We start from the raw sequence: 144,179 nt of genomic DNA on the forward strand, positions 1-144,179 counted from the left end.
TGCTCAGTCTTCATGTTATCTAAACAATCTCTAAATCTGTCATACGATTGGGCACAGAATAAATGGCTGTTGGAAAAGACAAGAACACAGCTGTAAGAAGCAATAGGCAAAGTAGGAAAAAAAATGGAAGATTAAAAGATTTCGATTTCAAAGTCTGCTTGAAAAGCTTAAGTAGGACTTAAATTTTTTACATACACCAGCTGATCTGATGTTCTCCATCTGTTACTAGGCCCCGGAGGCTGACTGGCCGTTAAACACAGAATGATGACTAGTGTAGCAGGTGCAGTGAACTTGGAAGGTGTGGAGCAAATAAAACAAGTCCATGGCATCTATAAGAAATGTTGACCCTCAGGAAATTTTAAAAGGTTGCACACTGTGGTATTCATGACGTATGTGTGAGAGGTATGATGGCAAGTGTATTTCTCATGAAAGTACCTCAATTACTTGCATATTGTTATTTCTTTAAAATTCCCAGGTCCTATATTATGCAATCACTTACGACTCAAAGAGAACCATGACTTGCTCTGACAAACTGCTTTTTAATGCAATTCATTGGACGAATGTCAATGGGAGTGTTTCCTGAGCTACACCCTTTGCTAAAATAATTTTCTAAGCCTATTGCTTTGAGTCAACTATTCTCTTCCCATAAGTTTTTCTTGACACCCCTTGACATCTGCATAAAATTGAAGCTTCTTATTAGCACCTTTTAGGATTTCCAGCATTCCACATGATGAATCTCTTTCTTACGTGCTCACCTGAACCTCTTCTCAATCTCTGTGTCCTGACACCTGTTTATTCCCTTTTCTATAACTTCTCGCCATCATTTTGTTCTTCCATTTGTCTGCAACTGCTTCCCTTAGTGCAACCAACAAGTTCTCTCTTGATGCAATCTCTCTTTATGGAATTTTTAAAATTAAGTTTCCAAAATGGCTGGTGAGAAACTTACAAGGGGGAATTTTCTAAAGAATTGCTGGAATTCTACTGAGGACAATTTTTTCTTTATATATTAAATACCGGGCCGCTCTACAGGAAAGATATTTTTTAAACTTTTCTTATCAACAATTTCTTTTTCTTTGTTCCTAGTCCTCATGCTAGGCTAGAGAGATTCTGCTCTTTTTCTCAAAACCCTCATCCAGTCCAACAGCAAAATCAGTTGGCTCTATCTTCAACTGACCCAAAATCCGACGATTTCTCATGACTTGCATATTACCTTGCTAATCTAAGCCACAAGCAGTTCTTGCCTGGGTGCACTGAAGCCTCTTCTCCACATAGCAGCCTGGGTGATCATTTGAAAACATGTTAGCTCATGCTACTCCCTTGCTCAAAAGCTCTCAACAGCACCAAATCTCTTTCAAAATAAAAGTACTTATGATAGTCAATAACGTTCTACACAACCTGACCTAGTTCCTTCTCTGACTTCATCTTCTACCTCTCCTCTTGCCCCACCTCATCACAGTCTCCCCCTCAGCTCCTCATTGTCAAATGCTTGCTTTACTCTTCTCCTTTCTAGACCACTGTTTCTCCAGTTCTTTCTACTGCCAGCCCCTCACTTTACTCAGGTTTCTGCTCATAATTTTTTTTCCTCAAAGATCTTTGTTGACCACAGAATCAAAAATAGCACTTCTCATCTCCCTTTGTTCCTTTACCCTGCTTTGATTTTCTTCATAAGATCCTTTCTGTGTCCTATAGCACATATTGAATTGTCATTTAGTTATTTTATACCCCCTTAGCTATTGCTCTAAAAATAACAGAAATGTAAAAAAAAAAAATGAGAAGATGAAATTTATTGGCTTAGTTCTCTGCTTCTGCCCACTGTGCCTAAAAAGCTGCCTACCACATAGATGTTGCTCCCAGTGAGTATGTGTTGAATGAAGAAAAGTAAGTTGAGAGTGTATTCTGTGCCGCTGGACACCCTGTGCTTCTACAACTAGAACAAATGCAAGAATGAGGGAGGAATAATTTCACAGCATGAAGCAATGGAAGTAGTCACCATAGCACACCCTTTAAAAAAGCCACCTTGCAAGATATCATGGAGGTCACATCACCTGTCCAAACCTATTCTCTGTTAAGCACTGTTGATGCTTTGACTATGCTAGGTACATAACAAAGAAGTCCCAGTGAAGCTAACACCATAGTAAATTTCTAAATTGACCAGTTTTACATGAAGGCAGCAGTGCCTCAAATACCACACATTCTCTAAGAGTATATGGAACACACAGGTAAATTCTTCTCCCACCCTACCATATGATAAAATATCGTGCTGTAGCTAACACCTTGGTGGGACATTTTTCTCAAGTACATGAAAGTATATAGGTCACGGGTTCCAAACAGCTGATTTGGATTAGGTGACACTTTTAGAAATGCAAAACCAAAGATTTTCCCCATCTGTCTCCCTTCATTCAGATTCCAAGCATCTCTGCTAGGGTTTTTGACAACACCATGTCCAAGCATATTCCTTGAGATATCTGCATTTAGAGCTTGAGATTGATTTGTTTTCTAAATGTGGCAACAGCTTTAGCTTAATCTTGTGTGTTCTAAAAATTCATTGGACTTTATTAAAAATAAAGTCCGTCATTTTAGTGAGACACTGCACAGGCCATAGCTGCTGAAAGAGTCCCACAAATCTCAGGCATTGGGAACCCCTCTGCTGGAGACAGAGCAGAATCTGAAATAAGGGCATAACATTTAGCCACTAATTAACTTGAGGAATTTGGATTTAAATTTCTTGAGACTCCTTATTGTAAAGAGGAAGATAACAAATATAGACTTTAATTTCTTTGAACTTCAACATATTTTGATTTTAACATGCAAGAGGATTTAAATATTTACTTATTACTCCTAGGGGATTTTTAAAGGAAGAGAATTTATAGTCAGAAGTGGGGCATCTCAGTATTGTTGGATTTAATGATTGAAGTACTTTTATAGATTTTATTACCAGATATCCAATCTGTCATTTAATCTTCCTGCAGAACCTCTGATAGACTGTGTTGGATAATATGATAGACATAATTTAGAATAATTAAAATAAAGGAAAGTATCTTCTGAGTATAGTGTGGTCTTGAAGGCAATTGAATTAATGAACTATTTTCATTCATTTTGCGATCTTTGGGTGATATTGCCATTGGCCCTGAGAAGATCCATATAGAAGGAATGATTGGCATTGGGAGAATGACTTCATCAAATGTCGTTTTAGTAGATAGCTAATTTTGGTTAAAATCCATATTTTCACCATAGACAAGTGGTTATGTAGAATGAATGGGTTAAAAATATAAAAAATCTGGGGACTGATGCAGGAGGAGTTTCTTTAATCTAATTCTTAATATCAGTTTAATGTGGAGTGTATAATTATCTCTGTCTCACTCCATCCTTCCCTCACTCCTCTCATGTGGTACGAATTATCCAGTTTTGGAGAATTTCAAATGAAATTTTTGAATGAGAAATACATAGTTCATCCCTTTCCCACCCTTCTTCTTTGGCACTGCCGGAAGCAAGTGTGTCATTCTATTCTTCCCATTCATGTTGTAAGTGTTACAGGGGCAGCTCCCTCAGTTAGAACTTACATTGTCTGGTCTTCCTTGAGAATGGCACAGAATCTCTCCTTTTGGTGTCCCTTGCCCACAGATGCATGACACATTTTCCAATATTAACTTTATAGCCATAGAATAATCTGTCATCATCTGTCTTTCTTTCTTAAACTTTTTTTCTCAAATGGCCTGAATTTGGGAAAGGATAAAAGTATAATTGATTGTTTCCTCAAATCCTAAGGCTACAATAGGGTATTTTGTTTCTTAGCTAAAAAAAGGAAGTCAGGACAATTTGCCACTTCTCAGAGCATCTCCCTGAGCTCAGTGGAAAAGAAAAATATTATCCATATAATTGTTATAAAAATACACTGTAACTAGGAAATATAAATGTTCTCAATTTGAGGAAATGGATAACTATTTATGAATACAATTAAGTGACTAATTAGAAATGTGGGGATTATTTCAGCAGTGCTTGAGGTATATTTAACTCTGACCTCTAGCTCTGGGACTGTTTCAGCTTCATTAATCTGCCATAGCTATACTTAATCTATTCCACTATGTTGCAAATGTTTATTTTTCCACATTTCCAGCCCATTAGCATCTCTAATATAACATGGGCTCTTACAACCACTCTCAGTCTCATAATTAGTGAGTATTGTTTGTCAAACACCCCCAACATCCCTGTGTTCAGGAATCAGAGGAAAGACCTTCCCAGGAGGTAGGTTTGAGGTAACTCGGGGCCAGGTAACGCAGTCAGTGCCCATACAGAGATAAAGATGTTTTGTATCTTCTTTGTGCCATAAGAGAATGAACCAATACCTTAAACATGTTGGCATTTCTATTCTGAAAAGTTCTAACCTGGAGAGAAGATTATAAGAAATATGCTAAGTGGCTTCAAGTGTTTCCAAAAAGTTTGTAGAGAGTCCTTGTTCCAAAATGTTTCAAAAGAGAAATAAGAATAAATGGGTGGAATATATAAGCTGAAATACTTGAGCTTAATGAAATAATAACTTTTTAACAATTACAGCTCTAAAGCCATGAAATAAGCTGCCTTTGGTAATAGTAAACTACTTCAAATCATCTCATAGTGCTGTTGTCCAACGAATTCCTACTCAGACTGCAAAGTCAGACCAAGCCCAGGTGAACTTTGAGAACCTATGACTCTATGAAGGTTTTTCCCATAAACAAAAGAAGGAAATTTGAATTCAGTTTTTGGAGGAGAAAAATTTAATATATTTTATCTTATTATACATTTTCCCTAAATTACAAAGTCAATTGCTGCAAATATATTCTGCTACAAAGCTTTCTGTAAGAAATATCTCTATAAGAAAATACATCTCATTAACATTTCCTGTAAATAAATTACTTCAAATAATAATTTTTGAAGGGATGTACATAAGGGAAATAATGCAGAAACCAGATCGAAAATGTAATTGCTATATAAAAAAATGTTTGACTTAAATGTTTCATTCTCATGTTGCCAAGCTTATAGAAACCTATTTGTACAGGCTTTGGTTCTTGGATAGATTAGTTTATAATTTTTGTTTTAAAAGATATGTGGAGAAAACATAAATCTTAATCATCCTAGTAAATATGTGTGGGAAGCTGAAATTCTTAATACACATGCAGGCTCAGGTTCAATTTCTATTGGGAGAACTTGAATTTGAGACTGCAGATGAGGTTTAAGTAAAAGAAAATTAAGGAGTGACTTTCAGTCTTTAAAAGAAAAGGTCAAAAGTAACAACTATAACTTTTTTTTTCCTTATGCTTTGGACATAATATTTAGAACTGAGTAAAGTAAAAAAGTAACAAAATGGTTTCAAAGAATTGAGAACCTGGGGTTTTTATGGATTAGCAATATGTAGATTTTAAAAGTTATTTCATTTATATATTTTATTATCTCAATGGCTGCAAAAACAGAAACTATATCTTTGGCAAAAAAACAAAACAAAACAAAAAAAAACAGCTGTTATAGATAAAGATGGTGCAGAAAAATCAGATGGTGCCACCGGCCAGTTAGAAGCTTATCAAGGACAGTGGAACCTTATTATGCACTACCTGCCTTGGGAGTTGATTTCATGAGAACTTCTCATTTTATTTTAGGACCTCAAAAATATAAAATATATATATTTGAGGTCAAACAGTGACCTTACACTGAACTCATCTGTGTGATAAATATTGAAACAGCAACCACGGAAATTTCTATTTAGGTTGTGCAGCCTTTGGCTTCAAATATAAAAAGTCATTTTGTGCTTTAGACATATGATCTGTGTGCTGCCAAAACCTAGATACTTGACAGTTTCCCCCAGTTCCTTGCTGTGTTTCAGTGCAGGCAGATACAACTCCAGTCGCTATTATCAGCTTTACCCTACTATACTGCAGAGTACGTAAAGAATAAATGTATTTACCAGTCTAATTCTATCAAAACATAGGGAATGCCAAAGCTTTAAAAAATAATGATCTCTATTAGCTTTGTTTCCCACATATTTTGGATATCTTAAAAAAGATTTGCACATCTGTGAAAATTCTGCTCTGTGCTATTCATGATTAATGGGATAGGTTGGAAAATAAAATATATTCAAGGTAGTAATCATATACAATCAAGAAAGAAGCAATGTTATTTCTTTAGACTTTTAATGAACTACTTTTGCCTTCTTATGCCAGTTCTTACTAAGTATAGGTGAAATTAAATTTTGAAAAATATAAATAAGAAATTTTGGGAAAAACAAGTTTGCATTTTTCTAAACACTTTGATAAAAGACCTGCAATAATCTGAAATTATTTGGAAAATACTGACTATGTTTTTTTTCTTATCTAAAGGCCTTTAATTGAGCAGTAGAAGCAATGTTCCAAGTTAAAAGGTGATTCTGTGTTGCAAATTTACTATGCTCCATATTTTCATTTTTTATTTAACAACTTTTTTTTATGTTCTAGAGCCTATTGTACACCAAGATATACTGGGAGTATTTTATTAAACTATAACTTTGAATAGAATATGGCTTTGGGTTATTTTATAGACGATCACCAATCTGAAGGAAACTGATCCTCCAGCACAACCTAAACTTTTGGAAAGTCATGGTATATGTCAGTAATTTTCACTGTGCTTTTTTTTTCAGTAACTGCATTTTCACAAATGTGTACATTATTTACATAAACGACTTGCATAATGGAAAACACTGGTTGTACTACATTTGTCACCCTTTCCAATCAGCTCAGTTCTCTTTTTCTTTCTCTTGCTCACTCTGTGATCTATATACTTATCATGTTCCTTATTTTAACCATTCTTCTGAGATTCAAATTCTATTTTCCACCATGCTGTGATGCATTAAATGCACAGATTCACAGTCTGTTCATGATGCTTTTCTTCTAAGGTGATTATATTTTCTGACACACATGGAGTCTGGCTTTGGAAGAGTAGGTAGCATCTTTCCACACTTTACAAGACAGACCCTTGGCACAGTCACACCGCTGGAAAATTTCCAGCCCATGAGAGCCCTTCTTGCGCTGCTTGGTACAGACTTCACCCTGATGGAGCACCGGTTTGCAGATTTTGGTCCAGAAGTGACGAGCACAGCAAAACCCTTCAACACAGTCTGATGATCTTAGGCAGGGGTCTCCTTCATGCCCTACAGAGGTGATGATCAAAAGATATTACCATGACACTTTAGAAAAAATTTTACTTTGTGATCTGTAGAACATAAATTACTTTTACTTATGCTATCTTCCATTATGTCTTAGATTCACATTGACTGGCTCTCTCTAATCATGTAAATCCATTCTTGTTTATTTCCATATTTGCTGTCTAAATATCAGGTTTAATAAATAGCTAGACTGTACTTCATCTTCTCTTTACTTTATCTTGGTCTGCTTTTGATATTTCTGTGATCATTATTATCTTTTTCCTAGGTGAATGAAAAATAAGTAAATAAAAATAATTGCTTTCAAATTAATTATTTTGATACCCTCTTGAAAGGTGTAAATGAACTCTGATTTGAGGAGAAGGCTGAAATTCTCAGAGATTCCTAAGATCATGTGTCAGAGTCTCGCCAGGAAGACAGAAATCAATTGTTCAAAACAGAAGATATTTAATGTGGAGAACTGGTCACACAGATAGTGGCAGGGCTAATAAGTATCAGAGGATGGATGGCATAGCAACACAGCAGGAGCCACTACCTCCCTCTTTGGGCTGGAGGATCCAAAAAAGCAGTTGATGGCAGAATTGGGAGCTGGAATCACCAGCTGAGATGAGAACTCAATAGGCCTGACTGGCAGGACTGAAGCCCCAAAGAGATAGAGCTCTGCCAGAAATACCGCCAGAAGCAGAGTGAACATGTCAGCTTTTTCCTTCTTCTGCCCTCCCAGTCTCTTACCACAGCCAAACCCAGGTGGCCAAAGACCCCCCGGGAGGGAGCCTAGGAAATGCAGTCTATAAAGTGCTGTGATACAGAAAAAGGGCAGATGGCTCCAGGGTCAACCAAGAACTTATCATAAAATAAAAAAATGCATAAAACACGTGGAAGAAAAAATCTGGGTATTTATCTCAGAAATAAAAAAAGATTAAATCAGCAAAGAGCACCCATACATCACAGTTGTTGTATAACCTGTGTAAAGATGGGGTCGACAAACTCCTCTGTAATGTCCCAGACTGGAAATATTTTTGGCTTACTAAGTCACAACAACTCCATTCTGCTGTTGTCTCACAAAAAATAGCCATAGATAATGCCTAAATGAATGAGCAAATCTGTGTTATAGTAAGATTATTTACAAAAACAGGCACAGGACAGATGTGGCTCACAGGACTATAATGTGTGAACCCTGGTCTAACGGGTCATCTGTCATCCCAGACTTAATCAATCCCACTGTAGGATGTGGACACAACTCATTAGCCATCAGCATAAGGGTTCTTCCTACTTGCCATTGTAAAATTATACATAGAATTATACAAAGACAATTAGAAAATTTGAGTGTGTTATGACATAAACATCCGTTGGAATAAAGAGATATACTCATGTACTAACAAATGCATGTGAATTTTATAGAATAGAAACAGGATACATGGGTAAAGGGTCTTTAGACAGTGTAGACAAAGGATAATTAAAGAGGAATTGTCATTTACTAGCATTATCCACATAACCATTAGTATTCCAGGTCAGGCTAAAAGGTCAGATATTCTATATGACACCATCTCTGTAGAACTTGAAAATATGGGGAAATGGTTTTGTGGTCAAGGAAGTTAAAGAAATACAGTATTTAAAAAAGTTAACCAGTCTATGGCCATGCCACCCCGAATGTGTCCTATCTCATCTGATCTCAGAAGCTAAGCAGGGTCTGGCCTGGTTAGTATTTGGATGAGAGACCACCAAGAACACCAGGTGCTGTAGGCATTTAAAAAAAAAAAGTTAACCAGTCTTCCTCATTACTAGACTTTTCAGAGCCTTCAATATACCAAAAATAGGAAGATACATTATTATATAACTCTTGTCATAGGGCACTTTTATTCACAGAATGCCATGAAAAAGTAGTGCTCCAAAGAATACACTTGCAAAAAGCTTCCTTTAAAAATGGATTGTTTCATGGCTTCAAACATGTACTATTAGTAAGTAAATTCCATAATTTTATACTTTTGAATTTTATTATTACTGATTAGTCTTCTCAAATATTTTGATACAAGTAAGGGTATTTTCTGGCCATCATAATCTCACTAAAAATGAATTATTTTAGTTAAACTGGTTTTTGAATAGTATGTTTTCTGATTGTTTAATGAAATGAAATTTCTGAATCTGAAGGTGAGAATAAAACTCAAAAACTTAGTGATTTAATCATGTGGCAGCAAACATTTTCCCATTTGTTTTTCAGAATGCTTTATCCTTTGGCATGTGACAGACATGCTTATTTAGGAAATTTCTTCTACATTCTCTGTAAAAGGCAGGACTGTTGAGAAAATGGCATGGTTAATCATAGCACTGCTATTCTTGTAACATATATTTTCTAATAATTTAAGATTTCTAAGAACCCTCTAAGCATTACCGAAATTAAGAATTAATAAATTCAGTTAAAATCTTGCTTTTAAAGTATCTTTGTATTTTTTCTAAAACCAATGGAATTAATTATCTATATTTTTCTTTACTTTTTCATAAAACAAGGAAAAGTAAACAGAATTACAGATATCCCTACCTTTTATATGTGACATCTTAGTGTGTGGTCTTCCTAGATTCTGCCATCCCAGGTCGTGGTTTGAGTAATGACCATGGTTTCGATCTCTGTGCCGAGTGCCATCCAGAGCTGGGATGTGAGGGGTTAAGATGCTCTCAGTGACTGGGATGCAGATGCCTGGAGATGGTTGGGTAAGCGGTTAGTCTTATTCAACTCTGTACAATGTGATTCTTATCCAAGTATTCGCCTAATTTGAGATATGAAGCCATCTATCTATCTCTCTATCTAACTATTGATCTATCTATCTCTCTATCATCTATCTATTCATTCATCCATTTCTTATTTACATATTTATTGAGACTGAGTATTAAATAGTTTGGTTCTGACCAGGTTTCCTTGATTTGAATCTTGTCTCTCTCAAGACCAAGTGACCTTGGGCAATAATAGGAATTAAAACAGGATTTATTTAATTAAGTTATTGTGGATACATGTGAAGTACTTTGAATAGTGACATAGTAAAGTATTAAATTAATATTAGCTATTAGTACTTTAAAATTGTCTAACCAGACATCCGTCTTAGGGATTCAGGTCTCATTGTTTGGTCAACACAATCCCAGTCTACACTATAAACATCTCTAAAGGTATGAGGTCTGCTTCCCTTCACCTCCTGACCAAGGTATTTGCAGAGGTCAGGAACAAATATAGGAATATTGTATGACTAAGTATATGTTTCTAATCACCTTCTGCAATTATTTACCAGTTTTATCATGTGTTTTCTCTGGTTCTTCGTTTTATTATTAATGCTGAATATGTACCTATAAATTCATTGAGATTAGGTGAAGCTATGCTGGTGGCATGGCTGGGGGATAAACTCCTATGTCTCATTTTGGAGGAACCAATCACTCCATCACCATCTGTGTGTGCCACGGGGGGAGGCCTTCATAAAGGACACCTTGAGTATAAGAATCAAGGTATGAAACTGAAACTGGTATAAAATAGGAAGATGGACTCACAACTGTATTGCTAAATCACAGCAGATTTCTTTCTTTGGTTCTTTTGCATGTGTTTAGTTATAGATTTAGTGAAATAAAACATCTAGCTATTTATATGGAACTCTTCAACATGGCAAATACTAGCTCAGCATAGATTATTAAATACAGAAGGTAATTAGAGTTTAGGAAAATTAAGATTTGGGAGATAATTCAGGAAATCTTACGCAGATCTAAACCATGATTGAATTCCTGTCACTTATAAAAGACTCCTTACATTTCAGGAGTCTAAGAAGAAGGCAGCCTAACTTACTAGCCAGGACTCTATGAAAAGAAAGAGGCCCATCAACACTGAGCAAGATCTTTACCATTATTGCAGCGGGTACCAGGACAACACATGCCATCTCTATGGCAGCGTTTCTTTTTCCTTCGACACACCATGCAGGCCGACGATCCTTGGTGGGGACTGTGGCAATATCTCCCAACTTCACATTCCTTATCACTGCTACAAGGGTAGGCCTGTCATGAAGTGGAACAATACCAAGAGCAAAGTACATTAGACATTTTAACATTTATGAAAAGTTACTGCCACAAATTATGATGGAAAATAAGTCACAACATGTGCCTCTTCAAAGTGTACCATTGTAATAATGTTCTGAGCAGAGGTTCCACATACATAGTGACACTTGAGGACCTTGTAAATATTGATTGTTGATGGTGAAAAAGATCAAGTTGACACTATATGTTTTCATTGACACAACCTTGAAGTTAAAATTTCGACTTCGTGTTACTTAGTTGAGCCCTTAAGCATGACTTTGGGGGCTCAGAAATAGTTGTAATAGTTATAGTGCCACAGATTTAAGGTGTGACTGAGTCGGCCTAGCCATTCTGATTTTACTTGCTAAACTAGGATGCAGAAAGGGATAAATAAAACAATAAAGGGCTGTGCTAGAACCTAAATAACACATCTGCCCAATCATGGAACAAATATTATGAGCAACTGCTCACAATTTCTGCCTGTGAGGAGCAAAGGGGAGACCGCTTCTAATTTGGTGATGAATGGCAGCAGCAGCGTTGTTCTGAGTTAAGCTAAGAGAGCTAAGCGCCAGGTACATCACCATGTTCTCAGGAAACAGAAAAAGCAGGCTCCTGACATACAAGAATAGTCCTATGGGCTACTGCACCTTCAAGTTATACAGAAAAGACTTCCGTTCCTACATTTCTCTACCAAGTTATGTGTTCAGAAGGCTACTTAAGCAGTGTCATATCATCTTACAAAATAAAAACATATTCTACGTTATGTACTCCTTGCCTGTTGGAAGTCATTGGAACACTTAAAATGTTCCTGAGGGACAACTCTCAGGGACTGAGAGTTGATAAACCTAAATGTCACACTACAGACCAAATTTACTCATATTTTGAGACATGTTGACAAGGAGACTTGTTTGTCTTTTTTTTTTTTTTTTTGGTAATTCATCATTTCCCCTGATTTTTAGAATAATGCATGGTGATTTTTTTAATTGAAAAATACAAAAATTAAAAAAAAAGAAGTCATGTAGTTGTTTTTAAGCAATCATAAATGATATGATAAATGATATGAATATAAAACAATGGGATAAAATATTTGTGACTCAAATAATTAGTGTGACGTGAATGCTTTACTTATGCCATGAGGTTTGATGGCCTAACTCTGCATGCAGTGCTTATTTCTCTTCTCCTTCTCTGTCTTTCTCTTTCTTTCTTTTATTGTTTTTTCCATCGTCTTTTCTCACCAACCCTTCTCCTGCATATGTGTATAGACGTTATGTGTATACATTCAGCCCCCAAGTGTTTTTCATTTAGATTGGAATATCTTCAGTTAGAGTAAATAAATATGAAATTGATGTGAGTCAGAAAACTTTACATGTTGTTCCGTGAAAACAACATACTTTTAGCATCATTACAATTTACAGTTTGTTCTCAAAAGAAAATAGAAAATAAAAAAAAAACATTAACTTTAAATTGAGAGTGCTTTTGAAAGATTGTACAGTGGCAATATTTGATGCCTATATTATAATCGGAGCCAGATAAAGCTATAAAATGATTTGCATATGATTGCTTCACTATGGAACCCCATTATTAGACATATGGGAGAAGCTGAATGAAGTTGAATTCAGAGTACTACGCAGTTTTTTAAGAATCCCAAACCGATGAAAACAAAACAAATGTCACTTCCTGACTTGCCACACTCTTTCCCCCAAGCACTTTACTCCCTTCACATTTAAACTCATTTTAATTGAAATACAATTCACATGGTTCTGATTCATTTACATTTATTTCATCAAATTGTTTTGCAAGAAACATTTGATGTCTTACAAGTTTTTTTCCTTCTTCAAAAATAGGACATTTTCTTTCAATGGAAATAAACACGTGCTACCTAAAACATCATGAGCAATTTACAACTCAAACAACAAATCTTCATGGGAATTTGAATATAAAATAACACTTGGTTCCATGCCTAAATAAATAGTTTATATAGTAGAAAGCAAATTGTTTGCTAAAAGCAGCAGTTCATTCATAAAGAAAATTGTGGAAGGCACATTCTCAGTTGATGGGAAATGAAAAATATTGAAATGGAAAATACTTGATATGAATCATATTACAAAAAAGTAGTCCTTTATTTGAATGGGATCACAGTAATAGACTCAGTATTTTTTGTGGGGGAAAACTTACTTTGTCTAAGAAAGAAAATATGTTAGAGGATAGGTAGTTTAACATTCCAATATATTTTTATTGGAAGACTTGAAACAGAAATGATACTGGCAAAAAAAAGTATGCAGGATTTTTTTTTTAATGGAAGGTTGTTATTAATGTGAACTTGTAGTTGGAATGGAATCCCAGAATGTTATATTGAGAGGAGTTCTCTGACAATTAGAAAAATAAATTATAATGATTGAAATGCAAGGCTATGTTATACAGCTTCTAGTATGCTTATGGAACTCCTGGTTCCAATAAATGTCTTTTATATATGAATAAACTTTAAAAAGGATGAGACAAATTAATTGAAGTAAGTCTTAGGGAAAGCAAGTGATATTTGAGGCTATGCCTGGTCTTCTGAAATCAATGACCTCCGGCACAGATCTACTCAGGATCAAGTTCCCCTTGCCATTGCCATTATCAAGAAGTCACAGAACATGAGGAAGTGTGATTCTGACCATTAATTGCAATGCTCGTGTTTTCAACCTAATGCATTATTTTTCAGTAGTTTTAAACAAGATATTTTCAACTCAAGTAGGAGGGCTCTGCAGCTTGCTAGTTTTTTGTTGTTTTTTTTTCCCCTACATTTACCCTCTTACTATGTCTGGAAATGGTATCATAGTAGACAAGAGGGGAGGGAAGGAAAGAGAGCACTTGGTGAAAGTAGTTATGGAGAATCTTAAAGAAGTGATAACCATGGGAATTATATACATTTAATAAGAGTGACGTTCGGAAACTTTCCCATGAAAAAAATTATTTTCCATTTACTTTGATGATGGGTCTATGACTAACAAAAAGTGAATTTGAGAACCTTAGTCTGTTTCCCTTTAACAAAAATAATAATAAGCTGTCCTGGTACTTACTTTATAAATGAATAAAAAACTGATTTATTTTACCTGCTATGAAAATTATTAATAGTGAATTTTGGTGGTTCTTCATTTACTTGACTTTAAGTGAATAGTCTAAGGAACAGTGATAGTCTGTGTGGAGGACTGGAAATCAAGTGAAAGGGTGAGGGGGAGTCCTTAGCACATTGTCCTACACTAAGACACTCCAAAACTGAATGAGAAATTTGGCTGTGTGAGCACCCAGGAATACTCGCCTTCATGCAGATTCATTCACTCACTTAGCCTCAGTCGCAGTTAAGAGATAAATTTATTTGAGACACTTAATCATAGCAAATGATGGGCCATAAATTAAGAACATGTGAGCGCTTTATGATCAGGCCAAAAGCAAAGAAGTTTTGCCCAACCCTTTTTCTGAGCAAAAAATAAACTTCTTTCCATAAATAGCAGTACTAGTTATCATTACAACCATGACATAAACTAAAAGAAATAGTGAACACATTGGACACAGCTTGAAAAGAGTCTATTAGAAATGAACATTTCTTTTTAGTATAAAAGGATTTTTTTAAGTCCATTTACTCTGTGCTAATTTGGAATCATTATTTAAAATTTTATTAATGAAGTGGAGAGAGGTGAAGCAACTTTTGCAAGTAAGTCATATGTGTTCAGTGGCAGGTAACTTGGGGATTCAGAGCCCTGTCCTGGCTCCAGACCTCACTGGGAGGTGTCATGACTGAACATTTAAGTCACAGTTTAATGCACACATAGAGAAGGTATCTGAGTGGTGACCTATGTGCTGAATTTAGAGATTAGAAAAGTAAACTTGGCCACTTCCCTTCCTAGAAGGCTCCAAATACCAACAGCATATCCTGCTGCAGTTGTTGGAAAGACAGAGTTCTGGCGGAAAACACAGACAAGACTATAAACAGCCTTTTCTCCTTCCATTTCCTGATAACCATTTATGTCCACTTAAACTCAATGTAATTAGAGTTATAAGCAAAAGCCCATCATGCAAATAATGATAATTACATCATATTCTAATGAACAAAAGAAAATGAAATGTTACTGCATCTTATTTGAACTAATTGAGCCTTTTTTTAAAATCTCAAACTGCAGGGAGAAAAGGTCTATTAATTTGAGACTTAAATTTAGGGTTGAATTTATTCTTATTTTTCAATTACTGTCATTCGTTAGAATATGCAAATGCAACAATGCAGTAATCAGATCCCTAAGAATAATGAAATGAGAAAAAGTGTTTTAGGTATCTTAGCAGCACTGGCTATTGAATAGAACTTTGAATACAACTAAATCTAAGTTTAACTCCCAAATTGTCAAAAAAAACAACATTGTTCCTGTTTAATCACCGGGATGTGGAGAAAGGAAGAGAGAAGCATCACAAAGTGTTCATGTGGGATGACCACCCATCCAGATTCTTGCAAGACCGTCCTAGTTTTGTTGTTGTTTTAATCGGGACAATCCTTTGTACCCCCAAGCATTGTTTGTAACAACCTCAGAAGTTTTCTGGAGCCAGAAAAACATCATCAGCTGGGCAGGCAAAAGAAAGCCTTCAGTGGGGCAACCCAGCTGTGAGAATGAAAAACATTTGGGGCAAGCAAAGGTAGCAGTGAAGGGGTGGGGATTGGAATGTCTGGGGTCTCAGAGAAAGCATGGGAGAAGGTTGGCATTTACATTTGGGAAAGCAGATCAGACTGGCTTCCTCTAGATCCTTCAAGAAAAAATTAATTTCCCTAGTCATGATATTTTATGTAATAGATCTATACTTCAATGAACACATAAGGTATGCTATCCTTGATGGTAGTCATTTCAAAATCAAACCCTATAATTGAAACTGCAGGAGGTACAGAGGCAACTCAATCTGGCTGATGCGCAGTTGTATACAGTAAGCCAAAGGCTGTGCAATCTAACTTTTTCCATTATATAAAATTACCTCTAGGGGATAAGGGTATACTAGATGCATCTTTGAGGACTTCTGAACATAAAGCCAGGAGGATTAAGCTATATTAAATGTGAAGGGGAAAGTTCAGATACTTTATGATGTTTTGGATGTGTGTCATATGTTCATTAGGGGTATTCATTCAATATTCAATAACTTTTTATTCAGCATCCATTTATTGAATGCCAACTATCATCCATGCACAGCTAGTTCTGTGATCTACAGGTATTTTGCCTTTGTTACCCTTAAAATAATTTTCAAAAACAAATATTCTTTCACACATTTGATATGTAAAATGGTCAGCATAAGTTTACATTTGTTGAATATGATATATAACATTAAACATTTTATTAGATGATGTTCATGGTAATTTGACATGATTCAATAAAAGAGCTTTTACCTACCTTATTGATCAATGCATATTGATCCTAAAATAAATCACAACATATTTGAGAGCTTTTATATTAAATTGTCTTAGAAAATACTCAGCTAAATTCATTATTATACAAGTCATCACTACTATTTTGGATGTTCTGCATCCAGAACTGGGGCCAAGCTTCACTTATACAGAATTAATGATAAGACAAGCATTTAGGATGCCCTGATTAACCAGTAAGAATATTTTTGTTAAACCAATATTTCAAATTCTACTTCAATTCATCATTCAAAGAAGGTTTTTGTACCTCAAGCTAATGCAGTAGTATATCAAGATTTGGAAGGCGTGAAGGTTTTGGCTTCCCCTAACCCCATAAAATGTCAAAAAAAAAAAATCCACTTATTACAAATACAGCATACTTCCAGATAATTTTAAGAAAAATAGCCACAGAAGTTGAGGATCTGGAAATTGATACCTTTAAAACAACTCATGCTGTGCACACCGTAGAGTATCTTTACACATATTCATTTTAAGGCTAAGGTTGTTAGACATTTGATTTTTGATATAAATGTTCAGAGCTGAAAGAACTTCTACTTATAATGCCTGGATTATAAATTAGGAATGATGGATTTCATTAACTTCCCCAACATAGTCACTAAACCTGACTTAAAGCCTAACAATAATTCTATGACATAAAGTCTAGGTCCTATCTAATTTCATTTGTTCCATCCTGTTCTCCATGTGTCTTTAAGCAAAAAGGACATTTCAGAGAATTCTCTACTTTGAACATAGACCACATTCTTAACTGTAACATGTACATTGCTTTATCGATCTTGGGCTAACTGTTCCCATATGGTTTTAGTACCTAGAGAAACCTAAACCATGTAATTTACCTGGCTTTTTTTTTTTTTGCCTGTTTTTGACCCATTTTCCCCTCATTTGGAATACATGAGAAAACACTTCTATCTCATATTCAAAAAGTAGCATATCAGGAGTGCTTTTGCAGCAGTAGTCGGAGCCCTTTATACTCTATATATAATTACAAAGCCTTTCATAATTCTGTGATTGATTGAACATAATTATTCTAACCAAAACAAAAGAAGAAACTATACAATTTCAAGCTTTCTTCCAAGTTCAGGATTGAATGCCTATGATATAAAATTTTCATTGTGGCCTTATGAATTTGCCTGACCTCATGACCTTCAGAAAGATAACATGGTCTGAAGAATTTCTGAGTTATACTGCTATTTGAATTATGCTTCCACAATGAATTTGTTATTACAAATTATTTAACTGAGTCTGTTTCCTCCCTGATAAGATAGACATAATTCTTACCTTCAGCAATGTTTCCCTACTTACCTAATCTTAAAAATCTCCCTGGGTTTCTTTAAAAACTACGTGTTCACAGACTTCTTCTAAAAGACACATTAATTTTGTACAAGTGGATAGGGTCTGAGTATCTGTGTTTTTAATAAATACCATCTTGATGATCAGGTAAAAATAGGGAAACACTGTTTTACAGAACTATTGCAAAGATTAAGGATGTCATATATATATATATATTTTATCTGTGTGTGTGTGTGTATATCATAAAGACAATGTCTAGTCTATTTGAGATATGGACTCAATTTTATCTCTCAGACAGACACAGGTCTAAATGAGAGATTGATTCCCTGACATCAACATGAGTCTAAGAAGCTCACTGACAATTTCCAGGCAGGTTCATCTTCACTCCTAGCACTTAGCCCCTGTGCTTAGGGGTGAGCTTGATAATTTCTAAAACTATATGAAAAAACAAAGTAACACATAACTAATACACCAGTGCACTTTGGGAGAAACATAGTGTAGACTCAGAGCTGTCAACATACCCATTATGGCTGGATTGTTTCATATCCTCATGTGGTATACACCTGTGTCTTGTTGGCAATGCACAGCTTTGCTGGTTTAGGGATTTTTTGCATTTTGTATCCTGTGGGTCTTCACAAAACAAGTACTCTTCCTCCCCATATCAAGTGTAATAAATAGATGATGTGTGTTTTTATTATTTTCTATTCTTTGTATAGCATCAAGTTTCCCTTTCCATTGAAAATCTCACTTAAAATTCAAGTATGAAATCCAGAGAGATATGAAAACTTAACATACTTTCAAATTATTGTTAGAAAAGACCTTTATGACCAATGGTGGTAAATATTTCAATCTGAGTCATTTTTTATTTATAATATCATGGGTTTAGAAATAAGGATATGAGAATTCTGTGAAGATGTGTGTGTGTGTGTGTGTGTGTGTGTGTGTGTGTGTGTAAGTTATCTCAGGAAGTATATCCAATAAGTGTGTAACAGAATTTACCCATGGGAAAATGGACAGGGTTATTGAGAACAGAAAAAAGAGGAAAATTAAGTTTTCATGTAAACTCTATCTTTACAAACATTTTATAATTTCCACTATGTGCATATATTATCTGTTAAAATTAATACAATTTTTTTAAAAAAACTAATAAGATACAAAGTAAAATTTCTTAATCCTTGCTAATTTATACCTCATGATTTTATATTAGGAGGGCTTGGAAGAACGTAGGTTTCTTAGAGCCAGGGCTTCTTGCAAGAATATTGAAAATTCAAACTGAAGTTTTTTGTTTAAAAATGTTCCCTTTTGTTTCATAATGTCACCTTATTAGCATAATCAGTCTATCAATGAAACATTCAAAAATATGTATGTATATATAAGCAAGCCATTGTTCCAACAATTACTTATTTGAGATAGTGGTTATTGTCTTGGCTGATTTCATGTAGTATAGAACATGCAAACTGTACACTTCTCTAATCTCACTTAATTCTTTTTCATTTCCTCTAGGAATTAGGCTAGACTAATAGTAAATGGCTACTTGCCACTTTCTATTCTGATTTTGAGGAAACAGTTGATGGAAGCTGATAAAATTGAAAAGATTACTTTCTTTTCTGGTTGGGAAGATAAAATAAGCACAGCAACATGTAATCCTCAATATTCTTTTGCAATGAAAAGACTCAATTCCTGTTCAAGGACTACCTTAAACCCTGTGTAAATATTGCTTGAAAATATAAAATTATTCTATTCAAATTTAGAACTGTAAACAAGAAGACAAGCAGCACTTTATCCCTTCAGTGTGCTTGGAAAATAAGCAATTATTTGAGAAGAAACATGGTCCAAAATGATTATCTATATGATTAGAGAAAGAAGTTTACTCAATCAACTAAGAAACCTTTTGATTACACAAATAGAATAAAGAGATGGTTCACAGTTCTAACACAGAATTCTGCTGAAGTAATTCATCTATTTCTGCCTCTGTCATTTTGAAAAAAAATATACAGTAAGTCTATGAAGAGTCTTGACTAGAATTACCATGATATTATATACTGCTGAGATATGGAGGGAAGAAGATGCAAGTTATAGGTACAATAGAATGAAAGACTTTAACCCCTGAGCTTGTCTGTTACTAAGAGAAAAGAATGACTGTTACCTCATATAAGTAGATATTTTACTATCCTAATTTTTTTTTTCCCATTTCCCAGCTTGATTCCTTCTCTGGGTATCTCTAGCCACTATTTATCCAACCTGTAAAATGGGTAAGGATCTGTACTTTGTGCCTATGTTTAATTTTTACGTATTTAGAATATTCGGTCGATAAGGAAGATCTCACCTAAAAGTTCATGCAAGGAGCACCATCAGTACACTTATATTGTGCATAGAGCATAAAGAAATGAGGACATTTTGGATTTCACAAAATAGATTCCATGGGAACCATGACGGTAATGCCAACTTGCACAGAAGGGGAACACCCTTAGGTTATAACCAGAATGCCCCAAACCACAGAAATGTCAGCCCCCATCTGCAGGGGCTGATAAGCATGAGGATTCCACCTTGTAAGGTCCATATAAGCTGAACGCCTCAGAAGGACGATGCTCAAACCTGACCCAAGAACATCACAAACAAATGAGTTAGAGCTGAAGACTGACCCTCTGACCCGTCGTAGCCACAGTGTTGGAAATGACGTGCAGCTCTCTGGGCCGCCAGTCAACAGAGCTCGCTTTGGAGACTCTAAGGACTTTCATCCCTTCACTCTGCCATGTAAGACTCTACTTCTACTTTCTATATGTTGCATGTTAACCTGCCTGAGTACCTGATCGGTTTATCTGAGAAGGTTCCACTCAGTAACTCTGAGATTGTAGAAAGACACAAATGCGTTCAAGAGCTACTTCAGTAGCTGTCTTTCTTGCTCACAACATATTGTCACCTCTGGGTTCCAAGGATCAGGAAAAACTATGTTTGAGAGAGTTTGAACCAGTCTGCATCCTTGACATAATGATAGGGGTAAAGCACCCAGGTGGAATAGTTGCTTGACTTCCTGATAGAGGAAATTATAGCAGCCAGGGTTACTCATTTATTTCAGACATTCACAAGACCATTGAGTTGAAAAGCCCCAACTTGTGTTTTTATTTTTAGTGTCTAATAATAGTAATGATAGGACCATATGTTATTTATTAAAATAAAAGATTTTCCAAAATATAATCAATATCTCAATACACACGTGGTCTTACTTCTCAGCCTCCTACTTCTATGAACCAATTTAAATTAAAATATTGTGTGAAAGAAGGGAGGGAAGTCAGCACACAAGGACAAAGGAATTGATATGTAACGAACAACATAGCAAAGAGTAAGATATCATTCATTGGTCTATAACCTACTTCCAACAAAAAATTCTAATTAAATGCTTTGCTAGAGGATTGGGCAGGGAGAAAATTATAGGCCAGAAGACAGATCCTTTGGTTTGTGTGACCCTAGTGTTCAAAGCTCAGTCTCAGAAGTGTGGTGCATCTCGTAATGACATACTCAATGTGTAAGTAACTGCAAAGAAAACACACTGAAGCCATTGGTCCCCCACACCACCCACAGCCCGGTACATCTGCTTTCTTCATACTGCAAGAGAGGGCAGATGATTTGTTACTAGATAAAAAGAATGAAATCATGTCTCTGGGCTTAAATCACTTCACCTTCATCCCATCGATTCTTTCAGCCTGTGCAAAGAGTGTGCACCTCTGTATGCCCGTTGCTTTTTTCGTCGGCCCTTATCCATTACTAAAGATCCTTATATGTACTGGCATTGAAATCTAACACCTCTGTGTCTGCACCCATATTCCAACAGCAAATATGGGGATTTAAGTGTGAGATGGGGCAGGGAGAGTGGGAAAGAGAAGTGCAGTGCAGGTTGCCCTGCACCCCAAGACTGGTGTAGATGTGTCCTGCCTGGCTCACATAATTTGAGTTCTAATTTGGTTAACAGGAAGTCTAGGCAAACAAATTGAACAAAATTCATTAGCCAAATGATTAATAGAGTGTTTATACAACTTTGCTAAGGCCAATCTGTAATCCTATATACTTTTCAAATTTTTCTCCTCACATATAATAGTAAAGCATTTCTAAAACTATGTTTGAAATGCTATCTGAAATCTGTCCTGTTTGTTTTAGTTTGCCTATTTGTTTTAACCAAAGAAGACAGCTATGTTACAATAAAGATGACCAGAAAATATTTCTGTTCTTAGTATAGTATATGATCCCTATGTACCTCCCCAGCCCTTGAATTAAGCACTCCAGCTATATGTGACTACTTGAACATGAGAGCGTCAGCCACACTCTCTCATGACTGTACATTTGCAAACATTTTTCCTCTACCAAGAACACCTTTTCTCCATTCACTTCGTCACCAGAATACTTCCAACTCATCATTCAGAGATCATATTAAGTGACTTTACTTTGGGGAAATCTTCCAGGCTGGCTCCACACTCCCAGGTCATGTGGAGGTCTCATTTAACTTGCACCCTGCTAACACCTCATGCTTATCTGTACCATGATATGGATTACACTGTTGAATTTGTCATCTGCCTTCTTCGTATTTTTGATTACAGAAATCATCTTTCATCTCTGTATCCCCAGTGGTCACATACGCCTGGAATAATTTAGCAGTTCACGTTTTGCCCAGCAATGAATGAATGAGATTTTATTGCCACAGTGGTTGGATATTTGTACCATTGAATCAACAAAAGTGCTCACATAAGTACCTATCAGGAGATGGTAAAAAGAAGGAGCTTGGAAATTAAGAGGTAATTTTGTAGATATTTTGAAACAGATTTTTAAAACTTAGCTAAGACTTACATAAATCATTTATAATGTACAACTATATAGCTAAGGGCAACATATGTGTTTAAGAAGAAAGGGGATTGGGTGCTGAGTAATTTTTTATCCAAAAACATCGCTACAAGTTCCTCAGTTTGAGCTCAGATTCACATTTTCAAGAACTATTATCAGTACCTTTACATTACATCCTTGTAGCTGATGATATTTTCACATATAAATTATCTAAAATGAAAAGTGGGCTCTTTGGTTTCTCAGTGGTATAAATAGTCTCTGCCACAGCAATGATGCTATCCTAGTAGCCATTCACAGCAGCAACTCTACAGTTTACTTGTTTCCTAATTGTCTCTAGGAAATTATTTAAACCTCTTGGTGAGTGGGAGCTATGACACTGGGTACTTCTGAGGATCAGATGAAGCTGGTAACACTCCATCCAAAATACTTTGTTATAACTTTTCTTTGTCTTTGTCTCTCAATATTTTTCTCATGGGTGGATTACATCTGATAGTGTTTATAGCTAACCTCCATCACCATGAGGTATTTTTGCAAAGGAGCAAGAAGGTGAGCAACTCATGACGGCTTCCTTTAACATCTTAGAGATACGTAGATGGAATACTAATGGGATTACTTTTGTTGGTACTCCTTAGTCACAGCAAAATGACAACTAGAATGTAACAACTGAAGAACTTTTTCCAAATGTTTGCTCCATGGAATGTTACCATCAGCACATTTATTTGATGTTTAATTCATTTATGATACTAAACAAATTGAGTTAAACAGGGTTCTCACCAGCCAGGTGAAATTAGTTAAATCTCATTGGCATGTCAATTTTTATCAAAAAAAAAAAAAGTGCACAGTGTTTATAGGTTTAGAACCAAGTTCCTTTTAAATCATGTCTATGATTCTTGTACATACCTATCCAACTCTCCTCATTATGCCCATACTTTGCAATTTTAGAGACAGCCATTTGTTTTTCTGGCCCTGTTCCCAAGTTTAAGAATTTAGAGAAATTTGCAAAGGATTTTATTCAGCCCAGTCTAGATTTGTATTTGGTATTTGAGGAAGGATGATATAAGCCCATTGCCTGGGCAAAGAGGCAAGAAAAAGGAACCCTAGCTTCTCGGTAAAATTTCCTAAGTTACATGTTTGGTACATGTTTTGACTCTAGGCAGGGATATCACTTAGGGTTTGAAAAGGTTAAGTCTCTACAAGACTCCTATACAGTTTAGCTGCACAATCTAGAGTCTAGAGCGATTGGATTTCCTTGTTCTTCAGGGATAGGAAAGACACAGCCCTACTTGGGCACAGCAGGTATCAGACAGGATGGATTATGGTCTGACTATAACATTTCCTGGGTTTAAATGCGATCACCAGAACTTCATGTACACAAACAAGTCGTTTCCATTTTAATGTTAAATGAAATGAGTTTTATTATAAAACCCAACACTAACCAGGCTTTTTTCTGAAGGCAGATCAAAAGCGTAAGGATCTGGTCATGTGCTGCTTTTCATCTCCCATCCCTGAGCACACTCCTAATACACGCTGATCAAATTCTGCTTGGGGTTTTAAGCAGGATGGTTTGGAAAAGCTAAGAATGAGCTCTCAAAATAAGACTTAGTAACAAGAACTAGGGCCGAACTTTTATAAATGGTATATTGAAAACTGTTTACAACTTACAAATGATGATTCCAAGAAACATTAGAATGCCTTTCTTTTACAGAAATATTAATAAATAACAGCACATTTGATAAAAAGTCCAGTCTGCTTTCTGAGAATCTTCCAAAGAGAAATCACAAATCTTTAAAACACAGTTTCATAGAATGAATCAGTTGAAAGAGTAATCAGCCACTTACTAAGTATATAATAATAATAATATTATTTAACAGCAACTGGACATAAAGGCATTTGTCTTCAAAGCAATAGACTTCTTTAAGAAGTTGTGACAAATTAGGTCTATGTCACAACTGCCCACATATGTTTGGAGAGCTCTAGGGAGAACTTTGTTTAGCATCCAGTGTTCTGTCCTGGTAATATCTGCAGGGGGATCTTTCCATTGTTTACTAATGTTTGTATTTAACATGTTTGCATGTACAGAGATGGGATTATAATACACACCCATGCCCTGCTGTCTGGATGGTTCACTGCTGAGACCTCAAACAATACATAGTCAAAGGCAAAAATGTGTTTCCAGGGATAGAGTGATATGGTTTTCATTGAGGACAGACTGCCGAAAATAATACAAAAATTGTCTGGGAATTTGGGTGCATAACCTGGGTGTGGTAAAGATGAGCTTTTCATATTTCTCACCAGAGTTTAGCAACTCTCCACATAACCTCAGCCCAGCAGTAGATCTTTAAATTCACCATCTCACCAGCGCAAAAGCTAACAGATACCACAGTTACTAGAGCTCGTTTACAAACTAACTGTACATATTTTCTTGAAACTCTGAAAATAGCAGGCTCCTAGAAACTGCATATACTTCGCAGATATGCTTTTTTCAAGATTATACAATTTGCCTGGGCACTTTATCGATGTGTCACGTTACAAACCTATGGAGACCAATCACTGATCTTTACTGCAAATCCCAAATTTTAATTGTAGTAACTTTTCCTTGGTAATTTCCAAAACTAGAGCATTCAAGAATTCTATTTCCTAGATATTTAATGATATTAAGGAATTACTGTTAATGTTTACTTTTGATAATAGTATTACAATTATTTTTTAAAAGTTCATGTCTCTAAAAGAAATAACTGAAATATTTGTGGATGAAATAACAATGTGTAGGATTTATTTTAAAATGCTCTGCAGCAAGCAGGGATGAGTTGGGGGATGTGGCTGAAGCAAGATTAGCCATGAGATAAAAATTGTTGAAGCTATGGGATGGAAACTTAGGGCTTAACCCATACTATTTTCTCCTTTTGTGTATATTTAAAATTTCCATGAAAATAAAACTAAAGAATGCCTGCAACATAGGCAGAACTCTGAAACTAATCTGCAAGGAGCAGCCAACTCCAAACATAATCTGAAATCACTTGGTTCCACACACAGAGCACAGGCAGCATCCTGAAAACACGGAATCAAAATTTTCTCCTGATTTTATCCTCACCTTGGAGAGGTTGAAAAGGCAACTTCGGATAAGGCTGCATCAGGCTGACAAGACCTCTGAGAGTGAGTAAACTTTTGAGCTTCTATAATCTACCGCACAGAGGGTAGCCGTGAGTTCATTAACTTTAAGTCAGTGCTCTCACCTCTGATCTTCACATCTCTAGAGAGAAAATTATCCCAGGAGCCCAGAGGAAAACACTGATTCTGAGCCACTGCCACTCTTGACCATTTGCTGAAGAGCTACTAATGTAAGCATCGTAGGGGTGATAAAGATGAAATGATAAAGTCTTGCCCTTGAAGACTTGCGTAGGGCAGAAACAAGTCATTGCTTTTGTGAGTAGTCACACCCCAGGTGGTGCTGACACACTTATTCTCAACCCATCTTTTCGGAGAGCTCACAGGAATTCTATTATCTTGGAATGGATGAACAAGGGGAAATAGAACTGATATCAAACTGAATGAAAATTTTCTAAGTATGTGGAGTCTGTTTATTTTTTCTGTGGCTGGGGGGTTGGAATAACTGGAGTGCACGTAGGTCGTGGAGGTGTAGGATTGTATCCCTTGAGACTAACCACATCAGCTGCAGGTAGTGTTTCCTTCATCCCACTCCAAATTCACCCATAACAGCTACTTGAAAGGTACAATAAAGATAAAATGTTTTCTTTAGAATGCCACTTTGTTTGGCCGCACTTGCTAAATATCTGCCTAATTGAAATGACAGAGCTCTCTGTTTTTCAGGAAAAATAAAAGTAGCTAAGGATACTTATTCGCTGGACAGCCTTTTTATAAACTCACATCTGCATAGCCCCTTCTGGTTGGCAAAGAGCTCTCACACACATTCTCTCATCCGATTAGGGAGGTGAGGTGGGCAGGCATTTTTAAAAAATTTATTTATATGAAATTAACCTAACATAACATTAACAACATTAAAGTGAACAATTCGGTGGCATTTAGTGCCTTCACAATGTTGTGCAACCACTACCCCCATCTAGTTCCAAAATATTTCCATCACTCCAAAATAAACCCCTGCCTCAAACTCGCTGAGGTTCTGGATAGGCATGGCTAACTTCAGCCTTCCAGATGAAGAAGACATTCAGTGACTTGTAAGTGACTTGTAAGTGACCTGTGGTCAGCAGTACTGGAGCCAGAAACAGAACCCAGGTTTCGCTCTCCGAAGTCATTACCAGACCACTGGTTCTCAAACGTTACCCTGCATCAGAATCACCTTGAGGACATGTTAAAACAAAGACTGCAGGGCTCTAGCCTCAAAGTTTCTGATTCATTTAAGTCTGAAGTGGGGCCTGAGAGTCTGCGTTTCTAACAAGTTCCTAAGTGATGTCGATGTTGCTGGTCTGGAGACCGCACTTTGAGCACCATTGTGCTATAAGAATTGCTTATTCCACTATTTTCTGGTTATAGGTTTTGCTAGTTCAATCAGGGATGTTATACATTTCAACAAAGTGGACTAATAGGAGGTGCCTGCTTTCTCTACCTCACAGGTTTATTGCCTGAATCAACAACAAAAGGAAAAAGGAGACAAAAGCACTTTGTCAGCTTAATTATCGCCATGTAAATTAGAATCTTATCTGTTGCTGAAAATCGGTCCTTTTACTTTGCTAGCTAAGCTTATCTCTTTTCTAGCATGTCTGAGGAAACTAGTAAACTGTGTAAGTCTGTACTCCCAAAACACCAGAACTCGAGAGATCTCCTATCATGGGTCTGACACACAGTGCCCGGCATAGAGTAATTAAATGTCTAACTGGTTTACTTCACGATCAAAAGAAAAAGGATTTATTTTAGTATTACTTGAGGCACTTCTAAATTTATGGCTGTGAAGCCACCTATTTGATTGACAGGATGGACGGAGTTTTAAACAGAGGTTAATCCTTACCCAAAGCAGATTTCATGCTGGTATCGGAGTCTAACTGCACGAAAAGGCCTTAAAAAACACTGATTAGGCATCCTATCCTCTCCAGATCTCTGTACGAGTTGATGCCTCTGTTTCAGTATCAACTCAAACTACTTTCTTTGCTCCTAGCCTTGTGTGTACATGTGTACAGATGGCAACTTGTAGTATAGTGAACATACAGCCCAACATCTGCCTACCAGATCTGTGCGCGCTCTCCTGGTCCCTTAGCTTGAGGTTGGACAAGGAGGAACACTACAAGAGAGTAAACGGTAGAGCTGACGAGGTCTCGTTTCTAAAGTGCTGGGATCCTTTAATCTTTCTTCCTTTGATGTCTGAGATTTCCTTCTTTATGCAGTGACACTGGGACTAAACGAAACACCAGGAAACCATTTACCAGTAAAGGGTGTGTGTTACAGACACCTGGAGAGCCCATGGTACCAGGTGACTTGAATTACTTACACATTTCTAGATCTCTGCTCTGTGGGTGGGAGACTGTTTTGACTATGACAGCTCTGGTCACACTGCTATGACTTCTATTTATTTTCTGCCCATACATCAAATAAAGGAACAATCAGGGGATTTAAAAAAAAAATTATAGCTCTGGTAAATATAAAAACAGTTGCTTGAAAATACATAGAATCTCCGTATAAATGGTTTTTGCATTTGAACCAAAGAGATACAGTGTGGTCCAAGTAGCTGAAGACTAGGAGACTGAATTTTGGGTTCAAGTCCTGACTCTGCCATCAATTAGCATGTAGACTTTGCACATATCACTTAACATCAATGAGCTTCTGGCTTTTCATCTATGGAATGAAGAAAATTACCTAAAATACATTATGTTTTATGTTTTCTTTTTAATAAGCTATCTGTTACAACTAAAAAAAAAAATTACTAATTTCCCATGAGCTACTTTTCATTAATCTGCTTGTTTTTTGCATTATAGAAATAATATTTATTATTATTTGTTTCTGTCTAATAGAACAAACTAGATATCTAGGCCAGACATTTGATAAATATGAAAGAACATCAACATTGTTAACACAGTCTGGCGATACAAAAAGTTCTAATAATAACTAATATTCACTGAATGTTTACTCTGTGTCCTGATCTGTGTTAAGTACTTTATATGACTTGTGTGTGAGGCTCCAACACAATGAAAAACAATGTGAAACATATCTTGAACTGTAAAAATTCCAAACTGAAATGTCAAAAAGGTCCCAGTAGATACATAAGTATTTTGAAAATCCATATAGGTAGCAATGATCCTTTGGAGATCAATAATATTACAAATGCTATTCTATTTCTTTTTCACAGCAGTCTTTCCCATCTCAGTAAATGATAAGTCTATAATGGCAGTTGTCAGGCCAAAAACCTTGCAGCCATCCTGGATTCCTCTTTCCCTCCTAACTTCAAATACATCACCAAATCCAGTCAGCTCCAACCTCCTCTCACCATCCTTACTCTGTCCTTGCCCCTCCATCCCAGCATTCTTCTACTCCATTTTATTCTCAGCACAGCAGCCCTTGTGAGCCTGTCGAAATGACAGTTTGATCCTGTCAATTACTAAAATTGTCCATTGGCTTTGCATCTCACTCAGCACGAAAGCCTGAGGCTCTTCTATTTGACATGATCAGACACTGTGCTGATCTCTTACTCTACACCACTTGACTTACCCAACTCCAGCTATGCTGATCTCCTGGCTGTTATTCCTACACAACAGGCACCCTTGAACTGAGGGCTCATTGCTAGTTCTTTGCCTGGAAGGCTCTTCCCCCAGAGAGCTACATGGCCATTTCCCTCCTCTCCTTCACATATTTGCTGAAATGTCACCTTCTCACCGAGGCCTCCCTGACACCACACTCTACTGCTCCCTTGCCTCCTTTGCTACTTTATTTTTCTCTATTTATAGCATTTCTTACAATCTGACATGATACATATTTTAATTGTTTACTTGTTTATTGTCTGTCCCTTCACTAAAGTATAAGTACCATAAGGGCAGGTATTTTTTTTATTTTGTTTTGTTTATGACTGTAGCTCCAACATCTAGAAACGTGTCTCCCATATAATAGATAGTGAATAAATAAATCGATAAATGAATGAATGAATAGCTATACTTTGAAAACATAGTTTTTCACATCTGGATTTACAGAGGACCTTTTCCTCCTTACCTGTACCCACAGATTCTTTTTCCTCTAATTGTTTTTCCTTTCTCTTATAAAAGTTTGCCCCACTATCTGAATAAACTGTTTTCCTAAGTTTGACTAGTGAGAGTTTAACTAGAAAGAGATACTGTATCTTTTATTTCTTCCCATCTAATAGCAAATTTTTCCCTTGCAAAACTCTTATTAAAAACAAAATCTGTAGCTATGCTTATTCTCTGTCACTGGTAAATTTCTTGAAAGAGTAGTTCATGCATGTAGTCTCCTCTTTCTGGCTGTTCATTTATTCCTTGATTCACCATTTAACCTCAAATCTGATGCTATCCATGTGCAAAAACTCATCATTACTTCTGGCCATACTTAACCTTCTAAGAGCTCAGTTCAAAGCGTTATCCTTGATCATATTCTCTACTCTTTTTGTAGAAAGCGATTCTCCATAAAGGGCAATCATTTTCTCTTCAGCTTCTAGCACACATCATCCTGGTTCTTCATCTTGTCTTAAATGGGTCCTCTTCATTCTCTCACCTTTCTAACGTACTAGCTCTAAACAGCTCTGGCCTCAATTACTTTTATTTTTGTAGAATCTTTCACTCCAGAATTCTATGAAAACTTCTATGGTTTTGACTATCTTGTGAAAATGGCATTCTAAACAATAATGACTAAAACTTGTCCCTTGAAACTCCAGACATTTCCCATTTGTTGCATAACATCTTCTGGATTTTTTCTGGTATCATGAATGTTGCATATTTACATCTGTACTCACTGAGTCAATCGGAATCATCTTTCTTCATAACTTTCCTATTTCTCTTTAAACTTCCCCCAAAAAGATAAAAATTGGAGTCATTCAAAAGGTTTGAAAGGAGACTAACAAAACCTTGTAATTAAGAGAGTAGGGGATGAGATTGTTGAAGATGGGAAGGGAAGCAGTGTTCAGAGCATTCTTAATGATTAAGTTAAATATGTTAATTTCTAACATTTTATTTTTTAATCAAATATGGAAAATCATTAAAAACTTTTAATTCTGGGTGGTGGAAGTCAGTGACTTAATTATTCCTTTAAATTATTAGTGTTATAATTTTCTCCAAAAATATGTCTTTTAAGTAAAGAATAATTGATATGTCTTAACATATAAGAAAACGTTTGCATTAAATGGAAAACAATGCAGTCAATTATCTGTTTATTTTTCTAAATACCATTAAACAAAAATACATGTTCAGAAATAACTGCATGTTTAGTGTGGCATTGCCTAAACAAGAAAACTAAATCTTAGATTCAGATGTGAGCTTAGCAGTTATTGAACTCAACATGAATCTTTTATTCAGCATCTTTGAAGAGTGGCCATCCAGCCTTGGCTCCAGTGAAGAAATTATGACCTCCAGGAGCTGTTCTTTCCATTTCAGAAACAAATTCCTAAGCTGTTTATCCCTATATTAAGTAAAAGTCGAATTACTTTTCCATTCCTATTCAGTTTTTCTGATTCTGCCTATTAAATCTACTCAGAATAAATCTTACACTCGATTAACCTAGTAGTTTTATTTAACTTTCTGTGATTATATCTTAAACGATAAAAAAGCCTCTGCTTAGCTTTGGTCAGTTTTCTTATGGGAGAGGACCTATTTCTATATGGATATTCTGATATAACCCTGAATAAAGTAGGTATAACAGGAATATTTTTTAACTACAGAAATTGGAAATTTAATAAATTTTCCAACTTAAGAGATGAAGGTAAAGTACTATAACTACAACTCTCTGTTAACAACTTTTTGTAAATAATTAGATCCTGTGCCCTTAAAAATGAAGAGTAATGCTGATGCCGAAATTCTTTATTTGTATTAAGGTTATGATCTAAAATAAACACTACTTTAATGTCAATATGTATTCAGTGAGTCCATAAAGTAAAAACAACCTTCTCAAAAATGAAAATAGCTTCAAATCATTTAAATATGATGATAATATGTTTAATTCAATGAATAGCAATAAGAAGCTAAAAGTTATTGGTCAACCACTCCTAGGGGAAGGCCTGAGCATTTTCTAATCTTCAAACACCTGCCATTAATTCTCAAGAGCTTTAACTGAACTGATAATTATGGTTGCAACTTCTGTTAGGATTTTGAGAGACTCCAAAAAAGTTTGTTTCTTTTAATCCAAATTCTCCAAAATTAATCTTGATTTTTCATCTTTCTAACATTTTGGTTAATTTTCTTATAAAAATAATGCAAAACTTAAACCCATAGTCTTCATTTTCGTTTTTAGGGACATTATCTTTTACTATTTTTAAAAAGTTCCTGATATATTTCTGTCTTTTGCAACTTGCATCTAATTTCCTGCTTTAGTTTTAGTTATTTCTTGCTAATCCTCTTAGGCATCCACTTTTATTTTGTGGTATTCCCACTTGTGTTTCAACTCCTTGTTCAAATTTTTCTGTAGACAACCAGCTGTTAAGCTTAAGAACACCAGATGTTAGTGTAAGATTTGAGATGCTGTTACCAGGGCAACCAGTATTGAGTGCCGGCTGTCCTCATCAATTGTGCATTACTCCAAAGGGGGATTGAACTTCACCTTTCTCTATGAAAATAAGACAAACAAAACACATTTGTAGCACAAATTTAGAGAGGTGGCTAGAACACCCTTCTGAGTGTAAACTATGTTCATACTCTCCCAATGATTCTGCTCTACATAAAAAAGAACAAAGTAACAAATGTTTAATAAAGAAAAATATGCCACAAAGACGGCTTTAACCATTACCACTTGGAGGGTCAATTACGTTTTGATGATTTTCAAGGTTATAGATGAGTTGCCTCATTCAGTGGATGATAAGGGAAAGCTTCGAGACTTTCCATCCATTTTTCCCTCCCCTCAGTAGCTCAGAGGCAACTGAGATTTTTTCCCCCTGCATCCATGTGAGGCAGTCCCTCACGTAAAAAGAGAAATCCTGCATTCAAGTTATAACATAGACCAGTGAACAGTTAAGCGAGAGATTGAGGATGTTCACTGCAGAAAGGAAAATACTTTAGCCTCCTTCTGACATTCCAGAATCACAGAATCTTAGGACACAGAACTTAATGATAATGTTGCACAACCCTATTACTTTCAGGTAAATAAATCGAATAGTTTAGACTTTAAAACTGTACTCATTTACTTTATGATTCCAGTCAATTCATCTTAAGCTCTTGACATCCAGTTATATCAAAGTGTTACTGTGTAGTATGGTGAGAAAAATCCAAGTCATGAATAGGGTATGAGAACCATCTCTGGCAAATTGTTACTTTTCACAAATTATGTTTTCACAAGCCTCAGTTTTAACAAATACACAGTGAGTAGGATGATAACTACTATTCTATTTACGGCACCATTGAGTGGTCAATTGACATACTATGTTATTTACAGTACACTGTAAATGTAGTAAAAGTGTTATTATTCTCATTGTTTTACATTGAAAAATCCTAAAATAAAAAGTAACATGTGTGATGGAACATTGTTTCCTCTCCCATATGTAACCAAAGTCACCACTGTGCCAGGTAAATTTTTACAGACAAAAAATTTAGAATATAAACTATTTTCTAAAAGTCGTAGAACTATGCACATGAATTCTAAAGTTTTGAGTTGTTGTTTTGTTTGCTGATTCACTTTGCCTGATGTAATATTATCATATATTCCTTATGTTTTCCATTTGGATTACCTAAAAGTTTATTTTTTATCATAGCACTATAAGATAGGAAGAAAAAAAGACTGTTGCAATTGTGTTTTAACCAAGACACCATACATTCTTTCATATATCACTCCACTATTTCAAATGACATCCTAAATCAAATTTGATAAATGCACATTTTTTCTAGTTTTATTGAAAAATGATTGGCATTTAAAACTGTACAGGTTTAAGGCATACACCATAATGGTTACATATAATTTGAAATGATTATCACAATAGGTTCAGCTAATATTCACTTTCTTATATGGATACAATAAAAAAGAAGAAAAGAAGAAAGGAAAAACATTTTTCTTCTTATGATAATTACTCAGTACTTATTTATCTTATAACTGGTAGTTTGTACTTTTTGACCATCTCCCTTAAATTCCCCCTCCCCCCACCCTTCACCTCCAGTAACAAGTGTGATCTCTTTCTCTCTATGAGTTCGGATATTTAGTTTTAGTTTTAGTTTTAGTTTTTAGATTCTACATTTGTGTAAAATCATATAGTATTTGTCTGACTTATTTCACTTAGCATAATGCCTTCAAGGTCCAAATATGTTGTCCCAAATGATAGAATCTGCTCAACTTTTATGGATGAATAATATTCCATTATGTATATATATACATGTATATATACGTGTGTGTATATGTCTGTGTATATGTGTATATGTGTGTGTGTGTATAAGTATATATACCACAACTTCTTCTTTATCCATTCATCCATCGATGGACAGATTGTTTCCATGTCTTAGCTATTGACAGTGATGCTTCAATGAACGTGGGTGCAAATATCTTTTCAAATTAGCGTTTTTGTTCCCTTCAGATATATACTCGAAAGTGGAATTACTGAATCATATGGTTGTTCTATTTTTAATTTTTTTGAAAAAACTTCTATAGTGTTTTCCATAGTAGCTGTCCCAATTTACAGTCCCACCAACAGAGCACAAGGGTTCCCTTTTCTCTGTATTCACATCAGTACTTTTTTTCTCTTGTCCTTTTGATGTGAGCCTTTTCTAACAAGTGTGAGGTAATATCTCATTGTGGTTTTAATTTGCATTTCTCTAATGACTAATGATATTGAGCATCTTTTCATGTACCTGTTGGCCTTTCATATATCTTCTTTGGAAAAATGTCTATTTAGGTTCTTTGCCTATTTTTTAATTGGGTTATTTGTGTGTTTTTTGCTACCGAGTTATATGAGTTTTTATATTTTGGATGTTAACCCCTTATCAGATATGAAGTTTGAAAATATTTTCCCATTCCTTAGATTTATTTTTTTACTTTGTTGATGGTTTCTTTTGCTGTGCAGAAGCTTTTTAGTTTGATGTAGTCCCACTTATTTATTTTTTATTTTGTTGCTTATGATTTAGATATCATATTTAAAAAATTCATTACCAGAACCCATTTCAAGGAGTTTTGTTGCTATGTTTTTGTTTTTTTTTTTTTATCAAATCTTACATTTACATCTTTAATTCATTTTGAGTTGATTTTTTTTTAGTGGTATAAGTTTCATTCTTTTACATGTGAATATCCAATTATCCCAGCACCATTTATTAAAGAGGCTGTCATTTCTCTTCTGAGTATTCTCGGCTCTCTTGGCAAATATTAGTTGACCATATATGCTTAGGTTTATTTCTGTCTGTTTCATTAGTCTACTTGTCTGTTTTTATGCTGCTATCACACTCTTTGGATGACTATAGCTTTATAGTAGAGCTTGAAATCAGGAAGTGTGCCTCATTATTTGTTCCTCTTTCTCATTATTTCTTTGGCTATTTGAGGTCTTTGTAGATTCATATAATTTTAGGAGTGTTTTTTCTACTTCTGTAAAAACGACATTGGAATCTTAATAGGGATTGCATTAAATCTACAGATGGCTTTTGGTAGTGCTAATTATTCCAGTCCATGAATCCATGAACATGGGATGACTTTCCATTTCTTTGTTCTACAAATGCTCATTTTTATGTGGCAGAGAAAAGCAGGTCTTTGGCAGTTCACAGTATATAGAAACTACCGTCAGTGTTAAACAGAAGGCCATGCCTGTAGAGGCTGGAATGGAAACATTTCTGGACAATGTGCAGGGCTTTCCCTATTGTGGAATATGACCTTGCAAGTTCATAATTAATAACACTCCTTTGCTTCAGTTGGACAGCCTTGGGAAATTGAACAATGAGGCAATTTTGCATGTCTTCTCAATAGAAATGTTTTATTCATAAACCAAGTAATAATCAACAAGACATAGTGTGTTAGATTTTAATGTTAACTAGCTTTTAAAGTAACAACTGATTAGAAATTTAATGGGTTTTATTTTCTTTTTTAATTTCATACTTATACCCTCCCAAAAACTAAAGGCTGAGTGACTTTTTTTTGCCCCTTCTCCTTACCTATATCTTTCTACCTATTCTTCTAAAGTCAGAAAAGTATCTCTATAGCTAAAATTCTCTGAAAGTCAATGTAAGGTGAACATATTTTAAAAATAGATTTCTTGCTTGTTCCACTTATTAGAGTAGAGCATGACATTTGGGGAGGCTTTATGGGGATGGCAAAAGAAGTACCACTCCACAGTGTGCCTGTTTGACAATCGTTTTCCCTCTTATGGAATCACATCCAACACATCATCCATGAATTCACCATAACTCATCATGTCACACCTGACAATATAAAGGGAAAAGCAAATTATTACTTTTTTTTTTCCAATAAAGGTCAACAAATATCAAATGTACTATGGAAATCTTTGGTGCAATTGCTGCTAAACCTAGATATGCTAAATGGTTTCATTTGCCATAATCAGAAATACAAAGAGAACAAATGAAAACACTTTTTGGTAAGTTATTGCTATTAACTACAGAATACTGATAGGAAAAAAAAAACATTTAAGTCAATGACATAGTCCAAAGAAGAGTTAGGTGAATATTTTCCCTCTGTGGAGTCCTTGCTTCCATGTCTTCCTCCTGCACTCCAGTTTATAATTTTTCTTAAAGGCAAGTAAGTTATTTAGCTCATCTCTGAATGCAAGTTCACAATGCAGTTTCTGGTACATGGAAGATAATCGGTGAACAGTTATCAACTACAGGAATTCTGAACTCTAAAGATAATTTAATTTAAGATAATATTCTACCAGCATTTTCAGAGAGAGCAAGAGAACTCTTCAAAAAATTTAGTTGACCACTTCTATTGAAGTAAAAAAAAAACTGAGAATTTATTTGGAATTGTCTAAATTGCAAAACTCTTTTTGCATTTTTTATGACCTAGGATAGAAATTATTGATAACATGGTAACATACATTAAAAGTTATATTAAATATATGAATTATATAGAGATTATATTACAGGGGTAGTGGAATGGACTGTTTTACCATCTCTTACCTTTCTAGAGAACTTTATTAACAAAATACTAATTATCTCAGTTCAAGTATGAATATTAATCTCAATTTTTTAAAGGATCACTCAAAAACAGGTGCAGATGTGATATTTATGGATTACAAATTACCTATAATTTATAAGATTTGCACTCGTATTCAGGAATCAAAGATGATATTGTCACTCCTCCCATTTTTGTTATACCTTCCCTAAAATCATACATATTAACTAAAAAAAAGTCCTACTGGACTTAATATATGGTAAGCACTGTGGAGGAAGTTTAAATTCATGAATGCATGCCTAGCATCATTTAGTTTTGTAAAAATTTTAACTAACCACAGAGGGCAAAAATTATGTGCTTGAGCACAGCTGCTTCTAATCTTTGGTATCCAGTTCAACCAATTGCCCTCCTGCCTCATAGATTTAGTTTTCCTTATGTTCTCTCAATTTCTTAAATAAAACAAAATGAGCAGAAAGGTTATTATTAAGGATTTAAGAAATTTAAAACAGCGTTACATACAGACATATGTTCACATTTCTTAATAGTTGATATCAAGCATATAATATTTTGGAAAGTTAAAAAAAAATGTCCAATTACTGTATTTAACTTTCTAAAATCACAAGATGTCTAAAAAAAGATTTTATTTGCCTGTGTGGGAAAATATTCCAAACATATAAAAGGGTTTTCCTGATGGATTAGGAATGAAATATCCCAAGTCTCCACATCACAAAAATTCATTACATTAAGCTGTTTTTATGAGTGCCTGATTGCCCCACATAAGTTTATGTTCTTGATTGATCTCATTCCCCTTTCTCAGGGACTCTAAAAAATTGGTCTTCCATGCTATTAAGAAATGGTTAGCTTGCGGTACTCAGAGCAAGGAAATTACCCCTTTCCCTTTCATGTAAATCTCTTCATTTATCTGGGAAGTTTACTTGATTCTTTATGCCTATTTTTTCAAATGTTTCTTAAGAGGATATAGAGATTAAATGAGACCTAGACATGCAATTTGTAAAATTCCCATAAGTCACTTCATTCCTAGAACAGAATAATCATATTTTAATGGGAATTTAAAAAACTTTAATTTAGACTATAAAGAATAAAGTAAAATCCAAGATATAAGCAAATCCATGATAATAGCAGTTTACAAAAGCAAAGGATACTGAAGAAGTTGTGGTTGGCAGAACTTCGCTCCTCTTTATCTTACTCACTGATTTATTCATTCACTTATTCAACAAATAGTATTTGCCCATTGTGAAACCAATTTTCTCTTTCTACTAAAGAGTGTGTAAATAGTCAATTAAGCTCATATAAAATGAAGCTCAGATAATATTTAAAATGTACTTTCTGAGTTTGCACAACATGCCATCAATTTATGAAACAACTTGCTCATTGGCATGAAAACAACTCAGGGGTTACAAACTTAGACAAAAAAGATAAAACTGGTTATATGTAGAAAGACGAACTTGGATATCTAAATATCCATTATAAATTAATTTTATAACAGTGATTTATGTCTTATTAAATAAATGGTCAAATGCTCTTACAACATACTGCCTAAAGTTTCAGAGTTTCAAATTGACATTTATATTGTTAAACAACATGTAAACTTTCCTTTGCATTAGTTATCATTGATAATTAGAAAAAATGCTTATAAGTAATTAATTAAATTCTCTTTTCCTACTGAGTCTTCACAATAATGATAAATTTAATTATAAAGGAATAAGGAACTGGGCATATTTCTATTTTTTCTATTTTCTTTTTTCCTACTGGTTTGTCCATTCTATTGTCATAGAAAATGGTTTAATAATATTTTCACTGTATAAATATATTATCTATTATAATTATGAATATTTGGAGGATCCAAGCATTTGATTTTTCTGTTTTTATCTGAATTTTTCTGTTTTGACAATATGAAGAGGTTAATATACGAAGAAGTTAATCCCATTTAAAAAATTTATCTACTCGTTAGAAGCTTAACTCATGTTTTGATAAAGAAGAATGTTCGTATTAATATTAAATACTAATTTGGCTTACCACTATATATGAATCCTCACACAATCTCATATCCTCTTTCTCTGGAAAATCAAGAGTTATCTAAATTTCTGTGTATTCTAAAATAGTAATCCTAAACTCATTAAATTTTTCAGAAAAAAAAAAGTATTTTTAATCCTGTTGAAAAGTTGGTACATGTTGTTCCTTTTGTAAATTTTTTAGAATTGAAATATATTTAATATTTAAATATAGTAGCCATGTTTTAACATTTTAATTATCCTAAATTTTCAATCTTTAAAACTTCTAAGACCTTGACATTTTTACAATAAAGTGGTTCTAGAATTCCAACAGAGTCAAGCAACCATATAACAATAAATTTTTAAATGTTTTAACCTTATAAAGAAATTTCAAACTCTTACATTTGCAACCACCAACAGCTTGCACTAAAAAACAAATCTGGTAATAGTTAACAGTCACAGACTTTCTTTGTAAGCATGAGTTTTCTCTTTCTTGTGTTTCTGACATTAACAATTTAGTTTCAAAAATTTGTAAATTAGATAGGCAACAATAAATCCTTTATGCTAATTTATCAATATTCAAATGAATTTTATAAATTTTTATTAAAAAAATTTCTCATATAATTTTGCCATTTGCCACAAAATTCAGGCAAATACAAAGAAATTAGCTCCAATTATATAGCACAATAGTTAAAAGACCATGATGGACTTGATTCTATCACTTACAAAACTGTATGACTATAAGCAAGTTACTTCACTTTCTTATGCATCTGTAAAATCTTACTTCATGGAGTTTTTCTAAGAATGAAGTGATGTGACATATATAAAGAACTTAGAACAATGCCTGGCACTTAATAATTGCTGTGTTAGCTATTGCTGTCGTTATTCTTGTCATCAGGGCAAAATTTGAGAAACTAAATCCATAGATAATCTCCAAGTCTCAGTTGGTCAACCCATCACTTTTTACTCATCAGTGGACTGGTTTTTAACCAGAAGTCTCTGAACTTGGTTGGGAAAGCATCACATCTTTTGTTTTTGTCCACTAACCTCTAACTACATGTTTTTTCAATTGTGAATGTACACTACAGATCACAGTGGTATTCGCAGTATTTGTGACTTTGTCAACAATAGAAATCACAGATATATAGAAATAGAGTTATCTCTGAATCTCAAAATATGGTTTCCACTCATCACCATTGTAATATTATGGTAGCTATTAAACCTACAGCTAGATCTAGTTATTTAATATATAAATAAACACATATATTGCTATATCACAAATTTGGCTAGTCACATTTCAATATAAATGATGTTTCTGTCGGTTATATTGTTTTATTTAAACATTATTTTGAGAAAGCATTGTAAGTTTTGCCAGACTGTATAAGGGGTCCTGTATACTTGAGCTAGTAATTAAGTACATGATGGATAGAGTGAACTTCAGTAAACTTTATTTACTCTTTTCTTTTTTCTGATTCTCAGATGAATGTACCAATAAATTAAAAAATGACTAAACAATGAGCAACTAAATGAAGAAAAGATAATTATCACAAGTACCAGAGTTTTCAAAACTGCTTTATTTTGAAATTTAAATTAAGAATATGAATTGAATTGTCAACAATGAGTAGATAAGAAAATCTGAGACTAATAAGCAACTTAGTGTTTATGATGGTTTAGTTTATGTGTCAACTTTGGTAGGCTACTGTACCCAGTCACTTAATAAAACACTGATCAAGTGTTGCTATTCCAATATTTTGTAGATGTGGTTAACATCTACAATCAGTTGACTTTAAGTCTCATCTAATCATCTAATCAGCTGAACCTTAAGAGAAAAACCTGAGATTTCCCAGAGAAGAAAAAATTCCGCCTGAGACTGCAGTGTCAACTCTTTCTGAGTTTCTAGCCAGTGGATTTCAGATGAGCCCCAAAATCATGTGAAACAATTTCTTTTAAAATATAGATAGGTAGGTAAATAAAGATAAATATGGACTATAGACATATATTTCTATATGGCCTCTCTTTTTTCTCTCTCTTGCTCTTTTTCTATGACTGTTTCTGTTTCTTTGGAAAATTCTGACTGATATAGTGTTCATTATTACTCAACCTACTTGATTTCAAATAGAATAAAGGTGAAGAAAAACTATTTTTCCTTCCACGTTTTTCTTATACTCCTACATCCTTTTTACTTTGTCTTTTAAATTTGTTTCTTGACATTTAAATACCGCCTAAGAAGCATTTTTGAAGACACAAATAGAAATATACCTTTATCTTGTTTGGTAAATATTCAGATAATTAATATTTCTAATTTCTTAGAATAACTAATATCAGCTACTGTGTTAAAACTATGGCAACATACTTTTTTATGAGCCTAAAGAATCTAATGAGTTATTTTTCAAAGTTTGGAAGGAGTAGGTTTCCCAAGAATGTGAAAGCCAAGAAAGTTATACAGGTCTTCCAAATTAAAAAGCAATAAAAACTCTTTGGAGCACCCCACCAAAAATAAGATTTAATGTATATAATCTAATTCACTTGCTTTTAATCTTTTACATAATACCTTGCATTTTCTTCCAAAGATTATGAATACCACTGAGAAATCCTTGGTTGCATTTGAAGTCAGTGAAAAATCCAACGATATATATAATAATTTAAGATTTAAAAATAATTTGAGTCTACGGCCATGCCACTCTGAACAAGCCCAATCTCATCTGATTTTGGAAGCTAAGCAAGGTCGGACCTGGTTAGTACTTGGATGGGAGACCAACTAGGAAGACCAGGTGCTGTAGGCATAAAAAAATAAAATAAAGTAAAATAAGGGATTGTAAGCTAACAAGATTCTTGCAATCTGTGAGGTCAACCAAGGATTGCCTCACCTAAAAAAAATTAAAAATTAAAATAATTAAAATTAAAAAATAATTTGAGAAAATGTAAAAACATTTAAGTTCATAGTTTCAAATGAACTTATGTTTAGATGTTTGCAATGTCATGGATAATAAATTTATACTTATAAGATGATTGAAATTATGAGATAATGACCAGGTAGTAATTTAACTAATAAGGTACTGATGCTAGTAAAAAGCTGGCTTTTGTGACATACTATTCTTTCACTGAAGAATAATATCAGACATTTCCAAACTTTGGAATCAGACTCTGAGTTTAAAGAAAAGCATGCAATGCATTCGATATTTTTATATACCTTTCACATAATGGAATTTATGTAGGAATATGCATTATAGGCCAAATTTAGCATTACTCTCAACTCCAATCACAAAAACTGCAACTGGATACCAACCTAATCAATTTCCTGGGAGTTTTATCATTAGTGGTCAACTCTTCATCCCTTCTAAATTTTCAACAATTTTAATTTCCCAAGAATTCATGTGTTTTTATTTAAATCTCATCCGTTAGGAAGTAAACTAAATGTCCTGACCATTGTTTTCAAACAGTCGTGTTTGAAAGAGCATATTGTAAGCCTCTGGTTCTTTCTTTCTTTAAACAATATGCATATAAATGAAGAGCCTAGAACTCATAATTCTCTAGAGGCTGTCTCAGAACTACCAGGCTTTTCGGCCCTAGGTTTCTGGTTAAAAATAGATTACAAGTAGGAAAAAAGCTCACAATAAGGAACTGTCTTCAAAGTATTATCTTCATTATTATAGTCTATATATTGCAGAAATGCACAAATTTTTATTTTTTTAATTTTAAAGGAGGAAAAACTTTTTTAAAAGCTTTACAGTCATTGATAGAGATAAGAATGATAGAGATATTGGTGACAATGAAGTTCCTTGGTATATTCACTTATTCATTCATTCACTCATACATTCAACTAATAAATATAGAGCACTTATCATACGTCAGGTGCCATGGGAGATACTGGCTTCACAATGGTATAATGTGAGCTCATGTGGAGCTTGCTATTCGGTGGAGTAGATAATACTTAGATAATACTCTGAATAAATGTGGCACAGTGCTGTGGAAGCATATACCAAAAGAGAAGGGTCAGAGAAAGTTTTTCCAAGGAAGTGATATTTGAGATGAGATCTGAAGGATACCTAGGAGTTAACTAATTGAAGAGAAGCTGTGCTGAGAAAAAGTTTCAAAAAGTGGAAATGGTTTATGTTAAGCCTCTGTGGCAGCAGAAAGCATGCTGAAAAGAAGTACAAAGAGTTGAAAGCAAGGTGGCAATGGAGTGAGATGAGGCTAGCTCAGCCATGACACAGATATTGGTCTTTATTGTAAAAGAAATAGGAAATCACAGAAGGATTTTATGGAGGATGACATGATCCTAGGACATAGATCTATTTTTCCTACTGAAGATTTTGTTAAATGCCTAGAACACAATGACTGTTACTTAATAGAGTTGATAAATACTTGTTAAAAGGAAGGAAAAATGAAGGGAGAGATGATGAGTGGGAGGGAAGGAAACCTCAGAGAGTGAGATATATAGCAGAAATAAAAGATTTGTGGAGTAGGTAAACTTTGTGCTCACCTCCATCTATGACAACATCAAAATTACAACCAAATTATTGAACAATCTTCACTGAGAACCACCTGAAGACTAGCCAATAGAATTCCCATAATCAAAGATATAAGGAAAAAAATCACGTCAAGACTGGTAAGAGAGGCAAAGACATGGATTTTGCAGGTCCTGCGCCTACAGTGTGGCGATTAAGAAACAGGACGATGTCTTGACTATCAGGGAGTTCCTACCTAAGAAGCAAGGGGTCCCAGCCCCACACTGGGGTCCCCAGCCCTGTTCAACAGTGCCAGGAAGAGGAGGCCCCACAACATCTGCTGTGAAAACTAGTGGAGATTACATCCCAGAAATGCAAAGGGCTGCTAGAGACTAAGGCGCTGCACTTGAAGGGCTCACATACAGACTGATTCACTCACAAACTCATTCTATCTGGGCTCCACTGCAGAGGTGGCAGTGCCAAAAGTACCAGGGACATATGGAGAGGAGCTAAATTGACTAACTTCGAGAAAAGGAATAGAGGGGCAGGGATAGGGGTAAATCCCTCTAGGAACAAAAGTATCATTAGGTGCCATTGTTCTTTTGTAGAGCTCCCACCCAACTGGCCTAGCTCAGGCAAGCAACAAATCTGTACTTTCCATTAACATGTCTAACACTGTTCACCCCACTCTGGTGATTCCCTGAGATCCCTGCCGCATCCAGCAATCTTGTCAGGCCTGAGATTCTTCCAGTGGCTTTTCCATAGGAGCAGACTGCCTCCGTTTATACTTCAAACTCAAAGGACCACAAAGCCCACATGAGTGGTGGCTGCCTAGGCTTACATTGAAAATTTTCTCAAATGTCTACAAACTCCACAAAAGTGACAGCTACCTTCAGATCACACTATAGACTCTCTCAAATGTCCACAAACTTCACACAAGCAGCAGCCAGTCTTGACGCACATCGTAGCTCTTGTCAAGCAGCTCCAGGCCCAGCACAAACAGCAGATGTCTCAACTTGTATTGTAACATCCATCAGGTGGCCCCAAGTCTAGCATTAGTGGCAGTCAGTTTTGGCTTCTAACATAGCTCCAAATAAGTGTCCACAAGCCCAGAACGAGTAGTGGCGGGCCTCAGCTCGCATTGTTGTGCCTATCAAAGGGTCCCAAGTCCGGCACAAGTGGCTGCTGGCTTTGGTTTGCAGTGTAGCCTCTTTCAAGTGTCTTGAAACCCAGAACAAGTGGCAACCACAGATCACTTTATAGCCCCTACCAACAGGCCCAAGATCTGTAAAAGTGGCAGCTGACACTGGCTTTTCCTGGAGCTCCTCCCAAGAGGCTTCAGACCCACCCAACACACCTGGTCGCTAACCTTGGCCTGCACCAAAACCCTGCTAAAGTAACTCATGATTCATGGGATCACCTCCACACAGTAGCTTGCCTACTATTGTTGCAGTCGGCTTTCACAACCAATCAGCCTGAGGGTCAATGCCACCCTCTGATGTGTCAACAGCAATCAAGGCTCAATTATAAGAGGGCACAATCAACCTACATAGGGGACAGGCCTGAAGCACCTGGATCAGGTGACCAGGGAGACTGTGCCACTGAGACTCACGAGACACCTTCTACATAAGGCCACTCTGTAAAGGCTACGAGACATAGAAAATCTACCTAATATTTAAAAGAAACAAACATAGGGAGTTAGCCAAAACTAGGAGACAAAGAAATATGTTCTAAATGAAAGAACATACAAATCAATAATCTACATACAAATCAATAATTAGCATAAATGTAAATGGCCTAAATGTGCCAATCAAAAGACATAGAGTGATCGAGTGAATTAAAAAAAAACAACAAGCCTGTATATATGCTGCCTATAAGAGACTCACTTCAGATTGAATGACACACACAGACTGAAAGCAGAAGAATAGAAAAGGATATTTCTTGCAAATAGAAACCAAGAAAACTAGGGTAGTAATATTATGTCAGACAAAATAAACTTTAAAACAATGGCTATAACAAGAGACATAAAAAAGGGCATTTTATAACAAATGATAAAAGGATCAATCCAACAAAAAGATATAACTTTTGTAAACACAAAAATCTACACACAAAATATTAGAATACCAAACATATAAGACAAATATTGATGGAATTATATGGAGAGCTCAACAATCATACCGTAATAATAGGGGACTTTAACATCCCATTGACATCATTGGATAGATCAAACAAACAGAAAATCAACAAAGAACTGTGGTCTTAAGTGACACATTAAACCAGATAGAGTTAGTTAATATTTTTAGAGCATTTCACCCCAAAGCAGCAGAATATACATTCTTTTCAAGTGTACCAGGAACATTTCCAAGATGGACCACATGTTAGGTCACAAAACAAATCTTAAAAATATAAGATTGAAATTATATGAAGCAGCTTCTCTGATAACAATGGTATGAATCTACAAATTAATTTCAAGAAGAAAACTGAAAAACTCACAAATATGTGTATGCTAAATAAGATGTTACTAACAATAAATGAGTCAACCACAAGATTGAAAAAAAATCAAAAAATACCTTGAGACAAATGAAAATGAAAACAAAATGACCCCAAATCTATGGGACACAGCAAAAGTAGTTCTAAGAGCAAAATTCATAGCAAAATAGGTCTACCTCAAGAAACAAGAAAAATCTCAAACAATTTAACTACATACCTAAAGGAACTAGGAAAAAAGAATGAACAAAGCCTAAGTGAGTAGAAGGAAGGAAATAATAAAGATTAGAGTGAAAATAAACAACATAGAGACTAAATATATATATATATACACACACACACACACACACACACACACACACACACACACACACACATATATATGTATATAAAAGACCAATGACCAAGAGCTGGTTCTTTGAAAAGATAATAAACTACAAGAAAGGGAGATATAAAGACATAAATAAAAGAAAGGGCATACCATGTTTATGGATAGGGAGAATTAACATCATTAAAATGTCCATAGCAATGTAGAGATTCAATGCAATCCAATAGCATTTTTATAGAACTAGAACAAATAATCCTAAAATTTATTTAGAACCACAAAGGATTCTGAATAGCCAAAGCAAAACTGAGAAAAAACAAAGCTGGAGGTATAACGCTGATATCAAACTATATGAGTAGGCTATAGTAATCAAAAACGCATGGGGCATAAAAACAGACACATAGATCAAAGGAACAGAAAATAGAGCCCCCAAATAAACCCACACTTACATGGCCAAGTAATCTAGGAAAAAGGAGGCAAGAATATACAATGGAGTAAAGAATCTATTCAATAAATGGTGTTAGAAAGACTGGACAGATACATGCAAAAAAAATGAAAGTAATCTACTTTCTTACATCTTACATATATGAGAACAAACTCAAAATAAATTAAAGATTTAAATGTAAGACTGGAAACCATAAAACTCCTAGAAGAAAACGGGCAATAAACTCTTTGATATTGGTCTTATCAACATTTTTTGGATATGTCTCCCAAGGCAAAAACAACAAAAACAAAAATTAAAAAATAGGACTACATTAAACTAAAAAGTTTTCATACTGCAAAGGAAACTATCGATGACATGGATGTACCTAGAAGATATTATGCTAAGTGAAACAAGTCAGACAGAGAAAGAAAAACACCATATGATCTCACTTATATATGGAATCTAAAGAACAAAATAAACAAATAAACAATAGGAACAGACTCACAGACACAGAGAACAAACTGATGATTGTCAGATAGGAGAGGAGTTGGGGGCTGGGTGAAAAAGTAAAGCAATTAAGGAGTAGAAATTGGTAGTTGCAAAATAGTCATGGAGATGTAAATTACAGCATAAGGAACATTGTAATAACTACATGTGGGGACAGATGGGTATTAGATATCGGGGTGATCACTTCATAAGTTATATAAATGTCTAATCGCTGTGTTATATACCTGAAACTAATATAAAATTGAATGTCAACTGGAATAAAAATTTTTTAAATATTTGCAGATATTTAAGTTAAAGAGAGCCCCCATACACTTCTGTGGCTCCTCAACTTTTTCCAGAGCTTGTCTCATTTTAGTCATTATCGTCATTTTTATAGATGAGCATAATAAATTTAGGATAGTTAAGTAACTTGCTTAAGATGATACAACCAGTTCTCACATAAGCCCTCTCACCAGCATTTTAGCATTGTGTGCATGTGTGTGCGTGCACACACGCACACACATATATCTTTTTTTCTCTCCACTGAGAAAGTCTTGATTGTGATTAATATTTAAAATAAAATCAAAATAATGGGACCATGCTTCATAGTCTTAAAATTAATCCAAATATTACACTTACTTTTAATTAAAGTTGCTGTCAAACACAGTGTGCCCAACAGATAGTAGAAATATATAACACATAAAACAGACTGCATAATGAGATCATTGAGTCTTCATTTTCCATATGGCCTTCTGGGCAGTTTGGCTTTGAATGTGTTGGTAAGATTCCTGACCTGTTGTCACATATGGGGTTCACAGAAAATTCAAGAGTTGGCTCTGGTTGTAGTTCCTCGGGTTAAGAGGACAGAAGTTAATATTATTGACTCCCCCACAGAAAAGAAGACAAAAAGACACTCCTTCAAGATTTACCTTCATATACTTCCCTTTCCCATGTGGCCAGTTTGGATTTCACAGAAGCATAACTGGTCAACTTAGAGATACTCTCAGAGTAAAGCAAAGTACTCAAGAAGAAATTTTAGCATCAGATCCAAAACAAATCCCAGCTGAATGCTAGGTTCCTAGAGGATGAAGTTGATTTATGTTTAAAAAAAAAAAAAAATTCAGGAGTCAATTACTCCAAGAAGTAGTTTCATGATCTTCACTTAGAATCTAAGCCTATCTTTCCTCACTTTGCCTTTACTCCAACTTTTAGGCTCCAATTTGGGACCTCTCTCCCCTCTCTTCTGTCACATAGCCAGGGATTATCCCAGGTGCTCCACTTTAGGCCCCTCACTCTAAGGACCTAAACTCTCAGTAGTGCAAATGCCCTCCTTTTCCCCATCTACCCCTTCCCACACTTCCAGCCCTCCCCTCAGAACTTCAGTCCCATGCTGACTCCAGAATTACACAAAAATGTTTTACTCTGAACATCAATGACATAACTTGCACAGAGGGTAGTGTTTAAAAGGGAGCTGCAGGGAAGAAAGATAGGTTATTTTTCTTTTTTTTAAGAGGATATATTTTCCCCTCGGATATACTTTCACTTTCTTTGTTTCTTTCTCGTTTCCTGCAATAAAACCTTTGAAAGCTTTTGGTATTGACTTTGAGTGCTTGCTTCAGGTGTGAAAACTATTATACTGCTTTCTAAACTAAAGAATGCAGGGAGGAAAAAACAACTTGGAATTGACTGGTGGTAGTAAAGGGAGGGAGCTGACAAAAGGAAGACACAGTCCTCAAGAGCACAGAAATATCCCCAAAAGTTTAAATTGGTCAGAAATCTCCCCCACCCACATAATTCCAATCTTCCTCTTGGCTCTACTACTCAGGACCCCGACTCCTGGGCTGTAAGACCTGGAGAACTTTCTGTTTCTACTACACAACTGGATATGGAATGAAAAAGAGAGATTCTTAACACAGTTTCAGGAATATTATGAGTTGGATAGAACTTTATGAAAACCTAACCACTGTCATGTTTTCCTCAGAACATGTATTTTCGAGTTTGGGTCAAACTTTAGGGTGCTCAAGCCAGATGGCTTGGGTTTGAATCTACGACTTGAGAAAGGCATGATCTTTGACAATTTATTTAACCTCAGTTTTTTCATTTATAAAATAAGAACCATTTTGTTATAAACTTCATAGGGCTATGGTGAGGATTAAGTGAATTAATTAATGTAAAGAAATAAGAACATTTTCCAGTACTATATGGAATTAAATTAGAAATATAAATAAACAAGCATTTTGGAAGTTTTCTGAATACATGTATAACTATGATCATGCAATCATAATCCATTTAGAAAAGAGTATGGTTATCTATTTTTGCCATTATCACTCCAAAGATTCAGTGAGGTGACGTATGTGAAATTCTCAGCAAAGTACTTCACATATAGCAGTACTCAACGGTAACTATTATCGTCACTATTACCATCATCATCATCATCATGTATCGTTACTACATGACCACCTTTTTTTCCCCCACGGCATCCTCATCAAGAGTATCTCAATTGGCAGTCCCAGGTGTTACTATAGAACCTCTCGAATGATTGACCCAACAAGTACTCTCTGATTTTGGTCAAAATTCGATCGTATTTTTACTGCTCTGGTCTAGCTTGTGAACTGCTATATCTACACAGGGCTTATTAAGTCCACAGAATGTTAGGACTGTGGCAAAACCAGGTTTACTGATCATTAGAGTAATCTTTAATAAAGACAGTGCCGTTCCAAAATTGTAGGTCAGCTCCTAATATCCATATGGCTACCTTGTACCTAAACATGAGGAAAGTGGTGACCCTAATTTACATTTGACAGTGTTTCTTAGGAAATCTTATTATTAAATGCAATTGACTACTTCTTTGAGGAGGACCAGAAAGGTAAAGTTTCCAAAATGGTAACACAACTATTTAGAAACAGAAAAAAGGAATCAAATAACGGCTGTTGCAGTGTTTCTAACTTTCGAAATACCAAATTAGATTTTGTTTTGTTTTGCTTTGCCTTGCTTATAGAAGTAAACATTTGTTTGGGTGGCCATCTTAGAATCTGTCTAGCACTAACTTTTGTCATAGTGTGCAAATATTTTCTTGCCTTGTGTTTTCTCTGGGTAAACATATAGAGAATGTGATTTTCCATATGTACTCTGTCATTTGCAGTGCTTTGGATGATTTGATTAGTCTGACATATACAATATCCCTGAGTCAAAATAAACCTAGCCACTAACTTTCTAAGTGACATTGAGCTATTCCCTCTAGATGTACAATTTCTTTGTAATACAGATTCATCTCTCCTAAGAGAAAACCATGTTATGTTTCTCTTCATGCTTCCTATATTATTATAGCAATAATAGCTGCATAACTCAATTTAATGTATTTTAAAAATAATTATTAAACAACTTATATCTATATTTAGCTTAGTTCTGGTGGAGGAAAGGGCTAGAAGAGTAATGGCACACTGATGACATAGAGCAGAGAAATTCCTGCCCTCTCTATCATCAAAGCCAAAGACATATACACAGCTACCTATAATATAGGCCAGACTACATAAACATTAAACGATACTTTAAAGTCTTCAGAAAAATAATGCCCTAACTAAACAAAATCACCCTAAATCCAGAACATGAATGATGCTGTTATTACTTATTTCTCCTATCTTCCATCTATTTTTTAGTGTTCTTTGATCCATTCTTTGCATTCTTCTTGTTGGAAAATAATATTCTTGATATGTTTAATAAGGAGACCCCCTTCTTTGTTCCTAGATGCTTTGGCTGCTGATCAACAAAAGCCATTGAAAGACTTAATCCTCTAAGCTTGGCACCACATCAGTCTGGAAGTAGTTTACATGCAGAGTCCTTTGGAGTAAATACTCATTAGAGGTTCTGTTGGCTCATTTGGTCACCTACATTTTGCAGTGGGTGGCCCAGTTGGTATCCTCATTATTTTAATTTCCACCCCTGAAAATAATCCAGATGTAGCAACCTGACACGACTTTCTTTGGTACCCTAAATTCATTGTAATGGAGTGTTCATTTATTTGTGATGTTAGTTAATAGGTCCAGAGAAGTAAGGGCCTCAGGCTGGTAAGGCTGTAATAATTTTTTTGCTAATACAGTATACCTTTTTCATGCAACCTCCCAAAATGCAATCTGACCATTTCATGGGTAATTCACCAGCAATTTCTCATACCTGGGAACATAGAGAATTGTGTCATCTCCCTTCCTCATTCCCTCACTCTCTTTCCTTCTCCCCTCTTCTCTACACTCCTATCTTTACATAAATGAACAAACCACTTCGCAGAGGCAAAATTTAACACGGTTATTCACAAATTACAGAGCAAAACTATTGCTTTTTCACTTACAATCTAGATAGATCTTTACTATCTAAAGCTTCTTGATTAGTACTTGGATCAGAGAAGTAAATTGTCTGTGATATCATCTTTCTAGGTTTAACCATAAAATTTTCAAGAAAAAAATCAATTAATGTTTCTTGACAAGCTATTAAGTGCAGAGTGAAGTATTGTTAAAATATAAGGAGGAAGACCATTTCTTTCTCTTGTGGAGCTAACATTCTTGTTATAAAGCCAATATAAGTAGGTTAGTACATTTTTTTCTCATGATTATTATGATAATCTACCAACTGAGATATTTATTAATATACAGATTAAAATTATAACATATATAAAGCTCTTAGAACAGTTTATGGCTGTTTCTTTTAGGTACCAATATATAGGAAGCTATTGAATTCTTCTCATATGAATTAGCATCAATTTTGAATAAGAAAACAAAGTTTTTAATTTTAGAATTATAAAACTCTAAGGTTATTTTGTTAATTTCCTCATGTGTGACAGGAAATAGAGAGGAGATGTGATATTGGAGCATGAGGAAGTGTGGCCATCTAATAAATATTGGACATTCTATTGTATATTTGATTTCGTTATCTCACTTAATACTCAAACTGACCATGCAAGATATATATTGTTTTGTCCATTGTGGAAAAAAAGAAAAGAAAAGAAAAAAAACAAAACAAAACTAAAACATGGGCCAACAAAAGTTAAATAATGAACCAGGATTTGAAGTCAAGTTCATCTGGCTCAAAAACTCACATGTTCCCCACTCCTTGAGCTCTAATCAGACTACTTAATATCATTTTTTAAAAGACAGAGAGTGTAGGAAGCATCCTGTCATCTTGTGCAAAGTCATATAATATCTTGGATTTTAACTGCCGCTAAGATTTAATAACTGTGGAAAAAACAACCTGCAAGGTATCCTCTTGTGTACCATAAATAGGCCACTCGATGGTAAATTACATATTCCTAACTTATCCTAGAAGGAGCCCCACATTACTGTTGGACAGTGTTGCTGACCAAAACCATGAGGGCTTGCACGTGTTTAGGATCTACTCTGCTAAGTGTGGAGCATACTTGGCAGATGCTATGCTATTCTTAGCCTTACTACCGACTTACTCATACACACTGTACTTATGCACAGATGCAGTTTCTGTCTTTTCTCACACATCACAGTACCCAGGTGTTTGTTTGTTTGTCAAACTTTGACATTAACCACATAAGACTTTTATAATGGTCAAACAGATTCACAGGGGACAATTCATAAAACTAGTCACTTTCATTTAATTCCACAAGTCTTAAATTATTCATCCACAAACCTGCACATAAAATTTCATTTCGGTGTATGTATTACAGTTTATGCTACACCAATCTCTATTACAGAAAGCTTTTACTATATAAGATGCTATAAAAACTCTAAAACAAAATTTTAATCTTAACAAGACAATTGTTATATAGTTATACATGTTTATTTTATGTCACTATCAATGTGATTTTGAAACTCAGAATATTCTAAGGCACTAGTATTATTAATTTCAACTTAGACTACATAGCTGTATATCTATAATATCTACATACATATATTTACATATATGGATAAATATCTATAGATATATTTGTGTATAATATATGTACACATATATGCACATATCTATCCATATGTTATAAAAAATTAAGTTTAAATGTTTAAGCTCAAGCCTTTTAAACATAATTAAACTTCTTAACTTTTCTATATGTTGCATAATGACTGTTCTATCATGTACTATCATACTCCTGGTTTTGTTGATGCAACATATAATAATTTAAAAATTGTTTAAACGGTTGATTGACTGCTATTATCAAAAGGATCAATTTATATGGGAAAAATGGACAGAATTGAAGTACCACAAAATTGTGCCCTGTGTATTCATGAAGCAGTGGTCTGAATTTTTTTAAAACAATGAATTGAGTTAACAATAAAAGTACTGTGATTTTACATTCACACATTATGCATATAAATATTTCTAGCCTTTAGTTAGGAAAACAAAAATTTTCTCATAAAACATTACATTTTATTCAATATTCGGTCTAAAATCTTTTTTTAAAAGATGACACAACTGAAAACATTCTTTTGGAAGCTGTTGAGAGTACAGAGTTTAGGTACAGACAGGAATCTTTCCACTAGCATTCAAAATGTGTTACCATGCATTTGTTCCCTTTGTAGTTGAATCTCCTACTTTTAAAACTATAATGTCAAACTGTTCTTTCTATCATTACTGAAACAGAGGAACCATGATTTTTCTCCACTCTGAGCCTCTTTTAGGGCAAATATCTTCACTGTCCTTTGCCTCCTCCATGGTTTTTGACTACTTGCAGTCTTGTTTCCCCTTTAAGATTTGTTGCAAAGCCCATTCTTTTGATATTGCTCAGTGATACTTTTCTGTGATGATTACCAAGGGAAGGGACTTTTCCTCTTCACTGGTTTTGATTTAAACTTTTATTTATTATTCATTCTCTTTATATGACACATTTAATATATTCATGCATTTATGTATATTCTTATCTCTTGAGCTAAGTTATATAATCTTAGAGATCAAAACTCATGCAATTTTTTTGGAGTTATAGCAGCAACTAAGACAATGTTAGTATACTCAATAAATATTAGGCAAATCAATAAAATGTCAATTAATTCAATACTAATATTGCTCTAGTGATGCATTCTGTAATTCTAATATTACAATCAAAATAACTAATACTCAAAGATTTGGAGTATCACAAAATATGACGATGATAAAAGCTCATGAAATGGCATTCATTCCAATCTGTGATTATCTCATAGATTTATTTATTTATTCTATTCCTCCTTCACTAGAATAAAACCTCCTTGAAAGCCAAGACCTGTCTACTTGTTCGACATTTTATTCCAAGATATTTATTAAATATTTGCAAAAGGAAGAAGGTAGGGGAGAGGGAAGAAGAAATGCACAAGATCCATTTACCTAAGTTACTGTTCTAATCATCACTTTTACTAAGTAGAAAGTCTCTTGTGCCTCATTCCCTAGGTTCCGGTGCTCCTAATACATCGAAGAGAAATAAACAGATGAATTGGGGCTGCTAACACTGGGTCCATTATATAACAGGATTAAAAATGTCTACCTGTTCCCATCTCTATTTTGTTCATTAATTAACATGACAGCTATGAAAGTATATGACTAGACCTATAAAATGCTGATTTAGGTGTTTTGTAAATATATAAGAAATATAAATCCATGCCTTCCATATATATGGTAAACATCAAATCTCATAGCACAAAGGTGCTGCAACCTAAATTTACAGAGAGAAAAACCAGCCACAGTGAAGATACTGTAGATTATGTAAAGCAATAGCCAAAAAAATCCAACCAACCAAACAAACAAACAAAAATAAAAACAAGAGAAAGAAGAAAGAAGTGAGAAAGAGGGGAAAAGGAAGAAAGGATAGGGCATCATTTTAGGGTAATTTTTAAAAATTCAATGGAGAAAGAATAGTCTCTTCAATAAATGATACAAGAGTAATTAGGTCTCCATGTGAAAAAAATAACAACCTTGACCTAAATCTCATACCTTATACAAAAATTAACTCAAATTGAATCATGAATTTAAATATCAACATAAAACTATGAAACTTTTAGGGGAGAAAAAGTAGCAGAAAACTTTGGGATCTAGAACTAGGCAAAGAGTTCTTAACTTGATACCAACACCATAAAGATATATACATCTCAAAACTCAACAGTAAAAAAGACAAAGAATCCAATTAGAAAGTAGGCAAAAGACATAAAGAGACATTCCCCCTAAGAAGATGTACAGATGGAAAATGCGTCTGAAGAGATGTTCCACATCATTAGTTGTTAGGGAAATGCAAATTGAAACCACAATGAGTTACCAGTGCACATCTAACAGCAGAATTTAGATTAAAAAAAAAAAAAATAGTGACAACACCAAATGTATGTGAGGATAGAGGGAAACTGGATCACTCATACATTGCTGATGGGAATTAAAATAGCACATTAATCTGGAAAACCATTTGACATTTTCTTAAAAAACTAAAAATACAACTATCAAACGACCCAGCAATTACATTCCTGGGCTTTAACCCAGGGAAGTGAAGACTTCTGTTCATAAAAACACCTATGGACAAATGTTTATATATATTTTTATTGTGGTCAAATATACATGATTTTTTTTTTTAATTTTTAAAAATTTTTATTATGGTGACATTGGTTAACGAAATCCAGTAATTTTCAAGTGCACAGTTCAACAGTAAGGCATATATATATATATATTGCACTGTATGTTCACCACCTGTAGTTAGATTTCTTTCTGTCACCACATATTTGACCCCTTTTTCCCCCATCTACCTCCCCTCTTCCCCTCCCTCTACCCTCTGGTAACTACTAGTCTATTGTCCATGTCCATGAGTCTCTGTTTGTTTGTCCTGTTTGTTTGTTGCTTTTAAGTTTTTACATGATTTAAATTTTACCATTTTTACCACTTTAAGCAGATACTTTAGTGGCATTAAGTACATTCACAATGTTGTGCAACCATCACCACTACCCATTTCTAGAACTTTTTCATCATACCAAACAAAAACTTTGTACCCAGTAAATAATAACTTCCTATTTCCTTTTCCCCTTTAGTTCCTGCTAAGCTCTGTTCTACTTTATACCTGTATGAATTTGCCTATTCTTGGTACTTCATATAAGTGGAATCATACAATAAGTGTCCTTTTGTGTCTGGCTTATTTCACTTAGCATTATGCCTTCGAAGTTCATTCATGTTGTGACATGAATCAGAATTTCATTTCTTTTTAACTTTGAAGAATATTCCATAGTATATAGATATATACCACATTTTGCTTATCCATTCATCTATTGATATATGCTTCGGTTGTGTCTACCTTTTGCCTATTGTGAATAATGCTGCCATGAACATTGGTATGCAACTATCTTTAGCAACTTTATTCCTAATGGACAAAACCTGAAAACAAACCCAGATGTCTTTTTGGCAGGTGAATGGTTAAACAAACTGGTATATTCATACCATAGAATACTACTCAGCAATAAAAAAGGATGAACTTTTGTTATACACAACAGACTGTATAAAGTTCCGGAGAATATACTGAATGAGAAAAGTCAATCTCAAAAGATTATACATTGTATGACTCCATTTATGGAATGTTCTTAAAATGACAGAATTAAGGTGGAAGGGAAGTAGATGTGAGAATAAAAGGCAACATAATAGAACTCTGAAGAATGGAAATGTTCTGTATTCTGGCTTATATCAATATCAGTATCTTGGTTGTGATATTGCACTATAGTTTTGTAAAATGTTACCACATTTTGCAAAATGTTACTATAGTTTTGCAAAATGATACCAAAGGGTACACCAGATATCTTTATGTTATTTATTATAGCTACATGTCAATTTACAATTATCTCAAAACAAAATGTTTAACTAAAAGAAAGAAAAAAAGACAGGGAGGGAGGGAAGAAGGGAGGGAGAGTGGGATCTCTGATGAGGACATGAGAAACCAGCCAGCCAAGCTTCTTTTACATTGTCCCCTAATGGTGGGCCAGAGGCACTTTGTGAATATGAAGATATTTCCAGAATGGAAAGGGTTGTGACTGATTTATTTGAATACCTATAGTGTACTTACACACAATACAATTATAAAATGGCACAATTTTAAATTTCCTTCAACTCAAATTTATTTACATAATTCCCTGACAAGTTTTGGCAGGCATTATGTTTTGACGCAATCAGTGCAGTTGGAGTTTCTCTTACTGGAGATGTGTTATGGAAGTACAAAGCATATTCTGGTTCCTCTTTACATTATATAAATTTCTTGTCTTTTACTAAAGGTATCCAGTGTGAGAAATACCTCTCTTATGTTAGTCGTATGAGGCCTTGCTTTGACAGTGCTAATTATTTAGTTTTAATAGAAGACGTTGTCTGTCGTGAAGTGAAAGCAGAAGTTAAAAAAAAAAAAAACCGAGTTGATTCCTTTTAAGTTCCTGGTGTTTTCATGCAGTCCATAAGAAATTTCAGGCCAAGTGCAAATAGATTCTCTCAATGTTTTTGAAGAGTTACAGATTTTGATGTAGATTGGCAGTCTTTGTATGGACTATATACCACAGAAATATTTCTCTATAAACTACTAGTTCAGGGAAGTGTTCTAAATTTTCGATTTCTACATAACTGGCAAGAGTTATTCACACACTCACTCACACACACACCATCAATGAACCCATGTCAGAAGAGTCTACAGTCTCTCTAATTTGAAGCAGCTGGTGCATTCTAAATTTGGAGAGCCCAGGCTCCTAGAATCATCAGTACCAACATTAAGAATCAGAATCATTAATTTAAATGTTCTTTATTATTCTCTCTGTAAGGAGATTTATATCACATAACTGTTAGCTCTTCCCCTATTGTTCCCAGACTGTCCTGCATAAATGTCAACAAGCGCATATTTCATTCATTCTCTAAAATTAAATCCTTTATCCTACAATTAGCCATAATCACAACCACATACGATTATGATTTACCATAACTAAAATAGATGACGTGGAATTTATTGTTGGCCCATGTTTGAAACAGCAAAGACAGATTTTTGAATTAAATAATTGCATGCTAAGTGTTTGGAACATAACTACTACTCATTTCGTTTTCCATGTATCTCTATCCAGTTAGATAGCAAATTGTTACAATGCCCCGTTAGTAAAAGCTAAGGTAATGTTCTGTGTATGTGTGTGTATAAAATACACTCTTTGAGAATATAATTATTCTTAGAATAGAAAAATAAACTGGATTATTAATACTTTCCTAATGATAAAGTTTTTCAAGTATTTTTATTGACAACTTAAACGCGTTGTCACTGTATCTCATTCGTCAATGATCTCATTTGAAGTACATAATGACTCTATAAGTCAAGAATCTGTAAAATACTTCATTTCCTTTGCTTTTTCAATATCCACATCCCTTTCCTCAGCAACCTGATGTTTTATTTAAAAACTCAACTTCCTTTAGTTACTGAGATTTGTCAACTGGGGCATCCTACTTTCTCCCGTCCTCCGTTGGCCAAGGAAAGGAATGCAGGACCCTAACTAGGCCACTTAGACTCAGGGAATTTACATCGTGGGTAGAAAGGCCAAAGGGTGAAATTTGCTTAAAGCTCTTTGATTCTGATAGAGGTGCAGTAATAACACCCATAAGGTCTTATTTTCTAGGACCCTAGAGCTCCATGGTTCATACTCTTCTGACGCCCATTTCATTCTTTTATTTGAGTTTTTCAGCTACCTCATATCCTTGCAATAAATTTAAAAAAAATTTTGTACAAATTACTTAAGAGTTATTTCTGTTGCTCACACCTGGAAAAAAAAAACTAATATAATGTTACTTACCCTCTTCTTGCAGATTAGGAAATTGAAGTGTAGAGAGGTAAAGAAACTAGCCCACAATCATACAGCATTTAGGTAACACAGCTGGACTCAGGTCTGCTTGATTCCAAACTCTGCTTTTAATCCCTAAGTAACATTGTCTCTGTTTTCAGTTTCAAATGAGTTTAGATGATAGGACATCTAGGTGGTCACACAATATATTAAATCAGACCAAAAATATAAAATGGATATAGGAGGAAGCATCACTTTCTTTGTTATAGTTAATCAGAGAGTCAGTATTTATTATGCACCCAGAGGATTCCTTGCACTAAAATAAGGAATACAAAACCATGACCAATTTTGCAGTGATCCTAGAGTTTCCTGTCATTCTCCTTTTAGTGCTTAATGTTACACAGCTGTGCACAATTCCAGAATTAACATGGGTTCAAGTACAGTTACTACCTGCATTTAAAAAATATTTTCACTTCACACACATTTAGCAAGGGAGGATACGTGAAGTCCAATACAACAAGTGCTAACATGTGTGTAAACATTGCTTTAAAACTCCCATGAAAAATTACACTGTAAATCAAAGTCAAATGTAAGAGGAGCAAATTATGCATAGATTGAGAATAAGAATAAGATACAGCACAGTGATGTCTTCAATCCCAAGGTTAAAGGCCTTCATTTCTATTGCAACTTGGGTACAGATCACATCTCTGAGTCTCTGTTTTCCTCTTTTCCCAGTGTCATTAAAGGAAAGCAAGACTAATTGTCCACATAGCACTCCGATTAAGGATGAAGGGCAGGATGGGTGAGACCGTGGCTGGGGTAGGGACTAGGCTCAGCAAAATAAAGTCTGCCCAAACTGGCTTGATTTATTGCATCAAACCTCTGGCTCTCCCTTCCTGTAAGTGACCCGACAAGCCACCCCTAAAAATAACTTTTTATAGAAGTATTGTGAGCTATGGTCTTTTCTAGGTCTGTTAGGAAGTGGTTATCCTTGGGGGCTGAGGAAGAAGTGTTAGGTGGTCTAAGGGATTGGGTGGGAAGAAAAAGGAGCACCAAAGACCACCTACATTGCAAGGAAAGTTTTAAAATCAATACCCAGTAAAATCAATAACTTTCTTCCCAAAATTTTGTTTAAAATGTCTTAGAGTAAGGAATATTTATTTGCTGTGCTGCAATGATCCTGAGCTATAAAAACAAACAAATCTGGACTTGATTTTGGATAGTAATAGCATAATTATTCAGTGTATTGACAAAATTGATGTGCTGCATAGATAAAGTGCAGTTCAGAGTTAAACACCCAGGTTCGTACACCTCCACTCTTCTACCGCTGTCTTCACCCTTATACCCAGGAATCCTTTGAACTGTTTCTTTTAGTTCTATTCCACTGCAATAGAAGTGTAGGTCTTCACCACGCTGCACTCCATGACTGTGCCTGCTGTATGGTCCTTTGCCTTCTCTTTCTTTCCAGATTGTCCCACCTAGGCACCACTCTGTGATTCTTCCCAACCCATGGTTTTCTCTCTGTTATCCCACTGCTTCTGAATCATCAGGGCTATCCTTCTACTACCAAAACAGATCCAAATTCTTGGCCTGGCCTTCAGAGAACTCCATGACTTGAATTTATCTGACATTTCTAATGTCTCATATGAGCACCTCCAAAAAGCCAGATAAAGTTATCGGGATTTCCAGAACACAGGCTGTATTTGCCACAGTGCTTTTGTTTCATACTGACTCTTTTATACCTGGCCTCCAACATATACATCACAAACACACACACACACACACGAGCATGTACACACACACACACATATGCACGTATACATGCATACACATCAGAGTGCTACTTTTCCTCATCTGTATTTTTCCAAATCCCACCTGTCGTTGATTTATTATTGAAGCTCAAACCTTTTGAATCCTTCATAACCATTTCACCTGCATCCTCAGCTTCAAACACTGAACTTCAGTGAGTTATTTCCCGCACTCACCTTGCCACTTGGATGCTCTCTCCAGCTGTTTTCATGGCCAATCTCACATCACTCCTTTTTATTTCCATCCTAACACTAAACTCTAATGTGATCTCATGGAGCCAGAGAGGTGACCAGATTTTAAATCTAAGTCACTTGCTGAAACTTTCCTCAGAGTTCTGAGATAAGCAGCAGGCTACGGAAAATTTTACAAATACATGTAATAAGATTATCTAGTCTTGAACAGATTTATCCTATCATCAGCAATTACATATATGGTACTACTCTTCCCTAAGCCCTGGAATCATGTTATTATTAGATGAAAGATTTGCATTAGAAAATAGCAGAAATGCTAAAGGTTTGGGCTGGTTAAGTGCCAACCTGTGGTTAAGTGCCAAACTTTTCATGTATTTATTTCTGTACTGGCAAACAATTCGCTGACAGGTGAAATGCAGCTTTGCTCACCTGAGCATAGATGGTGTCTCTAGTGGGGTCTCTAGAATTAACGGGGTAACATCACTTCCCACCTGCAGTCCCCCCCACTCCCACCTCCTAGCCATTAAAGTTTTGCCCATGAGCTTGCTTCTAGACTCAGGCTACTACTGTAAATCTAGAAGAGCAATCATCAGTCTGTACTCTGTGAGATGTTGATAGGTGTTAGTGGAGATGAAAGTGTATATATGCTAGCTAAAACAAAGATAAGTTTCTTACTGCATAACTTTTCAGAGCCTTTACTATACAAACATGAAGTGTGAATCATTAAAAAGAGAACAGAGGAGTTAGCTTTTCATACATATATTTGAACAGAAAAATCTCCTCCCACTATAATATACCCTGCTCCCAGAACATGAAAACTTACCTCATAGGCTTGTCGTGAAGATTAAGTGAGTTATTGCATGGAAAACACTTAGAACAGTGCCTAACAGAGGATGAAAACTCTTTGGGCTTATTGCTGTCATTGTCTCACCAGGTGTCCCTGTGCCCTCTGAGAAAGAAACATACCTACATATGGATTGAATGAGCCAAAAACATTCCATATAGATACGCACAGAACCACTATGGACTTATCTCTTTTTGAATCAGAAACTAGTTCAAGTGCAGGGCAGTTTATCCTTTTCCATTCTTCCCAAAGCCTGGCTAAGGTTCAATTAAGTAGCATTGAGTATTGAATGGTTCAGAGCACAGCTTTGGAGTCCTGCTTAAATCTTGATTCTTGTATTGGTGACCATATACCTTTGGACAAATTGTTTAAAAGAGCTATGCTTGTAAATCTATAAAATTTGAAAAATAATACTTACCTCTCTGGGTTGTTACCAGTAATTCAAGAGATTATGTATATAAAGAATTTAGCCCATTCCTGATACATGGTAAATTCTCAATAAATGGAGGTTCCCAATTTTCCCAGGATTAGGCTCATTTCTTTAGTTTATTTAAATTGTGAAATACTAGCTAACTTTACCCACGTAATCACTGACACAGTATCCACATGGATCAATTTACTTCACTATTTGCTTTAGTAAATATGTTGGCCACTTGGACTGTTGATTAATTGGATTGCCTAGTCAGGCCTATAAGACCCAAGGAGTAACTTTTTGCTATTAGGAACTGAAGAGGGAAGTCACACAAGCTCTCAGTGACTGCTGCTCTGGGCAGCCAAAACAGGCAAACCAGATTACAAGATCAAAAAGTAATCTCTGAAGCAACTTTGGTATTCCTTTATTTTTTTTTTTTAAACCTATAGACAATTTCTAATCTAAGGCATGAAGATTTATTTCCTACTTGAAATAAAAAATATTCCCAAGTTCATTGCTCTGATTAGGAAGGTTGTGAACAATACGAAAGTTATTCAAAATCCAGTGGTCGGAAGCTGTGGGAAAAATAACTTTAATTTTAGATATTTCACGCACCACTGCTAATGTTATCTATCCTGTTTGGGCAGGGTGAAAACTGGCAAGAGTCCTGAGATGGGGAATTTATGTGAGTTAATGGAAATGTTGTGGCTGACCAACAAAGGAACTTCCCCAGCCAAAATCAAAACAAAAATATTAACTTGGAAGAGGGAAAAAAGCCTACAGCATAATAATATCATGCATTGAAACCTTATCTAGTGGTTGAAGTAATTTGGTTTGAAGAACTTAAAGAGCATTTTGTGGTTTATGGAAACTGCCAGCAGACACTGTATTTAGCAGCCTCTCCATTATTGAGTTCGCATACCATCCTTTCCTCTCACCAAGTGGAGCCAGTTAGCTTCCTTATCTCTGGGCTGTTACCAACCTGTCTAAGACATCTTAAGGACAAAATCCAAGATTTTAGAGTTTGCAATGCAATGCCCTTTCACGGATGGCTATTTCCGAAGGCCAAACTGGCCATAACATACCTGAAGGTTTACTTACATTCACTTGAGACAATTTTTAGTCTACTCATATAGTTTCGGTCCAGTATTTAGACGCATCTGTCCTTCTTTCTTCCAGAAAGTTTTCCAAAACAATCACACACACACACACACACACACACACACACACACACATGACCCTCATTACAAGTTCAAAATTAAAGAAAGTTTATAATAATTTGAAATAATTCAAAGGGAGAGTTATACTGAGTGAACCAGCTATTGCCAAAAAAAAAGTATATCGAGGGTTAGAGACCAATTCTCTTTTTTATAATTCAGCACCATGATTTTTTTGTGTGCAAACAGTAACCAGGGAAAAGACCTGGCTAAGGAACTTAATATATGAACCCTTTCATGGTTAAAACTGGCCCCATCTGGTCCCCAGCTGCTCTCCTTTGTAGTCCTGGTGCTCTTCTGAGGACTGTCTTGCTCACCTGACACTAGGGGGAGAAGTACAGGGGCTCTCGTGTGACTGAAACATAAGTACCTGCAGTTAACTCTACTCAAACAGCTTTAGGAGACAGTTGAACTTATTTCCTCATTCATTTTTTTTAGTCAAATATGCTATTATTTGCCACCAAAATTTTCTCAAGACTGGCATATTATTTTAGAATATTTAGTGTTTATTACTTATAGATAATATTGTTAATACCATTAATAATATTAATTATATGTAACACTAGAAGTATTACCTAAAATATTAGTTTCTTATAATCAATTTTTTCCTTTTTTATGTTTCCAGAATCTAATATTAAATGTTATATTAAGATTAATAATAATTCTAGTATCATTTTCTAAGACAATGTCTGAGAATGTCAGGAATTAAAATATATATTGTTATTAATACTTTCATTTCGTTCTTTTAGAGATAGATATCGTTGATTGGAAATATGTTGATTAGAGTGTTGTGAGTCTTTTTCCTACTTAAAGTACTTTATATAAGAATTTATAAGTTAAAATTAAACATTATCTCAGAAATTTCACCAATGTCTCACTTGTAATTATATTTTTTTCATTTTCAGATTAAAGTCTCAGTGTCTATTCCATTGATCTCCATGGAAAAAGATACACAGAAAGAATTAATTTTGATGTTGCTTATTCACTGTTAATTAATGTAATATTTAAGAAATAAAATCCCCAATATGAATTTTTATAATCCTACGTAATGTAGGAGGGAAACAAATCATTCTCATGTGCAGAATGAGATCACAGAGGAAGGGGACTCTTTATTCTAATTGCCCTTTTTCCATGAGAAATCCAAAAGAAATTTTATTTCTACATACTTTTTTAATCAGCCATGTGAATATCTGTCCCAAACTCTTAACCCTGTGATATTGAAAGAGATCTCAAAGGGGGAATTAAAAACCAAAAAAGTCTACTTTGGAAATCTTTCATTTGTAATGAAAATCAAATAGAATATATAAAGATAAGGTGTATATGTCAATCTACATCTGAATCACAGAATCTCTTAAATGATGTGTTTAGATACAAAGCTGGCCCCACCACAATATTAGTAGATCAGAATTTTAAAATAGCATGATTCAATATATGAAAGACATAGAATATGCAACTCTGAGGGGAAAAAATGTATAAACTTAGAGAGTTCTTGTTTCAAGTGTTCTGATCAGGATTCTGTTCTATTTCTAGAAAAGGTAACTGAACGCCTCTCATAGACAGCAGATTATAAATTTAGTATGCTACCAAAAAAAGGTTTTTGAATGAAGCCTTTGAAAAAACTAAGGTAAACTATGAAATCACGTGGCTATTGAAGTTTACAGATCTTAGAGGCCACAACTACCCTCACACTCCAAGACATCAAAGAAAGTCAATGTCTGGTGATTAACCTCACATACAAAACTACTGGGTCATGGGATGGAGACAGGTTTTCACAGTTCCCTTGGTGACCTGTTCGCTAGTCTAATAACTAGCAGAACAAGGAGAAACAGCTGCACAAAATTGGCTCTCCTTTCTAAGACAGTTGTGACAGGAATACAACCTGTAGATTTTTTTCCTGCTTCTTTGAAAAGTGTCTGTCTGACACCTAGTTTAGCCTTTTGCTGAGACCAAGGATAACTGTGAGAATCTAATTTTAATTTGACTAATAATAAATGACATTATTTAAAAAATAAATCATTGAGTTGAGAACTATCACATATTAAATATTCCCTACAAATTGGTACACAATTACATTTAGAACACTCCTACAGAGTTCTATAACACAAAACAGCCATTTATTCTTTATAAAAATCTCTGAATTTTAGAAATTTTTACCTTATGCAAAACTCAAGTTTGAATCTCTGTAATGCCTACCCATTAGTCCCATTTCTCTCTCATTTACAAAAAAATCTATTCTCATCAAACTAGCTGTATAATGCAAGAAATATTTTCATATCCTCAGCATCTGGCATGGCTTGACACATAGTAGGCTCTCAATAAATATTTATTAAATAAATAGTTAATGAATGAATAAACAATTGCTCTATACCAACAATTAAAATACTGCTAGACATTCTTTCAGGTTAAAAAGTTTCAGTTATTTTATTTATTCATCCTGTGAAATAGTTTTTAGATTTTTTTTTTTTTACTGGTCAAGTGTTGTATTTTTTCGTGGGAATATGTAGATCATACTTATGCATGTAATGTTAATATGAAAATAGATTTAATTCCTCCTGAAATAGTGAAACTCACCAAGTGTATCAACAAATTATTCGGGGCCAATCAGCTACCCAGGAACCCAAGAGATATATTTCCTAATTTCATTAGAGTTCAGTTCTTTACTGTGCCAACTGAAAATCTTTCTTGCAGTTTCATCTAAAAAAGTCATTGGAGGACAAGAGCATATTAAGTATACAAACCAAAACATTCATGATAAAGGTCCTGGTAGCTTAAATACTGAATTTCCTTCTCAAAAATCTTTAAGACTCAGGTATATTGAAATAAATATTTAGGTCTATAATTATGCATGTATGTGTAATCAGTTACTCAGAAGACACTTTTTAATAGGCATTATACACTTGCCTTCTCATTTTAATAAGTTTCTTCTTTTTCACTTTTATGGTCTACCAAATTACATCTGACTAAATATATCTATTTAGTGAAAATGGATTCCCTTAGAGTGCAGTCTTACCCAACTATTGTTTTCTGCTGAGAAAATAATGAAGAACATGTGCAGATGCTTAATATCAGGCTCCTGTTTCTAAAATTACAGTCTTAAAGCTGTCAGAACCGTTCAAGAACAAGGATGATCCAGAGCTTGTCTGGCAAATAAAATGCCCTTTTTGAACATTCAGTTAGGTGAGGCAGGAGAATGCTAAACGACCGGCATACTGAGCTTGAAATATCCAAGTGAAGGGATATTTTCTTTTCTTCTCAGTTCTCAAGACATCCTGCTTTTTCCACAAAATAAATGAATCATATTTTCTAATCTATTCTGAATAGACTGGATTTTTCTAGTCCATTTCATTTCAAACTCAATGTAGTAGCCCTCTATCTAGCTACAGAACAAGTTATTTTGCTTAAATTTCTTCTGAATCAAAAGTAGATAAAGTGTATTCACATTTCTCTGTTCAATCGTTGTAATCACTTTGGCTATGCAAGGTCGTAAAGGTGTATTAAATCCCTTCTTTTACTCTAGTAAGGACAACCATCCCAAAGCAACCTCTGAAATAGATGCCAGTAAGCAGTTTACAATAAATCTCATTTAATTCGGTAATTCTAATTTTAAAAATAGTATTTTTAAAAATCATAATAAATTTAAATGAAAATTTTTAGTGGATTCACATGTAAAGGGAATAGTTCTATAAATTATCAATAATACTTCCCAAAATTGTTTGTTTAATAAATTTGTTGTTAAATTTTTTTTAAGAAGAGCTACATCCAAATAGCTTTAGTTAATCAAAAAAATTGCTCTGCGTCCTACCTGGAAAGAGAAATCAGTTTATTTGTGCTAATTACAGAAAGCATTAAATAGCACTTCGCATTAAGGACTATATTAGAAAGCTTACGTTTGTGGCAATAAAATCCCAAGTAATTTTGTCACATAAATTGATCATATTACAGCTATCTGATTTACAACTGATAAGAATAGCTTCCTAAATACTATGTGAAAAACTTTCTGAGGAACAACTGAAACATTAGAAATGCGTATCACTGACAGAGCCAACATGCATGCAAAGTAACTCCTTAGAGTCATCCACCTTAATTTTCTTCATGGAAAATGAGGCAGGAGTTGACCTTTAGGAAAAGCATATAAAACTTTGGAATCTGAAAGACCTGAGTTAATATACTGACCTCAGAGCTTTGTGTGTGTTCTTAGGTAAGTTACTTTACTTTCCTGACGATAACCCTATGCCTGCCTTCCAGAGTGGCTATGAGAATCACAAGTGAAGAATGTAAATTACTTAGCACAAGGCAGAGTTTAAAGAATGCATTAGATGTGACCCTAATTTGTTTTTAAAAATTTAAATATATATATATATATTTGCATGTGTATGATTGTGTTTGTGTGTATGTGAACATACATATAAATGTACATATCTTTTTTAAGGGGACTAATTTTTTTCTAATTCAGTTTTTATTTTTTTAATTAGAAAGAATATGGCTACATTAAAAAACCCAAATAGCTCATTTAAAAATTAGGTCAAATTTTTGTACTTTTTCATCTTTTAAACTTTAATATTTTATAGATATATATAATGTAAAATTTAAGTATAAATTGGAATGTTTTAAATTGGTAAGATTTCAATTCTTCAAATAATTCTGGTAGAAAGAAGTGTGCCTGTGAAAGGAAAGGAAATGTTTTGAAACCTTATCTCTTTAAAAATGAGTAATCGTGATGAAATGTGTTAATGTGAAAAGAAACACAAACATAAAGAGGTGATAAGAGTATACATAATTGAAGAAAAGGAAAGTGTGTAAAGGGGTGATGAAATAGAAATATAAATATTAATAAACCAAAATATTTAAAACAATGTATAGTTTTATTAATAATAAAAGATTAAAACCCATTAAAATTTATTTATTGGAGTTAAGATTTGCTGTATACCTAATATATTTTTACTTTTAAGATTAGTCCTTGATTAATGGCAAATTTGTTTTTACTACAGATTTTTCCTTGCTAGTGTTTAGACTGAAAAACCACATTTCAATAGTTTTGAAATGATGTTAATGGCTTGAGAAAATTATAGTGTTTCTATTTAATTCATCAACAACATAGACTCATTTCTATTAGAATTAAGAATGCTTTTTACAACATTTGGACAAAATGATTATGGGTTTTTCAATCTAAGCAAAACTTGCACCATCAATTTTGTAACACTGGACACTGAAGTACTTTTAGCACCTGAAATATTACTCAGAGTGGAGGCTTCTCCTCAAGGAGTAAAAAGGTGATTTAACCCTGCAAACCTCAATTTATTTGGTGACTATTCAGTATGTTCATATTTTGGTATACACTAATCTTTTTTCATTCTACTGTTTTTTTGTTTTTTTGTTTTTTTCCTTTCTGTATGCTAACAGAAACGGCCTGTACCAGATTTCCTAACTTGTAACTCCCTGTGAGACGCAGCATACCCACATACGCCAAAGGACAGAGGAAGAGAACATCCACGTCTGTGATGTGCCAGACACACTGCCAGACTCTGTGTTGTTTCAGAAAATCCTCATGCAATGCTGATTATCCACAATTAACAAATGAGGACATTCAAATTTAAATTAAGTTTTTTGTCCATGGCCATACAGCTCGAAAGTTTATATCTCACGACCTTCAAAATCTGTGAGAGCTGAAGTACATAGTTATTCTCAGTTTCACAACCACCTGAACTGTACTAACTGCAGCTGATTCTTCCTGGGAGGGAAAAACCAGGTATGACTGGTCTGAGGATTGACCTCTTTTCAGTTTTCTTCATATCAAATGGACAAGGCTCTTCTCTCTGCTAAACAAACAAAACAACAACAACAACAAAAAAAACAAAGCAAAAAAATTTACTGTCAGCTTAGAAACATAAAGTCCAATGAATACTATCACCATCTAACGTCACAAAATCCAAAGAATGCCAAGGATTGCTGACAACCTTCAAAAACTAGGAAGTGGCAAAAATAAAAATAAAAAAAAAAATAAACCCACAAAAACACAGCTTTCAGAGGGAATGTGGTTCTGCCAACACCACCTTGATTCAGATTTCTCTCCTCCAGACCTGTGAGACAATAAATTTCTGTTGTTTTAAGCCACCCAGTTAGCGGCTTAGAAATTAATAAAGATTTTGGTAATCCTAAAGCCTTTCCTCTTCTAAGAAATTTCTAAATAAACAATTTAACTCTTATATAATGATATTCATACTTTTAGGACTAAATTAAGAAAATAGCTTTTTAAAGCAGCAGAACTGGGGCTTAAATCAACTAGTACGTTTGTTGTGAGGATTAAATAATATATTTAAAGCTCGTAGCCCAAACTTGGGAGATATCTTATGCTCAGTGAAGACTAATACATTCTCTTTCCTTTTCTTCCCTCTTATCTCAGATTATTTGCAGGTTTTATGGTCCCAGAAGCAGAGATCATTGCTCTCTACCTCTCAACACCACTAGGTGCATTGTCTTGCTCATAGTGGACAATATCTTGTGTGTACAAAAGAATAAACCATCATTTTTTTTTTAATTTATAGGAATGAAAGGATATTTGTTTTCCATAAAAAATGAGAAATTTCTGGAATAATTAGAGAAAATCAATAGTTGGAATTCACAACAGAAAAGAAATCATTGTTCTTTGGAATGCGAAAGCCTTATCATAATATCGCCAGACTACTGCAGACTTCAAGCCTGGAAAACTCACTGGTCTTTTCTGGCAAGAAATATACCCAATCAAAGATAAGCAGGAAGTGAAATGTTACCTGCCATGAAAATCATACCCTGCACTTAATTTTTGCACTTGATACATAATGACTTTTTCATCTTTCTTCAAAGAAATCTTCTATTTCAAAACCATGTGTTGAAGGATAAAAAAAATCTGTCCTGAATTATATCATTCTGAACTAGCTACGAGACACTGTTTCTTCACAATGCCTGATTTCACAGTGCATAGATATGCAAACAAATTGTTCAAATCTTTTAAGTCTATATTTTTGTATACTGGAACGCTAAGTATCACTGTGTGACTATATAGTTAGCAGACCTACTGGTTCTCCTTGCCTTTTACTTGCTTTTTCCATAAGCAGAAGCTGGATCTAATTTCCAAATGAAAGACCTCTTCACCAAAAATTTATTTTTATGAAGGAATGACTTTATGATGTTTGCCATTTGGGTTCTTTTAGTTGGCTGTTTTATTCTCTTCAAAATGTGAATGGAAAATGTTTATCTGCTGGAGGGGTTCACATGCTTCTGCTTTGCTGGCTCAATGATTTCTACTGCCAAAAAGAAAAAGAAAAAAAACAAAAAGAGAAAACCACTAGTCATTGAACAAATATTGAGTCAAAAGAAACTTGGTATGCCCTAAAAATGGTATAAAAATTGAAAATTAATCTCATTATAATATTCTAACTTCTGGACCTGGGATTCTCAGTCTACTTCCTATTGAAAGAGTTACCAAAGCACAGTGATTAAAATTCCAGGTTCTAGAATCCAGGTATGCAACTCACAAATTGTGTGATCCTGGACAAATCTCTTGACTTTTCTCAGCTTTCGCTTCCTTTTCTGTAAAACGGGGATAATACCCATCTCTTGGCACTGTCGTGGGAATTAAATTAGATAAAGTATATAAAATGCTTGGTAGAATGTCAGATAAGTTATCACATTCTATAAATGATTAATAGCCCATATAGTTCATGGCATCTACTACAGGATTACGGGTAAATTGAACATGAAATCCTTCATAGCTCAAATCTACTAAAACCTTGTTGCTTATAATGTGGTGGCAGATTGGTTCCTTCTGAGGGTGTCAAGGAGAATTTGTTTTTTGTCTCTCCTATAGCTTCTGACTGTTTTTGTTGATCTTTAGTGATCCTTGGCTTTAGATCTCTGCCTTCCTCTTTACATGGCATTCTCCATGTGTGTCACCTGCTATCCTGGGAGAAACTTCAGAGGGAACTAGCTGCTAGATGTCTCAGTCTTTCTCCCCTACATGCAGGTCAGACAAGGGATTTGTGCAGGACTGCTACAGACCTCCACTAGAGTTTCTGCTGGCTTCATTATGCTCCAGCATAGTTCACCATCATTCCAGTCCTAACAGAAGTGCTCATGCTATATGCATGTATACACACACACACACACAACACATACACACACCCCAGTCCTCAGTGTGTGCCCTTGGTCCACTGGAGAGGCCCTGCAATTCCACCTCAGAGAGCGACCCCACCTGCCTTCATTGCCATTGAGACAAGGCCTATACGAGGCTCAGAGGCACTGCCCTAAAGTTCTGCTTTGGTGGGATTCTGACACACATTAAGTCATAATCCTACAGATGGTAGCCTCAAGCCTTTGACTCCTCAGACAAGCACATACAACAAATGTAGCTTTCTTTCCTATCACAGGGTTACCCCGGCAACAGCGCATCATCAGTAGGGTCGAACTAAACTATCTCAGACTGGATCCATCATCATCACATCACCTGGGACCTTGTTAAAACGAAAATATTAAGTTCTACCCCAGATCTGCTAAATCAGAATCTGCATTCTAATAAGATCCCCCAGGGAATTGTATGCATATTATAATTTGAGAAGTACTGCTCTAAGAAGTTCTATAAGTTTTGCATTTCAAACTGAATTACTAGATGGGAGAAAAATTCATAGGATGGAATTGATATTCTCTATCTGTTTCACTTATTTCTCTTCTTATGAGGAATGGTCAAAATTAGAAGTGATGAAACAACATGGTTCAACATAACATTCATAATCCTATGTGGATTGGGAAAGAGAGAGCAGAAATCTATAAAATAGAGTAGGAGAGAAAAAGCTATTTAAGTCCACCATTCTAAACTCTATAATTACAATGAGTAAGGGGTTGGGTATGCGGATATACTATTGAATTACTCAGTTCCACAGTGCTTCTTAGATTGTAATATCATGGTGTCTAACTTCACTGTGATAAATTAGAGATATGAACTATTCATCTACTAACTACAGTATCTAGTGCTCAGACGGGTCACGATTCTAGTGGTCTAATCCAGTAAACAAGTTATATTGATAGACCTATGCTAGAATTCACAATGATGCCTTCCTAAGAGATTTCAAGGGCAATTTAGACCAAAGCCTCAATTAAGAATCTATTACAATCTATTCTGCCATAAACCACAAGTCATCTACAATTGCCAAAAAAAAAGCACTTCTAATAAAAATTTTAATTTACTTCATTACATAATTCTATAATTCAATACTATTATAGAAGATGTGGCATACAAAATAACTCCCTAAAGGTCATACATGTTTTAGTAGGCAAAATAATGGCCTCCCAATGATGTCCATATCCTAATCCCCAGAATTTGTGAATCTATTACCCCACATGACAAAAGGGACTTTGAAAATATTAAAAACCTTGGGATGGGGAGATTATTCTGGAAAATCTGGGCAAGCCCAGTTCAATTACATAGGTCTCTAAAACTAGAAAAGCTTTCCAGGCTATAGTCTGAAAGACTATAAGACTTAGAGATGTTACTAAGGAAGAAGGGTCAGAGAGATTCAGTGTGAAAGGAGTGGACTTTCTGGTTCTGGCTTTGAAGATGGAAGAAGGAGGTCTCGTGAGCTAAGGAATGCAGGTGGCCTCTAGAAGCTGGAAAAGTCCAGGAAATGGATTCTCCCCTAGAGCTCTGTAAAGGAACTCGGTTCTACTGACACCTTGATTTTAGCCCAATGAGATCAGTGTAAACTTCTGACATATAGAGCTGTAAAATAATCAATTTGCGTTTACTTAAGCCACTAAATTTGTGGTAATTTGTTATGGAAGCAAGAAGAAACAAAAAATGGAAAATTTTGAAAAGTTGAAATAGTAGAATGACCTAGAAGATCTGTTTCTTCCTTCTCAATGCCTTTAAACAGTTATCTCCAAAACATATGAAGAAAATTTGATGACTCTCTAACATCATTCTATTCTTTCTTCCTTCTATGGTCTTTCATGTACATCATTTTCTTAATTCACCGATACACTCAATGCAACCCATTAGCATTATCATTCTGAACTTGCAGTTAAAGAGATAGAGGATATATCAAATATTTTCATAAGTGGGGAGATAAAATGTGGAAATTTTTATTTTACTTTGGTTTTAGTTTCTAATGAACTCATATACTCCCCATTAGACAAACTATATTATGATCATATGATTATCGGTAGAGTTCCATGAAGTATCTTCTTCCATGGATTAAGCCAATTACAAGAAATTTTTCAATCTCATTTATTAAACACTTTTTTTTCTACAGTAATGGGTTCCCAAATCTGGCAGCATACCAGAATCACTAGAAGAAGCTCCTCCAAGAAGATTACTGTCTCTTGTTTTAAAACAGCATAACAATATGAAACTAGAATTGTCATGCCAACGGGAATCGAAAATAAATAACACCTTTCTGCGTAAAACCAGTCATGGCTTCAAAGACCAATTCCAACATTTTTTTAAAATGTTGAAAATACAAATAAAGAACCAAGAATTTAATCGAAGAGCTAGAATGTAGCTAATGAGCTAGAAGGTAAATTTCAGAAATAAAAATTAAAGGGCTGAAAGGTAATGGTTTGAAGGCTCATGTTAAAAGGACTTTAAAAAATAAGCAGTTTTTTCTGTTACTAATGATAATCATTTGAATATATAATTTCTATAATGTGAGTAGGGTGTTGCAACATAATTCAGAGGGAAGAATTTGAACATTTCAACAATAATTTCAAAGCAGTGCATTTTTCTATATGCCCTAACAAAAACCCAGGGAAGGAGTCCTTCCTGGTCTCAGATCCTCTTTCCATGCTGAGCAGCACCTGCGTGTGGGGAAAAGAACACCTTCAGCAAACAATCTTTTGGAAACCAAGAAGGTTTGTTTGTCTGGGTCAAATTTCTAGGATCTGGTGGAAATCTTCAGTGACTCCAGGATCAAGTTAAGTGCACGGTATTTGTCAAGTGCTAAATTCTATATGATTCATTTGAGTGCAGGTGGTTTCCGCTTTTTTTTTTTAACTCTCTGCTCACCCCTCCCCACACCCATACTACATGCCTCCTATTTGACTTAAAAGAAAATAGTGAAATGGCAGGTGACAATTTATGGCTTGTGTCCTGTTTTTGTACAAAACAAATCAAAGGAAAATTAAGGAAATATATAACTGTTAAATAATAACCTTTTGACCAAAATATTGTTCTCAAATTTTGATTAGGAAGTACAGTATTTTGAGAGCAAATTGAAATAAAATCTGAACCTTCTTTGGTTATAAAACGAATCTATTTTGAAAAGTGAAGGGATATAAGGAGTGTTAATATGACAAATATGTCAAACATTGATAGACTGAAAACTTTTCAAAAAACAGTAATTTAATGTAAAGAGAAAGTATTCTTTAAAATAGAACTTCAAGTTTTCAGAACTAATAGTAAAATAAATGAGTGTATATATCTTGAAAAAGGAACTACCATAGTAACTTTGCTTTTTTTTTAGGTTAATGATTTTTTCCCCAATAGAATGATCATGAATTCATTAAAGAAAAACAAATAGGAGATTTGTATTAATTTTAAAGTTTGTGCTTAAATCGAAGCTACTGCATGGAACTTTTAATATCCCTTCTGTATTTTAAAATAAATATGGTTTAAATGATACTGCTACAAGATAAGAAATGTTCTGAGAAGAAATCAAATACTTCAGGTGTGGTGATTCTATAGGTCACAATTGCAGGTGATTTTCTAATAATTTCCAAAGATGCCTTCCCTTGAGTGTGCTCACAGAGCTTAACATAATTCTAAATCAACAGTTCTGTTGTCTTCTTCAAGTACAGTGGATCTCAAGTTGGCTGCATACAGAAATTACCTGAAGAGCTTTAAAAACTGACAGTGCCTGGATTTTACACAAAGAGATTTGATTTAATCAACCTGAGGTACAGCCTGGACATCTAATGATTCCAGTGTGTAGCTAAGTTTAGCAGCTCATATACTAGCAAATGGAGTCATACTATAAGGCAAATTTAGATTTATAATGACATACTTGATATGTTAAGACTTGAGGTAAGCAGCAGGATGCAATTGCATGTCATTATACAGGTTTGTTGATTCCTTGGGATATGTTAACTCTCAGAATGAGAAATTCTCCAAACTAGACCCTCATATCATCTCCTGACCTGACTGCATCTTATTATATTCAACTCCAATGCTCTCTACTAGTTATGTCCCCACTTATGTTTCAGCCTCTGATAAAACATAGTCCAAAAAAAAAAAAAAAGCATTAGAGCTTAAGTAGACTATATAAAATAACAGAATTATATTTCAAGGTTGAGAGGGACTTTAAAGGATTTATAATTTAACATTCATTCATTTACCCATTCAAGTAATATTTACTGTATACCTACTCTGTGTCTGTTATTGTGCAAGGCACTGGGTATACAATGGTGAAAAAGATACGATCTTTCAGTTTGGGTGGGAATGAGGAGTGAGGGGTAATATTGACCAAAAACATTCAGAATAGCAACGGTTATAATGAGAGTAAAAACAGGGTGCTATTGAAACACCTAGGAATCTCGTTTTGTTCTCGAGAAGTTCAGTAAGGCCTGCAGGATGAGTAAGAGCTGTCCAAGTAAAATGTATAATGGGAAAAAGAAGCATCGTGCGCTAGGCAAAGATAAGCGCTCCTGTAAGTCAAGAACTTGTAAGTCATGTGAAGGCAGCTAGACTTTATCTTAAAGGAGAGAGACACCATCAGATTGGCAATTTTGAAAACTCATTCCAGCCACAATATGGAAGAGAAAAGGAAAAGGGCCAAAGTTCCTTTAATGTTTCATACACAAAACAATACTTTACACACACACAAGTGCAAATTGAACCTTATATAATCTTCAAATTATTTAGTGTATAATTATGCTTATTTTGTTTCCAAGTTTTTAGGATTTAATAGTCTTAGAAAATTATGTCAAATAAAATTACTTTAATAGTAGTAATAACACAGAAGCATTTCCTAGACTTGATATCTTACTAAGCAGAAATTTTCAAGAGTAGAAAGATGAAGAATAAATATAATCAAAACTGGATTGTATAACAAATATCAGTTCATTACTCTATGAGTAGGAATATTTGACTATTTGTAATGTTTTTAATAAACTACCAAATAGCAGAATTTTGTTTGCAAATCTGATAAATAAAAGAAAAAAATACAAATATCAAAGGTTTTCAAAGTAGAACGAAGTATATCTTCTCAACAACTGAAATGTCTTCATATACTTACATTTTCCATAAGAAGAAATTATAGATTACCTACTAAAGGATCAGTTGAAAAAACTGGCTATCTATTGTCTTGAAGCATAGAAAAAAATTCCCCTTAATTTCAAAACTAGGAAATTATAACATGCCCTTCCTTGGCTAATGCTCATTTAGTAATGTCTTGAGGACTGAAGAATTCAAAACTAAAATAAAAATAATGGAATTTAAAAGTAATGTTTCAAGTGAGGAAGGGCCTGGGCTAATCTCCATTGGCAAGAATCAGAACCACGGAGAGTCAGGACACAGTGTGGGCTTAGAAAGAGGTGCCAGAGAATCTGAACTTGTTCTGTGTTTATGAACTATTGCTACAAACAAAAAGCTGAAAAACCCATGGAAGGGCTCGAAATCTGCAGATGGGATGGTAGAAGGACGAAGATGAGTTCTTATTTTAAACATATGCATTAATTATTGCACAGAGCTAGGTAGGAGTTAGCAGCTGGAAGTAGTAGAGCAAAGGAAAAATGAAATTTTATTTTTGAATAAATTTGTTAAATCATACTTCAACAAGGGAACTTGCAGCTGGGGTAGGGCAAAGGGACAGCAATATTCTTTAAGTTACTTCAAATCCTCACTTCGACACAGCAATGGAAGAGATGTTCTTGTATCAGTATCAAGTGGAATAAGGTATTTTGTTATACAATAAAAGCAATTTCTGGCCCCTTGCTAACAGAGATTTTTCTTTAAATGAGTACTTGCTAACCAGTTTCTAAATCTCTGTAATTCTGTAGAAATTCCTCTGGAATTAAAAGGAATAAGAATTTGGCCCCAGGTGATGGTTCTTAAATTCCTCAAATGTGTACTTCAAAAGATTTTATTTTTCTCTAAGGATCCCAAAGCATTTTGCCTTCTGTGAAGTTACCATCACTTTGTAGATATAAATGAACTGCTTTTTACACGAAAACAAAAACAAAACAAAACAGAACAAATCTGAGTTTTTATCTTCCACTTAAATGTCTTTATTTACCTGTAACTAGACTGCCTTTCTACAAAGTTAGGAAAGGAGTAAAGATATCTAGACTCACAGTGTGTGCTTTGAGTTAGGCTCTAGCCATGATTCTTGTGTAAAGACTCATCAATTTAAAACTTTAAAATGTCCAATGATTTCCTTTAAAATTATAGGTTAACACTTTATTAAGACAGCTAATAAAGTGGGTAGGCAATAAAGATAATACTTTTATTCTTATTTTCTAAATTGAAATAATTTACTGAGTACACTTCAGTGCTTGCACACAACCTTTTGCTGTAATTAATTTAAGCTAAATCCAATATTTCATTTGAACATCCTTTCTAAGAGAGGACAGGGGTGTTAGTGTTTTCTCTGTGTTCCCAGTTCTAGGAGAACACTTATCCTGCAGAGTTCTCAGTAAATATTGGTTAAGAGAAAAATATAAAGGTCAACCTTGGTAAGAAACATTAAGTCTCAGAAACTAGAACATTAAACTAAAACAAATGGATCATGTTGCCTTCCTACTCCTCCTGTTAAGTTCTGAAATTCCCCCAAACTTTTCTATTTATTTGGCTCCTAAGCAGTGGAAGAGAGATCAAGAATGTGCGAAAGAAAGTTGTTCTTAAGGTTTAGAGTGGAAGTACCCAAAGAGAGTCTTAAAACAATTGATGGCCCCCTAAAGCTTTTGTTTACAATTGTTGTATCTATCCATAATGACCATATAAGAAGTTAAAACTTTTTTAAAAAGTAATATTTGTTAGTGCATTTAAAAAAATAGCAATAATCCCATTTGATGTTGAAAAATAACTAAACAAGAGAAATTGTAGTAGGAAATATGGCATTATTTTACATTTTTGAAAATCCCTTTAATGTCTGACTTAGAGACAGCTGGATTCTCTTATCTACTTCTGCATTTAATTTCTTGTGATATGTTATTTTGGTTGAATCAGATAAAGAAAATCTGTTTCACATAGACATGTAGTTTGAAATGGGAGGAGTATTTTAGTAGCTTTTTCATATAATTGTGAATATTTTCCTTTGATTACTATACCAAAACTTGACAAATGGTAGTTTCTTAAAGGTTAGTTGCAACATGGAATCTGAAACCATATCAGTGAATTTTTCATACTCTGTTACATTAAAATCTTTTGGTCTACTATGCATTATAATCTTGCACATCATTCATTGATTAATTAGAAAATGTTGGTTCAGAGTTATACAGATCTCAAAAGCTCAAATCTTATCATGGCAATGAATATCATGAATTATTTTCTTTGAAGTAAGAGGTTTACTTGATTCATTTTTGAGAAAATACTTGCTAAATACTTGCTAAGTCTGAATAACCACAGCTTGTTTTTCAGTCATTCTTTCAGGTAAAAAAAGATGTTCCTGGAAAAAAGTAGCTAGCTCAACTTCCAACACAAGTATTGCAGTCATATTATTATATGCAGGAAAAGTGCTTTATGGCATACTTCCTATTTAATCACAGAGAATACTTAAAAGATACTCAAGGGTCAAGATATAATAAAATTAATTAACTTTTACTGCTTAATCAAGGCATTCTTTAAAAAAAGTGGCCTATTTGTGTGTGTGTGTGTGTGTGTGTGTGATGTTATAATGAGTGTGTTGGAGAAGAATCCAATAGTGACTAAGTGTAGTTTGGTGCCACTACCTTGATTTGTGCTAAGGCACCAGTAAGTTTACTCATTACTGTTTTGTGCCATCAATAACAAATGTCAACTCAGTGAAAAAAGGTAAATAATGTCTTAGTGTTATTGTGAAAAGACTTTTGACCTTTTAGACTTCTTGAAAGTGTCCTAAACATACCCAAGAGCCCAGTGAAAACCGATGGCATAAGGCAACTTTTTTATGTCAATAAATTTAAAAAAGCAATTTTCTATTTTGCTCTTAGAAGAGTTATAGCACCTACTCTTATCATCTTTAGAACAGAAAGTTTGCTAACTAGATGCAACTTATCATTTAAATTTTAAAAAATAGTCATTTTAACCACTCTCTCCATGATGCAAAATGTATACAAAGCTAACTTGCTGAAAGATCTCATATCCCATGTAAACTATTGATGAAGGGTAAGTTTAAACACAGATTAAGTTTTAGAAAACTTTCAACCTGTTTTAGTACAACTTAAGAATGATCACCTACTTTACAAGCAAGGTACCCAAAGAACAAATAGGTTTAATAACATTCCCGGTAGAACAATTCAGTAACTATTTTTGTAAATGTGATTAAAATAAATTTTATCTAGTATTTATGTCAGTTTCAGTGCTAAGATCTTAAAATTTATTATTCTTATTCATTATAAGTAATTTCATCATTTTTGTAAGTTATAGCAATAAGAAAAAGTCATGTTTTGCAATTGTTTATTAAAGCCACGAATGCATTTCTTAAAGAAAAAAAAATCTGTAGATGCCAGGTTAGGTAGAAAATATCTAAAACCATGAAATTTTCAGAGATAGTGAGAAAGCAGAGGAATATCCAGGTTCATATGTCAGGAGAACATGCCAGAAGGTGGGATGTGTGAGCGTGGGAAAGGGATTCATTGTTGTTTGGGGAAGAAACTCATAAAAGCTTTAACTATATTCTCTAAGGTGAGTCCTACTTCTACATATTTCTCTAATACTGTTGTCAACATATGACCTCTAAAAATTACTTTGAAAGTGATAACACTTTTCAGAAGATGTGCTCAGAGATATTTATATCTCTCGACTTCTTGACTGTCATCTACAGATATCTCTCCCTAAGATCCCTAAGTTATATAAAAATTCCCAAACCTATCTTTTATTTTTTTATTTTAAAAAATCTTCAAATATATTTGATACATGCAAACTGTTTCAATATTTGCAAGTTTTCAAACACAACTGTGAATTTACCATCCAACCTAAGAACTACTACATATCAACAACTTTCTTCTATAAGCCAACCCCCCTGACTCCCTCCAAAATTAACATTATCCTCAATATTATTTATATATATATTTTCCCCTCTCTGTCATTAACCATTATATTTCAAAGCTTCATTCATGCACACTTCCAGCTATAGTTCATTTATTGTCATTGCTACATAACCTCCATGATATTAATTTACTATAATTTGTATGTGAATTTTCTTGTCAATGAAATGTTTTTTGATAAAACAAACAATGCAGTTATGGCTCTTTTAATACATATCTTCTGGCACACATGAACAAACATTTCTCTGGATTATATTCTTAGGAGCAGAACTACTAGGTCATAGAATATATTAATGTTAAGAATTACAAGATATTTCCCAGTGGTTGTAAGTAATGTTGGGAAATACCCAACATTTTAAATTTTTTCTCTTTAATTAAAAGTACTGATACATTTGGAATTGATTTTTTGTATGTAGTAACGTAGTATTATAATATCAGTTTCTTCTAGATGGATACTCAATTTTTCCATCATGAGTTTTTAAATAGTTCCCCTTCTGCTAAAGACCTATGTCTCAATCTATATCTAGGCTCTTTACTCTGTTTCACAGGTTATTTGTCAAATACCGCAGTGTCAATTAATATAGCTTTGCATTTTTCATCTCTCTTGAGACACAAATACTATATCCTGTAAATGGAATTAAATAATAATCTGAAATTTAGGCAAAAGAAGATACTTTTAATTGCTTAAATAAAAACAATTTTCCTTATATGTCTGTGTACCAGGGTGACAGATAAATAATATTGGTAAGATGAGTAACATTATAGGAGAAAAATTTAATACTCATGATAAAAATTGGAATTTTGATAAATGGTATGATAACAATATCATGTCACTTCTTGTGTGACAGCATTTTTCTTAACTCTCAAAGTAAATAAGGCTTGCCTTTCCAAAGAGCCAAATTAGAGCAAAGTTACTTGAACGTCTGAGTCTGGGAGGAGCTGTCATATCTCAGTATAAGACTTAGAAAACATCTTAACCAATCTAAAAAATCATTCTTCTTATCCACTTAGCATCTACTGCTAGTTATATGTATACCATAACATAGAGAAAAACTTTTAAAAAAACATTTGGAAGATATTGAGAAAACACAGCTAATAAGCTAATATGTGGGTTTCGATGTTGTTTAGGCACTAAAGAAAAATGGCTGAGGAATCCAGTCTTACTAACAAAGAACAGCATTTACAAAGTGTTTTTGTTTTTATAGGATATGACACTTAAGTAATTTTTCTTGCCCTGGCAATAGGAGACTTGATGATTGAATTCGGTCCCAGAATACTAATTTTTTTTTAATGTTCAAATGTATATAGATAAACACTTCCTAGACTATAAAATAAATATGTTTCTCGTATTTATATGAAGTTATTTTCTCAGGAAGGTCTGCTCTGCTCTGTCTGTATCTTGTTCAACCTGATTTAAATTCCAAAGTTATTTTTTCTATGAGCTACTATTAACTCATGCCTTTGTAGAGATGCCTGCTTTGGCCTATTAACATGTTTTGAAGACAGGGCTAAGGAGCTTTCCTGATGAGCTGAATGTGAGTGTGAGGGAAGAGAAAAGTTATAAATGAATCCAAGGCTTTTGCCTGAGCAATTAGAAAAACAGATTTATCATCAAATGAGATAAGGAAATCCAGGGGGCAGCAGGTTTAGAAATGGAAAAAGATGAAATTTTGATATGGTCAATATGAAATATCTATTAATAGAAATGTTAGATTGGCACTTGCATATCTTATTCTGAAGTTCAAGAGTTTTTGCCTAGAGATATAAATACGGGAGTCACTGGCATACAGTGGTACTTAAAGTCATCAGACTATTAAATGACCATAGATGGCGAGGACTAAACATCATACTGATACCAGACCAGTTTCTTTGTTCAAGAAATAATAAGATTAGTATATCATGATTTATTCTAAGTAAACCTGGGTTATTTGTTGTGTATATCTATTTCCCTAAGTAATTTTATAATCTGCATTGTTATGTAGTCCTGAATCAATATCAAATTCATCATTCTAAGGAATAAATTCTTCAGAATATCTCTTCCATATTATATTGCTCTTTTTAGATCAGTGGCAATGGTTGATTATCTTAACATAGTAAGTAAGTAAGATAAAACCACTTCTGGGTAATAAACTTTTAGTTCCCTCTTTACTTGAGTAATTAAGCCTGCTTGGGTAAAGACGGAGCCAATCAATTTTGTAGGGTACACTTGAGAGAAGAGGACTAGCTTTTAATAAATGAAACACAATTTTCAAAATTATGTTGTGAAAGAGAGAGAATCAGATACAAGGCAAGAACACAATCTTAAATTGTGATACCATCTGCTTCTTTCATTATTCCAATAATGTTTTTCCTACCTTTAAATTGTGATACGATCTACTTCTTTCATTATTCCAATAATGTTTTTCCTACCTAGCCATAATCATTATAACCAGTTGTTAGAAGCAGCTATTACTAAAATGGAAAGGAATGGGGAAGTCCGAAGTATTGTTTTCTTAAAAAAATAAAAACTTTAAAACATCTGGGCTCTGCACTGAGAAATATTTTTTGGTGAGACCGAAAATGATTATGTAAAAGATTATTCAGAAGAAACAGCAACTAAATTTCTTCTTTGCTGCCCATATTTGAAATCTTTCACTTCTACTTTTTGTCAAATACTATGAAAAGTTTAATGAATTTGTCTAGTTTTCCTCATTTTTAAACCTTTGAAGATTACTTAACATTTAAATATGATTGCCCAAAATCTGCCAATGATTAGAAAAGCCACCCAATTTATATTTAGTTTTTAGCTTTGTTTGTTTATTACGGCACCGTTTTCCTCCTTTGAGGGACTTTCCCACCCTTCCAAGAAGTACCCAAAATTAAGAGAGATGGAGGGAAAAGACTTGAATGACAAAACATAATATAAAAGAGGAAATCAAAACCAAAGAGTTGGCCCAGACTCTAAGAATAAATCTTATGCCCTGGGTCCCAGCTAAGTATGAGTTAGAGGGCTATGTTATCACCTTAGTTGAAGCTGTTGTTAGGCCAGTATATCTGTTGTCACTGGAAAAATAGCACGGCCAAGTCATACTCCCCAATGGAGGAAAGTGCGGTGTCAGAATTTCAAGAAGGTCCAAATCAGGACACCTGTGTGCCAGATCAGCCCAGCTGCGCATGTGGGCTGGCCAGCACTGCAGGACACCATCTGCTCAGCACATGACATGCCAGTTTCTCTGCCGAAGATGGGTTTGAAGAATGGGACTCTTTAAAGAGAAAGCTCACAGCTCAGCTGTGACATCCTTAGCCTTTCTCACATTTTAAAATAAACAATTTTAGGAAGAGGGGATTAAAAGCTTATGTCCAAGAGATGACAAGTGGGGTATATTGCTTGCTCCAGAGGAATTGCCTCAAAGTTCTCCTGCATGTCGGCATTTGGCTTTTCATTCCAGTGACTGATGAAGTATAACTCTCAGAAAATTCCAGGGGTTAAGCATGTGCACATTCCAAAAATGTTCTGTGTTCCTGTCACTGAGTTTGCAACAATCAGACCAACAAGGGAATCTCACTCTTGCCTAGTCCTTCTAAAACGTTAGGAGACATTTGGCCCACACCTTAACTTCCTCATCATCAGTTTTAATGAAAATCTGGTCAGAGTAAACACGGTGTACAATCCAGAATCTATTGAACAATTAGTATTAATTGCCTTTTTCCCCCCTGCACTAAAACTGGCATCTGGAGGAGTATAAACTAATACTCATTTCTTTGCAATTTTGGGGGCTGAATTTCCCACAAACTATCTTTAAGTCCTTATTTAGTGATGTGCCTTTTAGTTATGATCTGATATTCATACTATTGATTTTTCCCTTTAATGAGCATTTATAGTTAATCCCCATGAAGATTATGATAATTTCGTTTTCTTCTTCAGACATAAGACAAAAATTTCAATAATGTATCTAGAGTTTACAGGAACAGTTGTATAAAGTTGTTAAACTATTATAATAAAAAGAAATAAAACTCCAATATGGGGAAAATGATCTTATTCACTTTTTTCAGCTTGGTAAGAAAATGGAAAGAAAACTTAGATTTTATAATATATCTATATTTGCAATATCATCTTGAAAATGTAATAATTATAACAAAGGTTTCATAAATCACATTCGCTAGATCACGATTTGACCAAGATCAAAATATTTGCGTTAATTCACTTGAACCAAGAACTCATAATCTTAATTAATTCAAGAATGTAGACTGACTTGAGAAATTATTCACAATTCAGAATGTCATTGATGATTTTTCTTTCAGTTTATGTAAGGCCTGCTTCAGTAAAACATGCTTATCTTTTATAATTAAAAATATCTTATATGTGGAAGGAAGTACATAAAAGAATAATCAGACATACTTGCTAAACTAATTGCATATAGAATTGTGTCAGTCTTCAGTCTTGGTGATTAGATTATGTTTCTCTACTTTTATTTAACTTAAAATACAATTTTTATTCTCCCATTCTCTATCCTCCACCTCTGGCAACTACCAATTTGTTCTTTGTATCTATAAGCTTGGTATTTGTATGGTTGTTTGTTTTTAGATTGCACATTTAAGAGAGATCATATAGTCCCTCTCTGACTTATGTCACTCAGCATAATGCCCTCAAGGTCCATCCATGTTGTTGCAAATGGCAAGCTATCATTCTTTTTTACGGCTGAATAATATTCCATTCCACAACTTCTTTATCTATTCATCCATCGATGGACACTTAGGTTGTTTCCACATCTTGGCTATTGCAAATAATGCTGCAGTGAACATATATATTTTCCAGTTTTTGTTCTCATTTTCTTTAGATAAATACTCAGAAGGAGAATTGCTGTATCATATGGTAGTTCTATTCTTCATTTTCTGAGGAACCTTTATACCATTATCTGCAGCGGCTGCACCAATTTACATTTCTACCAAAGAGTACACAAATATTCCCTTTTCTCCATATTCTCATTAATACATGTTATTTCTTGACTTTTTGATAGTAGTCATTCTAATAGGCGTGAGGTGATATCTCATTGTGGTTTTGATTTGCAATTCTCTGATGATTAATAACATTGAGCATATTTTCATGTACCCGTTGGCCATCTATATGATGGCCTGATGACCTGATGGCCATCTGAATCTCATTCACTTTCATAAATTAAAAAAACAAAAGCATAAGTGGTCTCCCCATTTAACTCAGAAAGGCAAAACTATTCAACATTAAAACTGTAATCAGGTAACTGAGTTTGAAGCTGAACCATCATGGGACCACAGATACTAAATGCCAAGCTTGCTCATAATGTATATGGTCACTTTTCTAGCATCTTCCTTCCTGCCTGACTCCCTCCCTCAAATATTTACTGAGTGCTGTGCACATGACAGAAACTCATAGGGTATTGAGAAGATTAAGTGAGATAACACAAAATTCTTGACATAAAGCAGGTTCTCAAAAACTGTCAATTGCCCTATCATCTCGAAGCAAGACACTATGTATTTCTCAGCATCCAACCACACTGATGCTGGATGTAGAATATTGCTAGCAGTGTACTGGAAAAGTATAGTGATACCACGTATAATATCAGAGTACTTTATCCATGGATGAGCAATGACTATGCTTTGGAGGTTGATCTATTTATCCTGCTTAATTTTGTGTTTGAGTCTTAAGTAGCTATCAGTTATGCTCTTCCTTTCCATGGCTCTTCGCTACAGAATATCACTCCTTACGTTAAATTTCATTATGATTGCTTTGGACTCTTCATTGAGTTTGCAATTCTTAAATCTGATAGCATGGATTTGAAATCATTCATTTGTCTCTTGCTCTGGCTACTCTGCCTTGATTCCCTAAGGTATTTTAAATAGTCATTGAAAATTTAGAACATTTTGGTCTCAACCATCAGGACATTTTCCCCAATTAGTCTCTGACTCTCCCAGATAGTCTCTGACTCTCCCAGAAGTAAATTTAAAAAACAAAAAACAAAAATCAAAAACAACAACAACAACAAAAAATACAGAATTACTGGTGAGGCTGAGCTATACTCTTTTTTACTTATGTTTACTAAGAACCAGAATTATACTTTTTGGTCTTAATTTTTTAAATGCTAGGTCATCAAACATAGTTGCTCTTCTGTGTTGAAAGCTTGTGTTTTCTAATGAGAACTCAGAGCACACACTTGAATCCAATTTGTAATCAATCACTGGGATAGCTGTGACATAAGACCTGAGTGTTGGTCACTGGTGCTTTAACAATGAGAACCAACAGAAACTAAAATTCAATTACAACATGTTGCAGCTGGTGTGGCCAGAACCCCACTAGAAATGTAATTTTGAGAAGATTTTTTTTGTTAAAAAGCCATTTCCTTCTGAAGAGTGTTGGAAAGATAACAGTAGGGCAAATAGGCAAGTAAGGAAATTTACAAAGATTTCCAATGAGCATTTTGGAAGCATTGTATTAATTTGAACAATTGCAAAAACATTTTTACTGTGTTAAGTAGTTTAGCTTTTTCTCTGAAATTTTAATCAGATGTTTGCATAAAAAAAAAATAATCTTTGAAGAATTTTTTTATTGCCCTCAGTGCATACATGCATTTTAACTAACAACTGGCACTTGAAGAAATGTGTCACCAGTTCTGGTCTCTAGGGAATTACACTGGATATGATTTGTTCCTGCCTCTTCGTTCAGGAAAAGAGTGGGTTTTGGGTGGGGAACTTACTGTTGGCTTGCACTCGTTAACTGCTTCCTGAACATCATATTCTCTGAGAAATAGTAACCATATTACACAAGTTTTGACCAGGTTCTTCTAATGGAGAAGACCTCATGATAAGATAAGATTATATTTTTTTAAAAAAAATTATAAGACTATAAATCCAACTGAGGATCTTTCACCTTAAAGCCATCATTCTTGAAGAGTTTATTATTGTAACCATACTGCTGATTTCCTGACTGAGAATGCCTTTTGAAATTTTTTGAAATTGTTTCCAGAAACTACACATTTCTCTGACATCTTTACCTTCTGTGGGGTATTTGGTTTATGGAAACAACACAAAGCCACTCAGAGACAAGTATTTTGATTCCGATGTGTAAATCAGTATGTATAACATTGTTTATGGTCATAAAATTATGACCTAAAATAAATAAACATGTAAACTACTTCTGAAGTTAATTTCAAAAGAAAGGTCTAAATGACAATATCAAAGGAATGAGTTTTCTGCAATGACCAATTTGGAAAAATAATGAGAGTGTGTTTGTTTTAAAAACTTTATGACATGATTTTAAACTCTCATCTTTATCAAATTTCTTTTTTTGATATATGTCGGCATACATTCTGCCCCTCTGCCCTATCTGTAGTAAGAGCTTGTCCAATTCACTTAACATACCCCCTCCACCAATCCACTCCCAAGTCATCAGACTCCTACCCTCCTGCTAGTGCAACGTTGTTATTTTTTACCATACTTCTAATTCCTTCTAAACCTACCTCTTCCCATTAATGTTTCTTTAGTGCATTGTAAGTGATAAAATTAGGAGCAGACCTCCTCAGGGAACAGTGAGGCATTTACAAAGGAAAAAAAAAAAATCAAAACTTAATTTCTTCTAAAACATTTGAAAAAGAAAAGGCAGACCTCACCTCTTTACAATATCATCATAATGTCCAGCATGAACAGACCTTTTCTGGACTATTTATGGAGATAGTCTTACTCTTCCAGGTCAGCTTGCCCGTCCATCAAGATTATAATCCATGAAGAATGACAGAAATAACTAGATTACATTTTCTGTTAATGAGGAAGGGTTTTTACACAAAGGTTGATACCCAGCTTTGTTTTATTTATGCTTCACTTACAGCAGAAAGCAGAACGTTCCCACTCTTACCGTAATTAAAGTTAAGATGACTAGATAACTAAGAGATGCAATACAAGTATTCATCCTTAGGAATATTTATAAAAAAGAACACTCATCCAGTTGCCAGCTCCAAGACTGTACTGGAAATAGATGCATGAACTGGACAATTTCTCCGTAGCTCTTTCAGCAGTAAAATTCCAGTTGGATTCTACAAGAAGACTACATTTGTTTTTCTGGTTACCTATATCATGAATACAGCATAGCATATGTGTCTAATAAATGTTCATTTACTGTGATCATAGCATCTAATACACCTAAGAAGTAAGCAAGCAATTAGCAACTTGACTGACTTACCTGATGAATTTAATCACATTTGAATTTGGAGACATACCAGCAAAATGTCTCTAGCTGGTTTCTCTAGCCTCCAGTTTATCTGAGGCAGCGTCATAGCACAGTGATTGAGTATATAGGCTCAATTAAAACTGCTTGGCTTTACATCCCAGCTTTGCCTCTCACCAGTTGTGTGACCCCAGAGATAAAAATAGAGAGAAACAAGAGAATTGATGACATTGCGTGTCATGTTGAGAAGTTTAGACATCATGTTCTGGAAATGGACATAAAATGGAGAAGAGCCTGATCAGATTTTTACTTTAGAAAGCTTGTGTTTGATATAGTGTAGAGAATCGTTTGAAAAAGTACAAAACTATTATAATAGTGTAATAGTCCATCGAGAAATGATAATGGTCTGAATCAAGGCAATAGCAATTAGATGACAATGAAGCAGCAAAAGAGATCAATATTAATGAAGTAGAATTTTGTAAATTAGAAAATAATTGCTTAGGAGCAGGAATAGAAAGTAGGAAGCCTAGACCGTTTCTACTTGGACAAATAATTGGTGAGATTCCTGCACATATACTGTGAATGATCACTTATTACATGGTGCACTAGGAAATGCCTCCTTAGCAATATACTAATATATTTTCAACAGCTTTGAAAAATACCCACTTTCCTGTTTGAGGAGTTTTTGACAAAACATATTTCCTTTCACACCTATGAAAACTGATTTTAACAATTTGCTATTTCCTTGAACTTTATCCATTCTGAACCCTGTAACCTAGAATGTGTCCAAAATATGACCTTCGAGTTTAGTTTCAGAGCTTTAAAAATATACTTATTTCTATTATTGAAACCCTTATTATGCCTTTACAAGAGGTTTTAAGAATATATGCCACATTTAAGTAATGCCACATTTCAGAATAAAAAAGGGCTCTTCTTGATTGACGTAGGCTAGATATTCTAACAGCATGCAAGAGAGCTGTTAGTAGCCTACAAGAATTTAAAAAAAAAAACCAAGTTTTTAGTCAGAAATGTGAAGTGTTAACTACTAGTATGAAATTTTTTGGAAGAAATCCAAGAAAAACAAAACAAGCAAAAAAAAAAAAAAACCTTCCACTTGTAATCTCTCTGCCTATTAAAAAAAAGCAATCCATCAAAACAGAAACTGAATTTATGATTCCAGAATCATAAAATTCAACTAGATTAACTCACTCTTGTGTGGATTCTAATTCAATATTTCCTTCAGAAATTCAGAAAGAAAAGGTCTTAACTTTGTTTTGTTTTTTGTTTGTTTTTTTGTAAAACGACCTCTAATGATGTTAATGTAAATAAGCAACATTTGATATTTTGCAGAGATAGAAAAAGACACTATTATTATGACTACCATTTTACTGATGAGAAAACTAAGGCTTAAAGGTATTAGATGATTTCTCTTCAAAGTCCAGCATATTAAAAAAGAGTGTAACCAAGATTTCTGACTTTATATCCCATGCTGTTCCAGGATCACCTGCTGTCTCATGTGGAAACTGTAACCATTTTCAACTGCATAGTCTTAGAAATAAAATAAAGTACGATGGTACGCATGGCATACACCCAGAAAAAACAATACTAAGGCGGGACCGCAGATTCAGATTAAACATGCCTGAAACGACGACATAATGCAACGTAGTTATTAGACACTTACTCCTGGAAGTGGAAAGAGAGGCAGAGGTTAAGCACATCCCCAGATGAAGAAGCTCATCACATCTAAGCCAGAGGCTGACGTGCAGTTGCAGAAGGGAAAGCGAGAGAGGGCTACAATGATAGATGTTTCTCTCCGAAAAGACCTGCCTGCCTCTGCTTTCTACCTCCCCTTACCAGGGCTGATTCCTCAAATACTGCTGATCTCCAAGCAAAAGTCCCAAGTTCCCTGCAGGCCCAGGGCAGTAGTCTAATGGATCAGTGGTTTTCAAACCATGGGTTTTAATCAGTCAATTCAATGAATCACTACCAGAAAGAGAGAGAGAGAGAGAGAGAGAGAGAGAGAGTGAGGGAGGACAGAACAGGAGAATAGAACAGAGCAGAACAGTCTAACAGAACTAATTTTTTTTAAAACATGTCTCACATCTCGGTACATTACCTATTTTAAGAGTTTTTTTAGCCTTTTTTTCCCCCCAGGAGTGTTGTGTATGTACTGGATCACAACGTAAAATATATTCCTTTCTGTGCATCTTTGTCAGAAAAGTTTTAAAGCCATTGGCCTGTATCCTAGATGATGCTTGGACAAGGGTCAGCAATCTGTGTCCCCACGGCCCACCATCGTTTCTTTCCCTTCTTTCATGTGTTCCTGCCGTGCAGACTCTCTACACCCAACCTTCTTGCTAATCATGTCATTAAAGTATCGTGACTGAAAAAGTGAACAAAGACAATATGGTCAAAGTTATTTTCATTAATTTCATTTAAATCTGACATGGCTGTCATCATGACATTGAGTTCTTTGATAATACATATTGACGGACACAAATTTAGAGCTGAAAAAGAGTTCTACGTATAATTCATATCCCCACAGCTTTTTAATCAACTGAATTTCATTCTCCTACATAACTTTGTTATTACAGATTTAACAGAAGCACTGCTTTTGATTATTTGAAAGGCTTCTGTTAAAAGTCAGATAATCCAAGTCCCAGCAGAAGTTTCTTTGTCACAGCCACTGACTAGCCATAGTACATTGGGCAGATCATGGCACATCTCCTAATTTGGTTCCCTCACATGTAAAATGAGTGAGTCAAAATAGATGATTTCTAAAGTATCTCCCAGCTCTGACTATACTCGCTTTAGTCTGTCATATAAGTTCTTAAAATTTGTAGATAATAAACAGTTCTATTGGTTCTTTCTATAAAGTTCTCACCTTGACAAACAATGAGTAAGCACACTTGAAGAATCTTCTTATTCATTAATTAAATATCCAAGCACTTTTAAGAGCCGATAAGTTGAAAGTAAATGTTAAAGAGGTTTTTAACACTAAAAATAAATAGTTATTTATAAAATAGAAAGCAGCAAAATATAAATATTCTTTAGTATGTAATCCAAGCTATAAAAACAGACATTATATATTACTTAGAATATATATGTACATTTTATAATCTGTAACACTTTATGAGCATAAATAATAGATACTGTACATTCTAATCAGTCATAGTTGCTTTAACAATTCTATCATAAAGAAAAAATTGGAGGCCATTTAAATCTCAAGCATCAAACAGGTAAAGATCAAGAAACAAAAGCACCTGTCTCGATAGGCATCTGCAAAGCTTCCTTTCATCACCACTGAGTGATGATGCAGACCAGAACATGAGAAGATTTGGGGCCATCAGACTTGATTCTTGCGGTCTGCATGAGTCTAACATAGGGCATTTTTTACCAGGCTTTTTGATAGCTATGAGAAATACTAAAGACTTAGTTGCCTGACTCCTGACAATTTAGACATAAAAGCCTTCATTTCTGATATGGAAAAGCTTTTGTTTGTTTCTGGAATAACTTTCAAAACAGTTGAGCATGTAAAAGGGCTCAGAAATTTAATCGAGCTAAAGGTGAGCTAAAGGTGAGTATCTGCATATGCGAAATGAGCCAAATTTCAAAGGGTGAAGATGAAGTGAAGCTAGAATGAGCAAAGATTATTATTTGAATGTGAGCTGTCATTTCAATTGGTTTTAAATGACAATATCCTCCCTCATCCTCACATTCAGATGAAGTTTTTAGTTCATTATTAGATAGAAACACTAAATGGCAAACAGCTTGTTTCCAACATGCTAAAAGAAATTTATCACATACTTCAATGAGATGGCTTTCACTCTCAATTTAACACTGTTGAAATATTTCCAAATTTCTTAAATCATAAAGAAATAAATAAATAAAAATAAAAACCTCAAAACAGAAGAAGAAAGTGAAGAGAATGAAATGGGAATAGTGAGCCCTGAATTGCTGAGTCCTGCTAGCAGGATAGCTGACACTCAAAGAGAGTAGTAAACCTTCGAAATTCTCAGCAAGCTCTCTGGACCCCAGACACTATGCAGAAAGTGTCAAGAAGCTTGTCTTTGCAGAGGCTATCTTACTTTGGAGAATATCAAATTAGAACTGTTGGCAGCATATTCTAACGTGTTCTTCCATTGTTTTGGGTCCTGTGCTTAAAAAAACTAATATCGTAGTGGTTGTTAGAACCTCCATTTATTATGATTATATTTTTAATGCTTGTTGTTCCCGTGCTTCTGTGTAATTTCACCAATTACACCAAGTACAACTATGTACTATTTTGCTTACTTCTTATAAGACAACACTGACTTATCATCCCTCTAAGTGCTAACATTCAGTATAAGAAACATGATAGCATGTGTGTGTGTGTGTTGTCTTGTTTTGTTTTGTTTTACAATTCTTGGCCTTAGTGTAATTGAGTTGTTTTGTTTCTTTCATGTACACGACATGCATTCATTTAGTCACCCCTGCCCAACTTGTTGGAGAAGAGTAAGCAGCCACTTTCTATTTGGTGCCCAAGCACTTGGCCTTGCTTATTTCTGGGATGACAGTAGTAATGATGACAGCATGATAACTACGTGCACTTTCCTCTTCCTCCCTACTTGCCAGTAAGATAAGTATCATTACTATTATGGTGACCACTGTTATTGTTAACCTATTTAACCGATTTAAAAATAAAAAGAACTAGAATTGTCACTTTTCCAAAAACATTAAGATAGTGAGCGGCAAGCCGGAACGTAGAGCCTGTTCACAGGAAACTGCCGTGCTGTAGCGCTACAGCATGAAAAAGCAGCTTGGAGGGGTCAAAAGTAAGGAAATAGCAAAAGCAATAGCAAGCTGTAAACCTAGACAACTTTCCCTGTCTGATCACAGTGTGAGGGTTGCCAGCTGAACAGACATAAAGCCATTGTAGGAAGACCCTTGAGAAGGCCCCCAGCTTGCCGCTGTCAGTGGGCTCACGGTGGCACTCAGATGCAGGGAGATGAGTATAGGGAGTGTGTGGTGGTTGCTATGAGAAAAGAAGAGAAATAGGTTTTATCCAATAATTTCCCCTTCTACTTGGGAAACACTATATTGGGAAAAGTAGAAGAAAGAAAGGTGTGTGTATGTATTTTCCTGATGACAGTGAAGAATTCTTGGCAGTGAGGCAAGGGCAGAGATAAGAACGACGTAGTACTCTGGTGCCTGCTTCTGTACCTGCCAAGGACTGCCATCCTTTGGCTGCTCAGAGTGAAGTTGGCAGCAACAGAGGGCTTGGGTTTTGCTGTGGTTTTCAATAAACCTAGAGTTATACTCATATCATTAGAAAATATAAGATAGAAGAATAAAATAAAGGTCCATATTCCTTTTAAGTCCAGAACAATCTTAGCAAATTGTGGCAACATAGCCTTGGTAGTTAAGTATGCAGACTCTAACATTATATAGCAGGAAGTATTTTGGCTTTCTTTACTTCCTGCTGTGTGACTTGCACAAATTGCATAACCTCTCTGTGTCTCAGAAGAATTTTTTTTTTTTAGCATTAATAAAATAGTTCATTATTTATAAAAATAAGAATGATACTAGGACTTGCTTCAAAGGGCTTCTGAGAGAATTCAAAGAATTAATTCAAATGAAGCATTTAGAGCAGTGCCTGGCACAGAGTAAATAACAAATGGAACCTCTTACTAAACGTAATGTGTGCTATAACTACTTGCAAGCCAGTTTAAGGAAATAATATGTCTGAAGATCATTCTTTTCTTCCAGTCCCCAGAAGAAAAAACATTCTTATTCCACAGGATAAAGCTTCATATGGAGAACTAATAACTTTTAGAAAATGTTTAGTTAGGTCCACCACTTGAAGAAGTCACTCCCCCTAATTGTGATGCTTTGATTTGTTTTCCCGTTTAATGTACTTATTCATTCATTTTATTTATTTGTTTGCTTTAGACAGGGTGGGACAATTAAAATGTCATATAATTATAAAATATTTAAATTTAAGCTATGTACCAAATTATAATACATAAATAGAATCAATTCATTAAATTAGACACTGTAATATATTTAAAAGGATTTCTGATGCACATTCATCCCTTTTACTTGACTACGGAAGAGAGGTAAGTAACTTTTTAAAACTTTATTACTTTTGTGTTTTGCTGATTTTATTTCTATATTTAGTATCTGGAGTACATGGATAAATCTAGACTATAAACTAGTCTTAAGATCACAAAAATATAATGTTATATAGGTTCAGCATTTGTGGAATAAGTGTTAGCATAATAATTCTGTTTTTAGTGTTACATAAACAAATTGCTTGAGTTAAAATACAACGATTCAAATCCCTCTGCCTTAAAGGTTTCTCTGATTTAGTTTACCCTTACAAAATCCAGGATTGATAGGACAAGCTCTCCTTAAGAACTTCTGATTAGATGTTGGTGTTATTCGTGGCCTTCCTTCTTCGGTTTGAACCGGAGGAAGTAGAAGTGGGCAGTGGCTGAAAGTTGTTAGCATGATGACCCATTGGGAAGCCACTATTTAATATATTTCGGTGGTGACTTTTCTTCCTGTGGACAGATGCTCTTATCAAAAATCTCTCATATTTTATATCAGTTGACTTCTTTGTTTGGGAGACTGGTTTATACTTGTCCTAAAAAATCCAACAGTAAGAAAAAAATATGTTGTTCTTCACTAGTTCCTGGCAAGAGCGGACAGAGGTGGAAGAGAAAATTAACTTTTGCTTACCTTAAAAAATAATACTAAATTTTTGTTTTGCGTTCCATATTTAATCGTTCTACATAGCCTTAAAGCAATCTTGCACGATGCAAATGCTTATCTATTAATTACTAACAATTTTGTTTTATATTAGGTTTTGCTTTGGATTTTTTTTCAAACGACTCAGTAAAAGGCACAGGCAGACATACAATCATCTAAATCTTTTCAATGATCAGATAAATAACTAGGAGCAGCTTTATCTCCTTTTTATAGATGAGTATAAATGACTAGAGATATAATGAAGTAAAATGACTTTAAAAGGCCATCAGGGAGTCACGGACAGAAATAAGATTGTAATTCATTTTGATGTTACGTCAATACCAAAGAATGAACCACCAGAAGAGATTGAGTCTAAAATATTAAATACATTGAGTATTATAAAAGGCCTCTATAATTTTAACAGATTATTTTAATGTTCAATTAAAATGATTGTGCAGGGAAAAGAAGAGGAAGTGGCAGTATTTTCCTAGAAAAAAACATACCAGTTATCCTTCTATTACATTGTTTTCTCTATTTTAAAAACTGTAAGACTTGAAATATCCTGGAAAGGAGTTTATATCGGAGGAGAGTACTAACGAAGACTATGGTAGGGTCAAAGTCACAGCTGGAGTGAGTTTAAGTAACCTTGTCCCTTGCTCTGTCTACTCTCGCACAAAAATAAAATGATGGATGGTCATATTTAGGTTATCATTAAAATACTTTTTTTGCTATTCACGAGGTAACCTTCCACTTGTATCAACGATCATCAATTCTCTATTATTCACAGTGAAAGGAAAGGAACCTTAGTGTAGATCGTTTCAAAATCTTTTTATTTTGGAAAATTTAATTTTAAAAATGACCTGCTTTCTTGATTACATTTAGTGTCAGTTGACATCCAGAGGAGGTAGCAGATATTTACACTCCTGTAGGCAAAAGTTGGGCTGGGGTTAATTAAAAAAAAAAAAAAATTGTATAATTTCAGAATGTGAGGAGCTCACCTACAGAAAATAAGGTGTATAGTTTATTTCAATGAGCGATTCCATGCATGTTTGTGTGTGCAAATAGATATAGCATTTTTATTAAAGAAAATACAAGTATTGGTGCTCTCTAACCAACTCCCTTAAGCTTCTGTTTCAATGTATTTTAAGCATTCTTTTTTCACCACATAGCTTCATCCAAACCACTGTCCTTCAAAGTCTAAGTTATATTAGAAAATCATAGAATCTCAATTTACGTTAAACCAGTTTCAGCTTCATTTTAGAGGCTCATGTCAGGAAGCTTATCTTTTAAAATAGAATTATTTTCCACAGTTCTACTCATAACATTCAAAAATATTTCAAAATCCTAAACATTGAGTTCAAATTAATATGCTTATCTCAAAAAGGTAAAGCAAGAAGTAAAGACTAAAAGAAGCAATTACAGACACAATTTCAAAAGGGTTTTCATTCCTACACGGAAAAAAAAAAAAAAATCATTGTGAATCGCAAAGGTAAATTGGTTTTATAAATTACTTTTTTTAAAATTTGTTTTTAAGATAGCCAGTAAAAGTTGATACTTCGAATTCCAGAGGTGATGTCAAGCAAAAGTGTGCTTAACTAGAATATATTTATCCATATGATATTGAAGATTTTGTTTAAAATTAACTTTGATTTAAAAAATTTGAAGTAGTCCCTTTAGAAATTGAAATATATAAATATTGACACATATATAGGTTAGTAACAGTCCTACAGCCTAATTTATCCCATATCCATATATCTACATACACTGCTTCTTCAAACCCATTAGCAACAGATGCAAACAGAAAGTCAAATTGAAACATTAATGTGAATAATTCAGCAAAATTATTTTTGCTACTTCTGAACCAACTCCCTGGATACTACCACATTCAACTATCTATGTTAGTTTCAGTCATAACTCACAGCTGTGTCTTTGAAAGAAAACCTAAGAACGAGAATTGTATCACCTTTAGAAAACAGTGTGTTTTTTCTGAAAGCCCTATAAATTGTTCCCAAAATTCAAAGGTACATTTTCTAGAAGTGATTTGCAAATAATCCGTATTATTTGCAAATCACTTCTAGAAAATGCTAAAATAAGTAGAATTCCTATAAATAAGAATGTTTTCTTCATATGAAATCAGGCTATAGTGAATCAAGAAAATCTTGGGGCAAGTTTAGTCTCATTTTCACTTTTGTAGATTAATGAATTGCTAAATTTCTTCAATAATTTCTTCTACAATGGCAATAAATTTTAATTTGAATTCTATATCTCGAAAGTAAATCAGAAAAAATAGCCAATTTTCACTACAAAAAAGATCAAAAAACAAATTTCTAATATGCCTATTTGAAATTGCATCCTATAGTTCCTTGTTTCTGTATTTCTGAGATGCATATATTTCAGCATCATTAGTCAAGGATAGGGAAAAGGGTGAGAATTAAGCTTATTAGGCCTCAGGATGAAACTACATAATTAGCTAGTTTGATCAGTTGGCACTTTACTGCCAATTTTCTCAATCGATCATATTTTTCTATTATGACAGATAAAAATTCAGCTTAGCTACATTTCAATTCTAGAGTTTTTCTTCATAAAAGGAAGTGACATCTTCCCTTTTGAATTGTTTTTCTAACCTTCATTCCATTATTAAAAACAAAAGTACTGAGAATTTTGGTAACCATGTAACTAGTGACACAGAGAAGATAAAGAGACCCTTAAATATTCAAATAATCCTCTTCCTACTTCAGAGAGACATTTTTTTCTGTTTCTTCATAGCAATACACATTTGAGATTACACACTAAACAAGCGAGAAGCCAGAATATACAAAAGATAAACTTCTCATTTTCCAGCTATCTTCCTACAATTCAACTCAATGTTTTATTTTATGTTACGATTATCTCTGATATGTTACAATTTTCTCATAGACCCAAGGTCAAATTTTAAGTGTCTGATCTTACGGTTAAATAAATTATATTCTATAGAATATAATTCTAAATAATGGAGAGCATATGAGACGTTCAACTAAAAAAAAGTTCAACTCACTTGTAAAATAAATAAATCTTCGATGTAAAGACATGCAAATAGAATTACAACCTGTTTAAGGAGATATTTGGAGAGAGCAAAATAAATAGTTTATACACATTTTTATACATATATACTATCAAAACATAAAGAATAAGCTGGATTCTGGGGTGCATCCCTCAGTCTTGTCCATGTAACCCCACAGCTATTGATAGCGCTGACATACTGATAATTTGACTGAGGAACATCAGGTGTTGATGCTCAACTGTGAAGGGAACAGAAGGTCCTTTACAGAAATTCACAGAATGTACATGGATTAGAATCGAAAGGAGCCTCAAAAGGTCTTTGTGTCCATCCCTGTGTCCTTGACTGACTAAATATTAAGCTCTTTTAACAACTGATATGGTGGAATTTGAAGTCAGTAGCGTTAGAGATATGTCTGACGATATGATTGCGAGAATCCTTTCTTTGCAACCTTTGCCCATCTCATGATTCTAAAAGGATGTGAAGTCCATTCCTATTGAAAATGTCAGGATGTTCTCATTGAAAAGTCTGTCCCTACTGAAAATATTCCCTTTTTCTCTTTGAGGAAAGAGAAAAAAACAAATGATAGTGCTCAAGTAAGCATGGAAGTACATGACATGTGTGTGAAAATGTGCAAAAGATATGTATGCGTGTAGTGTGTACATATATATATTTTTTATTTCCCTTGAGATCCTTTAAACAATTCTATGCTTGCAGACATTGTATTCTTTTGAGCAGACAGCTGAAATGTTTGACATTTCAAAGCCCAGGAAGCATTCAGAAACTGCGAAACCTGTAAAACTGTCCCATAAATGGGCAGAAGGGGGCCAAGGTTGGGCCAAGTCTTCTCTTGCTGTCCATCCAGGACTGGCCCTCACTGTCAATCTTCACCCTGAGGTTTGCCCTGGGGACAGGGGCAGAGGAGGACACTGAGAGCGCACAGAACGGCTGCAGTTGGCTACTTTGATGAAACAAGGAAACTTGGATTCTGGGTTCTGTGGGACAATGAACTGCCTTCAAGGGTTGACAGTTATGCTGTGCGAAGTGCGTGTGCTGTTTGGCAAACTGGCTTTCGGTTTGGCTTGCTACAAAAAGAGCGGAAGGGGGAGCTGTCGTGGTTCCCAGTGCCCACAGGGCCCCCTCTCCTGGCCGCAGCGCGCCGGCCACCGCTAGTGCCCAGTGGGCGCGCTCCTGTCTCTGTGTGTGTCTGTTTGTGTAACTGTTTGCATGTTATCTATCTGTCAATCTATCTGTGAGACAGAGAAATAGTTCCCTCTCGCAAAAATGCCTCCGGCGTCTTTCTTGCTGTTGTCGCCCGCATGCCGGTCGACCGCATCTTTAATGCTGTCATTGCCACTTCATTACTATGCTTTCTCCTGGATGATTTATTTACAATTCTACAGGAGTGAGAAATGCGCGCCTATTGAAGCTTTCTGTCTGTGATCTTACTTCTTTGGAAGGAGAAAGTTAGTGGGAGGAAAGGAGAACCTGAAAGGGATAACCCATCCTTCAGATTGTAAAATGTAATGGTTAAGAGCCCAGGACCCCGGCTCGGACTGTTGGGATTGGAATCTCTCTCTGCCCCTCAAACTAGCTGTGTACCTTGGGCAAATTGTTTCTACTCTGTGCCTCAATTTCTTCATTTGCAGAATGGGACGGTAACAGCGCCTAGCTCATAGGACTGTGAAGATTAAATATACGTAAAACTCTTAGAACAGTGCCAGTTGCTGTGTGTTAGCTATTAACATCGTCCTTGGCTTCTCCGTGTTAAATTTAGAGAAGGACCATTCTGGTCAGTTCCCCACCGGTACGCCCTAGGTTTCGGCACAGAACCTTAACCCGCCCGCTCCATGCCCTCCGGGACCAGCAACCACCCAGCCACCTTTGCCCTCGAAGACCTGCTCTGGGACCCCCTCCCCAGCTGTCGTGCGAGCCACACCTGGGGGCGCACTCTGAAGGTTAAGGGAGCAAAGCCAAACGATGCGCTCGAGAGCGCTGGTCCTTCCCTCTTCTGAAGAGAGTATTTGGGGTGTTTTCCTACCTGCCCCAGGTTTTTGCCCTTCTTACTGCCGCCGAAAGCCAGTCCTTGGTATGTGCCCGCAGATCGATTGGCGGCCTGTGCAGGCGTCTCCCCGCCCAGAGAGGATTTGATGGAGTTGAGTTTGGCCCGTGAGCTGCCGAGCTGTGAGCTCTCCACCATCAGCACCGCGGCCAGTAGTAGCAGGCAGCGGGACGAGTCCTTGCCCCGCATCAACGCAGCCATCTCCCGGCGAGGGGTACCCGGGGAGGCGCAAAAACCGGAGGGATACTGGCGCAAGGGGAGGGAAGACCCCAACACTGGGCCCCTCACTCGAGGCGCGGAGGCTCGCAGACTGTGTTCCCCCAACCCCACTTGTCTTCGGGGAACCAGCACCGTGTGAACTCAGTCTCACGACTCAAACCAGGAGCGACTACGACCCAAGAAAGACCACTTCTCCACCAGGGCAGGAAGTTCTGTAGTAACTGGAAGCAATCAAAGGCGAGGCGCCTTCTTGCCAAGGAGGCGTGACTCGAGGTACTAGAAGACCCAGCCTCACCGACCGCACCGCTTCCGCTGCTCTTTGCCCCGCACCTCCGTGGTCCCGCCCGGATCTCCGCGGTCCAATCCTCCTCTTAATTGCTCAGGAGATTCGCACTAGTTCCTTCTTCCGCCTCAGTTGCTTTTCTCTCCTCTTTGCCTGCCTACCCTTTATGGACTTTGCAGGATTCAACCTTTGCAGGACTCAAGTCTTTCTTTTCAATGACAGCGGGCGCTAGAATGAGAGATCAGGAACCGCCCCCAGACTGGACTCTCCAGGTTCGAGGTTAGCCCCCACGCGCGCACGCACAGGTCCCTGTCCAAGTGCTGTCTCCCTCTCTGCAGGCGTCTGCTCTCGCCGCCGCCCCCTGTGCTTTTATAGCTTCCCATACTGCTTTTTTTCTCCGCCCCAATTCAAAGTGACAAAGAGTGAAACATTTCACCCCCATGTTCCTGCTCCCCATTTCCCCTGCCGCTTCCCCTCCTTCCTCCTCCTTTCCCCCTCCCATCTTCCTCCACCCCACAACAACTGAGAAAATGGGATTCACTCCCAGGGGAACTAGAGGGCTTCTAATTCTCACAGCACCAGAGAGTGGAAGGACCTGTAGAAACAGACGGAGCGCAAATGTGGAAGTGGAGAGGAGCGCGCCGCCACCGCGGTTGGGGACCGCCAGCGCTCTTCCTTAGGTTCCCAGCCCCTCCCCAGCCCCTGACTCGGACAGGAACACAGGAAAACCTCTGCAGAAGACTGAAGAAAGAGAGCATCTGGGCGTTAATACTGTGGTCTGTGTTTTCTCAAGTTGGGTTTTAGCCTGTGTTTCCTAGTGGATGTGTGACTGGCGCTATGTTCGTGCGCCTGGGGTGCCGGACCGATCCGGTTGGGGGCTTTGGAACCGGAGAGAAGAGAACTAGAGAAGGGCTGGAAAGATGCTCCTCGTTTCCCTCCTGGGAGGCGTTCAGGACTTTCTAGTCTTGATATTCTCTGCCCTGTAGCCTCCTACGCCACTACACACGCAGCCTATGTCCACGTCTTAGAGGGTCTGGGAGGAATGGGGTATCCCTGAGTATACTCGGAACGTTTGAACCTCACAGTTCCACCGGACATCTTTAGCATGCCAGGCAACTGCCCCTTTGAAAAGAGGAAATCCCAGACAGGAATGAACGGGGGCAGGGGAGCAGTTGAGTCCTGCCTTCCTCGGCTTCCTGCTCCTAGCCCCTGGGAATTCCATGGAAAGCCTTTCCTGCCAGACCCTCAGTCTCCTCAAGTCCCGTTCGCTTCTGCGAAAGTCCTAGGAGGCTCCAAAAGAGGCTGGGGCGCGCGGGCGCGCGGCGCTTGGGGGGGCCAGGGGCAGCGGCCTGGCGAGGTGCTGGAATACTGCAAGAGACAAATTGTCCCAGGCAAGCTCCGGGCTTGGAGAGGTTTGTCCACCAGGCGCCAAGGCTTCCAAGGCAATGCAAGGGGTTGAGAAGTTTTGGAATTTCTCTTTCTAAGCCTTTAACGCCTGCGTGCCGAGAAATCGAGGCAGTGCAGCGCAACTTGGGAGACTAACTGGTAGGGGAGGAAGCTGCTCGCTCCAGTTAGTTGTATGCTAGAATTTCAGTACTTGGGTTCCTGAGCTTTCACACCCCATCCTGGCACATACCAGCACAGCATGTACAGGAGTATGCATTCAACATGTCGCTGATTGAGAATATTAGTGACTCCTTTCTTTTCCCTCAAAAAGGCCGAGTTTTAAAGTGTGATTTATAACTGAGTTCTTGAAGACAGCACCAGCCTCTGCCCTAATCTGTGAGTCTGTTTGACGTTGAATTCTCCATTTTCAGAAAGATTGTTTAAAAAAAAAATAAAATAAAATACACAGCAAAGGGAGATTAAAACTTGAGAAACCCTCTGGCATGGTTTCTTATCTTGGATTGCCTCGTGCTTCCTTAGGATAGAAATGTTCACATTAAAAAAATTTTTTCACTATTAAAAAATACACTCAGGAATGGATTTGTAAGAACAAGCAGAGCATTCCAGGCACTAGTGGAGGGCAAGGAAACTGACCCCTACTATGTAAGTAAGAAATTGGGATTCAGAGCTTAGACTTTGCAGAAGATTTTCTCATCAAAAACAAACAAACAAACAAACAAAAAACATTAGAGAAATGGAGAAAATTGAGTTAGGAGTCTACAGGTTCGATATTCTTTCAAGAGCATTTTAGAGCAAAAGGAAAAAGAAAAAAAAAACAAAAGAAAGCTAACTATGTAGCAAGAAATCACTCTGCATCCATTTGAAAGGTGCGAATATCCATCATCTGCTGAAGAACAAACTCAGATGAACCAAGAGAAAATTCGAAAATATTTTGTCTATTTTTGTCAGTTCCCTTTCACTTTACTTCCACTCAGAATAGGATCCCTTCTAACTCTGATATGTACTGCTAAAAAGGAAGGTGATATAAAGCTCAGCGTATTGACTCTCAAGAAACCCCTTAACTTAGGGTATCATGATAAAGACATTATCTCAGAGGCTTACACAACACCTTACAAACTCCAAAAGCTTTTACAAATACACTTAAAAATCCAAATTTACATGAACTTTGCAAATAGTCTCCTCTCTATATAAAACAAAATCACACTATGGAATCAAATGCTAAAACATACACAACTACGCCTTAGTCTGAAAAAGAGGTACAAATTAATTTTATTCATGATCCAAATGCTCTCTGTAAAATTGTGTAACAGACCAAAACAGAAATCCATAACCCAAATGTAGACGTACATACATACACAAAATCAACTAACTGCACATAAACATAATCTTTGGATTACTGTCATAACCCCACATGTGTTTTCTCGTGTGCATTTCATAAATATGAAGATAACAAGCTTCATATTTAATTGGAAAAATAGTTTTTTTTAATGCTTCTTGAAATAACATTATTAGAGAGGGTATATATGTACATATATGTATATATATATATATGTGTATGTGTGTGTGTATACATATATATGTAACACTGTACAGAAGTGTATATATATATATAACACTGTACAGCAGTAAAGATAGTGACCCTTGTCTGGAAGAAATACCTCTGTGGACAGTTTTTTTCTTTGGCCATCCTTTCCTCCTACTCTGCTCCTCCAGTTGTGGGGTCATTTTGGTTCCTAGAAAAACCACAACTGTCTCAGCAGTTGTTTATGGATCCTAGTTGCCTTCTGAATACTTAGCCCCAAGGTGAACTAAATATACACTACATCTCATATCCATATTCTTGTTTTCCATCTCTGACTCTCTCCCTGTATTAGCAACCTTTTCTTACAAGTCTCTTTAGCAGTTGATGCATTTACTACATATTTATTAAGTTTACGGCCTTGAGGATACAAAATGAATAAGTCAGGGCCTTAGTCATAGAGAGGCTTGCAGTCCACTGTCAAGGCCATGCCTCGCTGAGATCTGCTGTCAGTCCCACTCAGGAGCTGCTACTATGAGCCTTCCTCTAGTTTCATCCACTGCTGAATTCTGCTAATCTCAGTCTCTCACAGGGTAGCTGGAACTTCTAAGCTGGATTACATTCGTGTAACTTTGGGAATAAAAAAATTAGAGATGACATCCCCCCCTCACAGAATCTTTCCTTTCCTCATAAGTTACATGAACATTTTAATAGTGTACAGAGAGACAACACTTCTACTTTTGTGGTTGAACCTGGAGAAATGATACTAGTCATGGTCATTTTAGGTTAGGAAGAACAAAAGTATGGTACCCTGGCAAACCTGTGAAGGGAAATTACTTTTTAGTAGTTCCTACAGGACCCCAAATCATCTTGTCCACATAGCATGAATATGAAAGACCTTCTTATTGGATGTTCAAGGATTTGGAAAATATGGTTATATAGCTTTCCTTGCTTCATAGTAAACCAGGCTACCTGGTTCTCTATTCTAGCAGTACTCACACTTTGGATTTTATCACATGAGAATTTTATGTTTCTCACTCTGAAGAACAATAGTACCATGAGTTGCAGTTGATTACATTTTAAATAATTTGTAACAAATGTGAGCACCAGTATTCTGAACGTTTTTTTGTGTTTCTTGATAGGACTAATTTCTAGCCCAGATATGAAAAATTGCATCCCCTATTTGGTCCCTGCCTTAGTTTCAGCTGTTAACTCTCTTCTGCCTTGATCTCATGGACAACAGGACCAGCTAATGAGAGAGAGACTCATCACTCACATTTGAAGCTATGTTTGACATAAACATGCACAAGTGAAATGGTTCAAGGGATTTCATAGTAAATTTGAGACATAATTGCTTAACCAATGGCTTGTTTTTTGATCCTTGACATATAGATCATTTCTTCAATACTTAATTTGCCACCCAAATGAAAAGAATTACTGAACAGGTCCCTCCCCTAGAGCCTGAACCTAATTAATAGCAAGTGTGCAAATAATACAGTTAGAAACTCAGGTAGAAAAACTTCCACTGACAGGTGAGCGACCTTGGGTGGAACTGAAATTACAAGGAACTTCCAAATATTTAACACCAAATCTTACCTTTTATGATATACGATTCCTCTTGTTCTATCTGCTGCATATTCCTTCTGGTGGCCCACTTACTCCCAGTAGGCTGAGCCCCGGTAGGCTCTTTGAAGATGCATCTTTGGAAACAGTACTATACTTGGCGGTGAAAGAGAAACATGTTTAATTCTCGAGAAAGGTTCATTGCAAGAAATCTCATCTTGATGAGCAACAAAACAACGTTTAGATAACATGAACCAGTAGCTTCCAAATTCTGTTCCTTAGATCTCTAGGGTTCTACAGAAGTCTCACAAGGAAGTAAGTGCTGCTGTGTTTTTGATAGACCCTCATGAGATAGGGCTCCAGCAACGTGGATTTTTAAAGGCCTGTTTTTGTTATTTTCCTTCTTTAGGGGAGGGTAGTATTGATTGGTTGGTTTTAATCATCTCTTAACTGTTCAGATTTAAAAGCCACGGTGAGTTGGGCAAAATATACTATGACCTTCAACCTGCTAATCAGCGAGATAGAATGTGTCTACACTGTTATTATTACAGATTATTTCTACAACCATTACCAAATAGGAAAAGTATTGAAAAATTTGACAATTTATTCAGTCAGAAATGATTTGGTTGTTGGAAGTAGGGAATATTAAAAAATTGAAGGGCAGTGTAGTTAATCTAGTCATGGTACAATGTGTTTGTTCCTGGTCCGTTAACTGAATTTATGACTAATGAACATGAAAAAAAAACTTTCACTATAAAATAAATTATGGCACAGATTAAAAATAATGGAAAAACTATTTGCAAAAAATAAGTAAATATGTTCCCACATGACAATTTAAAATCTGTCTTTGAAGCATCACTGGGCTTGGTAACAAAGAATGTAAATGCGTTTAGTTTATCTTTGAATCATCGTTCTGTAATAGAGCCTATCTTTTGATACTCTAGAAATAGGCTACAATTCTCAAGAACAGTTTTAGATATAAAAAATCAAGATATTAAATATAAATCAACTTAAGGAATTTTATAGGTAACTGGCTTAGCATACATAGCAATAATAAAACATAATAATAAGCAAAATATATCGAATGCTTACTATGCTAGGTTTGTTAAGTACTTTATGCATATTGCATATATTATCTCTTATTTGTATTCCATAGTTTATGCCTTCAAAACAATGTTCAACATTAAAATAATACTGAGCAAAGACTGGCTTGCGCCACAGCAGGCCCTCCTTTATATCATAGATGCCCAGTCATGGCAAAAATGTGAAGTTCATCTAAGAAAAGGAGTATCCACCAGAAGAAAATAAAGGTGTCTTTGCAGTACTGCAGTAGGGCTTAACACTCATTCCTTTGCAGGACTCAGGATAAATCACTTAGTGAAAAGCTACAAATAATACCAAGAACATAAATGGGTGAGTACATATACTGCAGCTTTGTGCAATATAATAAAGCCTCTTGGAAACTAAATGATTATTTAGCAGAAAGCCAAAAAAAGCTCTTTACAAGAAAGTTGTTGTCTTAGTCCACTTGGACTGCTATAACAAAATATCACAGACTGGGTGGCTTAAACAACAGAAATTTATTTTCTCTCCGCTCTAAGGGTGTGAAGTCCAAGATCAAGGTGTTAGCAAGTTTGGTTTCTCCTAATCCCTCTCTCCTAAGTCTTGCAGATGGCCCCCTTCTCACTGTGACATGGTCATGGGAGATGTGACATACACTTAAAAACATTTAAAATTTTTTTTCTATTACCATTTTATTTCTGGCCTGTGCTAATAGTAACTTCCTCATCTTTCTCTGTGTGCGTGTGAATTATGGCTCAATGCGAACCCAGTTGACTGAATCTGAATGTGATTGTCAAGATTCCACTGGGGCCCTGAAAAAGAAAACAAGGAATACAAGCTATTCGCCAAGAAGATAAGTCATTTCTACATTTAAAAACAGTACTTTGCTAATGAAAGATGGAAACAATAAAATACTGGAGTAGATGGTACAAAAATGAAATCATGGTAGATCAAAGAAAAAGGAAGTGGCAATCAAAAATAGAATGATCTAGCAATCAGCAAGTTGTTCTGTTACTAACTTAATTTGTCCACTCGTTTATTTTGATTTGTTCAATTTAGTCAGTAAATTAATAGTCACTTGGAATTACAGTACCTTTAATTAATTCAAGGCAGTGCTAAGTATGTGGAAGCAAAGGGAATATCTAATTTCATTAAAACTGTTCATGAAATCATTTTTTAATGTATGCGCACTTTGACCACTAAGTTTTCAAATCATCAAGAACTCTGAGTTAGAATAAGCTTAAATTTAGTTTAATTTTTATTGTTGTTGTTTTTATTCTTTCTGAAATCCACTAAACGCTATTTTGATTGTTAGTCTCAAGGATATATGTGCAGATTTGTATATACCTAAGATTAAATAATATCTTCTAGAACACAACCACTGTTTACATGTTCTAAAATTGAGTTAACCTTATTCTCCAATACCGATGTTGTGTGTTTTAATTAACAAGAAAATGAAATTCTTAAATCTTTGATATATTTGCCTTTTAGGTATCACATTGTATTGTATAAATATAGCTTAACATGTAATAGAATTCAAATTTAGAAAACTATCCTTTTGTTCTATTGAACACTGGATGGCATTGGGGCCAGGGATCATGCAAACTGGGACTCCTTCTAACATGACAAGGCAAAATCCATTTATAACCTTCTAAGCACTACTTTTAAATTCATGGATTACCTGATCTTCCTCATATGTTTTCATAATTCTAGTAGGTCATCCATTAGAAAGCTAACTGTTGCAATTTCTGATCAAAAGTTGTGTTTATTACAACACCATTTATTCTCTTTAGCCAAGTGTAGATACAGCCTAAAACTATTATCTGTAAGTCAATTTGTACACTGTCGCTCATTTGTAAAGCACTTTCTGAGTATAGCAGACACGATCATCTGATTTTCATTTTCAGTGGCCATTGAATATTAAAATGCCTCTGAGACCACTCTAAGTAATGTCTCTAAGTAAATCCATATATATGTGGGATGGAAATTGCAACCCATCATGATATTATCGTTTGACAAGAGAAGAGTTCCAGTTAACTGTTAGAAATGTGCTTTAAAAAGGATAATAATCTTACAGTTATTATTAGTTTGCAAGACTAGGAGATGTCCAAGTTTACACAGCAGAGGGCAGTAATGCACATTTATCGATGGTAAGAGATATGAAGAGCTAGAGATTATTATAAAGTAACCTTTCTGGAGAAAAGTGTTTTAAGGACTTTTCTATACCAGTGTTAGTGGATGAAAGACATCCAAAAAAAGAATTTGTCTATCTTTCCCATGAAGAGGTTGGAATATTTCTCAAATTTTAGATTGTCAAGATTTAAAACAAATAAACAAAAACAGAAAGGTTTTTCTTATCCAACTACAAACAAAGAGCCTTCTTTTGTCAAGGCCTATGCAGTGATTGTCTATAAAGCATTGAAATCTATGGCAAAAACTCTTCAAAGCTACTCAGAAACAAAGGCAAATAACTGATGTTGCAAATGATCCAGTGAACATACAGAATGCATTGGAAATTAACACCTACTTAATCTTACTACCACTTCATTCTCAAACTCTCTCTGGTTACTTGAAAAAACTGCAGTGAAATCTAAGAACCTCAGTATTTATCCCTCCTTTAGTTCCTGTGACTACCCATCAAAGTAACAATGTTTGAATCTTTTTGTCCCGGGTCTTTAAAAAAACTGCTTCAACAAGCTGCTTCCCACTTCGCTCACGCTATCTGAGCTCTACCCTTGTTCTACTACTTACAATAACCATCAAACAAAGCAGCCCCAATAAAAGGGTTGGTGTTATTCAAAAAACTTATAGACAAAAATTTGAAGGTAGAGTCTAGGAATGTATGATGGCATAGTTTTTAAACTTCTGCTATACAAAACCAGAAAAAGATACTAGGATAACAAACTGCCCCTCGCCCCCCAAACATACCAAAAAGCAAAACATCTACACTAAAATTAGGCAACAAGCTAAGTGAACAAAATCACCAGCAGTTATAAGGCCTACATAATATCAATTTCTATGAAAAAGAATATTGAGAGAAAGCAATGGGGCTCTGACAATAACAGAACCCTCTAATCACAACAGGTCCTGATTGGAAGGAACACAGACAATCTGGGAACAAAACCAGGAGGAAATGGGTTCTGTGGGCTCTAAATCAAGGAACAAAGCCCTCAATGAGAACAAACTCATGAAATAGAATCCAAATTAAATAGGCCAGGAACAAGCAAGACAAAATGAAAGTCTAGATAAAAATTAGCAAAGGGAGGAAGTAGATCTCGAAAATATGAGGCCATTTAAAAAATCACTTTGTAAACACAGTAGAAGAGGGAGTAATATAGAAGAACAATAGAAGAGCAATGAAAATAGGAAAGTTACTCTGTCCCAAACCTCTCTAATAGCAAAAAAATAATAATTTTGACTTAGAACTGGGCAACAAAAAAGATTGTCACCCAATCCTGTATAAATTTAATATATGAACAACAGAGAATAAAGACTAGAATAGCAGCATCACTACAAGCAAGCCAAAAAATAATGCCCAGTAAACACATAAAAACAATAACTTTATATAATAATAAAACACTAAAGGAAATTAAGAAAAAAAATGAAACTGTGAATGAACATCATAAATTGGAATTAGAAAAACTCTAATAATATGTTTCAAGAAAGAAAAAATTTGAAAAGAAATATAATAAGAAAAATAATTTCAGAAATGAAGATTGAACTGGAAAGAACAAAAGAGAAAATGTAATGCTTTAGGAGAAATATTAGATAAAAAGGAGAGACATTAGATACGTCAAAAAGAAAAAGGAAGATTAAAAAGAGTTCAAACAAATGACAAATGTAGAATACAGGAAAAGAATATCCAACATACTTATAATAGTTTTCCCCAAATAAGAAACACAATGGAACAAAACACACGAAATAAAATATTTTTTTCAAATGTTCTAAAATAACTTGAACAAAAAAACTTTACATGTCATAAATTTACACAAGGGGATGTCAATCCAGAATGGACAACACCATAACGTATTCTAGTTTAACTACTAAACTTGAAAAAAATATGCTTTAGCCAGTAGTCAAAAAGCTCGTGTCACTTTCAACAATCATGTTTTATTCCAGGAGACAATTAAGTAACATAATCTAAGATGCACAAAGGAAAAAAAAAAAGTGAAGCAAGGGATCTAAATACAGCTATGTACAACTGACCTTCATGTACAAAGGTTCCAGATAAAATAGTTTGTGATCCAAGAAATCAGAGAACATTATTTACATAAGCCCTTCCTTAGAAAGTTACCAGAAAATAAGATTTAAAAGACCACAATGACTGGGGAGACATTGACGTAAGGACTGGTGCTAAATATGCAATTACCTGTAGAACTAGGACTACATGATGGTCTTCAGAGAGAGAGATGGGCAGGGGGAAAGTGTTATATAATGGCTACATGCAGTAACAAGCTGAGAGAGAGAGAGAGAGTACACAACAGCAATCAAATCTCTTTGTGAATATTGACGTAAAGAAATCTTAAATATAGTAGTAGTTCTTTTAAAGGACACACCACGACTAAATGGAATTTATCAGAAATGTAAGTTTAGGAAATCCATTAATATACTCCCTCGGTATACTACAGCCAAGGAGAAGAATAATATGATCATCTCCATAGATGTAGAGAAAACATTTGGTGATGCTCAACCTACACCATTTATGTTAAAAATTAACCAATAGAATGAAAAATTATGAACATATATATATATAGCTCATCACAAAAGTTAGCATCTTAATAGAGAATTACTTGATGCTTAAATGAGAAAGTCAGAAACAAGATGAAGATGACCACAATCTCCACAACTGTTGAGCATTGTGTTATTGGTATCAGTCATTCAATTAAGAACAGAAATCAATCATAGCCATAAGAATTAGAAAGATTAAAGTAAACTATTTCTATTTGCAGATAATATAAGTATACATATGGAAATTAAAAACAACAGAATTAACTAAAGAAATTATTTTTAAACTTAATATCCAATAATCACCAGTCTTCATATATAAGAAAACATCATTTAGAAGTTATAATGTGAGAGAAAACCCCATGACAATTGCCAAAAACTAATAATACAATTCTTAGGTATAAACATAAGCTAAAATGTACAAAATCTAGAGGAAAACAACTAATACTTCAAAAAGATAAAAAAGTAGACTGAAGCAAGTAGAAAGTTGTACAATATTCTTGGAGCAGAAAAATCAGCATTATAAAGATTTCAGCTACATCTGAATTAATTAATAAATTTAATGTAAACATAATAAAAATACATCATGTTTCTTTTTCCCTGAAACTGGGAAGGTTGATTTAAAAAGTCATTGGACTGAATCAAAAATCTTTGGGAGAATAATCAAGAATGTTCAGGAAAACTCGGAAAGAGTAGTGGTTGAAGAGCTAGAGATAAACCCACCAGACATTAAAGCCTCTCAAAAAGGCATTAATTTGTTATTGGCACATAAACAGACAAAAGATCAATGCAACACAATAGAAAACAGACATTTAGTATATAACAGGAGCAGCAACCCAAATCTGTGAGCTAAAAGATGGATTTTTAAAGCATTGATGTAACTAGATAGTCATATGAAAAAAGTTTAAACTATATCTATTCCTCACACTCTAACAGATAAATTCCATATGGATAAAGAATTTAAGTGTAAAAAATAAATAAAACAATGCAAAGGGTAAATTTTTCAAAGCTTCCACATATAAATGACAACAGCAGCAGTAAATAAGAAATATTTTAAGGCAAAACCTCCAATTATACAAACAGGTAGACTCTGGGGCAAAATGTCTTCACGAATATTGATTTATAGCATTTTATTTTCCTCTAAACTCTTCAAGAGAACTGAAAACATTGAAACATTGGTTCTTTGAGTATCCCAAAGGCCTCACGAAGAGTTCGCCTCTTCTAAATTCTTCTTCAGTGACAAGTCGGTCAGGGACACTATCCATATACAGATATTCCTTGACTTATGATGGAATTATTTAGATAAACTCATTCATTATAAGTTGAAAATTCTGTAAGTCGGAAATGCATTTAATACACCTAACCTACTGATCATCATGTTAGCCAAGCCTACCTTATGATATCCAAAAAGCTTAGAGGGAAAAACTGACTTCAAAATAATTAGTAAAAGATCTAAAATTCTATCATTTAAAATATTCTATCAATTCTCAGCTTTACCACTAAAAGAGACAAGTAATAGCAACTGACATGCCTTTGGAATATAATATTTTATTTCCTTTCATGGATCTTCTTTTTGTATTTGCTTAGGCTAACACTAAATAAATACAATGAATTCTCTAAGCATTCACATTCCCTAAAAGAAAGAAGCCATAAATTGTGTCACTTACTGACAGTCAGGGCCGAGAATAAACACTCAGGACATAAAATACAAAGTATATTATAGTTATCAAGAAAGGGGACTCTGATTTTCCATTTTTTTAATTTCCCTCCAAAACCTTAGCTCCATCCACAAGGTTTGATATGGACAAATGTTTATGAAATAAATGATTATGCACAAAATTAAAATCGACAATTGACAACACAATAAAAACTGATCTCAAATAAATTTTATCAGCCAACAAATTACTTCACAATAATGCAATCAAATCTTTTTATTCATTGAAGATTCTGATGAATAACTGGTCCACAGCTGCCCTGGGCATCAGTGGCAAGGCCCAAACTAACTTCATCCCAACTTCACTTGGACACTGTTTCCAACAAATTCCAGCCAAGTAAGGTCTGCACGTTTTCCTTCTTGGACGCTAGAGGGAGATTGTTAACAGTTTTCTACTTTTAAGCATATTTTGCAGCAAGGCTACTTCTTTTTTGTCATCTGGTCTCTGACTGCTTACAGTCATATATGGCAGTGTCTCATCTTTAAGCCTTATCGATAAATCACATTTTTAAGAACATTCTTCTAACATATGTGGGAGAGACACCAATTTAGGAAATAGTTCACATTTATTAAATGAGATTCTAAATTGAGGAAATTTTTAGGTAAAAATAACATCTAGCCAAAGTAGACCATCACTCAGACCTTGTTAATTTAATCATCTAATCATATTTACAAATCAAAACATATTTAAAAATGTAATACCTAACATTTAGAAGCTCAGATGATACAACCAACTAAAATATTTTGGTAGGAAATAATGTAACAATAACCCTCTGTGTTCTCATGTCCTTATACTCTCTTTCTTGTTCATTCAATCCCAACACATCAGCCTCGTTACTACTGCTGAACCCAGACACGTTCTCACCTGGGAACTTCTCTGTCCACAGCCTCTTCCTGCCAACATTCGTGTGGCTCATTCCCTGAGTGGTTTCAAGTCTTTGCTCTAATGCTATCTTCCCCATCAAGTCTACCCTACCTATAATTGCACCACCACATAGACCTCTTCATCTTTTTATTTACTCTATAGTTTATTTTTCTCATGGTATTTATAAGTTTCTATTATTCTACATATTTTACTTATTTACTATGTTTTGATGATTTATTATGTTTTGATTGCATATGTCCTCCACTAACATGTAAGTTCTATGAGGATGAGGATTTTAATCTATTTTATATGTCAATGTATCCCAGACACCTAGATTAATGCTTACCATGTAGAAGGTACAAAATATACCTTAAAATTGAAAATGTTAAAAGACAATTAAATTCTCTCCAATTCAAGTGAATAAAACATTACTGCTTTGTACTTGAATTTAATAACATGTTTTATGATCTCAACATCTGTTATTGAAATAAGATTTTCCTACCAGAAAAACTTGCAAAAATAATAACATTATCTTTTTTGACATAGAGTTTTATCCCACAAATACTGATGGATAGCCATCGTATCTTGTCTTTCTTGTGGTTTGGTACTTGAAATCTCTTCATTTTTTTTCAATGTCTCTGAATAAGAAATCTTTGTGTCATTTTTTTCTCTTCTCATATGGTCATTATAATTTATCTGTATTTTTCCACTGGAGTTGAAGCAGTATAAAAGATAGAACAGGAATAACCAAAAGCAAAATTATGAAGTTAGACCAAGTAAATCTTTGATATTCTACCAATTAAATCATCTAATATTTCATCTCCCTCAGACACTGCCCCTCAGAAAACTAAACTGTTTTTTTCACTAGCCATCAACTAATCCCTGCTAGAGCACCAATGCTGAGTCACTTAAGATGGTACTGCTTTAAGGGGATATTTGTGTTTGAATAAAACTAGAAAACTCTAAGATGCCTAGGATCCAAAAATGTATATCTCTGTATCAGGTAGTGGAAGAGAATATTTGGAAAAATAAAAGAGGAAATCTCCAGGCAGTCTTTGAATCATATCACATAAAAGGTCTCAGCTCCTAAGACTCACTGGATGGATGATTTTTCATTTGGTGGATCCCATTTGAAAGATAATACACTACCAGTGCATAAAAATATTTAGGTCAACAGGCCATAACTGATAACAACTAAACTATAACAAGCAAGTAGAGAAGGGAAGTTAGAATGCAGACAGAAATGGGTGAAGTGTTGGATAGATACAGGAGATCTTTTCTTTTGCCTGCCAGCACTATCTGCCCTTCACTTTATAGTAAAAGCATCTTAGTTTTACTTTGCAAAACTACCCCTTCATTGCCCTATTCTTACTTCATGTGACTTTAATAGTGGACCTGGGACCCAGACCTAGCAACTCGGATCATTCTATTCCAGGCCACGGAAGTTGATTCTTAGCAGCAGAATCAGACATTTGCTGGAAGCGTTGAGAATGAGTTCTCTTTTTGACAAGATTTCTAGATTTCTTAACTGGGAGGATGTGAGACAGGAGAGCATCTACCTGAGAAAGAAGGCTCTGCAGGAGAAAGCAGTCAGGAGACAAAGAGTAAAATATTACTAGTTATAGTTTGAACCAGACTTAAAGTCTAATGTTAAAAAATCCTATTATGAGAGGCAATAAGTTTCTCTTTTTATTGCGAAGTTGGAGTTTTTTGTCATTTACAATCAAAAGAGTCCTAATATGTAAAAATATACTGACTTTGGAATAAATAAGAGCACAACTTGGAAAAATACTAGTCCAGAAACAAATTGAAGAAATTTGTTACTTGAGCAAATAAGTGTACTTTTCATTAAGTTCAAGCTTAACAATGCTAGAATTCAGATTTGACTGGGGACAAGATGTTTAAGAATTACTAGAGAACATCTGACCTGATTATCTTATGTGATCGATATGTGAAAAAAGTTCTTATGATTTTCTAGTATGAAAATATACCTTAAGATTGAAAAGTTCTTTTTTAAATTGAAATGTATATATTTTATTATACACATACTTTGGATCTGGTAGTTTTATATGAAATAGAACTGTAAGAAGAATCTCTTTTACTCTTTTGATTTATAATACCTCTCAAGTATTACTAAATTTATAATTTTTTTATGTTTAAATACCTCTCAGGATTATTAGTTACAATTAACAAAAACTTACTCAAGCTTGCATAGAAAATTTGAATCAGGCAGTGGAAGAAATTTGAGAGAAAGAGCACAACATGGATTCTCCCAAGCATCTGAGGGTGAGAAATGAAACCACTGCTCCACTCTGCCACACCAGCCCAGACCTGGGAGTTGGGAACCAGACCAGTCCCTCCGCTTTGCATGGGACTTCTCTATCTGTTCTTCCCCAGATTTGTGTTTCTGCTTTATTTGGCTGCTGCTTTCTAAAAACCATCTTTTGGCTGTTTTTTCTCTCCATAACTGGATTTAACTTTTTTTTTTTTTTTAGAGCAAACTTTCAGTCACATTTCTTTATAATCTTGGGACTCAGTTCTTTTCAGCTGGTTGATTCATTCAGTTTGATCATGCTAGATTCCATATTCTGGTCTAAAAGAATCTGGTTGGGTCTCTTTAGGAGCAGGGTCACCTAGTACAAGAAGTTGCCTGGGTTCACCATCACCATAGTGAAAGTTTTAAATAGGAACAGGTATGTTTCAGAAAAGATGTGAGCAGAGATGCAATGATTAATTTTTCTACTGTAGAAATTAACATAAAAACTATTCTAATTACCACAGGCATATTTATACCTTATTTCTTACTGGGGAAACAAGATAAAATCATAAGAGATAGCATTAAAAAATAAATCATTAACAATTTGAATCATTAACTTCTACTTTAAAAGTATTATTGAATGATCTGTGTTCCATACAGAAGCCGCTGTTTTGTATTGAGTAAACTAAAATATAAGTATTTTAGAAGATTCATTGGACATGTTAGAAATTATTCTGTCCATTATGTCTTACAAAGTTAAAATAACTATAGCATTCATAGGAGTGGGGCATAAATATATTTTAGAACTCAAAGATTTTAGAAACAACCAGACATTGCACTTACTGATAATTGTTTAGAGATGTTGGTTTCACTGGAATGTTCAGGGGGGGAAAAAAAAGAAATGTTAAAACATCAATGACTAATCTACAAGAGCAATTGAAAAATTCAAAATTGTTTCTGATGTTACAATGGACATAATTTCTCAAGACATCATAAAATAATTTAAAGCATATTTGTATTGCTGTAGATAATATTTGTCTAAAACAAATAAATTATAACCATATAAAAAGGAGTGTATTTGATTTAGTTTTAGGAAATCTTTATGATCTAATATAGAAAGCAATTTTGGAGGAAACTAAAGCAAAAAATTCAAGCTCTCCAAGATCTGATATTTTTCTGAAGTGTGACATATTGAAATAATCTCTACTAAAAGGAGTACTGATGAGGCAATTGAGTAAATGATATTAGTTCAGAAGATAAAAGAGGCAAATGACGTACTGAAGAATTAATAATAAAAACAATGTTAAATAGATAGTGCAGAATACTTGTTATTATTGTTTAGGACTCTTACACTACTTGGTATTTCAAATTTATCAAGGTGATTATGACGATATTTTATTAATAAAGCAAATTAGAAATTCAATTTGAACATAAAAGTAGTCATGTTTAAAAATAGAAAAATATTTTTGAGACATGATTGATTTAAAGGACCTTCAAATTTTTTTATTGCTCGAGGCACACACTCTCTTCTCTACCTGCAGTCTTTGGTTTGCTTAATCTTCTCAGTGGCATGAAGATCAAAGTTGTCAGAGCTCTAACAGAAAGATAGGAATCACCGGTATAACGACAGGTCAGAAAATTAAGAAACCTCTGAAGTAAACTCTTATCAACCATCTCTCCATACTATGAGGTGAATATTTAAATAATCACTGTAAGAAACAACTCAGGATCTGTTTCAATTATACAATCCAATTTCTGTGGAAGAGGACATATTTTTTCCTAATGAGAGCCTCATGTCATTGTAGGATTATAAAAATGTTAGGAGTCATTCTTATTTAAACGAATTAATAAAGTTCACATCACACAGTAAGACAAAGTAGATATATCAGAACTTTATAACAGTGGTCACTTCAACATGATACAGCATTTTCAAATGACAGTAATAAATTCAGCTTTTGGAGGGCCAAGAAATGCTTCTAAGCAAAGATGATATTTGAACTGAAGTTTAAGGAATGAATAGGTCATAGTGAACTGGAGGAGGCTGACAGAGGCCACAGGAACAACAAAGATGTTGAACTGCAAAAATGCATAGCAAGAACTTAACAAATAGCAACTATTCTTGAGTGGGTGGAGCACAGACTCCACTGGGGACAAGTGACAGGAGGCTGTAAAAGCTACAATTCCAAAAATCTCTCAGGTATTGACAAGAGATACCCGTTGGCTTATTTCACAGTTTCAGGTATGTCTAGTTATGTTCCTCTAAAAGTTTTATCTCCTTAAACCTGAACAACTCCAAGAATAGCATCTGTCCTTGCTCAAAAGCACGCTTCATCAATTATTGGAAAATAATTTTTAATGTTCAGAATACATGCTCACGTGTCTGGCTCTGCCACTGGCCATGCCTTCCAGGGTAGGAGTATACCTCACCACTTTGTTATGCTCAGCGCCTAACACCATGCAGCACACCGAAGATGCTAAATAAAGGTTTTATGAACACCAAAAAAAAGACTAAACAGTAACTTTCTGCATATTTACTGTAGGCCTTGCGTTGAGAATTAATAAAAATATGGCATCAAAATATACCCCATTATATAATTTTCATGGTTAATAAGAGAACTGAAATGCATTGACAATTCATAGTTTAATGTGTCTTCCTGATTTAGTTGCCTAAAAATAAGAAGACCTTGGCCTGCAAGTTGGGAGAACTCTGCTACTAAGTGTGCAACCTCGGATAAGTAACTTCATCTTATCTTTGAAATAACAACATTAACATCCTTTTAAACTCTGTAATAGGACACGATACAGAGACAATTTTACTTTAAATATAATTTTAATTATTTTGAAAATATTTGTTTATCTCACTTGTTTATAATTATTAAGGAATTAATGTAGTTTTGTTTAGTGAAATTAATTTCTGCCCCTTTTCTCTAACCTCATGTAAAACTTTATTTTACTGTTATCATTAATTTATGGTCATATCATTAATCATTCTGATATTTTATATAAAAATATATATTTTGCTTCCTCTCTCATGAGTATAGGAAAAACAGTATCAACATTCTAATTCCATTACATTTGGAAGTTAAAAGTAAAAAAGTTAAAGTATAAAAGTTGAAAATAAGAACAAAGGGAAAATAAAATTCAGTTATTAATTTATATATTCTCACCTTTATCTTTCAAAATAATTAAAGTAATTAAATAAAGTCGTAGTATAGATGCTCCTCCGGTTATGAGGGGGTCACGTCCCAATAAATTCATCATAAGTTGAAAACCCAGAAGTCAAAAAAACACATTTAATTTACCTAACCTACCAAACACAGCTTAGCCTAGCCTACCTTAAACGTGCTCAGAACACTTACATTAGGCTACAATTGAGCAATTACCTTGGTTTCATTCCAAGAATTATTGCCTTCCTCTTTTTCTCACCAGAAGCAAGAGACACAGATGGGCATCTTTAGACACGTTGGGATGCAAAAACACAAAACACAATATCCAAAAAGTGCTCGCACCACAATATACTACAGAGTATGGGTTGTGTGGCTTACAGAGCTCAGGCTCACTGCCGCTGCTCAGCATCATGAGAAGATACAGTTCCATATACCACTAGGCCAGGAAAAATCGAAACTCAAAGCACTTTTTCTACTGAATGCACATCACTTTTGCACCATCATAAAGCTGAAAAATAGTTGTCGCAGTATCATGAGTAAGCAATTGTCTATACATAATATTCCAAAGAAGAGCCTTTTGTATTTGCTGAATTTATTCATCAGAGAAACATCAGAGAGAAAATAAATCTTTTAAATATCAGGCTAATTCCTTAGGGGCAATTCAATCTTGGATATTTATATAACTGAAGTAGAGAAGTACTATATAGTTGGACAGAATGTGTCATTACCGGAAAAGTAAATAAATTAAACACATCCAACGGGAAAACATTCATCAGAAAAGGCAGAACAGGCAGGAAAACTTTTCACCGAGACCTTAAAGCTGTATGTGAAGCAGAAGTAATATATTGCCAAGAGTTTTCGAGATGAAGAAACATAATAACAACACTCCTAACTTTTAAAAGTAGAAACTATGAACGTATTATAAAGAAAACTTTTTTCAAAATCACAGTGTAGCCAGATATCACTGGTTATTTGTTTTGAAAATGGACATGTAAACATGTTCTCAGATGTGTTAACTAAAAGTAGTAGTGGTAATTCAGGAACACAATTCAATTTAGTAAGTAATTGTCACAAATATATTCAAACAGCAGTTCAGGGTACAAAGATTTTTATAGCATAGTCTGTACCCTCAGTCCACAGTCTTGGAAGGGAAGCAGGTAATTGCAAAGAAGTAAGTAAGAGTAGATGTAATAAAGTGAAAGATTAACAATATGTGCAGGGTGCAGAGATAGCCCAGAAAATTAGTCGTGAGTAATTACTCCTACAGGGTTTGGGGAGAGGGGAGGAGTAGTAAAAGGTGTCCCAGAAGGGGAATTCTGAGCTGAAAATTTCGACCAGAAATTCACTTTCCCTGACTTCCCACTCTGTATTCCTGAAAAGACAATGCTTGTTCAGAAAAATGAAAAAGGATCATCACAGCGGGGTTTGATTTTATTCCTTGGCAAGAAATAAAGGAGGAGTACAAGAGGCCAGAAATCATGGTAATTAGAGGAGGAAAGCCAGGACTGAAACAATCATAATAACCAGAGAAAGATTTTTAAATCAATTTTAAATTGAATTTACAATCATTATAAAGCATCATTTTCCTCCATATCTTGCAAAAGGATCTAAATCTGCCAAATACCATCCACGAATTTATCCTGCACATTTGTTTCTAGGAGAGTGAAATTGTTTATGAAGTTTGTCCCACTTTCAATGGATGGGCAGGGGCATAACCTGGATGCTTTTGAATATTCAACATTCATTTCAGAATTGAAGACCCATCACAAGCCCTCCTAACTATGTGCCAAAGATAGCCACTGAGGATGAAATATAAGAAGTTGATTAATTATTTCTCAACCTGATAAAGCTTATAACCATCTTAGAAAAACATATAAGATGATAGCACAAATACAGGGTAAAATATTTTTACTGGTTATCTGTATAATCATATTTTGAAAAGGATATACTGTACTCACTGAAGAAACTGAAAATAAGGAAAAAGTCATTTGGGGATAATATCATTATGACAGTAGCTCAAAGAATACACATGCAAGTCTTAGCATCTTTGATTTCAAGCTATCACTAATGGAGGGTCTAGTATGTGCCAGGCATTTTATTAAGGGCCACATGTACATTTTTTATTTCGTCTTTATCAGATCCCTGCATATAACTGATACTATATGCAATTTACAGATGAGGACAAGTTTTGAACTCCAAACTTACCTGTCTTTAGAAGTTTAACAAAAGTATAATGAGGATGGGAAAAAGAAAATACGGGAGTCTTTTTAGATATGAAACAGTCTGAAGTAAGATGACCAAGAAATTCGAAATGTAAATTCTCCCTATTTTACACCCAGAAAGACAGCGAGCACTCGCGAGCAACTATAGGCGGTTACCCTGTGCCCTGCTCTCCCCACTGTGACTTTCTAATTTTCAGAATCCATGTTTGACTAAAGTCAGGCACCAGTCCTTGGACTGAGGAAGCCCTGGGATCTTGAATAGGGGGAATTAAGCTGTGGGTGAGGATTGCACCTAAAAAGCTCAATATCTAGCATGGATAAATGGGTAAATGAAGATAAGGTCTATCCATACAATGCAAAATCAGTCAGCAATGAAAAGTAATGAAGTTCTGACGCATGCTACAACATGGATGAACCTTGAAAACATTATGTCCAGTGAAAGAAGCCAGCCACAGAAGCCCACATATTGTGTGATTCATTTATATGGAATGTCCATAATAGGCAAATCCATAGAGATAGAAAGTAGGTTAGTGGTTGCCAGAGGCTGGCAGTAGGAAGGGATAGAGAGTGACTGCTAATGGGTACCGTGTTTTTTGGGGGGATGACGAAAATGTTTTGGAACTAGATAAAGGTGATGATTGTACAAACTGGTGAATATACTAAAAGTCACTGAATTATCATACACTTTAAAAGGGTGAATTTTATGATCTGTAAATTTTAATATCAATTAAAAAAAGAATGAGGTTTATGACTTTTAGAAAATGTCAGTATTGTTGCTACATCATCTTTTCAATAAAACATAAACATAAATATAAAAAATATATATATCCAGCATGGTGCAGAACTTTCCAGCTTCATTGATGCAAGTACAAATATTTGGCCTGTTCAACCTACAGGAAAAAAAGCATGCCATGAATAATGGAAACATTCTCTTCCTGCTATTTTTAAGGATTCCAAGGCAATCCATAAAACAGCTTGCTTCCTCTCAAGAAAAGAGGAAAGATACATTTATTTTGACAGACTATCTCGTCTCCAAATACCTATCGTAAATTAGTCACTGTTTCCCTAACACAACTCCAAATTCCCCAAACCAGAAAAGACGGTTTTATTTGCTGTCTCTCCTGTACTTCCACTGTCAGCATCAAGTCCCCAAAGTACTGGTGTTAAAGCATGACTTCCGTGACCATGTCGCATTTCAATGAACCTCTTTAAATTATTGCTCAAACTCCAGGATTTCATGGACTAGAATTTGAAATGTGTTGGTCGGAGTTATTACATCCTTAATTTTATTGGGAAATGAATATTTTTGCACAAGAGAAAGAATCTCACAATAGACAGTAAATCCATTTGGTTTGGGCTGCTATAATAAATTTCCATAGATTGAGTGGCCTAAATAACATTTACTTTGAATGATTTCAGGGACTAGAAGCTGGAGATCGGAGTGCCAGTGGAGTCAAGTTCTTGGTGAGGGCCTCCTTCTCAGTTATGTTCTCATAGGCCTTTCCTGGTTATGCGCACGCGTGCGCGCACACACACACACACACACACACACACACACACAGATTTCATGTCTCTTCTATTTTGTATAAGGGCACTAATCCTACATAAAGCTTCCACTCTCATGACGTAGTCACCTCTCAAAGACCCCACCTTCAAATACTATCAAATGGGACATTAGGGTTTCAACATGTGAATTTTGGAGAGACACAAACATTTAGTTCAGAAAATAAGCCTTTTAAAGCTTTATTTGCTGGAGATAGAGGGGGTATGCCATGAATACAAATGGAAGTGGCACTAGTAATACCTAATCCCATTTTTCCCATTCTATTTCAGATTCTATTCCAGGAAGAGCTCTGGTTACTCCTCCTAAGCATTATTGTGACTTTAGACTTATGTGATGTTAATGTCTCTTCTTAGCATGCTTGGGGATATCAATCTCTTGCTCCTACACAAAGATAAATGGGAGAGGCTAGTTGCCTTTTGGGTTGTCACCCTAATTATATAGATCTAGAATGTCGACTGTGGCTGTCTTAGTTTATGATCAGGGCTCAGATACTTCACAGACCTCCCTCCCAACATAACCATCCATGAATTCCAACAAATTCATCAGAAGAAAGTATGTTATTAGTGACTCTACTCCCTGCCTTGGTGACAGCAGAAGCAAGGTCATACCCTGCTTCTGTACTTATTACTTTTAAGATCAATTTGGAGAAGCAGAGCCTATAGTATTATGGGTCAATCACTTTACTAAGGAAGGCAGTATTTAATAATACTGAGCTGAGTGCTCTCTGAGAGTGACCTCTTAGGTTGTCGCCCCACAGGAAAGACCTAGAGTGACAGCTACTTCTTATTCATTTTACCATTTATTATTACTCCTGGGACATTTGCCATAGATAGATGCCTATAGTCTTTTCTCAGCCTCAAGATTAAAAAGTTATAGAGACATTTAAAAAATATCCTATACAAGGTCTATTTCCAGGAATAATAGAATAAGACTTAAAATCTTTTGTGAAGGATTCTATCACAACTAGAAAGCATCAAAGTTTTCATTAATTTATTTTGAAAAACATTCATGTTGCTTTTTACCAAGACTTCTTTATCACTTTTAATGTAAATGTTTAATTATATTGAAATTATACTTAAAATCCAAAGTAATATATGAAAAAGTAAATGTACCAACCAACATGGCTACATATGATTTTAAAATGTCCTAGAGTTGCTAAGTTAACCCTTTAGTTTTGAAGCTTCTTCCATTTTTCCTGTATTTCTAAGAAATGGAAGAACTGTAGTATTATAATTACTTTATTATTAATTCATTCTTACAACAAACACATACTTCATACCTACTGCATAACTAGTTCTGTTCCTGGCCCCTTCCTATGGAATATTTTGCTCTTTGGTTAGTTACAACAAGTATCCTGGCAAGTAACACTCTGATTTACACACACACACACAGAGACACACAGTCAAAATCAATATTGAATTTGAAATTACATGGATAGTATCAACTCAAGTAAAACAATGCCAGAATGGTGAGAAGATAAATATATAAACAGGCCTCACGTATAACTGTTATATCTGGCTTTAATATTAATAAATAGTATCATAAAGAACTTCTATAATTTATTGAGTACTTACTGTATCCCAGGAATGCCTTAAAGGCTTTAGATAGATGGTTAAGCATATCCTCACATTTGAAAATGAGAAAATCAAGTCAAAGAGAGATTAACTAATCTAACCAAGTCTCACCTGTTGAACACGAAATTATAAGATGACCACAAATAATGTGCCCAGAGTCATTGATGGTACATTTTAGTTATAAAATCACACAATTATATTATTTTATCTATAAAAGAATCTTATCCATAAAAGTAAGGATATTGATTCATCATATTTTGATTTAAATAGCTAAAATTCTTAGTCAGTTTTCTGTGCTGATTACAGAGAGTTTAAAACTGAGGCTGACGTAAAAACTCATGCAGTAAATTGTGAAATCTGATAGCCTGAAGAAGAGGGTGAAGGAAATTTTCAACATCAAAGTTCTTAGTGATGGCAGCAGTATTCGTTCATTTATTTATTCAAAATTAATTGCCCAGTCTCACTTTGTGCCAGAAATACAACTGTGAGTAAGAAAACAGAGTTTGTTAACGTTTTGGTTGAATTATTAAAGAATTGAACAAATAAATGTTAAATCTACAATTTAAATAAGTTTCACTGGAAACTTTAGGATACCTTAGGGAAAGAAGAGAGAATTTAGGATACTTTAAGGGGAAATAATGATCAACTAGTTTAGAATGTCAGAGAAGTTCTCCTAATATAAAGCAATATTGAATTTGAAATGACGTGGACTGTATCAAGTCAAGTAAAAAAAAAATGTTGGAATGGTGGAAAGATATTCCAAGCAAAGGGAAACATGAGCAGAGCCTTGCAGTGGGAAGGAATTTGTTTCATTAGTGTGGCACAGAGAAGAGCAGGGTGTCTGGAGGCACAAAGTAGAAGAGGGGGTGCGTGGAGGGAAGTGTGGAAGAAGATGTAGGCAGAAGCCAGATTGTGTGGGCCGTGCTATGGAATTAGCACTTTATTCTAGGAACAAAGGGGTAGCACTGAAAGGATTTACATAGAGGAGCAACTTGAACAAAAATAACTTGAAAAGTCCAGTCTGGCCACATTGTGCAAAACGGTTTGGAAGAGAACAAGGAAACCAATTTGAAAGTTGGAATCATTCAAGGGAAACACAAAGGATTAAAGTGGGACAGATGGAGAGGCGAAGGGAAGATAGGATGAATTTTAAGGATGGGGATGAGTTAGCAGGACAGACATCATATTCCTAAGCATAGAAGACTGGAAGTAACAAAGATTGTTTTTATAGATAAGCTAATTAACGAGAGGAGAGAAGTAGAGGTAGATGACATTCAGGGAATTCAATGATCTTGGTAAATTGGACTCTGAGATTGTCAGTTGAGGATAAGAAAGGGCAGAGTTAATAAAAGATCTCAAGAGAATAGTAAATACTTGGCAATACTTGAAATAGATCCTAGTGGAAACAAAAATGATAATAGCTAATGATTTGGGGACACTAGAGAGTGTTTCGAGGACTAAATTTTTAACTCAGAGCAGTTCCATGAATTATGGAATTTTGCCACCCTCACTTTGAGAATGAGGGAATTTAAAAAGCAAAAAGTAAATTAACTTTTCTGACATTCCAGGTGGTCTGGATCCAGTCTGCATGCTAACCTAGTTAGTGTACTGTGGGCAGCACCACTGGTCAGCTGTAACAACAGCTCTGATGGTCCCCATCAGAGATATGTGGTGGGCCTATCTGCCATGACAGTGCCAACACAATCCAGGTGACTCACAGTTCTTTCCTGAAAGCTCTCTTTTCACACTCAATTTGGTGCATTGAAACAGGTGACATTTTCTGAAGCCATAAAGTATTGTTGCTTCACCCAGTGCCTCTCCTTCTCTATTTTTCTATCCAGAATATCTTTAATTTTTTCTTATGCAAAAATCTCAAAAGTAATATGGTGTATTTTAGTTTGTTTACATTTGGGATTTTAGATTATATATAATATTCTCTCTCATTTAAAGAAGCTTTTGAATTCCAAAAGTTTTCTCTTCTAAAAGAAAAATAAAATACTAATTCAGTGAAGGTTTTATACATAATTTATTTTTTTCATCAAGTCCTTTGCAATGTGTATGTAATGATTTTATGCTTTACAATCACAAATTCACATATACAAAAACTGAGCTTTTCAAAATTGATCTTTGACTATAAATTTAACTCCTGTACCTTCATTTCCAGTGAAAGTGGAAAACTCAGATCTTACTCAAATCAGAGTAAACTCGGTCATTGCTGAACTTTACTCACAGAAAGAAGGGAGTGGTTTTAATATAGACAACGTAAGGAGCTCACAGACTGTCGAAAAATTGAAAAACTGAATCATGTAATTGTTTAATGTTGCTCTCTCATCTGTCTCTCATTTTTATTCTCTTCAAAACCCCCTGAAACCTCGACATCGAGTTATGAATCCCAGGAAATGACCGACCACAAATTATCAAAATACATTCATGAATGAATGCTCTATCCTCTGTGCCTAAACAGTGCACAGTACATAAAGGTCATTCAACATGCATTTGTTAGAGGAGTAAGTGAATGAATAAATAAAATAATTTTAAAGACAAGAGTTGCTCCAATTCTTGGATAAAAGAGGTATTCACTGTCAAAAAGCTACTCTTGAACAAACAAAAACTCACAGACACAGACAACAGTTGAATGGTTACTAGAGGGAAAGTGGGGAGACGGGAGGTATAAACAGGTAAAGGGGGTCAAATATATGGTGACAAAAGGAAATTTGAATACACAATGCAATATATAGATGATGTATTATAGAATGGTATGCCTGAAACCTATATAATTTTATTAGCCAACGTCACTTCAATAAATTTAATTTTTAAAAGGTATTCTTGAGAATTTGTGTACCTATCATTGTTTAAACTATAATAAAATATCACTCGCTTTGCTCCAAATGATAATTAAATATTAGTAAAAACATAGAAATTTAAAACAACAGTAAAAACATACAAGGGATTCATTCAATGGTTGTCAACAGTACTGTTCTTGATTGCAACCTAAGTACCCGAGATTTTTTGCGACATACATATATAAGAGCATACAACACCTTCCTCTCTCCCTAAGCAGCTTTAAATAAAATCTTAAAACTAAAATGGGTTCAGTATCTTTAGCTTTGCATACTTTTTTAATCAATACAATCATTTGGAAAGAGGTGTGCTTTGCTTTTTTGAATATACAGTTATAAAAATCTCTCCACATTAAATAGTTTCTGCTTATTTTCACTAGTATAAATAAAAAGATGTAGCCTTAACAAAATCTTTTGTTAGAGGTAATAAAGTTTAAAATTATATAATATTTTAAATACCCCCATAGCCTGTTTAGAAGTATTTCTACTGACAAGTGGTTTCTTTCAATGAAATTGGAGTGGACAGGCGTTTTAGTACATTATCTTCAAAGTACTTTGGTTGTTCATACACTGTGGCCTCTATCAAGATGCAAAACCAACATTATCCCATGGTGAACCTTCACTAAATTGTAGTTTCTCTGTCCCTATAGCTACAATATGTAGGTGTAGCTATAGCTTGCAGATTTTATTTCTAATTTTTTTCTATTGACAAAAGTCTTTTTTCACTCCATATTTTTCTCTTTTTATGTTCTTGTTAGAGAAAAATAACTGCTCTTTTCATTTTCTTTTGGAAACAATTCCAAGGAAATTGCCAAGGATTGCTTTCAGTGTTGTATCCAAAAGAATTTTCTGCTTATCTGTAGTATAGAGACATAAAAAATTTCAACTAATTTTTATCCTATTTATACATTTTATACAAAACAGAGATGTATAATTTCCAGAATGCTGTGAATATGAAAGCATGTGTCATTGATTTAAAACTTCACATTCCTGATTTTCCCTTTTGCAACAGCTAATCAATTAGTAGAAGTTACCAATTAACTATGCAGTTTAACATTTTGAGAGTAGTCAAATAAAACATAATGATGCAAAAGAGAAAATATAAATGTAGGATGTGGCTTACATGAGAAATTTGAAGAGAGGTGTTTGTAGGGATAGCACAAACATAATTCAAGTGCAACCAATTAAACACGATGTTCATTACCTCTGGATATTGCACAACTCTTTCTTTGGATTCAATTGTGTGTTTAAATCTTTAACTTATGTGTAATGGAAAGGAAGCATGTTGATAGAATATGAGTTAAATGTTTAAATTGCATAACCGTTTCAATTATGTGATTCACCCAGTTAGACACCCTTTCTGAATGGCTCCCAAGTCGTAATTTTAAGTATATATTATTTGGGGGGAAGAGATGAGAGAAATCATTGTATGTTCTCTTCTCCAAGTTCCAAAAGCTGCTCAGTAAAGACCCAGTCTCTTTAATGGACCTCAAACTTCCTGGACTGTTGAATATACCCTGTAACAAAGTACCTCTAAAGCAAAAATATACATGACATGCTTTCTTCAAACCCACATGTAACAATAAAGATATCAAATGAACTGACATTTCTGCATTACAGTTTAAAATAACATCCTGTGTGACTTCTATATGCTGTGCTGTTAGCTCAATTTCAGATTTTCTAAACACTGGCTTTGCTTTCAAAGAATAATGTTCCAGTTCCTGTACTGAGTGCGTGGAGACTGGTTCTAAAGCTGGGGGGAAAGTTAAGAATGTGTGGGGTTTGGCTTCAGAATTAGCTATGCTTTAGTGATCTCCTGCATCAAACTGTTTCTTATTAATAGATCATGCACTACCCACCATTCACCCTCCCCTCTCCCCCACACACATATCTGACACATTCTCATAATCAATAGCAAATGTTCATTCTGAAAGTTTCACTTTTTTTCTTAAGCCCACCCTGACTTTCATTGTGATACGATGAAACCATCAACTATCAGAATTTAGTGTTTAGAGTGAGGCACATAAAATGAGAGCATATCCATCCTAAAAGTATAGTTGATACTTCTGAAATAATATATGTAACCTATATTGGGTTGATTCTTCTCTCCAAAGACAATGAAGATTTATCCTAAATAAACAAAAAGGAAATATGTAAAATTATGTAGATAATTGGAGAAATTAAGATAAAAGATATGAAGTTTTTCCTCTTAGCTTTTTCATTTCAGATAAAGATTTTGAAAGTGTCTACTTTAAAAATATTTTTAAAGGTTTTCCAAAGTGTATTTTTTCCTTTGAAATCATTCTAAATAATTGTCCTCAAATATTTAACCCTCATTTAGATCTTATAGCATCCACTATGATCCAGTACAAAGAAAAACGGAGCTCTCTATTAACATGACAGCCAAGCATTTTTTCTCAGTTTCCATCTTAAGTGTTTTGCTTCACATATAATGTTGATCCTTCTCTCAGTGACACCTACTCCTTCTCTTAGCTTCTTCGTCACAGTGTCCTGGCTCTCTCATGTTTATATAGATTTTTATCTAAATCTTTCATGAATTGATCTTATTTCCCATGCTTCCTAAATATAAATGCTCTACATCATTCTCTCTGTCTACCTCTCTCCTGTCCTCCCTTTCTGAACTTCCACTGACATTATCTGCACTTAAAATCTAATATTAAAGAGAGAAAAAGCAATTAGGGGGATCTTTTTATAAACTATATAAATGTCTAACAAATGTATTGTATACTTGAAACTAATAATAAAATTTAAAAAACTAACATTAAACTCTATAAATACAGGGACCACTCTTCGTCTCTCTCTTTCTCTCCTTTTTTCTTTTCTTTCTTCCTTCCTTCCTTCTTTCCTTCCTTCCTTCAGCCATTTCCTTCCTTCCTTCCTTCCTTCCTTCCTTCCTTTCTTTCTTTCTTTCTTTCTTTCTTTCTTTCTCTTTCTTCTTTCTTTTTCTCTCTTCCTATATTTTCTTAAATCCTTTTGTGCTAATACCCTAGAGAAGTAAATTAGTGGTGTGGCAATAGAGACTTACAATTATATATCATTAGAGTAGAATAAGGTTTTAGAGTGCATCCATTTTACTTTATGGTTGAAGAAAGAATGTAGAGGGATTGTATGATTTCCCTTTGCTAGAGTTTAATAGTTATTTATTGAGCACATACTGTATGTCAGACACTGTGCTAATACTTATTATAATGGTATATGCACTCGAAATGTTTAGACCAATATAGAGACAAATATATAAAACCATTACAATTCTATAGGTAAAGTCAGATACATGTACTTGAGAGACATTTTACAAAAGAGGGAGTGTGATGACCAGAAGGTAAAGCCAAAGATCACAATTAGAGGAAGGGATACTTTGAAAGAAGATAAAAAAATAAAAAAATAAAAAAGTAAAAAAAAGTAGACAATTTCCAGGAGGATAAAGGGAGAAGAGAATTCCAAACAGAGAGAGCAGTTTGCTTGGAAAATATAAAGTAGTTCAGATGAACATATGAAGATAAATGTTGATGGACAGATTAGAAAGTGATATGATCATCATATATAGAAATGTTCTTTTTTATAAACACAGGTATATTCATAGCTGTTTTTTAAACTATATCCAAAAAAAGTATTACTACCTATATTAACATGGAAGGAATTCTCAGCACTAGGTCATATCTTATACAATATTTTAAGCCATCATTTAAATGGGGTCACAAATGTGATGACAATAAAATTTGCCATTTAACGTTTACCACTACAAACTTTCTTAAAAACTAATTTAATTGCAACTCACAAATTTTGACAAATAAAATGTTAAATTGTCATATTTTCTGATTTTTATTAATTTTTGACCCATAAATCATTTAGAAAATGTTTTAGAATGTCTAAATATATGGGGGAGGGGTAAATATATTTTGTTGTTATTTAAACTATACTGAATTGTCATCAGAATTTGTTGACTTTACGCTTTGATTTTTCTATATTTGCTGAGACTTGCTTTATTGTTCAATTAGAGTTCAATTCTGGTAAATATTACATGCTTGTGTAAAATGTGTATTCATTAATTATTCACTATAGGAACTTAATGTATGCCTATTATCAAAAAATGTAATGTGCTATTGAAATCGATTGTTTTTACTTTTTTCTCTTTGCTCTCTCCATTACTATGGAAGGTTTGTTTAAAATTTTCCCACTATGACAGTGGGTTTGTCAATAACTCTTTGTAATACTGTCAATTTTACCATATATTAGAAGGCTCTGTATGTACAAATTTAGAATACTTATGTCTCCTTAATGAAGAAATCATTTTACCTCCTTTATCTCTAATAATACTTTTGTCTTAATATCTATTATTTCATTTACTCAGACCAAAATCGTGCCCAAAATCTGAAGTCTCTCCTTTCTCTCACACCTCAGATCCAACTCTACCAAATCCTGCCAATTCTACCTTTAAAATATATCCAGAATTTACCAACTTTGTACACCCTCCACTGCTACCAGCAAGTCCAAGTCATAGATTTTTTTTTCTTTTAACCATTAATCATTTCAGCATATTATCCTAAATCTTCTATTTTTTAATCCCAAAGAGTTGAGCATTCTGAGGAGTCTTATTCTGCTCTCTGTGCTATCTGTTGTTTTGTACTGAATTGTATTCCCATGTTCATTATAATTTTAGATTGTGACCTCATGTTCTAGGGGGCTTTATCTCTGGAAGTATCGTCTGGCCTGGATGAAGATGTATCCCTGAAGGTAAGTTTTGTTTTTGCTCTAGCCAGGTGCATCAAAGGTGTAAGTAACTTGGGATCACTATGATGTTAATTTCAAGATTGTACAAGAAATTAAAATGGCTAGCCCATTTGTGGAAGAGTCATAGATAAGTAATATCAAGAGAGATTTTTTTTTTCTTGTTCCAAAGCCTAGGCTATGATGGTCAAGTTTTCTGTTATCTACCCTTGTTTGTGGGAAGTTTTTGTTTTTTCTTTTTTTTTTTCTCTTATCACCCTTACCTAATTTAATGCTAGGTTCTCAATTTGAATCCCCAGACATATAGGTAGATCATAGCATGACTGTTAAAACCTCAGTCCCTGGCTGGCAAAACTGATAGCTTGTCTCCAGCCCCCATTCCTGAAACCACAGCCTGCACTCCTACTTACCTCTCTAGCTATAGTTCTTACTTTCTTTTTGTAACCTACATGTAAGTAGGCATTTTGTATCTTATCGAACAAGACCAAGTGTGTGGTAACTATAGGAGTTTTCAGGGGAATTATTAGAGCATATGTCTATAAATAGAATTGCATTTACATTTTAAAACTTTTTAAAATTAAACACTATTATATATATTTCATTGTAGGAAATTATAAAATTTAAGATAAAAGAGATGTTAATTTCTTCTAACTAGTTTAGCTACTTGGAGGGATAATATATATGAAGATAAAATGATGATATTCCTTATTCAAAACTATATTCTTATAAATCAATAAGAAAAATACAAATACCCAAAGAGAATATGGTTAAGTGATCAATACTGGAAGTAAAAATGGCCAGAAAATATGAAAAAATGTCTAATTACAGAGGTAAATATTTAAGGAGTAATAAGATATATTTTTCCCATTAGATACACAAAAGTAAAAAGATTGAAAATATCCACATAGGCTGGGAAGTGAAATAGGAATCCTCAAAAATTGCTGGTAAGAATGTAAATGGTTACAGCATTTCTGGAAGCCAGTATGGCAAGGTACATCATAAGAAAATTAAATACATTGACGCTAGTCCTCTGAGTTCTAAGAATTTATCCTAGGGAAATAATCAGACTTATGTCTAAAGACCATACAAAATTGTTCATGTTGTTTCTACATAAAAGATGGAGCAAAATATCTTCTTTAAACCCTAGCCCTACTATAGAATATTGCAGAAATGAAAAAAAATAGACATTCAAGGGAAGAGATTACTTTATTCTGCACATTTGTCAGTGCCTCCAGAAGAAAATAAATGGTTATATCATAACATAATCAACACAACACATATTAAACTTTCTGTTCTCAGTGCTAGAGTTAGAAAAAAATTAGAGAAGGTTGAGGCTTTGTACTTCTGGGGCAACTTGGCCTCTGGGTTGTCTTTTTTCAGCTTTGCAGGGCACGTGCTCCCCACAGGGACTTCTTTGGGGACAGCCTACTTTGTCCAGCCCTGGAGACCACTGGGGAAGCCTTACAGGTACTCATACGGGAACAGACCATTTACAAAAACATAATCCATGATTGGTTCCAGGTCACTGATGTTCAACAGTGTTGTATATAAATGGAAAAATAAATAAGACCACTTCAATCTTAAAAGTAGATGATTGAGAGTCAGTTTAACTGTTAAGTGATGGAATAGAATGTGATCTAGAGAAGGTCAAGCATGTAGAGTCTAGAGTGGTCTTTGGTTTGGTGTGAATTGGCCACGGGACCCTGTTGCATACACTGCAATTGAGTGAAGCCCTTCCCACAGGAATGTAGCACAGCCTGGGAGCTTATAGCCTATCACAGAGTGATACAGGGAGCCAACAGAATATTACGCATTCATTGAAAATGCTGTTTATGTAAAGTTAAGGGTGCAAAATCTGGATTTAAATTATCATGTATTAGGAAACTTTTCAGATATACATTTTTAAGTTCATAAAAAACTACTAAATATTAACAAAATTTAAAGTTATATTTTGGTAGTGAAATTTAAGATGATTTTTTTCTCTAATTTTCTATATTTTTCAATATTTGTGCAATAAATGACTGTTGCTTTCATAGTATTAAAGCTGTTGATATTTACAAAAAGAAATCTCAAGCAAGTGCTGGCAAACATAATATCAGCAAAAACAATTTATAGTTCTTAAAGAAGGCATGAAAGTTTTTATTAGCATAGTTCTTTAAAATAAGTATAATGTTATAGGGTTATTTATTATAATGCTATTTAAAATCTATGCCAGTTAATTAGAGATTGGTAAACATAAGATAAGAATGCCAAATAACTGGTATAACTAATGAAAGAAGGGAATCAAAATTATCATTTGCAATTAATAGGATTTTCTACTTGACAATCCCATGAGAAAAACATTTTGAAAAAATAATAGAATTTAGAAATGAGGCAATTTATAAGCACATTATAAACAATAATTATTTAGAAAATATAGCAGGAGAAAAATAATTCAATAACAGTGCAAGAAAAATGTTAAAATGACTGAAAGTTAGGAAAAATTTTTATACTAGTTGAAGCTCGTTGATGATTATTTAGGGCTGTTAACTTACATTCTCTACTTCTTCACATTTGAAAAATTCCATAAGAAAACATTTCATTAAAAAACTGCATATAAGCATTAAAAATTGTGCAAAAACTATATTAAAAATGTTTGAAAATATACTGAGGATATAGAAGACTTCAATATTTAAAAGTACAGAACTCTTTTTTGTGGTTAGGAAGAGCCAAATATTACAGAAATATTAATTGTGCCAAAATTAAATTAAAAATTCAATTTTGTCCCAAACAAAATATCAATTTGACTTTTTATTGAAATATGATAGAAAACAAACCATAGTTTTAAAAACAATAAATATATAAGAATACCCAAAAAACTAGGAATGAAAGAAGAGTAACGAGGGTATAGATAAAGTAGCTAGGTAGCTTATCTTCCACGCCAGGACACTTGATGGCAAAGGCATATTATAAGTAATCAGTGAGTATTAACTGAGCTTCAGCAGGCATAAACTGGGAATGTTCGGGTTAATCGGATAGTGTCATCACCTAGTTATAGACCTATTAGATATCAAGATGAAATTTAACGTAACGATAGCAGATAAATTAAAAGTGAATAATTGAAAGAGCCAAGTGCATCTGAGAATTTTGTCTATAACCAAGGTAACACCACAACTCAAAACGATTAACGATTAACATTGAATTTCTCAATAATGTGTCGAGACACATGGCTGCTGCTGCTTTCTCTGTGGCTCTTCTACAATATCTTTTCTACAAAAATCCTTCAAAAAAAATCCTTCAAAAATGAAAATGAGTTCTGTCCATCTTCTTTGAATTTCTGTCTAATGGCTTCCTGCCTTACTCAGATAAATGAATTAATGCTGAATTCACAATTTTCTGCCATGTTCTACATAATCCATACCCCTTCCCCAACTATCTCACAGACCACAACTGCTACCGAGTCTCTCCTCTCTTTCCCTTTCAGCTAAGGTGTCCTCTTGCCAATTCTTTCAGCATACGGAGCACTAACTATCTTTGGACTTTACAATATGCTCACAGATTTAAAGAAAGTATGAATATCATGAGGAGAGGAATCATATTTTTCAAATCAAATAAAACTTATAGACACAAAATACCTGAAATAAAATATTCACTGGAGAGATTTAACATCAGACTTGAAGCTGCAAGAAAAATAAAACTTAAACTTCAGTAGAAATCATTTAAACTAAAGAATGGCAAGGAAAAGGGAAGCTGAAGAAAAATAAAAAAAAACCTCAGGCGATGTGAGGCAATATCAAATGATATTAAAATGTGCCATAGAGTCCCAGGATGAGTTAGGCAGGAAAAATATTTGAAGATATTATAGCCAAAAACTTACCAAATTTGAATAAAAAGTGTAAATCACAAATTCAAGGAGCACAAGTAATCTAAACCAGGATAAATGTGGAAATGTGTGTGTGTACACACATGCACACACAAACACACACACACTACACTAGGCACATCACAACCAAATTCCCAAAAATCAATGACAGAAAATATAAATTCCAGCAGGCTTTTAAAAATTGTCAAACTGATTCTAAAATTTATATGAAAAGATACAGAATTGAGGCTAGCAAAAACATTTGAAAAAGAACAAAGTTGGAGGACTTACACTACTGCTTCGAGGACTACTTCAAAGTGAAAATAAGACATTGCAGGGCTGGTATGAGAACATACACAGAGATCAAAGGAACTGAATAGAATCCAGAAATAAACCCACACATATTTGGTCAATTAATTTTCAACAAAGGTGCAAGGTAGTTCAATTGAGAAATAATAGTCATTTAAAAAATCATGTTAAAATATTAGATATTCACATGAAAAAAAAGTAAAGCTCTACACTTATCTGACAATAGATAAGTTACTGAAATTAACTTGAAATGATCTTAAATCTAAAATTTAAAGCTAAAATTATGGAACTCCTAGAAGAAACTATAAGAGAAGTTCTTTACCCCGTAAGTTAGGCAAAGATTCCTTAGTGAGAGACTAAATTCATAGACTATTAAAAAATGTTAATAAATTGGTCTGCACAAATAGTAACAGCATCTGCTTTAGTAAGACATCATTAAGACAAAATTCTGGAGGATATATAAAATTATACCATCATGTTGAAGAACTGCTTCATTTTTGTCAATTTTGTATTAAATTAAACATATGCCTTCTATATAACTCAGCAATTCCACTCCTAGGTATTTACCTTAAACAAGTGATACTATATGTCTCCCAAAAGATACGTATGCAAATGTTCAGAGCAACTTTGTTCATAATAGCCCAAAACTGAAAATGCCCAAATGTTCATCAGAAGTAAATGCATAAATAAATCCAGTAATAATGGAACAAATGATTGACACATGCAAAAACACGACTGACTCTCAAAAAATGACTCCCTGGTATCAAAAAAGATACCAAATATAAGACACTACTTGCTGTATGATTCCATTTATATGAATTTTTAAACCTGGCAGAACTGATATAGAATGATAGAAATCATCTCAATGGTTGAATGGAGCTAAGATTAGGGATAAGACTGCAAAGAAATTTAAGGGAACTTTATAGGGTGAAGAAATGTTTCATATCTTGATTGTGGTGGTTACATGAGTATAAGCATTCTTTAAAACTCATCGAATTGTACATTTTAAGTGAATGTATTTTATTGTTAAATTATATCTTAGTAAATTCGATTTACAATGTAAAACATAAAAATATTTGACCTAATGATCTGATAATATTCATAGTACAATATACATAGTATAACCCACATTATATAAAAAGGAAAAAATCTGTATCTATATCTGTTTGTATGTATGTGTCTCCTCACACAAAATGGTTTGGCAGAGAATAAAAAGTAATAAAAATTTCTCCTCCAGATAATTTTTCATCAAATATAAATTCATGCGTCATTGGTATAATTTAAAAAATAAAAATAGCATTTTACAACTTTATCAAGAAAGAAGGATTTAGGAAAATATGAGAACTTAGACATCTGATCATCAAGGAGACCTGTATTCTAGTTTCTCAACCTCAATTCAAAATACAAGTACATATCCCTCATTATAAAAATTTTACTTATGGGATTTTTTATAGATATATTTGAAGAAAGTTGACAAAAACTTATTTAAGATGATGTTAACTTTTTGCAGCAAGTAAGGTAAGGTAAATCTAAGAAACCTAACTATGAGAGGAGAACACACAGTGCAAATATATATGCCTTACTGTTAAAGTGTACAATTGAAACTTATTGGATTTTGTTAACCAATGCCACCATAAAAAAATATATTTTTTTTAAAAGTAAGTTAAATCTAAATGATCGCTGTTGGAAAATAAATTAAATAAAATATGGCTCATCTCTATACAGAGTTGAAAGAATGAAAGAAAAGTAAAAAAGAAAGAAAGAGAGAGAGAAAGACAGAGAGAGAGAGGAAGGAAGGAAGGAAGGAAGGAAGGAAGGAAGGAAGGAAGGAAGGAAGGAAGTGAAGGAAGGAAGAAGGAAGGAAGAAGGAAGGAAGGAAGGAAGGAAGGAAGGAAGGTGAAGGAAGGGAAGGAAGAAGGAAGAGGGAGGAAGGTAGAGAGAGAGAGAGGAAGGGAGAAAAAAAGGAAGAGAAGAAGGAAAGAAGGAAGGAAGAAACAAAGGAAGGAATGAAAGGAAGAGAAAAAACTGCTAACGGGGAAGTTGTAAAAAATAAAATTGGTAAATGTGTATCATATCACTGAGATTTAGAGAAAAACATTGAAAATCATAATACCAACCCTGTATTTATTAAAAACTCTTAATCAGTCATTTCCTACAGAAAGACACAAATGATTACAAAATGTGATGGGCCTTACAACACTAAAGTTAGGTTAGTATCATGTGAGAGTTTATAAGGATAATTAAAAAAATAATTTCTTCTGTGTTGCAAGCTATGATTCTTTTTGAAGAAAATCAACACTAAGAAAGATAGGTAAAATCAGCTAAGTAATGAACTAAAGTAAAGCAAATTTTTATTACGATAGATGAAACCATCCAGTTTGATAATAAAGTTTTATTGCTCATAATGTAAAGTTCACAAGGAATGCAAAAGTATTGTGTATATGTTGTACTCAAAATTACATATAATATATACAAAGGGGTCACCTATATTTGAAAGCTTTAAAAATTAACTGTTAGTAAAAGCCCATTGCCCAATGGCATACATTGTCCAACAGATGGAGCCCAGGCTATGGGTGACAGGTAATTTATGTATATGACCAAGTTTTAAAAAAGTAGCAACAGATGTTTTAGCATTTCATTGATTTATACATAGCAACAATTGGTCTTCAAGGATCATTGTGAAAATCCACAAAATAATGAATGTTATTATTAGTGCAATTAATGAAATTAAGAATAATTCCATGAATAACAGATTATAAGCAATGTAGATAGTGAAGAATAGTTTAAATGTTATATTCTGCATACAGAATTAAGGGGCTCTCAAAAAAAATCTTAAGAACTTTTGTAACAAATTTAATATTACTACAGTTTTTTATTCAATTAGTTAAAATTTTTTAATTACATTTCTAATATTATGAAATAATGTGACATATCTAAGATGTATTGAAAAGTTAAATGACATTCTTCTTAAGCTATAGGGAAAATAAGATTTGTTTTATTATTATAAAGATATTATCATTGGCTTTCTTGGAAAATTTATGAGATATATACACATATGTATATATAACCGTTCTGAGAATTCAGTTTCTGTGTATTCATCAGTATCCAAAAATAGAAATATACTAATCATTTGATATCAATTTACACTGTAGTTTCTATGGCCATGCCACCCTGAACAAGCCTGATCCCATCTGATCTCGGAAGCTAAGCAGGGTCGGGCCTGGTTAGTACTTGGATGGGAGACCACCTAGGAAGACCAGGTGCTATAGGCATAAAAAAATTAAAAATAAGGGATTGCAAGCTGACAAGGTCCTTGCAATCTGTGAGGTCGACCAAGAGTTGCCTTGCCTAAAAAAAAAAAAAAAATTTACACTGTTGTATCGTGTTAGCCAATTAGTGTTTTTGAAATAGATGTGGAACATATTAGCACTATTTGTGGGAGAGTTCATTATTGCAGCCAACTGTGAATTAATTCATTTACAGAAGTTTCAGAAAATAGTTATTTTTTCTAAGCTGACTTCTTTGGAAAGAAGCTAAATGAATCACGATAGCATTTACTTGCCCAGTTGCACAATTTTTAGCAAACTATTCATCCTCTCTAAACTCAGTTTTTTCATCTAAAATATGGAAATTATAATAATGCATAATTTAGAAGTTTGTTTTGAAGATTAATTTAATGCATATTAGCACTTGGAACTATTTCAAGACATAGTGAATGCTCAACAAATGTAATCTCTTTTACCAATGCTATAAAATATTTTAATTGATAGAGTTATAAGGGTGCATTAAGAACAACTGTCATTGACTCATGCCATCACTTACTGGGAGGTTTTAACTGGAACATTTGTTCATTCTAACACTATCTCTGCCACACCAATCCATCACCTAAGAATGACAACCAGCCGAAGAATTCTATGAATTCCTCTGAAGAGACTACTCTGTCTCTCTTTCAAAAACGTTGTGTTTTTTCAGTCACATGACTAAAAACACATGTTCTGGTGATTATTTTTTTGACCCTGACAATCAGTTCATTTTTCGTACAAGTGCTTTATCATGTGTGTTCCCTGAATTCACTCTCTTCTAACTTCAAGTCTTTCAGTCCCTCATGGCATAATTAGTTTGCATCACTCCTCCCCACAAGAAAATAAATAAAGACACAAAATTTATAATCACCAAGGTTAATGACTTTTTTTTTTTTTTTTGGTGGGGACTACTTTAGAGGGAATTTTCATGAAACACATAGCTTCTCATTCTTAATGCTTCTTGGACATCGTTAAATGCAGTCACAGAGCACCTGAGTTCTGCCAGTCCACAAGGAGCAGTAAAAGGTTGCATTTCAGCTGACAAAATGTAGAGTATTCGCTTTCAGCTCATCTGTGTGAGTTCTGCTGCTTGTTCAGATTTGGTTTGAATCCTGGACATTTTTGATTCTTTGTTATGAGGTAAGTTTAGAATCAGTTTGTATCAACACAAATATTTCAGGCAGATTTCATTCAAGTATTCCTTAAAAGGGAACAACGTTCTGTGGGAAATACAGAATAAGTACCTGTAAAGAAGAATAGGTAACAGAATTCTAATTTTGACTGTGTCCATTACTTTGCAAGCAACATGTAAAAGTCTCTTAAATGCTTCCAGTTTCACGTTTGATTTTTTTCATGTCTCCAATAAATATGTAGTACTTTTGTAATTTTACATAAACTCAGTAGTTGTTGTTACTGTTGTTATAGTTTTTAGATAATATTGATTATCTTTGATTTAAGCTCTAGATGGCTGTTCACTCAGATACTAAGCAATCTTACTTACCTTCAAAACTTCAATTACCATCAATATAGTTGAGGATTCTTAAGGCAATGGTTCAACCTAAATTATTCTCCCGACTTTCAGAACTATGTACCCAACAATCTCTTGGACAGCTCCTCTTTTACGTTCCACAGACAACTAAAATCTCAATGTACACAAAACCTAATTCATCGATAGGAGACAGCTAAACAGAGAATTCCATGTTAAAATGTCCTGGCTTCAAACTAAATATCAACTGCAGCAGAATTCATATCTAAATGCTGAAGGCAAACACTCAAGCTGGCCAAATATGGGACCAAAATAAACATCAAAATAAGTAAAGATGGTAATGAATTATAAACCATTGAAATATAGGAATCCACAAGTTTTTAGTTATAATAAGTAGATAAATTAAGTCAAATGCGTGGGAGAGGGGGGCTTTTAGAGAATCCCAACTGATAAATGTGGAGGAAGTGCTGTAGTTGGAAAATCATTTTGTAACTGACATAGTAAAGATTGGTTCACGCTAGAATCATCAATGAATGATAAATTATTGTGGGGTGGGGAAGGGTAAGAGGAGAGAGATTTTAATGAAGAGCATATGTTTATTTGTATGTCTGGAGTGTCTCTTCATAAAAGGCTTATAAGCTGAAAAGGGGAAAGAGTAACTATCCTGTGGGGAAAAAAGATAATACTTTGATGAGGTGATCAAAATTAATATCATCCATGAGAGGTAGGTGAAGGTCATGTGCCTCTGAATGAAATACCCAGAGAAGGACACACATCACTTATGTAATGTTATAACTTGGGTTGCATAAATGCAAATCTAATCAGGACAAAATATCAGACAATTTCAAATGGAAAATATTCTATTATAAAAAAGAGAAGGCTACATATTTTTTTAAATGGAAGACAGTCTGAAAAACTATTTCAGATGAAAGGAAATTAAAGAGACATATAATGAAATGCAATACGTGATCCTGGAATAGATTCAGTTCTGGAGGGAAAAATGTTATAAAATACATTATTGAATCAATCAACATAGTTGGAATATGGATACTACATTAAAGTGTCCCATCAATGTAAAATTCCTAAAATGGAAAATTGCAATGTGGTTGTGTAAAGGAATGTCTGTTTTTAAAAATATATACTCTGAAGTATTTAGAGATAAAAATGTATATGAACAACTTACTTTTAAATGTTTCAGGGATAGTTTCTCTCTCTCTCTCTGCACCACCCCCCACCCCACCCTCCATCTGTATACAGAGAGAGAATAAAAAGTCTAAGAGATTCTTTGTATCATTTTTGAAACTTTTTATTAAGCATGAAGTTATTTTTTAATAAAAAGTTTATTTATAAAAAAATTAATTTATTCTCTTTCTCTCAAAATTTCTTTCCTCCGTATTTAAATAAATTACATTACCAGACACTGGGGCCCACACAGAAACAGTGAGACTTTCTTTAAATCCTCTTTCTCTTTTATGTCCCTGTTTTAATCAACCAAAAGTCATTTGATTCTACTTCATAATGATTTCTCGAATTTGTGCATGTCTTTCCTTCTCACTGTCATTATAAAGATAAAAGCAAACTTTTTCCATCTCAAGCAAGATAATTCTTGAGATGATCATTTCACTTGAATAATAATGGTCCTAATCTTTGACTTCCATAATTCCTTCTCCACCACGCAAGCAGCAGTCTAAAGTGAAATTCTAAAGTGCAATTCTTCATTGTCTTACTACATTCGAAATCCTTTCCATTGCCCTTAGGATAAAGTCCACTTTTTAGCATGGTTTACATGACTCTGCTCTTACTTTCTTCACAGTTGCAGCCCACCCCTAAAATTGTGAAGTGCCTCTGCTTTGTCTTTCTTTTTCCTTATGTACTTCCCCACTCTTTGCACTTAACACATGTTATCACAACTGCGCACTCAGTCGAATGTTGTCCCATATCCTTGATCATCACTGCATTCACAAATCAAGTTCAGAGCCTGTCACCAAAAAGACTATTCTCTATGATAAATGAATGACAGTGACAATATGTTAGGTTTATTTTTTTTCAATAGGACAGTTAACACAACAAGGTCTTTGTCCTTATGAAATCTAAGTATTAAGGAATTAATTGAATAGTATGTATAATATATTCTGAGATAGAAGAAAACTTAATTATTAACTTACATAAAATATAGAGTGGTTTTTGTTGTTGTTGTTGTTGTTATTGTTGTTGTTGTTATTTTAATTGTATTGGCCATTCTGCGTCTAATGCTATTCTTTACATGGAATAAAACAAATACTTAAATCTTATATCTCCTCAAGAGTTATTATTCTGGGGTTGTTGTTGGAAGCAGTGGGGATAGTGGCAGAACCTTAGATAGTGGTATTCAGGGCAGTAGTGCTGAGAGTACTTCTGATATAATGGTGATATGGAAGTAATGGTTGTAGGATGGGTGTATTTGTGACAAAGGACAGTGAGTGATGATAACCATTATTAAACCAATTTTAGTAATGATGATGATACGGCAAGACTTAGGTTGCTTGGGAGTCAGATTAGGATGCCATCCCAATTTAGCCATTATCATTTTGGAAAAGTTATTTAAATTTCTGATTATAAAATGGGGGCAATACTTGAAGTAAAGTATTTGAAGTATTTGAAGTAAAAATTAAATGAGATTACTTTAATTCTTAATTCTTTAGGTACATAGTAGCTATTTAAGAAATGACTAGTTTGTTATGATTTTATTCTTATTAATTCCTGACTTCTCATTCTTCTTTTCAGCCTTCATCATGTCTCAACCATCTGACAACTTAAATTCTTTGCTCAGTTTAAATCTTTTTTGAGACAAATACTCCACAGCTCTTTTCAATATGTAATGATCATTGTTTTCAAGAGACTCCACTTTCATACACATAGCCTATGTCATACAAGAAGCAGTGGAAGCCCACTTGTTTTTATTCACTTTTAATGACTAAGA

The 144,179-nt window shown here is 34.6% G+C and overlaps 1 protein-coding gene, 1 non-coding gene and 1 pseudogene across 2 annotated transcripts; 2 read left to right on the plus strand and 1 right to left on the minus strand.

Moving 5' to 3' along the window:
• Nucleotides 1–4,728: 4,728 nt before the first annotated feature.
• Nucleotides 4,729–101,305, minus strand: DKK2 (dickkopf Wnt signaling pathway inhibitor 2). The gene is made up of 4 exons (XM_039848711.1): nt 100,535–101,305; nt 11,035–11,185; nt 9,699–9,854; nt 4,729–7,150 (listed from the first exon to the last, which is right to left on the minus strand). The coding sequence occupies exons 1-4, from the start codon at nt 100,754–100,756 to the stop codon at nt 6,900–6,902; spliced, it is 780 nt and encodes a 259-aa protein (XP_039704645.1). The 5' UTR covers nt 100,757–101,305; the 3' UTR covers nt 4,729–6,899.
• Nucleotides 41,636–41,754, plus strand: LOC120591400 (uncharacterized; annotated as a pseudogene).
• A 38,280-nt stretch (nt 101,306–139,585) lies between the features above and the next one.
• On the plus strand, nt 139,586–139,704 carry LOC120591387 (5S ribosomal RNA). Its single transcript, XR_005649885.1, has one exon. It is a non-coding gene; the product is annotated as a 5S ribosomal RNA (ribosomal RNA).
• The last annotated feature ends 4,475 nt before the right edge of the window (nt 139,705–144,179 follow it).

Source organism: Pteropus medius, unplaced genomic scaffold (assembly GCF_902729225.1).
Source record: "Pteropus medius unplaced genomic scaffold, Ma_sr-lr_union100, whole genome shotgun sequence".
Lineage (NCBI taxonomy): Eukaryota > Metazoa > Chordata > Mammalia > Chiroptera > Pteropodidae > Pteropus > Pteropus medius.

Excerpts from the sequence above, each read along its gene's own strand:
- DKK2 (XM_039848711.1), bottom strand. The coding sequence starts at position 100,756 with ATGGCTGCGTTGATGCGGGGCAAGGACTCGTCCCGCTGCCTGCTACTA. Across the intron at positions 11,186-100,534 it reads AGGGCAAAAACCTGGGGCAG|GCCTACCCTTGTAGCAGTGA; the intron begins GTAGGAAAACAC and ends ACTTCATGACAG. Across the intron at positions 7,151-9,698 it reads TAAGATGTCACATATAAAAG|GGCATGAAGGAGACCCCTGC; the intron begins GTAGGGATATCT and ends TCACCTCTGTAG.